At 40.5% G+C, this 144,179-nt stretch overlaps 6 protein-coding genes and 2 long non-coding RNA genes across 11 annotated transcripts in view; 5 read left to right on the forward strand and 3 right to left on the reverse strand.

Annotated features, from left to right (window-relative positions):
- Positions 1–26,973: 26,973 nt before the first annotated feature.
- On the forward strand, positions 26,974–30,746 carry LOC148836367 (uncharacterized). Of its 2 annotated transcripts, none has more exons than XR_016090985.1 (3): positions 26,974–27,060; positions 29,813–29,905; positions 30,220–30,746. It is a non-coding gene; the product is annotated as an uncharacterized LOC148836367 (long non-coding RNA). The 2 variants fall into 2 exon arrangements; XR_016090986.1 differs by having other exon boundaries at positions 26,975–27,060; positions 29,816–29,905.
- Positions 30,747–53,031: 22,285 nt separating this feature from the next.
- Positions 53,032–58,427, forward strand: urp2 (urotensin II-related peptide). Its single transcript, XM_088914146.1, has 5 exons — positions 53,032–53,296; positions 56,386–56,520; positions 57,135–57,169; positions 57,489–57,648; positions 58,396–58,427. Exons 1-5 carry the CDS (start codon positions 53,200–53,202, stop codon positions 58,425–58,427), a joined length of 459 nt encoding a protein of 152 aa, XP_088770272.1. The 5' UTR covers positions 53,032–53,199.
- A 2,567-nt stretch (positions 58,428–60,994) lies between these two features.
- On the reverse strand, positions 60,995–82,465 carry LOC148836369 (chloride intracellular channel protein 5). Its single transcript, XM_088913328.1, has 6 exons — positions 81,556–82,465; positions 69,657–69,766; positions 67,454–67,579; positions 67,174–67,280; positions 64,367–64,548; positions 60,995–63,958 (listed from the first exon to the last, which is right to left on the reverse strand). The coding sequence occupies exons 1-6, from the start codon at positions 82,336–82,338 to the stop codon at positions 63,797–63,799; spliced, it is 1,470 nt and encodes a 489-aa protein (XP_088769454.1). The 5' UTR covers positions 82,339–82,465; the 3' UTR covers positions 60,995–63,796.
- Positions 82,466–83,412: 947 nt separating this feature from the next.
- mrpl16 (mitochondrial ribosomal protein L16) lies at positions 83,413–88,493 on the forward strand. The gene is made up of 5 exons (XM_088913745.1): positions 83,413–83,658; positions 84,632–84,703; positions 85,497–85,645; positions 86,238–86,531; positions 87,507–88,493. The coding sequence occupies exons 1-5, from the start codon at positions 83,601–83,603 to the stop codon at positions 87,696–87,698; spliced, it is 765 nt and encodes a 254-aa protein (XP_088769871.1). The 5' UTR covers positions 83,413–83,600; the 3' UTR covers positions 87,699–88,493.
- Positions 88,494–89,619: 1,126 nt separating this feature from the next.
- On the forward strand, positions 89,620–106,921 carry cenpq (centromere protein Q). Of its 3 annotated transcripts, none has more exons than XM_088914377.1 (9): positions 89,620–89,950; positions 93,222–93,311; positions 95,716–95,770; positions 97,146–97,257; positions 97,898–97,966; positions 103,455–103,584; positions 104,101–104,220; positions 104,658–104,735; positions 105,561–106,921. In XM_088914377.1, exons 1-9 carry the CDS (start codon positions 89,939–89,941, stop codon positions 105,762–105,764), a joined length of 870 nt encoding a protein of 289 aa, XP_088770503.1. In that variant the 5' UTR covers positions 89,620–89,938; the 3' UTR covers positions 105,765–106,921. The 3 variants fall into 3 exon arrangements, with proteins under 3 accessions (XP_088770503.1, XP_088770505.1, XP_088770506.1); XM_088914379.1 differs by having other exon boundaries at positions 105,567–106,921; XM_088914380.1 differs by having other exon boundaries at positions 105,498–105,598.
- A 593-nt stretch (positions 106,922–107,514) lies between these two features.
- Positions 107,515–114,605, reverse strand: LOC148836372 (C3a anaphylatoxin chemotactic receptor). The gene is made up of 2 exons (XM_088914381.1): positions 114,554–114,605; positions 107,515–108,938 (listed from the first exon to the last, which is right to left on the reverse strand). Exon 2 carries the CDS (start codon positions 108,924–108,926, stop codon positions 107,871–107,873), a length of 1,056 nt encoding a protein of 351 aa, XP_088770507.1. The 5' UTR covers positions 108,927–108,938; positions 114,554–114,605; the 3' UTR covers positions 107,515–107,870.
- Positions 114,606–126,590: 11,985 nt separating this feature from the next.
- LOC148836373 (uncharacterized) lies at positions 126,591–142,651 on the reverse strand. The gene is made up of 5 exons (XM_088913322.1): positions 142,607–142,651; positions 142,329–142,410; positions 132,230–132,280; positions 131,305–131,658; positions 126,591–130,743 (listed from the first exon to the last, which is right to left on the reverse strand). The coding sequence occupies exons 2-4, from the start codon at positions 142,375–142,377 to the stop codon at positions 131,438–131,440; spliced, it is 321 nt and encodes a 106-aa protein (XP_088769448.1). The 5' UTR covers positions 142,378–142,410; positions 142,607–142,651; the 3' UTR covers positions 126,591–130,743; positions 131,305–131,437.
- Positions 142,652–142,918: 267 nt separating this feature from the next.
- LOC148836374 (uncharacterized) overlaps positions 142,919–144,179 on the forward strand; it is a 3,313-nt gene continuing 2,052 nt past the window's right edge. Inside the window, exons 1-2 of the long non-coding RNA XR_016090940.1 lie at positions 142,919–143,045; positions 143,619–143,657. This is a non-coding gene — a long non-coding RNA (uncharacterized LOC148836374). The remainder of the gene's footprint in view (positions 143,046–143,618; positions 143,658–144,179) is intronic.

Consider the following 144,179-nt stretch of genomic DNA (forward strand, 5'->3'; position numbering starts at 1 on the left):
AGAAGATTACACGAAAATAAGTCTGTCATTGAGAGAAGGGGCAAGTTTCAGGATGAGTTTTGTTTCTGTTGCCTTTCTGCTATTTCTGCTATGGGAGTTGAGAAACCCTTCTTTGAGAACAGCGACAGAGACAGAGATCAGTGTGATCATAGCTGTCTGAGATGAAAAACCATTAGGTTCACATCTACTTCTCCCCTGTCCCCAGGAGTTTGGATTTAATTTTGACCTTTGACTGTGGACTCTAAACACTGTCAAAAAAAGACAGGATATTATGTTCACAGCACTTTTATGAGTCTTATTCCCCACCAACAAACACCTGATCATCAAGAGACACCTCAAGTGTCAGTCAATTGTGCCAATACTTTGTCAAAGTAAAGTGCTTCAACATTATTTGTTTAGTTGATCTAAGACCCAAGATGAACTGACTTTAAAAAATCAGATGTGGTATTTTTAATTATAATAATTAGAAAAAGCTAAAATGCATAGGAGTTGTAATCAGTTTTATTTTTAATGAGAAAATATTTTTAAACTCAGTTTAGACTTTGCTAACAGAGGGCACCCTATATTAGAGCAGAATGGATATTTGTTATGGTTCATTAACTAGTAACTATTATTGTTGCTGTAATTCCCCAGGTAGTGCTGAGGCAGCAGTAATCCAATTCAATACAATAAAGAAGTTTTGGCCTTTGTATTAAAATGAATCATTTAGACTATAAATAAAAGCATAAAGTACAAGGCCAACTCCCCTTATCACCCAATGCCTGTGAAAGAAGGGATCTACACAGCCTTGCACAAGGTGTGTCCTTCAATTCTGAGCAGGCAGCAGAGTCAATAAAACACAAGGTTCACCTGGTAATAGTGACTGATATCATTTTTCTGGGAGAGCAGATTTATCTCTTCTGGAATTATTGTTAAGTATTACCTGGTAAAAGCATATGGAAACTACTGCAGTGATACAAACTGACCAAAGTAAAGGATCTAATACATGGGAAAAAATGCCTGCTTCTGTAATACCGGGACATTTCCCCCAGTTCCGAGGATCTCATTAAAAGACTTTTGTCTTTTTTGTCTATTTTGTATTTTAATGCTTGATTTTTGTGTTTATGCCTTTCACTTCAGGGGCAATGTTGCAGTCCCCTCCTGGCTTAATATTATCAGATAAGTGCATAAGCACCCAGCACCAGCACTGCAGCTGTTGAGAGCAGGTGATAAAAGAAGTTTCCTCCAGCACATAGCTTTTGTATAAGGAAGCAGGGAGATTGTCAGATATGTCTATATACAGTACTAGTAAATAACCGTTATTTTTATTTAGAAGTACTTTAGATTTTCATTACTAACAGACAGAACTCCATTCCCTACTAATTACTCAATTTTTCTTTTTAAACCCGACTTCAACAGTGTTCTGTCATTGTTCTTGTCAGCCCTTTTCACCCAGTCTGCACTTTTTTCCTTCTTTCCATTTTTATTGTTACCACATTCTGTCTGCTTGCCTGATCTCCTGGCAGATGCCTCAGCAGCCTCTCCTGTGGTCATCTCACCCTGGATACCGAAGCCCATCTGCACCCTTGTCGGTGGTTCTTGCCACCAGGATCCTGCTCCGAAGTCAAATTCTCCTTCTCCCTTGGAGCTTGGTAACAGGATCCCGTTCCAAGACTGAGTTACTTCCTTTAATCCTGGGAGCATGGCACAGGATTCTGCTCCATAGCCAAGGCTGTCCAATTCCATTGATGGGCTGATTCGCCAGGGTTGAGATCTCCGGGCTGGAGGCTGAACACTCACGTGTTGCTGCTGGGGTAGTCCACTCAGACTCCGAACCAACTCACTCCATTCCAGGACTTCTCTCAGCACTGTAACCTCCTGTTCCAATTCCCAACTGCACAGCAATCCCTGGACTTTTCCTCGGCTGGCCTCCCTTCCCCATGGTTCCGTCTACATTCAGGAGGTAGCGTCTGTTATTCAGGACCCCAGAATTCTTCCTGTGCAGCCCTGTTTCCTTGTTCCAGATCAATTACTCTATTCAAGGACTTCACTGTGCACTGCAGTCCTGCTTATCTGTTCCCATTCCACTACACTCCTGGATTTCACTGCACACCGCAGCCTCTGACCTGCACACAGACACCTAGTCTTCACCCTGGGAACCCTGGAGTTTCCCCCTGCTGGCTTCCTTTCCCAGTGGTTCCATCCCACATCTAGGAGGCAATTTCTGTCCTCCAGGACCCCTAGGCTTTCCCTGTGCAGCCCTGCACCTCTGTTCCAGTCCCTGACTGTACACCAATCCCAGACCTCTGCCCTAGACTCCCTGGACTCTTCTCTGCTGGCCTCCTATCACTGTGGTTTCATCCGACATCCAAAAGGGAGCCTCCACCATCCAGGATTCCAGGGTTCTTCTTATGCAGCCCTGCACCTGTGCTCTAGTTCTGACTCCTTGGTGTTTCCTGGCCTCCTCTCTGGGATTCCTAGACTTTTCCCTGCTGCCCTCCTTCTCTGGCTGTTCTGTCCTGCATCCAAGAGGCTGCATCCATCGTCCAGGACCCCAGGGCTCTGTCCATTCAGCTCCCTCACCCCCTTACCCACGGCCCAGTTTTGTTCCTGTTAAGCCCTGTCCCGTGCACTTTTCTTTTCCCTGTCTTCTTTATGGCCACCTTCTGGCTCTTCTTTGGGGTGGCATCCTCTCTTGGTTCAGGGCTCTTTCCTTTTCCTCACCTTCCTATCTCTCAGGCTATTTGTTTTTTATCTTTTTTTTCCTTAGTCTCCTTTTAGTGTCCCAGCAGAGCCTTCAGTTCCATCCTCCTTCGCAGATGTCTCTCCCAGTGGGTCCAGAGGATTCAAACCCAGGCGCCTAAGTCAGAGAGTGAACCTGGGAGACTGTGCTGACAGCTCATGTCTGGCCTGGTCTCAGAAAAGACCCCCTATTAGGGCATGTGCCTTGAATCACCTGCTCCAGGGTCCTCTGACTGGACCGCTATGAGGGGTTTTCCTGCCTTGCCAGCACAGCGAAACCCCTCCTCTCAGTAAAGTCCGTGGGGCAAGGCACAACTGTGCCCTGAGGAGACTTCCTTTCCTGTTCTGTACATTGACCTGTGGGTTTGCCAGCCTGCACCCTTGGCTACTTGGAGGGCTGCCTCCCAGATCTGTGTGGATCCCTTTCTTTCTGGGTGCTCAATAGCTGCTTCCGTCCCGGAGCCGAGGGTCCCAGATTTCGATTGGCAGGCTGGGATGAGCAGTCTAGTTTGGGGCTGGCATTTTGCCATGTCAGCCTCTCTCTTTGGTTGCCAGGGATGCAGACAGCCAGCATTTCCCACTGACTGTAGTGCTTCAACTGGTTTCTTTTCTTCCTGGGGCCTTCTCTGCTCCGCTGGCCAGTAATTCATTATTCTATTTTGATTTTCCTGTTTTAACTTTCCCTTTCACTCCGAACATCCTAGCCCTTAATCAGAATGTTCTGCCACTCTCCGGTCACTTGAGCTTTAGCTCTGATGCATCACCACTCTCATGGCAGTAAACATCCGGCAACATTACAGAAATGCATGTAGTGCTTGACTATCTGTATTGTTAAGTTGTCATGATTTTTGGCTGTATGTAGCTATGGCAATGATCATTTTGGTTTTAGGGAGATATCTGCAGATAACTTTACGTTTTACGAAAACAGTATTTGCCTTCTTATTCTTACCTCACTGAAACTGGATCATTTTGGCCAATATATGTGAACTTGTCAACTTCTGCTAGCCTCCAGGCAGATTTACTCCCTCTCTGGCCCGGAAGAGAAAGCCCTGGAGGAATATATCCGGGATTCCCTGAAGTCGGGCCTCATATGCCCCACAATGTCACCAGCCTGTGCCTGTTTTTTTTTTTGTGGAGAAGAAAGATGGCTCACTCAGACCCTGCGTGGAGTACCGGGGCTTGAACAGTATCACTATCCCCAATCACTATCCCCTTCCACTCATTCCCTCTGCACTTGAATCACTCCGTGGGGTGAAAATCTTCACTAAACTGGACCTACAATCTAATCTGTATCAGGGAGGGTGACGAATGGAAGACTGTGTTCATGACAACTCATGGGCATTCCGAGTACTTTGTCATGTCCTTTGGCCTCGTAAACACCCCCTTTTTTTCAGTCGTTCATGAATTTTTCCGTGATATACTAACCAAGTATGTTCTCGTCTACCTAGACGAAATCCTGATCTTCTCCAGCAACTCCTGGGATCATGTCATCCACGTCTGTGAAGTATTGTCATGACTCATTAAAAATAAATTATTCGCCAAACTCGAGAAATGCACATTTCACGTTTCTAAAACTAAGTTCCTCGGGTATGTTATCTCCCCCCAGGGTGTGGAAATGGATTTGGCTAAGGTGGTGGCCATCAGGGACTGGCCCACATCCAAAAATCTTAAGCAGATTCAGCGGTTCCTGGGCTTTGCAAACTTCTACAGCCGATTCATTCGGAACTTCAGTTCAGTGGTAGCCCCTATAGTTGCACTTACCAGCCAGGGTCCCAGTCTCGGCAGATGGAACCCCGGAGCCCACAAAGCCTTCCTCCACCTCAAGCAGTTCTTCATCACCGCCCCTCTGCTCTGGCACCCTGACCCATCCCGACCCTTCGTTGTCGAGGTCAATGCCTCAGCCTACAGGGTTGGCGTTGTTCTCTCTCTGTACTCACCTGTCCTCCATTGGGGTCACGATTCTTGATTTTCTGGTCACCCTGGCATCCAACGCACACTTGACCTCATCACACGGGACTTCTGGTGGCCCACTATGTCCAAGGATGTGAAGCAATATGTTCAAGCATGCCAAGTATCGCACAATGACTCCACGCACTAAGAAGTATGGCCTCCTTCATCCCCTCCCCCCCCGGAGCATCCATGGTCCCATTTAGCCATGGATTTTATCACTGACCTCCTTCGCAGATGGGATAAGACTGTTATAATGACAGTGACCGATCGTTTCTCTAAGGTGGCTCATTTAATCTCTTTACCTGCCTTACCTACTGCCAAGGAAATGGCAGACCTTTTTGTTTCCCACGTATTATAGAATCCATGGCATCCCTTAGGACATTGTCTCCAACAGAGGATCCCAGTTTGTCTCCAGGTACTGAAGGACCTTCTGCAGAACCCTGGGGACCCCTGTCTCACTGACCTCTGGATACCTCCCTGAGGCTAATGGGCAAGCTGAGAGGACAAACCGGAAGCTCCTCACCTTTTTGAGGTCATACACCTCCACTACTCAGGACATCCATCAAGGAGGAGGTCGTCCCTCCTCCCCTGGGCGGAGTATTCACATTACTCCCTCTGCACTTCTGCCACAGGTATGTCCCCTTTCCTGTGCTCATTAGGATACAAGCCCATCCTTCTCCCTGATGACAACTGCAATCCCTTTGGTTCAAGGGCATTCTGAAAATCTGGAGTACACCCTCTTCAGGACATTTCAGCGCCAGGCCTCCTCGGCCAATCAACATCGCCTACCTGCTCCTTGATTCCAAAGAGGACAGTTTGTCTGGCTGTCAACCAAGAACGGGAGGTTACACTAAGCTTCCCGTACACTTGACCCACGCTTCATTGGACCTTTTCGAATCACTTCACAGATCACCCCTGTTTCATTTCGGCTGGCACTTCCTCCTACACTGAAGATACACCCCACTTTTTATGTCTCCTCCCACAAACCCTCTTTCTGATCTCCACTATCCCTGCTGCAGGCACCCCCTCCTCCTCCTCGCCTCATCGATGGGCACTCCGCCTACACAGTAAATAGTCTCTTGGATTCTCGTTGGTGTCTCGGCACTCTTCAGTATCTGGTGGACTGCGAAGGCTACAATCCAGAAGATAGATCCTGGGTTCCAGAAAGACACATCCTGGACCACTCCCTAATTCAGGACTTCCATCGCGCTTTCCCAGGCAGGCCCTCAAGGGTGTCAGGAGCCACTTGTGAAAGGGGGGGTATTGTTACAAGTGCAGCTGGCCCTAACTAACTCCCATTACCCAATTACCACACCACACCCCTTCCCTCACTACTTCAACCCTCTGCTCACCTTGTTCACTGCTCGGTATTAGGAATCCTTACGCTTCCTGAGCTCTCGTTACTGACAACCTACAAAATCTTTCGGTCTTGGACCTTGCCTATCAGACCCCTTTCCAACTTGAACTTTTTGAACATTCTTTCGTCTTGCTCCTTCACGGATTCTTTTGCCTAGCTCTCCTCTCTGGACCCGACCACGCCTGGACCTATCGACTACTCTCCCGCCTCGCCCTTCTCAGACTCGTTTACCTCGGACTCCATCAGAGACCTGCACAGGTTCTGGTTATGGTTCTGGTTTGTTATACTCGGCATAACACTTCCTGGGTCTCTCAGTAAATGTCTGCTGTCTAAAGGGCAGAAGCCAGATCCTCTATGTCTGCTATTCACAGGAATAGCTGAAAGGTTTGAACATTTGGAAGTTTTTGAGAAGAGTCTCAGGGATATGTGAGAATTGTTTGTTTGAGGCAGGTAAGCAGCTTAGCTGCTCAGATGTGAGGTCACCACTACTAAGTCAGCAATTTCTAATAACCTGTAATAATTTAACTATGATAAATTAAACACAAGTTTTGCTAAATTAAATAAGTTTAGAGCTCAACTGGAAAAAAAAATACTCTTCAGCCTTGAAGGACCAGAGTTTTCTTAACTGTGCAAATTATACTCCAAAATGGTCAATAACTTATCTTATCTCTCTGATCTTAAGTGTTCTGAATCTTTAAAAAATCTGGTGATTTAAGATGACCTGTAAATTGGATTGGCACTCTTGAAGGCCAGGTTGGAGACCCTGGCATTAGAATAAAATTGTAAGGCTTTTTCCCTAATTTTGCTTTTCGTGCCTGTATTTTGAATTTCTATTATAGTCATACTTCCTTACTTTGTATTCATCAGTATGCGCACAGAGAAAATAATGGATTTTGACTATACAAGAATTGACCTATATCTCACTGATCTTTTTTTTTTCAAAACCTCCTCTCCTATCATATCCCGGTCAATTTTATATTAATTTTATTTATCTAACTTTTTTGTGTGTGGGGGGGTGGAATTAAAAATGCAAATCTAATCTCATAACAGCGTAATGTGATCAGTGTGGCAGGCGATCGATGCACCTGCCACAGAGGCTGTGGGCTGTGATGAATGACAGCACAGGCTGACCAGTCGCACTTTATCACCGCCCTGCGGTCCTGCCCCCCTCAACTCCCCCCCTGACCAGACTGAAGGGTATCAATCACGCTGTGTCTGCCTACATTCTGCTTCTCTGCACCTTCGCTGCACTCTCTCCCTCTCTACTCTGCCTCTCTATACTGAAGAAATCTTTCTCTCTATACAATGTATACACTTTCTCTACACTCTGTACTGTATCTTTGTACTCTCACTACACTCTTTTCTTCCCTGTACTCTCTCTACACTCTCTCCCTCTCTGTACTTTCTGTACACTCTGTACACTCTCTCCCTCTCTGTATCTCTGGATGCTCTTTGCCAGTCTTTACTCTTTGTATATCTGTGTACTCTCTCTACACTCTGTATCGAAGGACTTTCACAACATTTGCTCTCACTTTATTCTCTGTCTCTCTATGCCCTTTTTTTCTCCATGCTCTCTCTCTATATCCTCTCCCTTCACTTGCATTTTGTTTCCTTTACTCTTTCCTTCCCTCACTCTATGTCTCTTCTACTTTCTCTATCTCCCCACTCTTTCTTCCCCCTTTTTCTCACTTCTCTTTTCCACATCACCGTGTTTGTGCCTTTCCTCTCTCTCGTCCGCTCCCGTCAATGTGAAGGACAGAACTTGTCAGAGGTTGTCTGCCTGCCCAGCTGAGATTGATTTCCAAACTCCAGATTGCTGATGAAATATTCAGCCCAATCGATACTGGAAACAGGAGCTCAGACGGGAGCCAATACCTGGTTTATTTTTGGGGAGGCTTGGAGACACTTCCATTCATCAGCCACTCCTAAACCTGGAGCTCAAGATGGCACAGCATCCACAACACTCTTGCCAGTGCCCATTCAACTTAGTACTCTCATAACCTAATGCCCCACAAAATAGGACTGTAGCAGCACTATTTGAGTATGCTTTTGCTTTCACTCAGGACATCACCAAAATACGTATGTGCCAAAAAGCCAAGGGGCCTTCCAAGCATCTCTTCCATCTAGGTACTACAATGGATTGACCCTATTATTGGGCCTAATTCTTCAATATGACAGTATGAACAGTACAGTGCTGCATCAGACCTGTATGCCCTTGCAGGAAAGTGTCCCTCCAACCACAGGCACAGTTCCAGTCCAGACTACCTATTACCATTTATTGTAAAGCCTATGCTCACCTTATTACATGTTAAACATGTTCTAGGCGTTGAGCTCACTGTGAGGTCTATTTCTTACACATCACTATTGCAAAAAATATCTGCCTCAAAAAATGTTTTAACAATAGTAAGAACAATAATAAGTGGCACATCAACACCTCCTACACTCAATACAATACTCCTAAACTCTCCATACATTCTTGCACTCTGTCTTCCTGATCGAATGTTAGTGTGGGCATCACCTCAGTAAATTTTGCTTTCTCGCTTTTCACTCACTCCCCTAGCTCAGCCCTCTCTCCTGTCTGGTCCCTTTCACTCCTTCCAGCCTTCCCCCCTTCGCACATCAAACTATTTTTTTATCCTCAAATATTTCATCCACCTTTATCCCCCTGGTCCTCACAAAAGAGTCTGAAACGGCCATTTCTAGACTAGCAGTTTCCATTATAAGTTTTTTCCAAGGCTCCCAAAGGTTAATGCAATCAGATATAAAAGCTGGATGTCTGGGAATGTGGAACAACAGTATAATACAGTTTAGAAATTATATTTGATTCTCTTCTCAACAAAAAAAACTGTGCGCGGAGTCAGAACAGATAAAATACAAATTATGTTGAGCATTTTTCGAAATTCAAAAACAAACCAATATGTTTTCAAAGAGGGGAGGTGCCTCTGTTTGTTTTTAAAGAGCTGTGTAATATTTTGGGAGCATTTTGTCTACCTTTTTTCCACATTGACATCCACATTGATCAGCAGTCACATCTGTACAGTCTATTCCAAATATCACAGTGGGTGGCCCTCAGCAGGCTGGGATTATGGTCTGAAGACAAGGCAATAGACATGGGTTGCAGTTTGAGGTTCATGCCCAGCTCGGTGGTTCCGACCGCAGTGCCATGTGGGAGACTTATTAAACAGGAACAGGAGTCCTGTGGTACAGAGCACAGCCCACAAATGGGAGACCAGTACATCTTCATTAACAAGAAACGTTTCTATTGATTTCATTTTCCAGCGCTTCATGTTACACATAAGAAATATGTATGGTTGCTTAAATGAATTATTCGAACCCAATTTGTATTGACTGGCTGCTTTATGATATTATCTATGGGAACGGTTAGTCACTGGGTGTCAAAACTATTTGGATATAATGGAATAAAGCGCAGCTCTAATCATAAGTGGCTACAGATGTGCACCCTAAAAGGGCTGGCATAGGTTGAAGATAATGCAAGAACAGTGGTTTTAAGTGGGAGAGATGGAGCTGTACTGGTTGAACTGCCAGGCAGAGGTATGCACTCAGCGCGAGGGAAGGAGAGGTGGAAGGAGGTGAAGACAGTAGGAGACAGGCTGTTTTGTGGGCAGGAGGTCTCTCCAGGGCTGAACACATTGCAAAGCAGCTTGAGTAATAGTCACCCTCTATGATCAGCACATCCACAAACCTTTTAACACAAACACCCTGGCTGCCTCCCACAACAGCAGCACAGTCTTATTTTCACAAGGGAAAGAAATTCCAGTCTATGCTTTTGTTCTAACTGTGATATACTGTAACATTCAGAGTCCATACAGATTAAAATGAGCAGTTTTAAACGGTCCAGTTTTTCTATGGTGTAGATGTCAGAACTGTGCTGTAAATTATCACATAAGGAGGTGTTTGTGCCTGCGCTATTTAATGCTTTTCATTGTGATGCAGTTTCATGCCCTTTGCTTCAATATTGCAATGCTAAGGCTATGTATGAATACACCTTATGAAAGTAGCATAGGTTATCTCAATGCTTTCAAGAAATGTTCTCCACTCTGCACATGGAAATATCTAAAAATAACATCAATATTTATTTCCTTTCCTTTTTATCTATCTGTTTCTCTTTCACTCTCAGTAGAGAACAGTGTGCCCAGTCAGCGTGGCTGGCCCATTCAGTCCCTGATATTCCACCCAGGCTCCCCAGGGGAGCGCTATTGATTCCCCCATCTTTATCTTTAAGAGCTTCTCTAAGATGATTACTGTATATCTGCAGAATTGATGCCATTATTCGAGAGGAGCATTAGTATTCATTTATCAGTAAATGTTTGTGGGAGATGCTGTCATTCTCCTGAAATGAGAAAGCTTAAATGGAGAATTAATAACACATTTATGATATAACGATTGCAGAGGGATCTCACAGCCTGTGTCTCTGCAATTTCTTCCCTTCTTTGTTTTTCATTCTTTTGCCTACTTCCCATGCGACTCTATGAGCAGGCTGGAAAACATCACATTCTGCATTTTAATAGTTTTCTGTTTCTGCCCCACACTTGTCCAGCTCCTTCTTCCAAATGAAGAATCAAATTCAAATTTGTTCATATTTAGCGCAAGAGCAAGAGCCAGCGTGATACTCAGTACTACTCTTAGCTTCAGCTTGGAAAGTTAATGTTTTAGAGAAAGGATGTGAATGCCAGTTTGACAAAAAAATTCTACAAAATATCTGTTCATTTTATTTTAATATTTTAACTCTGTTGGCAGTCACTGTTTAATATAACAATTCTCCTTTGAAATTAAGGTCTTCAATTTAATCCCTGGTGATAATATAATCACAGGTGGCTATCCTACGTTTAATTTATCTGTATTAATTTATCTTCATTTATTAAAGAGGCTTCTCATAGGTATTTTATAAAATACATTTGTAAAATTTATATTCTTATAGTACATTACTGAATGTTATTCCCAGGCGCAGTGTTAGTGGTGTGGACTATACATTAGAAATAGTAATTTTCTGTTCAGGTAATTTTAACTGAAGAACGTGTCACACAATGGCCTGAGCAAGGCCAAAGTAGATCGTTTTTTCCAAACTGGCTCCGCCGCAAAAGCACCCAAGCAAACAAGTGCAGTCTATTTACAGTGCTCCCAGTCCCCCACACCAGAAAACAAAACTAATTATCCAAATAAAGGTAAGCCCGCTATCTCGCTATCTCCAACAACCAACAACAACCAACAACAAACTCTTGAGAACTGGGGTTAGGTTTGGCCTTTTGAGGCCACCATAGGCTGACTCACCCCAGAAGTACTGACACCAAACAAACAGTGAGTAACATCCGTTTTGAGAGCGCTCTCCATTCACACCACAATACTCACTCACACCTGTGTTTAAGTATTTGAATGTATGTGAAATTAGGTATGTTTATGTACGTGAATGTATATGAAATTAAGTAATAGCAGTTACTAGTCAAGCCCTGAGTGTGCACCCTCAGGAACTTATCTGGCAAACACTCAATGGAAGGTGTATGAATGTTGTATTTTCTGTGCTATCTGTACCCCGTGACAGACTCCTCTGTCACATTACCTCCCTCCTCTTCAGGATTGCCAAGGAGGGGCAATCTCGACAGGTAGTCGGCTGTAATGTTGTATTTGCCCTCTCTGTGTCGAACATGAAACGTATAGGGCTGTAATGCCAGGTACCATCTTGTCACCCTGGCATTATGATCCTTCATTGTTTGTAACCAAGATAATGCTCGATGGTCAGTATCTAGCTCAAACTCTCTTCCTAGAAGATAGTAGCGTAGACTATCTAAGGCTCATTTAATTGCTAAACACTCTTTCTCAATTGTAGAGTATCGTGTCTCCCGTGGTAACAATTTCCTACTTAAATAAAGGACTGGACGTTCTTCCCCCGTCTTCCCTTGTGCCAACACCGCTCCTATTCCCACAGAAGAGGCATCTACCTGCACCAGAAACCTTTCTTGGAAATTTGGACTCTTCAATACCGGTATTGAAGTTAACCGTTCCTTAAGTGTGTTGAAGGCCTGTTCACATTCCTCTGTCCAGACTACTGGGTGGTTTTGATTGTGAGGTTCGTGAGGGGAGCTGCTATGGACGCAAACTGTGGTATGAACCTCCGGTACCACCCCACTAACCCCAGGAACGATCTGACCTGTTTCTTTGTCTGTGGTCTAGGGCTATTACGGATGGCCTCTACTTTATCCACCTGAGGTTTGACTTTGCCCTTCCCCAAGAGATAACCCAGATACTGAGCTTCTGACTTGGCCCACTTACACTTCTGGGTATTCAAGGTTAGTCCTGCTTGGTGGATCTTCGTAAGGACTTGTCGCAAATGTTGGATATGATCTTTCCAGGTGTTACTGAAGATGACTACGTCATCTAAGTATGCTGCACTATACGCATCACATCCCTCCAGTACACGGTCCATGAGTCGTTGAAATGTGGCAGGAGCTCCATGTAATCCAAAAGGCATTACTGTGAATTGATACAGGCCTAGTGGTGTCTGGAATGCTGTGTATGGTCGGGAGTGTTCTTCCAGTGGTACTTGCCAATACCCTTTACAAAGGTCCAAAGTTGTAATGTAACTGGCTGATCCAATCTTTTCCAGTAGATCATCTACTCGTGGCATAGGATAGGCATCAAACTTTGATACTGCATTGAGCTTCCGAAAATCTAGACAAATTCGTAGAGAACCATCTCTCTTTGGTACAATCACAATGGGGCTACTCCATTCACTAGTTGAAGGTTCAATAACCCCTAAGTCTTTCATCACTTGAATCTCTGTCTTTAACGGTCCAATTAATCTCTTTGGTACTCGGTATGGTTGTTGACGGATCGGAGAGGGGTCTTTAAGGTGTATTGAATGATGGAGTACCTTTGCTTTTCCTGGTGTTTGTGAAAACAGGATGGGGAACTCAGTAAACATTTGTTGCAATTCTATTCCTTGTGTAGTTGTCAAATGTGTAAATGAAATTTCTGTCTGCTGTTTCCAATCTCTTGGCTCTCTGCTATCGTCCCCATCCTCTTTCTCAATCTTCCGTGCCATACACACACTTCCTTGAACAGTTTCTTGTTCCTTCCATTCTTTAATAAGGTTCACATGATATGTCTGTTTTTCTTTCCCTTTTTCTGGATGATGAATTTCATATGTTACTGGTCCCATCCTCCACAGAATAGTATATGGTCCTTGCCACTTTGTTAACAATTTGCTAGTTGTAGATGGAAGCAACAGCAGAACCTTCTGTCCTTGGTGGTACTCTCTATGCCGTGAATGTTGGTCATACCATTGTTTTTGGGCTTGTTGAGCTTCCTGGAGATTTTTCCTTGCTCTTTCCTGGTATTGTCTCTAACCGGTCTCTCATCTGGAGTACGTACTGCAAGATTCCCTTTTCGGTTGTTTTAGCAGATGAGCCTTCCCAACTCTTTTTTAATAAATCCAGGACAGTCCACCCGTACAACAGTTCAAAGGGGGAGAAACCTGTAGACGCCTGTGGAACTTCTCGATATGCAAACAGGAGGAAAGGTAACCATTTATCCCCGTCTTTACCTGTATCAGATACGAATTTCCTAAGCATATTTTTAAGGGTCTGGTTAAACCGTTCCACTAACCCATCCGTTTGAGGATGATATGGACTTGTTTTGATTGCTGAAATACCAAGTTGTTTATAAAGCTGTTTCATTAAACGAGATGTAAAATTGGTGCCCTGGTCTGTAATAATTTACTCTGGGATGCCTACTCTTGCGAATAATTGTATCAAAACACTAATGATCCTGGATGTGGTAATAGATCGCAATGGAAATGCCTCAGGAAATCTAGTAGCATAATCACAAATTACCAGTATATATCGGTACCCGGTGCTACTCTTTTCTAGGGGTCCCACTATGTCCATTGCAATTCTCTGAAATGGAGTGTTAATGATGGGTAATGGATGCAAAGGAGCTCTATCAGACCTACGGGCATTACTGGTCTTCTGACAAATGGCACAGGTAGCACAGTACTTTTGTATGTCCATGTACATGGTTGGCCAATAAAATCGTGAACTAACTCGTATGTACATTTTATTTTGTCCAAGGTGTCCGGCCCATGGAACAGTGTGTGCCAGGTGCATTACCAATGGTCTACAACTAGTTGGTACCACAAGACGCTTGTTCCCAGCTTTCCCATTATACAAAATGTCATTTTCAATAGAAAAAACATCTTTGTACTCATACTTGGTATCCGTTTTTTCTTTGTCAACCATGGCCCTATCAAATAAAGGCTTTAACGATGGATCATTCCTTTGCAACCTAGCAATATCATCAGGGACCTTCCATTCATGTACAACCAGTTCAGAATGATCAACTTTGGGTTCCGGTGTACCTATATATTTAGCCAAATGACGTTGTCGACGCGTTTTCCTAGGCCCTTTTGTCCCACCTTCACACAGACTATCGTCTATGTCTGGCAAGGGTTGCAGACCAGCTTTTGCTTGGCCCTAGTGACCACTGGACATGATAGGTGTACATTAGCCATTATGGAAGCATTTACATTTTTCAGCAAATCAATCAAGACCGGTAAATCCCTTCCCAAAATAACATCTGCAGGTAAGTTCTGAACGACTCCTACATTTGATAAATACAATTGCCCCTCTACTTCTATAGTAATCTCTGTCATTGGGTATTTTCGTTTATCTCCATGTACACACTGAACCATAATTTGCATTTCATAGTCTATTCTACTATCTGAGACTAATGAACGTTTCACTAGAGACACTGAACTACCCGTATCCAGTAAAGCTTGCACAGATTGACCATTGACAATTACTGGCCAACATGAACAGTTTTCTTTATCCCCATTTCTTTCCTTAAATTTGTCCCCTTCTCTAGGTACATAACAAAACCCTGTCAATTTTGGTTTACGCACTGGACACACTGCGGCTTTATGTCCTGCCTGTTGACAATAAAAGCAAACCAGTTCTTTGACAAAAGTCCTCCTTATAGGTGCTTTATCCTCCACTTTCGGTCTTGCATATCTATTGCGTTACCTCTGAAGTCCTGACCAGTCCGGATACCTCTGGAAACTACCGATGGATACTTCCTTTGTTCCCCTTGACGAGCATGCACGTACTGTAGTGCCAATTTCGCCGCTGTTAATCCATCTGGTGGGTCATGTTCCTTTACCCACGTCCTGATTTCAGACGGAAGTACATTCAGTAGTTTCTCCAAAATGATAGTTTCTCCAATTTGTTCCTTGGTACTCTGCTCTGGACGAATCCATCTCTTATATAGTCCCTTTAGGCGGTTATATGTCTCCATTGGTATCTCTCCTTGTGGAAGTCTCGGATCTCTGAAGCGCTGTTGGTAAGTCTCTGGAGAGATGTCGAACTTCACCAGTATCGCCTCCTTCAGGTCTCTGTAGGTGTTGGACCGGTCCTCATCAATAGTACTATAGGCTTCCAAAGCTTTGCCTGTTAGTAATGGCACCAGTCTGACTGCCCATTCTTCCTCTGGCCATTCCCACGTCCGGGCCATGCACTCAAAGCGCAGCAGGTAATTTTCAATGTCCTCTCCCTGCTGATATGAGGGCATTTTGGGCTCCTTCCTCTGGAGGGGTTTGTCTGATAACGCCTGAGGAGCTGCCTTGAGGGCTTGTCGTACTGCTGGTGTTGGAAGAGCCAATCGTGGGCTTCCTGGAGGAGACGAGGCTTCTGTCAGTGCCGTTCGCAATTCAGGCGTACCCTGGTTTATGACATTCTGTGCCACATTCAGTTTCTTTAATTCTGTCAAAAGAATCTCCTCTCTTTTTTGTTGCATATTCAAAAACTCTTGAAGCAAAGTCACCACTGCCCCTTCAGATCCTGTCCCTTGTGCAGTGTCCGTCTGCACAACTTGATGTGAAGACTTTCTGGGCTTGGTTCCCAAGTCTTCATATTCGTCCTCTTCCGTAGAAGTCACTGTGTTCCAGGGTTCTTCTGTCTTTGGGGTTGAGGATGAGGCATTTTTCTGTGAACGCAGACCTCTCCTTCTCCTCACAGGATGCACTGTCTTACGGCTGGCCATCCCAGTACTGCCACCAAAAATGTCACACAATGGCCTGAGCAAGGCCAAAGTAGATCGTTTTTTTCCAAACTGGCTCCGCCGCAAAAGCACCCAAGCAAACAAGTGCAGTCTATTTACAGTGCTCCCAGTCCCCCACACCAGAAAAACTAACTAATTATCCAAATAAAGGTAAGTCCGCTATCTCGCTATCTCCAACAACCAACAACAACCAACAACAAACTCTTGAGAACTGGGGTTAGTTTGGCCTTTTGAGGCCACCATAGGCTGACTCACCCCAGAAGTACTGACACCAAACAAACAGTGAGTAACATCCGTTTTGAGAGCGCTCTCCATTCACACCACAATACTCACTCACACCTGTGTTTAAGTATTTGAATGTATGTGAAATTAGGTATGTTTATGTACGTGAATGTATATGAAATTAAGTAATAGCAGTTACTAGTCAAGCCCTGAGTGTGCACCCTCAGGAACTTATCTAGCAACCACTCAATGGAAGGTGTATGAATGTTGTATTTTCTGTGCTATCTGTACCCCGTGACAGACTCCTCTGTCACAGAACGTTATATGAGATGATCTTTTCCAACAGCATTACAGTTTTAAAGTTGGATGAGAAATGAAGATATGTCATTTTTTTTTCAAAATTATTTTTGCCTTCATTAAGGGCATCATTACCACTGTGCTGAAAAGACTTCTAGCATCTAGTACTAATTGCCACACAGAAATTTAAATTTGAACCATTACAGATTATGGAACACATTGGGAATAGTGTTGTGTGGTCCATAGTCATATCACGGGTCACTTTGGAAAACAAGTGCTCTGTGGAGTGTCATGAAATACATTGGGAATAGTGCTGTGTGTTCCCCAGAGTGTCAGAGGAAATAGTGCTGTATTGAGTCTCCCAGGATACATTGGGAATAGGACTGTGAGATTTCCATAGTGTCATGGGACACATTGAGAATAGTGTTTTATGAATCACTAGTTTGTCAAAGGGTAGTCAATGTGTTGGAAAATCATCTTATAAGCACCTTCTTATCAATGCTGATTCAGATGTTCATTTTCAAATGGTAAAACAGATGAGCAGATAACAATAATTTACATTTACTCTAAATGTGAAATTTCTAGGGCAGCATGGTGGTAGTTAACATTGTTGTCTCATACTGGTGACTCACTGGGTTTAATTTTGGACCTGGGGTGCTATCTGCGTGGTGTTTGTTGTCGGTTTCTTCTTGGTGCTTTGCTTTCCTCCTAAAGTCCATAGACATACTTGTGGGTTAACTGGCTTCTGGGAATACTGGCCCTAAGTGTGAGTGTGCATGTCTCTGTTTGTATCTGTTTGCCCTGTGATGGACTGGTGTCCTCTCCAGGGTGTACCAAGCCTGGTGCTTGCCAGTATAGGCTCCATCTTCTTTGCAACACTGAATTGGATGTCATGGTTTCAAATTAATGTATTAATGGATGTTTAATTTCTTATCCTCTTGAAGGTCAGTTTTACATTCAAATTAATGTATTAATGGATGTTTAATTTCTTATCCTCTTGAAGGTCAGTTTTACATTCAAATTAATAACTAATTTTCATTGCATTGGATCTCTGTCCTGCTGATCAGCTATGGAGATCCACTTTGAGTTTTTCAATAATAAAAACTGCAGGGTCCCACTGCAGTAAAATCCAAAACAAGGAGATGGACTTCTGTGTGTCCTAATAAAAAATGACGTTGATAAATTTACCATCCAATTTCTGCACTTTTACCATGAATGTATTACAATGTGAGGGCATAAGGTGGTGAACTTGGGGCTTTTTAATCACTTGTAAAGCCATGACTGCCATGTGTCGTAATTAAAAATTATATTAATAAATTTACCATATTATTTATGGACTTTTAACATTGTTATAACATGAGAATGTAAGGAAGGTTGCAAATGAGAGGAAGCCATTTGACATATAGGTGAAGTTAAAATGTTCTCAATCAATTTCTTAAGGGATCCCGGAGATTAGGCCAAGATATGTAAAGCCTGTTCCAGATACCAACAACTCTTTGTGTACAGAAATGTTTCTCTTTCTCCATCTTAAAAAAACAATTGTAAATTTCAGTTTTGACCCTGATTGATTACTGAGTGTGAAATAGTTCCCTGGGTTGACCCTATCTGTACCCCTTAGGATACTTAAATCCTAATTAAGTCTCCTCTTAATCTCCTTTGTTGCAGACCAAAGAGATTTTGTTGCTGTAACTTGTCCATATTTTCCAATCACCCGACCCCAGGGGCCTATTTCTGCTGTTCTTGAACTCTTTAAAATTATATAATATAATTTTTTACGGGATGATGACCAAAACTTAACAGTATATTTTAAATAAGATCTTACTAGTATATCGTAAGGGCTTGATCATATCTTCACTGCATTTAAATTCCACTGTTTTTTCTATGCAGGAAATACGATATACAGGGTATATGATAATCATGTATGCCTAATAAAACCAATAAACAAAATCTAAAATTTGATATTTTTTGCATGATATTATTCTTTTGATCCAAAATACAAATTACATTAATACACAGCAAAAGTGACATATTTCATTTCACTGTCCCAATATTTACACTTTTCATTGTATGCTTCTATTATCTAAGGACTTTAATTCACTGTGAGATTCAAGCAGTCCAGTATGGTAAAAAATAAATATGTATGTTGAAAGCCTAGGACATCTAAATTTTCTGAAAGTGTTGAAATACTGTCGTGAAATTGCTAAGGTAAGATGTGGTGAAAGCAGTCCTAGCTCAGTGTATGAGTGGATACAGACTCCAGATTAATATCTGAGAAGTCTCAAGAGGAGTATTCTTATCTTGTGGTAGCTTGCAAAGCTCTTTCTGAATAATTTCCTGACTTGTTATTGGGCTGGTAATTAGCTTCACAATAAGTAGTTTGGCTGGCTCTGTATCACAAGATTTAAATCAGCATTGCAGACAGTTACCAATATACAATAAGTTAAAAAAGTGGCAGCATTTTTTGTTGCTGAGAAAATGAATAGGCTTTAAATCTTCTTAATTTATGGGCACTTGATCCATATCAGCCTCGGTGGCAAATGAGCTGCAGCCCTGATGAGCAATTAATTAACCTGCTTAAAAGAGAACTTTCTATATTTCAGATTGTCTGAAGACATGTTTCCCATTAATGATGATTGATGCTGAAAACAACACAGAGAATAAAAATAAATGAAGGAGTTGGGAGACTTATTTTGCTAGATGATCTGCTCATTTCCCTGTGATAGAAACCACACAGATGTGATCAGGAAGAGGTTGGACTTACTTTTGCCAGTTCTAACTAATCCTGGATATGAAAACATTGGCTTTATCCCAGCATTCATTGCAACAACCCTTGGAATAAGAAGGTCTCATATTAATTGTTTATTTGTTTGTACTTATTATATCTCTTCTGCATTGTTCATAATGTTATGTATATTGAATTTGGTACCTTGTAAGTTAATGCTATGTGCTGAAGATTTTGTATTTTGAACTTTTGTGCTGTTCAGATTTCCTCATTCCTCAGCCAGTTAATTCATGTCATTAACATATTCTAAATTCATATCTTTTGTGCTTACAGTATATTGATGTTTGTTTGCTACTGAATATTTCATTATATATATTCACAGACAGAACCATTTATTAGAATCAGTGCAGTTTTACAACTTCATTTCGTAATGTTGTGTTGCTTGTGTAACACTGCTTCATCCTGGGCAGCATAGACAAGATTCCGGGAGAACCAAAAAGGTTTAGATATTGGTGGTCATACTTCTGTCCACAGATGTATGTTTCTCAATCAAAAAAATAATTTGGTAGAATATTATCAGCATAAACTTATTCCAAGATTATTTTCCAAAGACCCTGTGGCCAGTTTCAAGGAACCAAACCATGGCAGATTCCCATATCAGCAATGCCCGTAAGATGAAATGACTACCTTCATCAATAAATACAAAATTTGACATCTCAGCAGTGTCTGTCTGTCCTGCACAATAAACCCACCTGCTTAGCTTTATTGGAAGAGACCTGAAATGAAAGCCATACTGACAGGTCTCCCAAATCCAGTCAGAGGTCAATAACCTGGATGATTTATTGTTTTCAAATCCAATTAACAATCAGAACTCCCTGGCTGTGACAAATCAGCGGTGGCTGTGATGAGTGGCAGCTTCAGAAAGCCAGCCAGCCCTCTGGGTGCCCTACTTGGAGAAAACTGAGAGCATGGAGTCAGATAGCAGCATGCATTTCCTTATAAAAATTAATACATTTCCTATTGGATTTTCATTTACTGTGGTCTTACTGCAGTTTTGCTGCTGTTTCTTGTAGTTTCCTCAGGATCTCATTATTCTTCACATGCTTTACCACAGTAGATCATGGGATTGATACACACCATGATGTAGTATACATACCTGTACTTTGATACATACCACGATCAAGCATGTGTTCTGTATCACACAATGGTATTCCAATGGTGTTATGTAGTGACACACAGAGGCATCTTGAAAGAAGAAAACAGTGGAAAAGTAGAGTAAAACTGTAAAAATCTTGTGGCAAATGTTCATCTACAAAAGGAAGCTTTCATATGAGATATCACTTTTCTGAATTACCTGCCTAGCTATCTAGTGTCTAAGTCCAAACAAAAAACTACATTTTTCTGTTCTGACATGATGTTGTTATTTTTTGCAGATTGGTGAGGGATTCACTGCATATATTTTAATTATAAATAAAAAATACCATATCTTGTATTATATTATGTAGCCTTTTCTTAACCCCTAAGGATCCCCGTATTCTCGCTTCATGCACTGCTGATGTGTAGAACCCTGTGGGGCTATGGACCTCTGAAGGCATTCATTCTTCTGGTAAATGAATGTTTGCAGACACATCAGCCCCAATCTGTCCCAGGATTTCATCTGTGTTATCTCTCCATGAAACAAACAAACCACAGGTCCCCCGATAGAGGCCCTGTGCTCAACAGAATGGAGCTGACAGTGTGCGCATGTCGCAGAGAGGAAAGAGGGCTCTAAATTACAGTGTGGTCACCTGCTTCTCTCTTTCACAGCAGCACAAAGCTAACTGGAACAATCCAGGCAGTAAGTTTTTATCTCAGACACTATCTCTCCACTCACTGCAATCTCTCCATTCCGGAGTGTATACAGTCATACAGTCTCATGACGTTAGGGAAATACCTGAGCACATTAATTGTAACCAGAAGGATTCCTTGTATTTAAATATACCAAACAATCTCAACCTGCTGTATATATTAAAGGGGATACGAATCATAAACCATTGAAAACCAGCAGTCATTATTGTCACGTAGCAGTTCCTTCCAGGCCCTATGCGGACGACGCGATCCAGAATAGTGAAGATACACGAGGGAGAAAGTCATGCAGGAAAGGGTCAGGATACAGGGGGGCGTGTCCAAGGTGAACTGGTGTCCTGGGGAAGTGAGTCCGGGCAAACAAACAAAGCCAAAGTCCAAACGGGGAATCCAAACGGGAGAGTAGAGTTCAAAGCCAGGAGATCCATCCAGGGGTTAAAACCATGAGCCGGGTTGGGACCGGCGGGGCAGGGGATCAGGAACAGAAAGTTAAAACCATAATGGAGCCAGACACAGCAGGACCCCGGGCTCTCATGATACAGAAATCAATGAGGAACCAGGAGTAAGGTCCGCGTCTGGCTTTTAAGGGGGAGCGGGAATAGGGAACAGGTGCAGACAATGGGAAGGAACAAGGAAGAGCTGGAGCGCCCTTAAGAGGAGGGGTTAGCGATCGTGACAATTATGGCCCCGAGCTCCATTACACAGAAGATTCTTTGGAGACATGAGAAACTGTTTAAATTTAGGAAAGCTAAATTATAGAAAAATCACATTGGAAATTATCCTGAAACTGTTGTTAATCCCCCTACTCTTTCTCTATGTGTCACTCTGTTTAAGGTACCAGCTGAAGGACTGCAGCTGTTACAGCAAAGTAACACTAACAGAATTTATAAAAGATTTCACTGGAGGTCCCCCATCCCTACAATAACCAGAATCAGCCTTGCTGTGCTTCTACAATCTGATCAGGGTACAAGGTGTTAATACTGCTTTACATTATAGTTCATTTAATACTTCCAAAAACATAACTCTGCCTAAATCCAAATCTGCCTTGCACTTAAGTACTATCTAAACAACATGCTAAACCTACATTTTATTCTAAACCTGAGCTAACTCTAACTTTTGTGTTAATCCTAATCTAATCGCAAATGCCAGTACTAAAACTTTCCTTACTTCAAACCTTAACCCTAGCTTTAACTCTAATCCCACCCTTACCCTGACTTTTAATGCAATCTTATTCACCCTGACGCTACTTTCAAGTCTAACTATAGACATAACCCAGACCTAATCCTATACCCACTCCTGATTCTTCATCTTCCAAACTAACCCACTGCTACAAAAAAATCAATCCTATGAGCCTGCTACTAAGCCTCTAATCATAATGCAAATACTAATTCTAACCCTTACCCCAGTCCTATCCCTAACACTAGCCCCAAACCCATACCTAAATCTACATCTAAACCATACTCCAAACCTATTCCTACCCATTATCATAGTCCTGACCTTAACCTGGTTCTAATCCTAATGCTTTCTCCAACCCTGCTGCTATGCCCTGATTCCATCCCTAATATTACTGTTATCTATCACTCTTTTCATATATTTAACATTAATTCTAAGCTTGACCATCATCCTCTTCCTAATGCTAAAGCTAAAATTACCCATCCTTATCCTCATTCTAGTCCTGATCTTTGCTCTTAGCCAAACTATACTTTTACAGTACATACAGTTATGTTTCTTAAACAAGTTTACAAATGAGAGGAAGCCATTTAGTAGTACAGTAAGTAGCCTATTGATTGGATGATCTCATTCAGCTATTTCTTAAAAGAAACCAGGGTATCAGCTTGGTTGGGAAGCTTGCTCCATACTTACATTTGGCAAAGAAATGCCTCCCATACTTAGTTTTAAATACACTTCCACTTAGTTGGCACTTCTGTCCTCTGCTTTGTGTTTCACTGTTCATTCTGAAGAAATCTGCTGCATTGACTAATTATTGAGCCTATCAGTATAGGCTTTAAATTCCTTTAAATGTCACTTTTTCTTATCCCAAGAATGACACCATTTCACTGATAAGGGAGATGCTCTACTGAACACAAGAACATCAGTCTGTGCTTGTACCCGCACCAGTCCAACCTTTGATGGAGGAGGTGGAGAGCCTTAAACCCACGTCTGGGAAATATGATCTCAGCAGACAGGTTAGAGCAAGTGAGGAGGACCATCCCCTGAGTACAGTAAGAAAATGTGAGATGATGAAAGAATGAAATTTCCCTGGCAAGGTTTGCAATAACAACAAGCACCTGGGCCCAAGTAACAACAGTATCTGCTCTGTACTTGACCTTGTTAAAATGTTCTGTAAATTTCCTAGACATCTCCAGACAGACACTGCTATGTCTTCATGGTATACATACACACACCACAAAGACTGCAAGACCCAAACTGTGGTGCATGTCTTATTCCAACAGCATAAGGTAATAGTTAAGCTTGCTCCTTTTCAACATGTACACTTTTGCAGCTTTTCAAATGCTGGAATAAACAACTCCCTTTTTAAATGTAATTGTTATGTTTAAAAGTTTTGACACCTGTTAATTGCTTTCTCAATCTCACGGGAGATTGCAGAGCTTCTGTATTTAAAGTGATGATGGTCAACTAAATATAGTTTTGTGTGTTTGTAAATAAATCCTAAAGTAGAAGCTCTGTTTAGTTTTTTTTTCCACTGTGAGAGAGGTGTTTTTTAATCTTTGTATAAAATAGGGGGGATAGGGTATTGAATGCTTTTCTGAAAATTTTCTTTTCACAAGTCGTGATGCACCTCATATGTGCTATTAGATTTAAAACAGGGATTTTCCATCCTGGTCCTGGAGGACTGTAGTGTCTGCAGGGTTTCTAAGTCTCATTAATGCTGCAGCACCTGCAAAGCTGGGTAATTTGGTACAATTAAATCTATAAAAAAAGACAGCAAAGCTTGTTAAGACCTGAGTTTTAGACACATCAGCTTTCCAAGACATCTGGCATCTCCCTTGTCAGTGACATGGTGTCATTCTTGGTAGAGAGGGTGTTTAAAGGAATGTCCTATACTGACAGGCTCAAAGAAATTAACCTTAATAGTCAATACAGCAGCATGAACAGTGAAACACAAACAGGATTTAGTGGTGAACCATTTAAATCTTCACCACTGATTTAAATGATGAAGAAGATAATTTAAGTTCCAAGAATTCTGTTATTGCCTAGTTACAGTTTTAAATAAGCAAATTTGTGTCTTTAAAATAAAGAGGTCTTTGAATGGGTCTTTTTAGTCAGTGTTTTATTATAGTATCTTGTGAGCAGCAGGTGTACGAATGTCAAGAAGGATCAAACCAAATAACATCGAGTGACATCACAAGAAGCCCTGCTACATCAAATTGAGGTAATTTGCCAGTAGTTTCTCCATCTATGTTCCCAACAGTTCTGACAGAGTTCCTGTCTCTGTTGATGAGAGGAGGAATTATAACATAATGATGCCACCACCATGCATGAAAGTAGGATCAGAGTTCACTAAGTGATGTACTTTTGAATTTCTTTCAGATACAACCAAAATGATCTACTTTCATCTTGCCTGACCACAAAACTGTTTGCTTTATGTTTGTGGTATCACTAAGGTGTTTTATAGCACACCTCATGTGGACTTTGATATGTTAGTGAGCAAGTTCACCATCCTCAAAGAGATATTAAGAGTATTTGAAATGTTTTTTATACTCTTCTTCTGATCTTTTATATCTTTCAACAGATCTTCGGTTAAGATTTAAGTTAGACACAGCAGAAGGTTTTAATTTTATGCAGTTGTGGGTTTTTCATTTTTCTTTCACATTAGTTTTGTGTTTATGTCTTTCTTGCTTCTTCTTTGTGTGAAGTAGGTGGTGCATATAACAAATATTAATTGCTACTTCAAAGTGTCATGATTGCAATCTTTTGAAGAAATAAAAACTGAAAATTGTGCAAGAGTCTGAATACTTATGTAAGACACTGCCAAACTGACAAATACTGTATGCATACTTTGTTTTTGGGCTTAATATTGTGCATGATATGTACTTTCTGTCTGTAAAGGCTGGTGTTTTTATTCAGGCAGGGCCATGTATTTTAACAGTATTGGCTTTGCAATGGATTCTCTCAGGTAGTTTTTTCTTTATAATGTGAAAGATATGCCTGCTGCTGCTGAAGTCCAGTCAGGTGATGTACAGATTGTGGTTTAAACCTCTGGTGTTGGGGGTCCAGTCAAAATATCCTCATTTTATTATATCCACTGAATGTGTTATTAGGTCTATTAAAATGTCTACCAAAACATGTTTCAGCCATATATTCCCAGAATCTGAATGAGCTCAATTCAGCTGAGCTCAAGTAAAATCTGTTAATTTAGCTTGGATGTGCAAGGGGGATTCTTTGTTCTGAAATCTATATGACTGATCTGTTTTCAGTAACTGAGTTAGTACTTCAAAACAGACCAGATGCTGAGATATTGCTTTGATGAAAGACCACAGACAGACTTGGACACGCTGCACGTGTAGGAGCCTTAACTCTTCCTTTCTCTCTCTGTTCCAGCAGGCAACCTTCAGTGACCCAGGCTGTCTGAGATGAAAGATATGATATCAATAAGAGGCAATATTTTTAATGATATAAATTGATTGGGCAAGAAGGGGGTGGCAGGGTCAGAGTTTGCTATTGCTCTCACCCAAGGGTGTCTGGGAATGAATTAATGATCAGGATGGTAGAGAGACATCTGCATGCTGGGCTGTATTGTTAAAAGTTTCCATAAGAAGTCAATTGTATGAGACAATTTAATGTGTTGACTGCTTGTTCACCCCTGCAAACAAAGTGCTCAGCTGAGCTTCTCTTTGCTCTGCCTTGTTGTTACTCACACTGGATACGCATCACCATCTTTCCTCAGCACTTCACCACGCACAGGCTCTGGATTCAACCTTTTCAGACTGATGAACTGCTTTTAGGAATTTGTTCTCCAGACATATAGTTCAATCAAACATGACAGTACAGTATGTCTGCAGGTTAACATGGACACAGTTACTGCTGTCAGTGCTCATTACAAGCTGTTGTGGCAGACTGGGCTGTGGAGGAGTTTCATTTTGTTTCTGGGGAACCTTCTGGCACCCCCAGTAAGTCATACAATAAGGATTCCTAACTAATGCCACACTATCACACATCTCTCTGCAGCAGTGAATTGGACAACCTTTCACTCTCACAGATATTCTCAACAGATAAGTGTATAAGCCTGTATTGTCTTCTGGAGACAACCAAGAGACGTTTATTTTCTTTCAGGAAGGGTTAGTCTTACCTGTAAAATAAACCCTTCCTTTACCCTCTACTCCAAACATTAGATACCTGGTCCAGTAGAATATCTTTCTAAATCTGTCTCACAATGATGTTTTATGTGATGTATTGACTGTACATGTCCAATAATATGTTTGTACTGTAAATGTCTGTAAATATTGTGTTAATTGTATCTGCCTTGACTACACTAATTCTTCAATCATGATAGAACACTCTTTGAATTTGAATGTAAAATTCTTTTATCCTTAAGTTAAAGAGCATTCACTGCAAAGAATCTGTCAGTCCTCCACGTCATCCAGCCTTCTGGTTAGCAGATAAAAAAGTCTGTTGTACACCTTTAGTCACAGACACAGTTTTATACTTATGCCTTGACATTCTTATCTTACAGCAATGAACAACAAGATAGGAAGGTTAATTATCAACATTTGGAGGGTTTTGTGGTATTTATAAGTCAGAAAAAACTGGAGTATTAATTGCTGGGGGAGAAAGGGTGATCAGAGTTCTGCTGTGAAAGGTGCTGGAGATCACAGGCTCTGAAGACATACTGTACAACAGGTGGCTTGCAAGCCAGGTAAGCACAAACACAAACAATGGAGTTGAAATCTAAAATAACTTTTTTGTTAATTTATATTGGTTTTGTAGTGTAATTGCAGAATTGACTGACTGAAATATTGCCATTGCAGAATGGAAGGAATCAAAGAAACAGGCCTTCTGCTTTATTCCAGTAGAGGTCTTATTGAACATCTTAAATATCAACTGAACAAATGAACTGCAGTACATTCAATCTGGAGAGTCAGGCAATTCTGTGACTGATGTCACAGAATGCACACAGAAAAAAGAAGAGATAAAATAAATGGGGGGAATGCTGTAAAAATATTCTCTGTGCTGCAAAGCAGGTATCAGGTATCAGAAAAGGAAAAAACAGCAATTTTTGAAGTTCCTCTTTATAATTTATCAAGGGTCTCCAGCTGTGGTCTCAGTCACACCTCAGTTACAAATTATTTAAATAAAGCAGTACATGGCTTAATAAATAGAGCTGAAGGTGAACTCTTTTTACTACTCGAATACAACTGTACAATCCCAGCCATGCATTTCTGCTGCTGCCACAGCTCATCCTCTCTGTTTCAGTCATATTTCCCTGCCGGGTTGTCTGCTGGCCTGTCCCTGGACTTCACACAACCAAACTGTTGGGGAAACAGGATAACTAGTCTGCAAATGAACAGTCTTAAATATTTGCAATGTGGGGGTACCTGAAGCAAAGGAAACAAAAACAGCCTGGTTCTTGGGCAGACAGAGGAACATTGTGATAAAAGGAAAAAACACTGTGAACCATGGAAATTTCTTTTTGAAACTGGCTGTGGTACAAAATAAGAAGGTTGTAAAGGTACATTACAAGACAGACACTCAGATTCAAATTCAAAGAAATCTAATGGTTTTAATGATGAATTGTGTTGCCAAAGCAATATCAATTTAAAAAAAAACATTAACAGACATTTGCAAATAACTTTAATATTTGGAAGGCTCACTCTCTGTTCCTTAGGTTTTGACAAGAGATCATGTACTGGGCTGTCAGCACTATTGAGTTTCTACTCCCCTCACTACTCTGTGCTCAGTTTTTGGCTTAGCAAGGCTTTATTGTGGTCACTGATTTTTAGGTTTAGCTATTATTTTGTTGATCTATGCTGTATGGTAATTAGCAGTGGATATCGTCATACAGTAATTCATCACTGTAAACATGATTTGGTGTTTCTCTCTAAACAGAGAATGTTTTTAAAGAACACTGTGTGCCTAGCTTCTATGGGGCGTTTATCCTATTTAGTGTTATCCTGGTCTGTGATTGGATATCACAATTCACTGCCATAAACAGAAATGTGTTGGATTACATTTTCAAATATTCAGTCACATTTTGGGGGTGGGTTTAAAGGGATTGGTATTGTAGAGCCTCCTTCTAATGGAGCGGAAAGCCTTGCATGACATTTTCATCTCTCCTTAGTCAACACATCCAGATTAACTGATCTTCCGATCATGGTGTGTGTAACTGGATGTGTTTCCCAATGTAGATTTGTGTGTTCCTATAATCAGCCTCTGCAATCAAAAGTTTATAGCAATTAGCAACATAAAGGTGTCAGTGTCATTACAGGGCAATTAATACCAGTGTCTCAGGAACCTGATACACAGACTTCGAACACCAGAAGAAAGAGGAATGCTTACTGTTTCTCAATTCAATTCAATTCTGTTTCTCTCTCTCTTTCCCATTTCTTTCTCTTTTCTTCTCATTGTTTGTTTCTTGCCTTTTCTATGGAACTTACTACACATTTTCTCTCAGAGGTGTTATCTCTTCCTTAAATGGGCACAATTACCTGAGGTGATCGATCAATTATTAATGGCAGAGTTAATAATTCATGTTAATTGCTGCATTAAATTTCATTCACTCCCCTCTTAAAAAATTAGCAAAGGTCACAAACTAGAAGATAAAAAATGTGACAATAAGCTTTTATTTTGGAGATGAAACCAGGCTGGAGAGTGGCAGTGCATTTCCAGGCAGGGCTACAATCCAGACTCAGAGTAACAGTATCACTGTAAATTAGAAACTATTGTAAGTTATTATTAACAGTCTATAAACAAGTGATGTTCAATGGTATTAACAGTCCTAGAATATATGACTAGCATTGTCTGGAGTCTTGGGTACAAGTCCTGGAGTGCTATCTGCATTCGTGTGTTCTCCCCCATGTTCACATGTTTTGGGTTGGGTGCTATGGTTTCCTCCCACAGTCCACAGACATATTGGGAGGCTAGTTGGCTTCTAGGAAAATTGTCCCTAGGGTGAATGTTTGTGTGTATTTGTGTGCCCTGCACTGGACTAGCATCCCGTCCAGGGTCTGACATGCTTTGCACCCAGGATCTTTTAAAAAACAGGGAGTTAAGCATGTTCTGAAGTAAAGCAAGATAGCTCAGAATCACCTTAATAGCACACTGTCTGCTATGGTGCCTGCTTTGCACATAAGACCATAGAACAGTTATAAAGAGAGTAGATCTTTTGACCTATCTACCCCTTTTGATACTTAATAGCTAACTGATCCAAAGATTCAATCAAGGTGTTTCTCACTCACCCCTGTTATTGGCTTCAATAACATGACTAGGTACTGCATACTGTTATATGTGTGGGATTGTCTTACATTGGGACCAAACCATGAGGATTAAGGCAGTTCATTGGACAGCTTGATATACTGTATGCTATGAGTAAGTTGGAAAGTAAGTAATTGAAAATGTGAAGTGTCATGTTTTCAGGAGGCAAACTATTTTTTCTTCTTTCTATTACAAAGCAGCAGGTTTGACTGAAGCCTCAGCACCACTGGGACCTTAGAGGCCTCTCTCTCTGTAAGAGGAGCACAGGAGCACTCAACTCATCATACCAGGTTAGCATACAAACCTTTTTGCTTTTATTGGTTTTGTAAAGCTTTTACAGAATTAAAAATCATTGTTGTTGTTCCTCATATCAAAACTGCTTTCACAAAGTAGAATTAAGTTACTGTACGTTAAAATATACAGTAAATACACATTTATTGAATTAAACTGTGAGTGTTTATTTCTTTTGAGTTGCTTTCTTCCTTTTATTTTTTCTTTGATAATGATGCTTGTATTAGTTGAGGAAAACACTAAGATGAATAATAGTCTAGAAGATGCTGATAGTTTCTGCCTTTATCAATTGTACATCTGTGTATCTTAACAGACATGCAGAATCAGGAGCACAGTCTTGTACCATCCATCTTGTCACATTCCATGTTGAGGTCCAACACCAAGGCCTCCTGTTGTCAGTAACAAGGATTCATCCTGCTGTGACTATGTGGTGTGGCAGGGAATCTCTGTTACTGGGGGCAGGGTGCCACTTTGGACATGGCCACTGCACAGATTCAGGAGACATACAGGGTACTGGAGATGCTCACAAAGCATGGCCATCCAGTATCCGGAGCATCTGCTAGGCTTTGAATCATCCTGAAAGCTCAGGCATTGCACTGTACCTCCTGTATATTTAATCACTTTTCCCGGGCACTTGCTGAGTGTTGTACTGCTCTGCATTATAACTGGTCCATTTGATATGTTTCCTCTGCTGTATTTCCATTTGCCCTTTGCTTGTTAAATTTTGTTCATACTGTTGCCCACACTGAGACTGCAATCTGTATTGTCTGACATTATTGTACAATGGAAACTGCTGCAGTTTTATTGAACATAGTCCAATACATCAGAATAACAAACTAGTTTCTTATGTCTTACTTCAAACTTCTTTAAATGGCCTAAATTGTTTTTTTTTTTAGATATATAACATAAGTGAGGCCTTGCTGAGACACATGGAGTGCTTGATGTTTCCTATCCTGTTCTGTACAGAATTTCTATATCAACACTTTGGCTTCCATGAATGAGCTATCATTCATGGAAACATTATTAAGTGGTTATAATCCTGGTAATAAGAAGGTTTTTTTTAATCACTTTATGCTAATTATAGTTCTAGAATATTTTAATGATTAACAATGTGCCCTACATTAACACAGTGGCTCAGTGGAGCCTTGCAGCACTGGGGCCCTGGGTTCAATTCCCGGAGAGCTCATGATGCTCCTATTTCTTCACACAGTCTAGGGATAACCTGGTAGGTTAAAGGGCTTCTGGGAAAATTGGCTGTGCTGTAAGTGTGTGCCTATGTCTGCCCTATAATGAACTGCTGTCCTGCCCAGGGTGTTAAACTGTGTTAAACTATGGTTTGCCGGGATAGGCATCAGCTTCCCCACGATCCTGAACTGGATTAAGCTCTTAGAAAATGGATGAATGGAATTAATAATAGAGAATATTTTCTTTGTGACTTCATACAAAAAGGAAAATTGGTAAATGATTACAATGCATAAATGATTACAATGCTTGTGCTATCTATATCAATATAAACTGTGTGCCAATTGTTTATAAGTGCTTGCATTGAAATGCTATGGGCTTGAAACAGGAGATGCTGAGCAGCTGGAGTAACTCACTGTGATGAGTGATGTGCTGGAGGGGTTCTCAGCAGCACTGTGGTCTGGGCTGTTCTCCAGCTTGCTGGCACAGAATTTTGCCAGCTAATTCTGTGTACCTGCTCCAGGCCAGGAAGGAAGTCCTCCTGAAGGGATTTAGGCTTTGATTGTTTCCTGCGTCCTAGCCTCCATCAGGCCCCTCCTCTGCCTGCCTCCTCAGACAGCACTGGAAAGCAGCTGCAGTGGGGAGAGTATCTCTCCACATCTGCACAACATCTGGCAGCCCAACGCCCTAAGACAGCTGTGCACAGTAGCAGCCATCCTCATCACCATTACCATCTTCTTCTTCATTAATTTGTTTTTAAAAATGACATTGTAATAGAGACATGAAAGTTCTGGCAATCATATTTGAAAGCTGGAGAGAGCTGTAATGCAAAGGAGGGCCATTGCTTTGAATTGAGCAGCCAGTGAATTTCCTCTGCCATGTTAGCCTTGTTGATATTTTGTTCTCTTTGAAAATAAAAAATGTAATCACAAATTACATAATATGTGAAGTCCAAACCTAGAATGTGCTTAGCTTGTAATGTATTTGTTATTTAGAAACCTTTGAGAAACCATTAGGCCTTTCTTCTGACCCTATTGTCCTGCCTGTTTTACTCCACTGCAGAGCCAGGCTCTGAGAACAGAGAGCTCTAGCACAGTGAGGTTTCTCTGCGTAGGACAGGAGGGTAATTGAACAAATCCCATGCTCTGGCAGGGGAGAGGGAAGGTTAATCTCTTTCAGCAGCATGTTTTCTAGTATAATCCAGCAGAAGCAGCAAGCTGAGCTGTAGAAGGTGTGTGTGTGAATAGCCAGGGTCAGGGAGCATGCGTGCTGAGTGGGCCTGTTATTTTCAGTGTGATGTCATGTCAGCTTGTTATCCCCCTAACCCTCCCCACCATCAGTAGGCTGTGCACCGCTGCCTCCTGGACAGGCACTCCTGTACCAAGCTCTCCATTCTGCAGCCCTCAGATTTCACCTGTCACTGTCTGCACGCCTGTTTGCCTGCTGTTAATTGCTGGTCCCCCCTAGGGGGTTAATTATTTGTTCTCCTTCTCCTTAATTCCTCAGGACACAGAGAAAGATTGTTTGTTGTTGTTTACTCTATGACCTCATGCAGTCTCCCATGAGCTTGATTCTATGATGAAACAGTGGGCTCTTGCTGGGCCTGAGGTGTGACTAGGCAGGATGGGTCCAGGCTCAGAGTTTGGTCTGTAGCCTAGACAAGTATTGTACCAAAGAAAATTGGACACTTGCCCACCAGTAGCAGTACCTGAATTATTATATTTTGACTCTCTACGCTGGAAACCAAAGGGAAAGGTTGATGAGAGCATAAATCCAGGGAGAAAAAAGCTAGGAAAGTGGTCAAGTGGGAAAAAGATTGCAAACTGATGTTGACATTTTCTGCCATAAGACCTATAAATTCTTTTTGACAGCTAGAAACATACAGAATACTAAACTATGAGGCTTTTTTAATCAAAATTATGTTTCCTTTTTTTGAAAATGGAACACACATACATACAAACAAAACATAAGCAATGATGTATCCACACATTTTTAAATACATCAAAGGGCACACTTGGACACAAACACAGACATGTACACACTCACACCAGGGCCAATATTCCCAAAAGCCAATTAACCTACTAGTATGTTTTTGGCCTTTGTGGGAGGAAACCAGACAAACACAGGGAGAACATTCAAATGACACAAAGAAATAAAGAAACTGATTTGTCAGTATACAAAAACAATACATCACAACAGCCTTAGCTTGGCTGTTATAAAACGGAGCTTCTCTCTCAGTCCTCTAATTGAGAGTCAGTACTATATGGAGAGAAAATGCTTGCTGGGGTGTATAACTGAATCATCAGACAATAAGAACATGAATTCCCAAATTTCCAAGCTGCTCATTCTGTGTGTCCCAGACAGACTTCATCTTGCCCCATTTTTAATTGCAGTTAGGGTATCACTATTAAAAAGAAATATCTTACTTTTCCACATGTTGAAATTAAGAGAAAGTGCAAATAAGACTGAAAACAGCAGAAACAAGGGTTATGAGAGTGTAAAGCAAACTTCCCAGCACTCTTACTGAAGCTGGTACTTTGGGAACATTCAGGAAAGTTCTCTATGGGTTCCTCAGACACAGTAAACTGAGTAAACTGAATGAGTAATAAGGCCCCCTCTCATTTATAAACATTTTCTATATGCTTAAATAAGTACCGCAAATGTCTTTTGGTAAACTGAGAGATCTTTACAGAAAGGCAGAGACCTCTCACAGTCCTGACCTCTCCATGCCCCAGCACCCACACCCTGCTCTCTGCAGCCCTGCTTCAGTTAATTACTTGTTATCTCTGTTTTGGTTCACAGAGACCCACATCAATTAGCCTCATTATCCAGGGGGATATGAATCCAGGCCTGACTGCCAACCCTGTTTCACAAATATGCTGCATTCTCCCCAAACTCATTGGAGTAACTCATTAAACCTCTCTGCTGGGTGCTTATGACATTTTAATTCTGCTTGAAGACTTCAGGGTAGTGAGCAGCACAGTGGTTAGCAGTGGTGCCTTATAGTGCTGGGGCTCTAGGTTCAATCTTGGACCTGGGGTGCTACCTGCATGGAGTTTATATGTTGTCATCATGTTTGCATGGGTTTCCACCCACAATCAAAATCATACTGGTGGGTAACTTGCTTCTGTGAAAACTGACCCTGGTGTGAGTGTGTGCTGTGTTTGGCCTGTAAGGGACTGGCATCCTTGTGCCATTGTTGGCTGGGATAGGCTCTGGCTCCCCTGTGACCTAAAATTGGATGAAGCATTTAGAAAATGGATTTGAAGGTAACAACATGTAATATGTGACCTTCATTTTGAGGAAAGGATATAAAAATGCAGAATACTCTATATTATGAATACATGCCGAGATGATATTTAAATACAGTTATACTTCACGCACACCACCTGAACTACAGAAATTCACCTTAAGAGTGTTACCCAACAAAGTATGAGTACAATGACCTATTATAATTACAAAAGGCTACATTGACACAGACAAAATTTGACACAGCAACAGTCATAAGCACATGTACAGATGGAACCTTGGCCTACAATATGTTGCATAGGGCCTGCTGCAGAAAGTCAAACACAAGCTGAGGAAATGCAATACAGTATATAAGTAAGCAATTTTTGAGGAACATTGTCTCAGTATTTGCAGGACTGTACCTTAGTGTACTAAGAGAATTAATGGAAGTATGGAGGCAGGATGCCAATCCCACCAGGGTACCAATGCAGTTCTCCCAATCATGTAATACCCTCTGTAAAGCCTGTCCCTGGCTATGCTGTAATTCATTCTGAGGGGGTTTCCAATTCATCCCTCCATCCAAGCCTGGCTATAAATCATCCAAATCTCATTTTAGTCTAACCTGATTGCCAGCTGCATCCTAAGAAAATGGGCGCTATCCTGACTGCGGCACATTGTCTGGACCAATAGGGACATAGAATAGCAGCCTCCCACTTCTTTCCAGTGTGCTGGTGTCCTCTGTAACTGTCACATCACATTCCAAGCCGTATTCATAAACCAAGAAAAATGCATGTTACAGGTGCACATCTTTTGTTGCAGTGATAAATCAGATATCATAACTTGACCAGCATTAAAACAAAGTTATTAGAATTCTAAGTTCTGTACCTGAGGAAACTGTAGGTCCCTGCTTTTCCTGTGGGCAAACCGCTGGCACTGTAACAAATAGATTAAATAAGAAAATTGCCCATAGTTTGCCCTCTAGAAAAATCAAATACTGCATGTTTTATTAATGATTTCTTTGTGTTTATTAGAAAAAAAGAACATATCTAGTCAAGTGTGCATCTGGTGAAGACTTTGACTGATATTGTTTTATCTACTACTAAAACAATTTATCATATTATTTTATACCTTAAAAAGAAAATTACAGAAAATATATACCCTAAAATTAAAATTATATTAAAAATATCTAAATTAGTTTTAGATAAAGTCTTCTGTACAGTATCATTGTTTATATATTGGAATTTTAGGTATTTTTAACCTCACTAAGATACTAAGAACTTTACTGGTAAATGCATGGATGAATGGATTCTGTAGATTTTTTCTATCAGGATGTCTCAACCCCAGATCATAGAGAAACCCTATCAAGCAGGTTTTCTAGTCAATAAATCTTCAAATCTTCTTTAACACTGTAATAATTAATTGTGATAAATTAAATGGACAATTTGTAAAAAACAAACTGGGGCTCTCTAGGTGAAGGCCTGGAGTCCCCTGATTTAAACAATTTGCAGCATAAATCCCATGATTCATAGCAACGTCTAAGTGCTCCTAAAATCATCATAGCCATAAAACCTTGCTAGACAGAAAATGCTTGAATTTCAGAGTTTCACTTAGCTTTGCAGAAAGGAAGAAGACAGAAACTGAAGAGTTTGTACATCTCCCCACTATGAAAGATCGTGTGTACTTTTTGAACAGTAAGCTAGTGACATTAGTCAGTATCGCACGAGGACCAGACTGTGGGACCAATAAGATGGTACAGGGTATGAAGGTCTTGCAAGAGAGGAAGACTGGTAAGGAAGAGTTATTGACAGTACTGAGAGTGTCCCGGACCATTGTGACACACAGCCCCAATTATACACAACTCTCTTGTTTTGTTTGTTAATCCCTGAATCATTACCATTGGGTTTTTAAAAGTGCAAATCAATTAAAGATATTAAAGATCCAGGATAAGCACAACTCCTAGCAGAACTTTTCCTCAATCCATTTGTCATAGCTGCCTTTCTTTTCTCTTTTCCTCTGTCGCTTGCCAGAAGACAGCCCAATAATTTCATTCTTTTTTTTTCTCTATGCTGACTTTTATTAAAAAGATCAATAGCACAAGTTTCCAGAGAGTCTCGCTGCCGCGTAAGATGGAGATGTCCTGTAATCACACATGAAAAGTATTGGCTGTCATTAGCAAACCCATTGATTGGAAGGGACAGCGGGACGTGTGCTGAAAGCTTTCCCAGCTCCGTCATTGGATGGAGGGAGCCCAGCGACCTCTGACCCCGAAGATAATTATGGTATGGATAACAGATTAGTGTATTAGGGGAGAGGTATTGGACCAGATGCATTCAATATCTCTCCCTTGCTTACATCAATAATCTTCAGGCAGGAGAGCACAGGGCAGGGTCAGGCAGGGGAGTGGAGAGGTTAGACAACTGAAGAGACAGGAACTAAAAGGTAGATAATTCACTTTCACACAAAAAAATACCACCACGTTCTCAAAATCGCATTCTGCATTCCCCAACTGCAATGGCACTGGGGATATAACCATTCAGTTAGCAAAAAGCTGGGATCATTTATATGGGAGAAATAAGACAACAGGCTCCTGATTCTGAAGTGAACTGTGTGTTTTTTGGTCCTAAACAGACTGGGATTGTTTTTAAATCCTGTTCTTAAATTAATAAAAATATTATTTTAGTGTCCTTTAAATAAAGTAACCGTTTTTTACATTCAATCCTTGTTATAAATGTAAAGATATCAATATAATTAATTAATAGATTTTATTACACATACAGAATACTATATTAATGTTCAGCTTTTACTGCTCTAAATAGCTTCATATGTTAATACATTTTTGCTTTAAAAAGTCCTTAAAATGCAGTTTTAAGGATTTATGTACCAGATAACTTATTACACATTTAGTAAGATTGTTAGGTTTTTTAGAGTTTTGTTAACAGCTATATTCCAGGTTGTCTTGTTCATCTTTGGTCATCTTTATACCAGATCTTTATAGTGGCCATTCAAGCCCAAAAAATACTAGCATTCAATATAATCTTTTTAGTTCATCTGAATTTACTGCCCTGAAGTTGTAACTAAAGCTTTACATCTTAAAATTACAAATAACCCAGAGTACTAGCGTAGAACAACACACAAATATAAAAAATAGAAGCTTCCATATAGATATAATAAACAACTTTCAGGTATAATGAATTTTAAAAGTATTTCATGTGAATTATGGTAATTAATATGAATTATCTTTTGCTGTTTCAGAGTGCTGAAGGGGAGTCTAAAACAATTCTTCTAATTGTTAAATGTCAAGATCTAGTTAATATTCCTTCCCAGGCCAAAGGTACATTGGAGTGGCTTAACAAGAAGAAATAACATTGAGTTTACCAAAGTTCTCACTTAATCCAATATAAAATCTGTGGTAAGACTTGAAAAGAATGTCCATTAATGGAACCAACCTGAAAGAACTTGAGCAAGAAAAGAAAATAAAAGTAAAGAAGAAAGGCTGATCCTAGTGTCAAAAGTGATATTGAATTGCACCAACTGTAATTGCTGCAGATTTTTAAACCATTTTAGGTATAAGCAAAAGAAAAGTTTGTCAATGATTAATGGTCAGCATTTTTCATCTATGTCAGCTATAGTGAAAAGCATGGCCAGATTGCTTGACTTCTGGGTTTGATTGGTCATGCCTTCAGGGTTATATGCATGTTGGTCATAAGCTAGCAGATATGGCAATGCACACAAATATACTAAAGAACAGATACAGAGCTAAAGAGGTATGGCTTTGGATAATTTGACACCTAATCAAATTACCTTGTGATATTGTGTAAGTTGTGAATGAGTGGACATGTGCACTACCTCAGACTGACTACATCATGTTAAATTCTCAAAAAATTAGACCCTGAATGGTAGTCCTGTGAGAGAGCTGGCCAGCCAGTGTGAGACCTTTTCCATCAGCCATCAAGGTTACTCTAAGCAATCTCCTGTGACTTTCCTTCATTTACTTCTTCTTACAGAATTCTCTTAGACACCTGGCTTGCAGCTCCACGTTGAACCCTCTGTACAATAAAATGTATAATTTATATGTGCTAATGGGGTTCCTCTTAGTGACAGTGTGAGAGAATTAGAGCTGCTGTATCCGATCTCTACCTGCCATGAGATCCCCCTGTGCATGGTAACATATACTTTAATTATTGTTCCTGTTTTCCAGGGGCTTGGATGTCAAGTGACTTTGAGATGTGTCAGAAAAGGCAGTTTGCTCCCTGGCACTGTGCTGCACTGTGCGGCTAGTCGGTTTTCCACACGTCAGCCCTTTTGGCGGTGATTTAATCCAGGTTCTTGTGAGTAAGGAGTGAGGGGGGATCGTTGGGAACAATTTCTAGCTGTCAGTTTTCATTAGCTCTGATGGGCCCCTGACATGTGCCCGCAGTTCTGATGTATTGAGCAGTTTTGACTGAACAAGAGATTGGCTGATTCCCATATCACTCCTTGTCTTTTCTACAGTCTCTCTGCTCTCTGTTCCCTTCTGTCCTCACTGTACCTACAGTATTTTTTATTTCACCTCTGGATATTTCAATATAAGGATGTTTTCTTCTCTTCAGATGTGAAATTGTGCCATTGCCAAGGTCTTCATCATGTTTAAAATCACAGGACAAAACAGAGCCTGAAGGATGTTGCAGTGTATTTTTCTTAGTAAAGGCAAGTCTTGTCTGTTAGAGATTAAACATGCGCTCTGAAAAGACCCAATAAGACGTGCAAATCTGTATAAATTCTTCCTTTCCAACTCCTCACCTCTGCCCTGTGGTTGGAGTTGCATTTCCTCAGATCCCAGAACAGCAGAGACTGAGCTGCACATACAGACCACAGTATCCCACATGAATACCCACATAACCCCACGAAACCGCGCAGACCCAACAAACCGCACAGCACAGACACTAGGACCTGCACAAGCCACAGGATAAGTGGCAATAAAGCCTTGAATTAGATATTCATATAAATCAGCAGATATAACTAAACCTGAGTGCTAGGAGAAGTGCTGCAGAGAGATAGAGTCTAGGAGGCTGAAGCTAAGACCGGTCAGTGATAAGGAGACATAACTCAGTGAACTGCCTGACTCAGCTCACTGCAAGACCTTTGGATACCACCAGCATTATTATTAACAAGCAGAGGTTATTTCCACAATCAATACAGAAAAAAATACAAAAAATTAACGTCTTCAGATGTGTATGCAGTTCTCCACTCATTACTATTAAAATGTAAATACTTATTAACATCTGAATTCCCCTGTACCTGTACATGGTGTTTGTTAGGTTCCTCAAAGTTCAAACACAAGGCTGAGCCCCCTGTAAGAATGAGTAACTTTAGTGTGAAACTTCGCTCTTTTCCTTTCTCACAGGAACCAGTGATTGGTTTATTCCCGTGTAAGGTAGGAAAAGAAGACTAGATAAGGTTTTGCTGGGAAATGGTCATGCTTGAGGTATCATTAGGGCACATACAGTATACAGGATGTAGATTTCAGGTATTTTGTTAGTGTTCACTACAGTACATAAAAAAGGATAGTCTATGAGCTTCTGTCCCCAGGAAATATAACTCTCTGCTGCCTTCATGTTTTGTTATAACAGGCTTATTATTAAATAAAACAATAAGTTTATTCAAGCAAGAACCTTTGTGTTAGCTGTATTTATAAAACAGGGTATTAAATATTTGTAGTTTTTTTTAAAACATGGATTTTATGAAGACTGTATTACACAATTTTGTCAGCGACTAAGAAAGTGACAGTATTGAATACTACATAATTAAGGACAATCCCTTTTTAATTTGAAAAGAATGGTCTGGGCTCTATTTTATGGGGAGGTTGGTTCTCTTGAAAATCTAATTACCAACTGGGTAAAGAAAATTCTTACAATTCTTCATAGTCCATTTTCTCTTGGGCATTAGTGGGTCTGTATTTTGCAAGGGGAAGACTGTATGCAGTTTGAGGTACTGGGCAAGTTCAAATAAACTGTTTGGTTGTGGCTAATAATAGAATGAGACAGCAATGCCTCTTTTTTGAGATGTGGTTTACCCTTTTGACCAGACATTGATGGCTAGATGTCATTGTTAGCTACCAGTGAGCTGTATTTGGGAAATGGTGACACACAACTGGTCCTGTGTAGACAGATTATAGTAGGTGGGCTTGCATCAATCGGTGTGTCCATAGCAACTGTGACCCTGTGATCCTATGCTGTTGTCTGCAAGAGCTGCAGAATTCCTGTAACTAACGCTATCTCAACTCTAAATACAGCAAATAGATGTTTTGGAATAAAACACGTGAGGAATAGAAGCAAGGCTGCTTTGACTAACATTTGACATTTCAAACCAAGGAAATGGGGAGGGGGGGGGGCAGTGCAAAAATTATATGAGACTCCAAATTAGAGGAATTCACTTTGCCTGTCTGTCTTTGGCAAGGGTCCTTCATTAGGGAAGGACAAGGCTAGGTGTTAAAACAATCAAAATAAACAGGTACTCCAGCAGCTTGTGTACACAGTGAAAGGCACGCTTGTGCTAGGACTGCTGTTGGTTTCGAGTTGTGTTACAGCACCAGTTTTCCCAGTGGTGGCTCTGACTGGGAGCTCTCTCAGCAGAGTTCAAGGACAGGAGCATGGATCCTGATAAACTGTACTGTATCAGAAAGAGAGACAGCGAGAGTTAGGGAGGGGGCTGGAATGGGGGGCAGGGTATGCTGAGATAATTTCTTTTTCCTCCTTTTTTCCCTTTTCTTTTTTAAAGCTGATTAAAAATTTACAAACTTGAGGGAACCCAGTCCGAGTGCGATAATGATTGATGGCATAACGAGAGTGCAGCAGTTAGCACTAAAAAACACGCTATCAGGTTACTGTCCTCATCGATGTGACACCCATTAGTGTCTGCTAATAGTAACCAATCACTTGTTCTGTCTTCCTCAATTTCCTCAAGGGCCTGTCTCCTCTTCCAGCCTGCATTCAGTGGAGGACAGCCTCCTTCCTTCTGTCTCTCTGTCAGTGAGGCCTCCGAGGCTGAGGCAGGCTCTCAGTTTCTGAGTCTATCCTGTTGTTTCATAGGCCGGAAACTGGAAGACATCTGGCTGGTAATGCCCACTTCCTTTAAAATTTCATTAAATTTTTTTCCCCATTTTTTTCTTTTGTATTTGTATAGTTTATTTTCAGAACTGAACTGGACAGTTTCAGAACCACTATGAAAACTGGTTCTTTTCTTTTAAGTGACAAGCTGTCTTGGTAGATGAACTTGTTTTATTCTAGAGAAGAAGGCTTTGATGATACCTTAATTGAGAGATTCATTGGATTGTGCTAAAAGTTTTATGCTATAGATTTGTGGTTTAAATGGTAATAAATGCATATTGCCAAGAAACATTTGTGAATCATAAGTTTTTTTTTTCCTTAATAACAAAGGAATCTCCAGCAGAGGTCAATTAGTGTCAAACTGCTAAAATTCTGTTACTACGGTGCTTGGCAAAGTATTCACGCCCTTCCCAAGGGGTCCCATTTCTGTTGAAATACAAATTATGTTTACACATCTTTTCAAAGAGAATATTTTCAATCAGAACTGGAATGCTCAAACTAAACCCTTTCATAGGTAAAGATGTTAAACTACCAGCAAAATCTGCAAAAGTTCATAACTGAAACATGAAAATCTAAAACTATTTTTTAAAAATTGTGCATATTCCAGATATCCAGAAGAATATGCATGTGATGATCAATTTCCATTCTTGAAAGAATGGGGACAATTGAATATAAAATATTTCACTGGGGAATTTAGCTAGCCCAATTTGTTGTATTACCTGTTTTGTGTATGTAGTTGTGTGTGCTAAACCTCTGAGACCCCTGAGAAAAAAGCCACCAAAATTATGTCTGACCCCACTCACCCCAGTCATAACTTGTTTGTTCCCCTACCATCTGGCAGAAGGTTCCGGTCACTCCAGTCACACACAACTAGACTCCAAAATAGCTTCTTCCCCAGAGCTGTCAAGTTGGTGACGCCCCCACTCCCTCCCACCATATTATGATCTCTCCTAACGTCTTCCTGTACCCACAATGACTGTACTCCCACACCACTACACACACATATAAGCCAAAATTGTACTGTCCCCTCGATAGCCCAGTAAAACTGTACCGGTCGTAATAATATTTAATATTTATTAATTAACCATACTATTTTTAACCATACTATTTTTGCACTGTTCCAAGAATTACCTTGCACTGTTTTTGTCCCGTTATATTTTCTCTGTTTGCTGAATTTTGCACAGTTTTGATTACTTGATTACATGTTATTTATGTTATGTTATTACATGTTACTGTTATTGCTATTGTGTTACTGTCTATTGTCTTATCTTCTGTCCTATTTATATAATGCACCTGAGTGACTAATGAGAATCACTTTTCATTATACTATGGACCTGTGTAAGTTTAATGACAATAAAGTTAAAGTTGAATTGAATGTTACTGCCTTGTTCATTACCATGTTGATACCATGATACACTCTGCAATGTGGCACTTTTCTCTGCTTTTCCTGTGGTATATCACAGTAATCCTTTATAGAGTTTGCTGCCTCATTATGGCTTCACCAGAAAATGCTAGCTGCAGAACAGTGCCATCACTGTGTCACAAAGAATAACTTCACAGCCTGTAACCAGATCCCCAGTCACTTGTTTCTTCCCCGTGTGAAAGTCTCTCCTCAGCTGTGTACACTGGGTCCTGCTGAGCTCCTGGGCCCTATGCTGTGGTTAGAGGTTTCAACACCCCGGCGAACCACAGAGCGGTCTGGTGTGCCGCAGATGCCACACAGCTACAGTACTATGATAGCTGTCCTGCCTTGCAAACAGCGCCTCTCTGTGGCAGGACTTGGTATAGCATCTTCTCCCACACAGTGAATAGTGCAAAACCAGGACTGTGTGTAGCTCCTCTGTTCAGAAGTCCTTGCTGTACTGTACTGATACACACAAACCTTCTATGGGCTTTAGTCTCTTTGGGACTCTCACTTACTTCTTTCATGTTTTAATGAATAGCTCCTAACATCACTCTTCCAGGACTCAAGGTGCAAATAATGGCAAAAAAATCTATATTTATTTTGTTTGCTTAATGTTTTGCTTGGCAAAACGAAAAAAGTACAAGGCAAGAACCTTTTCACATTTTTTTCTTTTCTAGAGTGGCTACCTTTGTTGTATTTTTTTTCTCCAATTTTGAGACTGATACCTTGACCACATACTGTCACTCACACACACTCACACAGGCACACTCCCTCACACTTTCCCCCGCTAGGTCGTGCCCTTATTGGGTTTCGCGGGTTGGGTTTCAGCCTGACAAGTGGTAATTGATTCCACTGTAGGTTGGCCTGGTGGTAAGTGGGGGAGATTGAGTTACACTGAAAACAAATCGCACTTTACTGAGCTCTGACCTTCTCCCCTCCACCTTCTTTGTCCAGCCTCTGCTCCAAGCCCTCTGTTTACACCTCTCTACACCTCTTTTATTGCCCCCTCTCTTACGCTAGGTCCCTCGTGTCCTCTCTGCTTGCACTGTTGGTTTTCGCTCTTGCTCTCCCAACCTGCTCTCTCTCCAGGTCCCCTCCCCTCTTTGCACCCATTTCTCCAAGGCCAGTTTGTGCTCTGGATAAAGTGTCGTCATGGCATTCATATCTCCTAGTGCCTTTCTCGGCATTTTTAAATCCACACAGAAAACATTTTTTTCGCACCCTGATTTATTTTCATTTGCTTCTCCCGTTGTGAAGAACTTTGACATATCTTAAATCATGGGCTCCCAATCTTGGTCTTGAAGACCCACACACCTGCTGGCTTTAATTACAGCTGAGTTGGATATTGAATTAATGTATTAATGTCTTAATGGACATATAAATGGTATTTAGTTTTCAGCTTCTAAAAATGCTGGTGAATGTTTTTTTACAATTGCTTTACCAAAGCAAAATAAAATCCCAAACCTTTGAGCACAGAAAATATGCAAGTATTCAAATCAAAAAAGCTTTTTAGTTCAATTAAGGCTTCAATTAAGTATTTAAGCTCACCCGGAACGAAAACCAGAAAGTTTGTAGTTCTCCAGGATCAGGACTGGGAAATCATTTGTTATCTGAAAGGTATAATATAGTGTAGAACAACAGTTATTATTGCCATTATTGTGTCTTTTGCATTTCTTTGTCCTATTTGGAGGGAGAAGAGTGAAGGACTCTATCTTCCCCTAATTAATATATTCCACTCCAGAACCAATGCAGGAAATAATACGGTGAGAAAGTTAATAAATACAATGAGAAAATGCCCACATGAGATTCCAGAAGCTACACTCAGGGAATGTTTTCGCAAGAGGAGGCAAAGGCTGTAATCAGGTGTCTGTAGAGCCTCTGGAGAGTAACCAGGACAATTACTCTGTACTCTTTACGTTGTCCTGAAGAAAACACCTTGCAACTTCTCTGATTACCCCTGTGATACTCTAGTTCATATTATTACAAATTGATTTATGCTGTATTAAAATTGTCAAAGTCATTAAACCAGTTCCCATGACTCACACTATGAACTGCCTTGAGGTTAAAAAAACAAAGCTTTGTTGATATCAAATCAGAGAAATCTGGGTTCTAGGTGCAGTACCAGTATTAGCAGTAAAAAATCATTGATTACAAATCCAATTTTTTATTTTTATTTTTCCAAACATAAAAACATCCAATGCAAAAGTAACCATTTCCCAGCACACATCAGTGGTATCCCTTCTAATCAACAACCCCTGATAACATAACAGTCACAGAGCTGTAATAAAGTTCCCTGCTGCGTCTAGGTCTCTCTAGGATCTAGTGAAGACAGGGAAAGGAATGCGGATGCTCCAATCACAGTTCACTTGGGCGTATAATATGGGGAGCTCAATGCAAAGCAATAAGATTAAAATCAAGGGAGCTGTTCAGCAAGCGTCACCAAGCCCCATCCAGAGTTGAATCATGCACACCTTAATAGCTGCAGTCAGACAAGCAAACCACTGCTCAGAGAATCCCAAGTCATCATCACATTCTGTTCCCTGTTCACATCCAGTAAGAGTGTTGAATGCAGACAGGAAAGATCCCTACTAATAATAATGGATGGACAAGAGCATCCAACATTTTTCATTCACCAACCTCTGGGCACTTCAAAGACATGAATGAAAACATGCCCATAATTCCCTGCAGTCAGAGGATACAGATCGAACTAGAAACTATTGTCATAGGATTCTGTCTAAGAGGGCTCAAATGTACTTTCTGAAGAAAATACAAATAGATAATTTGATGTTTAGGAATTTTTTTAGGTAGAAATTGTTATACCAAATATTGTCTCAGGAAATGGCCTTATCTGCAACACTCAAGGCTATGTGCCAAATAGTCACCACTTCTAAAAGTTTAAACCAGACCTGTAATAAAAAGTCCCACATGGAAGAAATGAATCCCTTGGTTCCAGGCCTCATATCAAAAAGGTTAACTGTTGGTTGTATGGAAAACATTTCCCTCTAGGGGATGCTAGCAAACTGAAATCAGTACTACTGTACTGTATGTATTAAATCACATATGCAAGTTTCTGTCATAAGGCAGAGAAATCATTCATTTTCTGTATAGTACAGTAGGTAGCACATGTCACTGCATTTAGAGTGCAGTCCCAGGATGCAAAGATCCTGTATGAGCTGGCCACTGAGCACCATCCTTAGATGCCTAAAGATTGTCAGTATTTTAACTTGATCAGTATCTCCAATAGGACTAGTAGGCCCCAAACTGGTCTGGAAAAGCAGAAGGATCCACTAATACCAAATGTTATACATTATAGCATTAGAAAAGTTCTGGATGAAAGGAGCTCCTTCTGGCCTGTGTTCAATCTTTTGATTAATCAGCCTTTCCATCCTTCTCTTGCTGCTTCTTATAGGAACCTCGTGGATTACAACATGGTGAGATACATGCTTTTGGCAAAGACATGGCTCCTATTTCCTGTACTAAATACTCATGTTCTTCATTTGTCACTTTATTGGTTAAGTCTGAACCTCCAGTTACCTTTGTTAACCAAAGAAATTGAAATGGCAGTGCCTGAAATAACTCACCAGCCTAAACAAGGACTCCAGCACAGGCTTTCCAGATTCCCATGAGTGTCCAACAGCACTCATTCAGGTATACTGCAGGATGTTTCCTGAAGAAAGAGTTCTGAACTGTGTGTCCAGAAGAACCACTTGCAGACACACTCCAGGTTGTACATTCCACATGTCCTTGCAGTCCATACATACACATCTGTTTCCGCTGGCTCCCAGCATCACATGGAATGAGCGCTCTGCATTTCAGCTGGAATAGATCATAACAATGTATGGCATAACTGAATCATGGTAAAAGCATTACACTGTCCAGAGGTGTAAGATGAAATTCTTTCAAATCAATGTGAAAGCAGAATGTAGAAATGGGAAGAGTAATTATGCAATAATAATACATAATTTATAATAATACATTTATAATAATAAAATGCAAAAAAGAACACACTCAGAAATTGTTTTTGAAGGCAATGCCACATGGTTGTCTTACTCATATCAATCTCATTTTCTCCGCTCTATTGGTTGCTGGTGTTGCTTATTGGGGCATTCGATTGTTTGATTTTCCTTTCCTGGATGGCATTACGGCAGGTGTGCACGATTCAACTCTGGATGGGGCTTGGTGACACCTGCAGAACAGTTCCCTTGACTTTAATCTTATTGCTTTCCATTGAGCTCTCCAAGCACATACTATACACTCCAGTGGACAACACAACAGTCTGGAAGTTTTCCTTTCCAATACTGTGCATTTAATTCCTGTTTTCCCTGTTTTGCACAGTCTGCATTACCATACCTTTACTAGCCATCAGGAGTGTGAAGCCTGCTCTGTCCAACTGCGCCGCCTCCATTTGACAGAATTGTCGCAGAGAAGACCACAGTGCCCTCTGCTGCCCATTCTTCAGACTGAACTGCACTGGCAGAGTCCATACACAGGACTGGCACAGCCTGCTTAAGACAGGGGACAAATCAGCAGGGTCAATGCTGTAATGTTGACAGGAGATCGTAACAACTTATGTAACTTTATAATTGTAGATATTAGATTGTTGCTGTACAGTGTGTGCTGTACAGTTCCACCAGATCATCCATCCGGGTCTAGAGCTCTCTGAACAAGAAGTAATAAAGTGTGCCATTCACAGTGAACAAATACACATCAGAACACACAAACACCTACGCATACCTTCATCTGAAAATCAGTTCATTTGGGAGTATTTACCTGGCAGTGAGGGCAATGAAGGACAAGGTGCTTCCATAAGAAAGAGGCTCTACAATATCAACCCACCCATACAAATATGGCTGCAAATAGTTGAAAGTGTAATCCAACCCATTGCCCTATATGGCAGTGAAGTTTGAGGTCAATCACAGATAACCAAGTCACAGCACAAGCCACAACCTTACCACCTCAGACACTCACACATACACAACACAAACTAGAATGTTATAGAAAAGACAATAAGCATTAGTTCAGTATCTGAACAGGGCCAGAGACAACCAAGAGAATTAGCCCATGATGAGGTCAAGCTCAGTGATCACAGCCTGGCCATAGAAACTGGGTGACACAGGTAGACCTGTCTGCCCAAAGAGGATAGGCCGTAGTACCACTATCAGCAGGGAGAAGCAGAGACAGAGATGCACTGCAAGAAATACTCTGGAATTAGACAAATCCTTCTCTAAAATAAAAAATAATAATCCCAGAATAATTCCACAACTGCCATTATCAGAATAGCTTTGAATCCTACACAGGGAGTGGCAAAATGCTCAGCGGAGCTGGTAGGCCAGTATGTGACCTACCCAAGGCCCGAGGTACAGACAGTGAGCCTGTATCACAATGTTTTATGTGATGTATGTAAAGGTCCTATAATATACTTGTACTGTAAATTCCTGTAAATCCTGTGTTTTTTTTCTCTTTGGAAACACTGAATTCGAATATGAATTTGAATTTGAAAGTGGATCTTGAAGGCAAGGGGGAACAAAAGATCATTCGGTGAACAGTGACATCTGGTGGGTGTTAGGGGTACTGTATGTCAGTATGAAAATGCATCTCAACTGTTCCCTCTCCACCTCCAAGAAGAATAATAATTATAATGTTATAGCTATTGTTATATTCACATTTTTTTCAAGAACCTCAAATCTGGTGTATCTTGGCACATCACAGCCCTAAGACAGGGTACCTGGACCTGGACAGGACAACAGTCCATCACACAGACACAAACACAGACCACACACTCACACCAGGGCCAATTTTCCTAGAAGCCAATTAACCTACAAGCATGTCTTAGGACTGGGGGAGGAACCTGGAGCACCCAAAGGAAACCCACGCAAACATAGGAAGAGTATACAAACAGATTCAACATGCTAGTATATGCTCTCTCAAACAACCAATTGAAGTTTGCGTGACTTTTTTGACATGACAGCTTAGAATATTATGAAGACGCAAAGAAGAAACAAAACACAGGTAAAATATAGATGATGCAAATACAAAAAGAAAAAGAAAAAGAAATACAAAATAGCAAAAAAATGAAACAGGAGTGTCCAATCCTGATCCTAGAAGGCTAGTGTACCTGCATGGTTTCCAGGTCTCTTTAAAACAGCTGTGTTTCAGAACTGCACTCCTCCAGAGGAGTGTTAGAAGTCATTCCCAGCTACAGGCCAGAAAAACTAAATTGGTACATAGAAGTAAATAATTGGTTTATCAGCCTGAGAAAGAGTTCAGGTAAGAGTAAGAACCATAAGACTCAATGTCTCTAGAGCACTGGAGTGGCAGACTCCTGGACCAGCCTCTCCTCACTGTAAACACTCACAGATGAGTTGGGTTTTGGCTCACAGAGAGTTTGTTCATTGCAGCCAAAGAAAGAATAAGTCTGTTTTGGGAAAGAAGTATCTGTAATGCTGGAGACCCAGAGACGGCACCTAGTGTAAGTTAAACAGAGAGAGTGAGTTTGTGCAAGGGTTTGTGAGGAAAGAAGAATGGAATAGAGAGAGAACAAATTCATGTAATCAAAGGGAAGGCTCCTAGAAACTCGAGAGAATGGGAAAGACAGAGTGCTGGCTGACCTATGGAGGTTTAATGAAGAGACGCCATGTCAGACGGTCTGACTTCTATTTAGGGAAGTGGGTTTGCCAGATGGTGTGCCAGGGCCCTGATGCTTGGGAAGGCTGAGAATGGGCAAAGAGAGACAGACGGAGCAGACTGGCAGGGAAACACAGTAGACAGCAACAAAAAAAGAGAGAAATTGAAAGAAGAATGCATGCTATGTTTATAGCATTCTGCCTCAGGGCCAGAGAGACAGAAACTAATCTGTGCTAATGTCACATCTATTTTGTTGCCTTCTCTAGTGTTGCATATCTTTGGCAGCTTTTCTGTGACCAATGAAGTAACTGAACTTGAGACAGTGGGAAAGTAACAAAGACAGAGGAAGAGGATGGGAAAGGTGAAGAGAGAACAAGAGAAGGAAAAAAGGAGAAACTGAGAGAAAGAGGAGAGGAAAAAAGAAGAAGGAATAGAGATCCAGACACAGAGCAAGTGAGAAACAAGAGGTTAGAAAGAGTGTGAGAGACAGTTTGGGTAAAATCCAGTCACACACTTTCTATAGGAATCACCTCTGTGCTGACTGCTTCACAGATCTCTTCTCGGGGTTTAGACTGACACAACACTGTAATTAACTCCCTATTCATTGAGTTCTAATTAGTTTCACATGGATGCTCTGAGATTGGATTCTGTACTCCCAGCAACTGAGGAATAAAAATCCATTCATTAAAGCACTTTCCCTAATTCTTTATCAGTGTCAGTGCCCATTCTCATTCGTTAACATTTCCACTTCAGACAGAGGCTCAAGAATTCTGCACCAACCTCTCAAAGATTGCAGTCAAGTTCTTTTCCTGATTAAGTCACACCAGACTAATTAAGAAACAGGAGAGATCACAATATATTAACATTCAGAGAGTCCAAATTAATTAAAAATTGTTGGAGGAGATTAGGAAAGTCTGGTGATGACAGATTCTCTGACATCAATGATGTCCTATGTATCATACTAAAGTGTTACGAAGTGTCTTTCAGGACCCTATGCAGACAGCACAATCTGTAAGGGAGTGAACAGAAATGGTGAGGAGACGAGGAACTTTGCTTGTAGACAAACAGGGGGGCGTGACGAAGGTGTGCGGGGGTGTGTGGTCCAGGCAAACAGTCCAGAAGTGAGTCCGAAGGGAAATCCAGTACAGGCCAAAGTCCAGAGCCGGGTGATCCAATCTGAGACAAACAAGACAAAGTTAAAAGCCGGAACGGGATCTGACGAAGGCTCGGGGAGAAAAAGGGGTAACAGGACCAGGCGTCCCAGAGTGGCTGGTTTGGAACGCCGATAGGAGACGAATGCCCCCCGAGCCATGGACGTAGGGCAACTCGGTGGTAGGCGGGCCTCGGGGCGTCCGTGTTCCATGGCAGAGAACGGAACAGAGTGAGCGTCTGGCTTTTAAAGGTGGGCTAGAACAGGGAGCAGGTGCAGAAAATCAACTAAAATGTGAAAGAGCTGGAGTGCCCTTAAAAGGGAGGGATTACAATCGTGACATAAAGACAGCAAATTTAGCCCCACAGAATCCATCCATCTAATTTTGAACTTCTTCATTTAATTCACATTTAATTCAGTATATCTGGAAAGCAATCTATCTAAGCAAGCAACAGACACAAGACAGGGTACACCCCGGAGGAGACACCAGTCCATCACAAGGCACACAGATATGCACACAATCACTAGAAACCTAACTTCCCCAGAAGTCAATTTTCATACCAGAAAATCTTTGGACTATGGGAGGAAACTGAAGCACCCAGGGGAAACTCACGTTTACATGAATAGAACATAATAAACTGAGGTCTGGTATTGAACCCATGGCCTTGGATTTATAAATCACAGTAACACTTATCTATGTATCATTGGATGGAACACACTGATGTCTTAATTCATTTCAGACCTTTCAATAACAGAATGATTCTCATTTTAAAGGTTTCAGAATAAAAAAGTAAAAGACAGGAAAATGGCTAACATACAAAAATAAAGAGTGCCAATAAAGGAAAAAACATTAACTAAAGTGAGGTACTGTAATTAGATGAGAACTGCAAGGGTCTATATTAGGTCCACTACTCTTATTATTTTATATAGACTTCTTGACTTGTTAAATTTTTAAACTAATAGAAAAGCAAAGAGTTGAACACTGCAGAAAACACAAATTAAATGCAAAGAACTTTAGACACTATTTAGGAATGGGCAGATTCAGAAAAACAAATTTACTATAGACAAGATCATGCCTCTACCATCATGGTTGCCTCTATAGGGTGCTCCTACCTTTTTGTATTGTTCCCAGTTTTATTAGTCTCAGCTGTGTCTTATCCCCTTTTTGTTATTAAAGTCTGGTGTCTCAGCAGTTCTGGACTCAGCTTTGGAAGACAGACGCCCGGAAGCCCGCCTACCACCGGGCACAGGAGTGGGCTGAGGGCACAGGCTTCAATCATGGCATCCTGACCTCTGAGTCCAGGTCTCGGAGCACCTTGCCCCATTATGCTTTTAATCTTTTGTGTTCCTGGTCCCAGTTCCCTGTCCCTGTTTTTAACCATTTGCATCTTAGATGGACCTCCCGGCATCTGGATATTGGACTGCGTCCTAACTACCCCTTTGGACATCCTTTGGACTTGTTCACCTGCAATCCGGGCTTCCGGATTATACCGTCATGCATAGGGCCTTTAACAATGTATTTCATGGGAGTCTGACCTGGCTTCCATGACATCTGGTTAATATGAATGTCAACTATATATCATTAAATGGGTTCATGAATTTTAAGAATACTATACAAAAGATTTAGGTGTATAATGTGATTTCCCTGGTTGTCACCTTTAGCAGCAGGGAGAACAGATAAGAAAAGGCTAACTAAAAAAAGGAAAAAAAGTGATAAATTGATATACAGTGAAGACCATTCTCAAAACATTTAATGACAAGTCAAGAAGACCCTAAACTAATGGAGAAGTTAGTGGAAACATAAAGGAGAGTCTAATATTGACAGATATTTGCATAAAACTCAATATATCTCCGAGAACAAAACTAGACCCTGCAATGGAAAAGGGCTCAACTTATAAGCTGGCTGCCTGGTTGGCAGATTCCTCCCCCCTCATTTCTCGGAAGAGGGGGTTTCATGGCGTTGTCAAGAGAGGGGCCTGTCTGTAAGCTTGATCAGAGCCTCCCGGTCTGCCCGCTGTGCGTCACACTGCCCTGGGAATGAGACTCACCGTTGGCATGGGTTAGGTGGGGACAATAGGGGAGAGGAAGTGGTGGAAGAGTCCAGCATGACCCTTGACCCCCCTCCCACCACCAAACAATGCTAGCACCCTCTCCCAAAGTAGAAAGCTGGCCGCTGACTGAGCTGTCCCTCCTGTGCAAGCAATGATAAGGCGCTCTTAATGTGTTTGCTCAGGGGATGAGACAGAAAGGCCTCTGACGCAGAAGGGCCCATTGCCTGCAGTCCCTTTCATAATAGTCCCCGGACGCCCAGCACACAGACAAACACCTCTCCAAATGTCACAGCAATGGATTGTAAAGTGTAGTTTGATAGGCGCTCTTTGTGCCTGTGTACCAGTTCCCCCAGAGCCAGAGCATTTAAATAGCAGGCCCTAAACAACCAGCCCTGGCAGAAATCAAGAGAGCACGGTAGACACACACACTTACCTGACAAACCTTGAAGACAGGCGCTCAACACTTGAGGGACGACTGTGCACTTACAGTACACAGAATCTGACAACGACGGAGCCATACCAGTCTCCGAACAAGAAATTAGTATCCAGGAGAAAGGAAACGGACACAATGCAGTGTGGAGTGCTCCTCGGTGCCTTGGTGCTGGCGATGGTGTCTGCAGTGGGCAGTGCCCCTCTTCACAACAATACGTTCCTGACACAGGGAGGTAAGACACACTCATGCTACTCGTACACAGTGTCACTACATGCTGCTCACCCAAGACGAGCTGGTGGGGCTTAGGTTCCTCATTTTCTGAAATTATTACCTGGCAAATCCATTATCAAAAATCAGCGGTGTTCATAACTGAGCATGATAATGAATCTTTAAGAATGTTTTATTTTTATGCTCATTGTCTTTTTTTGTATTTTATAATGAATAGTACAATTGGTTTCCTGGCACATGCATATTTCCAACCAGCACTTTTTGTTAGGACAGCCAGACTGTCACACGGTGATCGTGCCACCATCCACACAGAATGGAATAGTCTCTCCTGATTGGCAACTAGGATAAAGCAGAAGTCATCTGCAATTTATCTTAGGAGTGGAAACATTACAGCCTTCACGTGGGCTCTTTCTGGAGTAGATCCTAAGTTAGATAAATCATAATACCTTCTCTCATGGGGAAGGAATTACCTGTGCTAAAGGCTTTTTGCTAGAAAACCACCTTGGTAACTCTTTCCATCATTGCCTCCTTAACATTACAGTGAATTATCTTGTGTTATGTGGTTTTCTATAGTTTCATCATGCTTTCACTTCACAAGGTTTTGATTTTTTTAAACAATGTGTAATGTACAACATTTTACCCATCTTATTAACAAGAGAAAAAAGGCAGAATAAAACCTGGGTAGGGGTGTAACTGTACCCAGTCAATATCCTTTGGTTTAATTGTATAATGGCATAGATTTTGCTAGAGACTCCAGAAGGTCCTCTTCAAATAAGCGCTATAAGAAAATGAATGGCTGCAGAATTTGCGTTGCTTGATTCTACTTTTGAGAAGCCATTATTGTGTGATTTTATGGTTCTTACTTTCTAACAAATTTGTGTGGCCTGGGGTAGAAAGTATGATTCATAACTTCTTTAAGTGATGCCTTTATTCAAAGCAGCTTATATTTGTACAGCTCCAGATTTTATTTAAGAGAGCCAAAGTGAAATGACCATGCTGTACCCCTGGAATTCAACACACAACCTTATACTTCCAAAAGCATAGCATTGACCACTCCTTCACACTGCTGTCTACATGCTCCTAAGAGGGAATTGCACACTGCTTATGAAATCTTTCTAACCTTTAACAATAGAAAGTAGTCTTAAAATAACAAAACCTGTCCAACATCATAGATTACTGTAGTTTTCGAAGTGGTGGTTTAACTTTGCTGTTTTAATGATAGGTATTATATACTGTACAGTATGTATGTTTTTAAGAATTTAATAGATGTACATGCAAGCATTTTAGTATTTACCAAATCACTTTTGACAAAGCCAGATTTAATATTATAATCACGTAAAAAAGCAGATACTCCCCAAGGAAATTCTACTAGAATGTTAAACACATTATTATTATTGTTTACACAAAAGATCATTAACATAACATTTCACTACTTCAGTCTAACCCAGGAAAGGCCTAATTTAATTTAAAAAAATAAAATGATTACTTCATAAATTATGCCAATAATGGGACTGCACAATAACACAGTCGAGTGTAGCTTATTGTTTGCCATTCATGGTGTGGAAAGATAACAATTATTATTATTGTTGTTGCTGCTGTTGTTATTGTTGTTGTACACAATATAAAAAACTCAAAAAAAGCAAGGAACAAGATCATCAAAACAGTGAGGCAGGGATGCATAAGAACTTGTTATTTTCCTGGGAAGCTAGCAGTTGTGCTATACAGTGATGCTCTTAACATTTCTTGTTTTTAGCAAGTTTTTTTATATTTTCCTTTACTTTTCTATGGTGAGGCTGTATCCCCGAGGCATGTAATGATATGCCACTACAAAAAATGTAATTATTCTGCAATATTTTCTAACTGCTTTATCCAATAAGCAGCTCTTATGGGCCAGAGCCCATTCCAGCCAGTAACAAGCACAGGGCAAGATACACCCTGGAAGAGATGCCAGTCCATTGCAGGGTACATACAGTACATACACAAACACACACCAGGGCCAGTTTTTCCTAGAAGCTGATCAAGTTAACAGTATGTCTTTTGACCATGATAGGAAACCCACATGAATACTGGGAGAAATATACAAACCGCACAGACATAGCATCCCAGGAATTGAACCCAGGACCCCAGTGTTGCAAAGCAACAACCCTAACCACATTTCCAATCCAGAATCCCCTGGCCATTGACCACTTCAAGCCAATTAAACACTGTAATCTCAGTCTGACCTGAGTACGATTTGGCCCCAGCAGTGATACAAACAAAGACTGATTCCAGGCCAGGACTCCCTGCATAGCAACCACACCACATCACTATTCACATGGTAAATAACAACGTAGTCAGGGAGTGGGGTGGTGTTACGAGGCTGAGAAGTTTAATAAGCAGTGTTGTTGGTTTAATCCTGGTCTGCCTAGTGGAGTTGATCCTTATTGTACATGCAAGGGGTTGATGTAGAGAATATTTCACAGATATTTTGATGACAATTTGTCGATCTGATCTGCTTGGTCAGTATCAGAACTATAGACCTTAGGACCTTAAACAAACTTACAGACATATGACACTAAAGACTCCAGACGCTGTCACTTCAGTGATGAGGAAGTGTGAAAGCAGCACTTCATAATTATCCATTCAGGGTCATGACACCCTCTTTAAATGGAAAGTGATTCAGTCCAGCTGAGTAGCCATGCCAGGGGTTAAAGTGATTAGTACTACCATAGAGCTGTAGGAAGTTTATATACAGCACATGCAGAAATCATGAGTCAGTATTATTGAATGATAAGCATGCAGTAAAAAGTATCAAATGAGAAAAATAAAATGCTAAATGTTTGTATACTTATCTTCCTCGTGGTTAGTGAGGTTACCTCCTTCAAATTGTTGTTAAGGGCTGTTTTGTATTTTTTTGTGCTGGAAGTTTCTTACATTAAATACATGATACTGAATATCCTTGTGCTTTGTTCTTTGGCTGATATTTAAAACTGAAGATCAGATAAAGTATTTTTGTAGCACAAGGTCTTGACTCCATAGTTTGTCTCTGATCTCTTCAAATTACTCTGGATTAAAAGTCTTTGCTAATTGAGAAATTTGTGTTCTCACATCCAGATGAGAGGAAACCCCATGTCTCCATGGAGAATGGTATAGAGCAGCTGGAGAGGATCCTGAAGATTCTGTCTGCACTGGAGGAGATTCACAGGAATGCTAACATCACACTGGGCACCAGGATCACTGGAACACGGGGTGAGAGAGAGGAGGGAAAAGTGAGAAAGGGAGAGGAAGTGTGAAACTGGAAGAGAAGTAACAAAGATATCAAGACAGAAAACTCTTCCAGGTTCCTTGGTGGATCTTGCATTGCTATATGCCTGAAGACAAGTTATCTTAGCGCTAGCTAATTGTGAATGTCATCACTAGAATGGAGGTGGACTGGTGATGTGGCTTACAGCATGTCCAGTTTACAACTGTTGAGTCCTGGATACAATGGCACCTTCTGTGTGCCGATTGCATGTTCACCCTTTATTCACATGGGTTTTCCCAAGTAATTCCAATGTCCTTTGACCTCCCAAGTTCATGAGCTACAGTGTGTTTGATTGGCTATTCTAAACTGTTCCTATATTTATGGCCCCGTGATGGTCCTATCAGTCTTTCTTCGTGTCCTGTGCTGTATGTTGCCATGACACCAGAATGCCTACAGACTGATAGATTGAGTTCTGTGCTCTCTGATTTGTACTGTGAATGGAGAACAGTGACTCATTTCCTTTAGTTGAGTTTGGAGACAAAGTTAGAAGACATAAGAGTGATCAGTAAGTAACTGCATTGTGAATTCTGTGCTAACTAATCATTCTATTTTATCTCAGCTAATTTCCGCACTGCAGGGAAGAGAAACCGAATGGTAAGTTTCTGTAATTTCCATGGACCTGCTTCTTTCCTCTATCTGGTGCACCTCTGTTTCATTACATGCCAATAGTAACCTGCCCCCATTCTCTGCTTTCAGCATTTTTACTCAAGTATAATAAAGGTATAAGGTATAATTTCTTAGTTCTGTAGCTAAATAAACAAAAGCCTGAGAATTAACACAAGAACAAAGAGCTTGATGGGTGCAAACTTAAATATCTTCCACAACCCATGGAGAGTGTAAAGATTTCCTGTTACAGCGATAGTTCTGTCTGTTCTCCTTTCTTAAAAGTGTCTGTGTTGTGGATCTCTGACAGGGGGCATCAGAAGAAACTCACAGAGCTGCCACAGCTCCCCCTGTGGATGAGACAGGAACTGCAGCACGTCCAAGTGATGACCTCGCTGACTCCCAGACCTTGGCAGGGAGAAGTTTCAAGAAGTCCCTCCCTCAACCTCAAAAAAAACCCAATAAACGAGGTAAGTTACACCTTGAGTGAGTTATATTAGTGTTCTATATTCCATCATGACATTCCAAAAAATAACAGAGTGCTAATTATGTAGACTGTTTTACATAATTGTTATTTAAACTGTTTTATATGCCTTTTGTTAGAAGCCCATACCAGAGTTACCTTGGATAAAGCCTATAAATTAACCGTATTATTCTAATTTTTATTATTGCTTAACATCTTGTGTAACTAGATCATAAACGGCTGCCCAGGCTCTCTGCAGTATTCAAGGATCTGTACTGGTTTGAGTGTAGAGATCCATATTGTGTAGGGTCTATACGTATGTCCTGGAATTACAACTTAATTGTTTTTGCAGTGTAAACAACTGGTTCAATGATGTAATTACGAGTTTGGGTGGAATATCAACCAGAAGATCCTGTCATTCTCCAGAACAAGGGAGTTCCACTATTGATCTAGTGCCCTTTGCTGATGTTGCAATAATGAAAAATTAGAACAGAATCAAAGCAGAATGGGAGAGTTAAGGTGACTGTGTCCACTTGTTGTCCTACTGTATATTCCCCATCTCCAAACCTAGGCTTCCACTAACACTCCACTTTTTTATCTAATAAGTAATATATTTAATGAATTATGCTCTGTGTTGCAACCAAACCAGTGAAGTTCCTTTAAAATAGTACATGTCTGAAAGGCAGGGAAGAAGTTGAAGTTAGTGTTGCTTTGTCTCACTGTACTTCTCTGTCTCCTTTTCCTTTTCCTACAGTCTGCTTCTGGAAATACTGCTCCCAAAACTGACTCCTGACCTTTGACCCAGGACACTCTCTGAAGAGTCCCTAACTCAGCACTTAGCAACGACGGAGAGAGCGCTGACAGCGACCTTTTCAATAGGCCATTAATAACATTACTGACATCTGTCGGCACACTGTATGTCCCAGACCTGTGTACTGCCACTGTACTGTACATCAACCGCTACTGCAACCTAGAGATCAAATAAATGTTACAGTATAAAAGCGAATAAACAGATTTTTATTTTTATAAGATTGCCAGGTGTCACTTGCAGAGTTTGTCAAAGCAAACAAACACAAATTTTGTAGGCTCTGTTACCAAGGCTACAGTGTCTCATGGCCTGAAGTAGGGAATTTATTTGGATCCTGCCCTATTGAAGAAAGATCTATCACTTTCTCTTCTTGTTTGTTTCCCTCTTTCCACTCTTTTCTGTTTCTCTATTTTTTGGAAACTGACACAAGTTCCCTATCAAAGCGCCATGCTGTCCAGCCCTGTAAAACAGTTTCTTCTGAGCACCAAAGCACTGAACTTGTGTCCAGGCAGTTGTCAATCCTGACATTACCCCAACAACTCAGTAATTAATAAAACAAAGCCAAAATGCCAGCAATGAGTATGCTCTGGGAAAAACCAATAGAGATGGGTAACTGGCAGCTCCCTGCTCGCCATGTGTCTCAATTAATGCTGCAAGGGGTTGAGACCTAAGTCTGAGCACACTCAAGCTCTCAGACTCTCCTGTCCCCCTGGTGGAGTCCTGGTGATTCATGAGCAATAGAGATGTGTAATACAGCAGCATTCTTCTCTTCCACTTGGAATGGTCACCAGTATAATTTATCTCTCAAAACCTTTTGATTAATAAAAAATGTAGGGGTTTTCAAGCCCACATTTTCAGGCAGACCTAGAAGGTGTAGGTGTGAATTTCTTTAAGGAGTTGTGTTGAACAAAATAGGTTACAATCACTTTGGATCTGTAACATTTCTGTCTTGTAGCCATAAAATCTAGGATTTTTTTTATCCCACTGTGTATCACAATTCAATTCTATACATACAGTCCCTGGGGCCTATATGTAATAGAGATGTTTAATAACACAAGGCTTCTCGACATTAGTTGTCCACATGTTACTGATTTATCCTGCTCATATAAATTTGCTAAAAAAATCTACAAATCCAGGTTTTACATGTAAAATTCACAAACCAAGTTGAGAAACTGCCAATTCAGGCAGAGGAGGCTGTGTCCCACTTTCCATCTTTTTGTCCATTAATACTAATATATCAGTCTTCTTTGTTGTTCAAGCAGTGGGAATCAAAGATCTCTCCAAGGTGATAATTTCCTCTTTTACCTCTCCCTTCCACAGTTTCAGTAATCTTTCCATCTGTGGCTCTTTGAAAGAATTCATCATTTGAAGAAATGCATCAGAAAACTTCAACTTTGATCACACCTTCACTATTCTCCCTCACATGTAAAGATACATACTGTATGTGTTATTTTTCTGTTCTGCTTTTCAGCCTGCAATTAGTCTCCATTAACATTTGCAGCCTACACACTGACACTGCTCTTCACTCAAATTACAGTAAAAATGTATGCCAACTACAACAAATAATTTATTTAGAATAGTAATTTATACGCATTTTATACAGTCATCCTAACTAAAATTCAGGACTCATCTTTTGTAAGTGCCTTAGATCTCCTACTTTTTATTGAGCATCTTTCCATTAACAGTCACACATGCTACGTTATTGTATCAGATGATGAATTTATCATTAGTATATCAGACAGATGTGCCCTTGAGTTACATTCCCAAAAGGGCTTTAGATTTTTTAAACTTCATTAGTACTATAACATTGGAAAGTCCTACTGCGTTGAAACATGTTGTCCATTGTGTGCTCATGTCTGAATCGTATAATAATATTCAATTTTTCCTTGTGTAACCACACAAGGATTTAAACCACTTTTTAGACTGGAGGACTAATCAACCTAATATTTCTGAACTTCTTTTTGGGATGGTTTTTGCTTGTCTCATCTTTAAAGTGAACAGGAAATTCTCCATAAAAAGGACAGTGAGCTATGTATCATGAGGAAGACTTGACTATGACTCATGAGGTTGATACTCTCTTTTTTTCTTTTGCTCTGCTGATCTGCCCCTGAGCAACTCTGGTCTTTTTGACCTGTATGAATCACTTGTCCTCTGAGTATTTTGAGACGTGTTAAAGCCCACCCATTGAAGAAGATGTGGAATGTTGATGGCAAGCACAGATCCAAGGATCCTTCTTCATGTCTGTGGCTCAAACATCTCTATAGACTCCAGTGAATATGTGATTGTCTTTAGGTTTGTACAGTCTTACACAGAGTGCCCAATCACATCCAACAGTGAATGCTTTAGTTTAATATTCCCGATGAAAATGAAGGTCGCCCTAACCTATGATTGAATATGTTTGTTTCATAAAAGAAGGAGCCTGGACTCGCGTAACAGTTACACAAATACACTGTAAATTAAAACAGAGAGCTGAAAACACAGCCTTTAGAATCCAAACAAATTTTTGTGTTAATGCTCATCTTCACAAATCATCGACGAAACACTATTTGAAATATATGTTTCTTTTATTATTTTGTGAGATTTTTAAGGCATTTACACACAGGTTGCTTAAATTGTGTTAACAACCATACCTACATAGATATGAAACAATCAACTCAAATTTGCAAAGTTTGCATTAGACTCCTAGTTAAAATAAGCTTATATATGAGAATACATTTTTATACAAAGTCTACTATTCCTTAGAAAGATATAAAAGTATCCAAAGGAATAAACAAGGAAATGACAAAAAAAAGAAAAATTAAAGTATCTCTATACTTCTTGTTAGCATAATTCTAAAATTGTATAAAGACATATATATATATATATCATGTATATTGTAGGGTATCAAATCTGACCTGCCATCAAATTGTCCAGAGATTTGATCCAAACAATGGCCTTAAAGATTGTCTTGTATATGAAATTACTGATATTCTTACAATCTGAAGAGACCTGGGGGAGTGGGAAGTGTCATTGTATCAAGCCCATTTTACATTTAGCAACATATTGCAGCAAATATGTCCAACCCTGTAAGTGGAGGGCCACAGTGTAGTAGGTTTGACCGTCTCTTCAAATTATCATCACCTAAAGCAGGGGATCCCAATCTTGGTAATGGAGGCACACTCACCTGCTGGGTGTTGCTCCAGTCAAGCACTCAATTACACAATTGAAAACTTAATTAACTTAATAATAAGTATTAATATAATATAAATATAAGGTATTAATTTGATCTGTTTGACTCTTTTCAGCTCTTAATCATATTGGAGGACATCTTTTAACTATTGCATTTCATAAGTAAAATAAAATCCCAAACTTGGTATAAAATCCCAAAAAAGGTGGACATACAGTATCCAATCGAGAGACTAATTTGTTCAATTAAGGCTGTAATTACATGATTGAGCTCAGCTACATGAAAACCACCAGGTGTATGGTTCACCAGGACCAGGATTGGGGACCTGTGATCTAAAGGACTGGGAAAAAAATAAAAAAAACTGTTAAATTAAAACAATAATTAGTGAAACTGGGCAGAACACAACTGTGCTACAATGAAAACCTGCAGACACAGAAGTCATCTAGGACCAGAACTGGACATTCTTGTGTGGGACACACAGCAGACGTTGGAGAAAATATAATCATGCTTCCATCATATTTGTAAAACAGACTGACATCTGGTTGCTCCAACTCTCTCTTTGATTCACTACCTTTCCTCTTTCCACTATCAAGTATCTAATTGACAGAAGACAGGCAATACAAGAGGCAGTCCAGTACCTTGGTTGTGTGTAGTATAGACAGAGGATAGTCTATACAGGCCAGTATCTTGATGATGTTGAGTATAGACAAAGGACTGTTGGAGCAGTCCAGTACCTTGATGAAGTGCATGATAGATAGAGGACAAGTATTGGAAACAATTCTACAGATCTAAGTTGTGAACCACATAATCTTCAGATGGGGAGCAGTCATAGGCCAGGATACAAGTGATACATGCTGTACAGCCAGCAGGGCTGTATGAATGATGTTCTTGAAATGAGCCTGATGCACACGATAAAACCATGGAAATACAAGAGACTGTGGCTGTCCAGGCAACACTGAGCTAAATTAACTGAACATTCTGTTCAGTTTACACTGAAATTAAAGGCATGCTCTGTTGATAACAGAGCAATCTCAGTATTGCTGTGCTCTGCCTGTGTGTGCAGAAGGAATGATGCGAGTTGGTTACACCATCATAGTCTAGGGTATTCCCCTCCCCATATGGGTCAAAACATTTCCACCTGCCCACTGGCAAAGATGAGGCAGCAGTGGAAAGCCAGAGAATTTTGTTAGAATTTGCTAGTACTCCTACAGACTACTACTGGTACACTGGAAAATTTTGCTCTGGAAGCTCTGACAATCCCCCTATTAATTATTGTCACTGTATTGTTTCTCATATTCACTGTCTCCAGCATTGCTGGCTCAGCGGAAAGGTCTCTGTGTGTAGATTGCAGTGGAGTGCTGTACCACTCCACGTAAAACTCTACTGTGGTATCCTGTGTTAAATGGACAGTAAAGTGGAGCAGAAAACAACATCATAAAACCTTTGTAAAATACAGAGATACAGAGTTAACTGAAAAGCATTGTAAAGAAAAGTTAATGTGTATTATAAAAGAGAACTAACAGGATAAACTGTAGCATGAAATGTGAAATGTAAAATGTTACCACAACAATTTTTTTTTTATGAAGACTGGCAACTGTATTTATTTAATTGAAAAAAGGAACCTACAATAAACAAATAACACAAATGTTTTCCTAGGGTAGATTGAGAACACATTCAGCTGAATTTGATGCCTGTGACACCACTGCAGGGGAGAAAAACTATTATCAGCCTCTCTGCAGTGCCACACGTGCATCCTGTGGGTCTGCTCATGCCCTCCACTTGTCCAGGGGTATAATAGGTGGGCAATGAGCATCTTAGATCCACCACTGCATTGTATGAAGCACAGAGTCAGCCTTGTCAGATGCACAGCCCTCAATCCTAGCCCGGTCACACAATGACACGCTGGATGGGAAAAGCACTTTGGCACCCCAATGTTCCCTTCTTCCAACACTTAAAATAATAGACTCTGATGTCCCCCCCAAATGCCTCATAAGAGGGAAAATTGGATCTCTGTGCAACATGATCTGTGGTTCCATAGAAATGCTGCTAGCAGCGCAAAAGGATTGGTCTTCTGTCCAATGTGTATCAGCCGGTGAGAGCAGAAACCGACGCACACAGACATACAGGCTCATAAACACCCATCTTACCCCTACCCACATCTGTCCCCTTGCCCCCAGCCGGTTATTTGATCCTCTTGGCCACATCCAGGTAAGCAAACTCAATCTCGCGGTCAGCAGGGCAGGTGTTGATGAATTCCTCTCTCAGGTACGCATTTTTCAGGTAACGCCACACCCCCGTCATGTCCGCTGGGATCTCGAACTTCCGATATTTCCTGGCCACCACCTGGAAAAACCCCACAGGACTATAAGCATGACCAGGCAGGGAAACGCTCACGTTTGTATCTCTGCCTGGGTTTCACTTAATAGTTTCACTTTTATCATTTTTTTTAAACATTTGTAGGCTATCATAAATTTGGTTCTTTTTAGAAATTTTTATAAAGACAGGATCTTGGTTGTACGCAGTATAGACCAACAACAGGCAATAAAACATTGTAGCCTAATAATGTGCTATATAGACAGAGGACAGGCAATACAAGAGGCAGTCCAGTACCTTGGTTGTGTGTAGTATAGACAGAGGATAGTCTATACAGGCCAGTATCTTGATGATGTGGAGTATAGATGAAGGACAGATGGAGCAGTCCAGTACTGTACCTTGATGAAGTGCATGAGAGATAGAGGACCAGTTCAGTACCTTGATGATATGCAGTTTTGGTAGCAAGTTGCAGTCGGCAAGTGTAAGCTCATCTCCATCCAGGAAGCTGCGGGTGGATGGCCCCGGCTCCTCTGTGCTGTCAGCATCAATCTCTTCAGGCAGTGGAGTGTTCAGGTGGTCATCCAGTCGTCGCAGTGCCTTCAACAGGGCCTTTTCTAGGGCTTTTGAGGAACAAACAGGATAAGTCCACATAGAAGAACCACATTGCACTGTTAGTGCAACTCACTGGACTGGTAGACCAGTCTGCACTTTCAGCTTTGTATTGACAGTCAGACTCAAGCTGATGAATATATCCAGAGGGTCCAGTTTCTAACACCATCATTCTCATTTTTCATTTTCATTTTCATTTTTTTTCACAATGTAATGTGAAACCCCTTGAGATGCACCATCTCATTTTCAAGGGGGCCCTAGAATACATAAGCAATACTTAAACAAAAAATAAATAAACAAATTACAACAAAAAAGAAGAAAAAGTAAAATAACACAAAGATAGAAGAAAAACAAAAGTAAATAAAAATACAAACTATATAGATGCCATGCAAATGGAATAAATAATATCTGGAAATTAATAAGAGTAGAATTATTTCAAATACAAGAACCTTCAGTTTTTTTAAATACAAAATGAGTTTGTTTTCAAATACACAAATTAAACTCTGTGATCTTAATTCAGAGGGTAAGTTATTACAATCCATCAGAGCCTTATAGCTAAAAGCCGTCCTTTCAACCTCTTATTATACTTGGGAAACCATAAAATATCTTTTCTCTGATTATCTTTAAAAAATCCCCGTTATTTTTAACTGATGGAAGTTCTCTTAAATAAGTAGGACCACTTAGTTGAATATGTTTTCTTGAAATTAAGCAATAGTAAGTTCTATAAGGACATCCAAGAATAAATCAACATAGATAGTTACATCCAGGGTAGACAACTGAGTCTTAAATGTATTCCCATAACTTATATCACAATAGTCCAAGACAGGCAACAATAAATGGGATAGGGGTGTCTTTCTAATGTTTATTGTAAAACATGCATTAGACCTATAGAGTATACAAGGCTTATAATAATTTGATTTGTAAGATAATCAATGTGTTTCATAAAACTTTAATTTATGTCACTTCTCAAATCCAAGTACTTTATACAATCAGCCATTTCAAGTTATTTACCATTAGTTGTATAAATAACAAAAGCATCCTTTACTGTTCTCAACCTTTGTCTTGTACCAATTAACATGATCTCAAATCAGATTATTTGTAGACAACCACTTTTGCTCTAAATCAAAATCAGTTTGTAAAGAAACAGATTTGAGCTAGAGATGTAAAGCAAAGGATTATCTCCTTAGAAATGAAAGCTATTTTTTTACATAATAAGGATAAGTCATTTATACATAAAGAAAAAAGCAAAGGACCTAAAACTGAGCCTTGTGGGACACCTCTGTATAATTCAAGGATTTTAAATGTATACCAATCAATGCTTACACACTGCTGTTTATTACAGAGGTATGCATTAAATCAAGCCAGACACAATTTTTAATTTTCTTAAATGAATATCATGATCAACTAAATCAAAATGTTTGAAAAGTCGATAAAAATAGCTGCAGTTAACTTTAGGAAACAACCATGAAAGCTGTATGCTTTGCCCTGCTGACCACAAAAATCACTGTAATTCTCAGGTATTTAACTTTTCAAGAGAAAAAAACTTGTTTTCATTTGAACAACCCTCTCAGCAGTAGACTCTAGGGCTCTGTAGACATTCTGTTGACCTAGCAAAGAAGTGTGACAGTGCGGAGAGTAGTGCTGTGCCTCACAGCTCTAATATCTCCTTAATACATCTGAAATAACAACAATGTACATTTTGTGCCAGCTAAATCTTTTTGACATATCTCAGCTAGTTCTAATACAGTTTTACAGATCCATTATTGAGAGCTGCTTTAACTGCTTTAACTGTTCAGTTTGGCAATACACGTGCTCACTCCAAAGTCAAACTGCAGTGTGTCGTTTGCTCTGTGGAGAAGGTCATTGGTTATCATCTGCCCTCTACTGGCAGCCAATTGTACTGATGATTTGTACAATTCTACAGAACTACAGAAACTTCACCATGCTTGCGTCAACTCTGAGCTGAAACTTCTGCTCACTGTAACGGAGAGAACTAAATAAAGATATCAGTAATATGTATAATCATGAATATTTTTGAAAAACTAATACATTGCCAAATAAATTCCCAAATATCTGATTATCTTAAGGAGTTTAATTGATTATCACCATTTCAGTCTGGTTTACAACCAAACTATTCAACCACTATGGCATTAATGAAATGAACCAATGTCATTTACTCTTCTTCTGATGAAGGTAAATTAAGGAGTATTTCTGTTTTCCACAAAACCTTACTCACTGCATTGGTCAAACTGTTTCAGTGTACTGAAGACACCAGCGCATTAATTTGGTCTTATCCTGTTAAAATAAACGATAGTATTATTATTGAAGCTTCAATTGTTTTATTGCTATTACAGTATGAATCGAGCAGGTGTTTTTAAAAGATCCACTTTCATAGATTACAAGTCTATTACAATCTATAATAAAACTTCAGCCAATAATCAGAACTATAAGTTAATTGAGAGCTTGGGGAAGACCAGAGGACATTGCAGGTTGAACAATCACAGACTACAGCCCTGGAGCACAGAAGATCAGAACCTCACAACACCAGTGTCCAGCCCTGGAGTACAGCTGACTTGCCTGGTTCAAATGACCAAGACCTAATAACAGCCTCTCAGGTGCACACACATGGCCCTTACTGTCATTGGCATCTTTCCTGGTGTTCTTGATGTAGGCAGAGAACTTTGCAAAGACATCATTCCCTGCTGAATTGGACTCTGGGTGCTTTGCTGCCAGCTTTGGGTATCTATGAGTAATTAAACAAACAAGATTAAATTCTTCTTCTCAGGAGAATAATTAGTTAGAATGTCTTGACACATTAAAATCTAGAAAGAAAAGAAGAAAGACAGATTGACAGCAAGAGAAGGAGATTAAGCATATTGATATGTGAGAAAAAGACAGAAGAAAAAAGAGTAATACCGTGGAGGGACCAGTTTCTCCTCCAAGAACTCCTCGATTTTGTTAACATCAGTCTTCACCTCTCCATTAAAAGTCACAAATGGAGGGTTGGTCCCAGGAGCCAGGTCCTGTAGGTCAGCTGGCTTCCTATCAGAGACACATGGTGGTCATCTCTTCAACATTTAGGGACTCTGATCAACATACATACTGTATATATAAAGTTACACAGTGTCTAAATTCCCCATCTCCTACAGTGTTTTACAATTATTTATTGAAGTTGGTGGTCCAGTAGGTGGTGCTCTTCCCCCTGGACCAGAAATTAAAACCAAACCGATATGGTGCTGTAGGCTATTCATAATAACAGGAATGTCAATCCCAGGTTCCTGTTTAAAATTCCTCTGTGGATTTTCACAATCTGACCAGCCTATAGTAATCACGTGGGACGAAAAGCAGTATAAAACCACAATGAATTTGTGTTAAAACATACTTTTTTGCAGTGTTCTCCAATGGTTCAACCAATCAAAATGCACTTGTTCAGAATGCAGATTGAGTTCTACTGTACATGTTGTAGATTGGAGCCTGGTTTCATTAGCAGTTTGTGACCTGCAATCCCAGGTCAGGTAGTTTCAGTTGGCAGGACTTCTTAGCTTTTTGTGTAACAGTGACTCTTAAGACCTACCAGGGTCTGCAAACTTCCAGTGAGATACACATTGTAGAGCACACATGTTTGAACTGACAAATAGCTCAGATATACGAACAGAAGAAAGGTTATATACAGAAGGAGGCCATTTGGCCTATTTGGTTTATTTGGATGCTTATGAAATCCAGCTGTTTCTTGAATGAAGCCAGGGTATTGGCTTTAACAACATGGCCACATAGCTTTTTCCATACTCCCACAACTCTTTGTGTTAAGAAGTACCTCCTGTTCTCAGTTTTAAATGCACTTCCATGTAGTTTCCACATGTGATATTTGGTTCATGTTTCATTCATTCTGAAGAAATCTGCTGGGCTGACTTTGTCAATGCCTTTGAAGATTTTGAACATTTGTATCAGGTCTTCTCATAAAAGTTCCTTCAGCCTGTCAGTGTATGACATTTCCTTAATCCTTGGAATTTATCTGTTTACTCTTTTCTCTACTGATTCCAGAACAGCAGCATGTTTTCTATAATCAGGTGACCAAAATTGCACACTATATTCTAACTAGTGCATTACACAATTTTAATATAATATTCCTTGATTTGAATTCTACACTTTTAAATACATAACATTTTTCCCTTTCTACTGCTTCCCCATATTGTCTAGATAAATAATGTGTCAATATAATAAGTAGCCTCTTCTTGTTAATTTGCTGCATCTACAATGTTTACTAATTATTTAATAACAGTGCACTAGATTGACAGATACTCATATTACTTAAATAGTTCTACCAACATGAAAATGTGGTAAGAAAATATAATTGAAAATTAGTTTAAGTTCTATCAACACTTAATACCCCATGGGTTTCAATTAGTAAAAGAGGAATCCAGTGGTGAAGATGGGTTATAAAGCTATAATTCACACTACCTCAGGTATTGTAACTTCAATTGTAACATGATAACACAAGCTGCTGCTCAGTTTGTGGACATTCCAAGCCTGAGAATTGCTCCGGCCATCTGATCTCCACTCAAATGGGGCAGTTATTCCCCTTCATCTAGCAATTACAGCCATACTGGTATCTGGGACAGGGAAGTCCCTTTCTAAATCAACAGAAGAAATTAACAGAACAATTTTGAGATCTCTAGCACAGGGTTTTCCAATCCTGGCCCTGAAGAACCACACACTTGCTGGTATTCATTATAGTCAATTTACTTAAGTAAAAAAGTATGGATTTTGTTCTACTTTTGAAATGCAATATGAAAATTAATTAAATCAAACCTTTAACTGAAAAAATAAACACTTGTTTGGAATATGTGCTTTTTCTACTTCAAAGTGTTTTATTTTTATTTTACATATGAAATAAAATAGTTAAAGATTACCTCCAAAATGTTTAAAAGCTGAAAACAGTCAAACAGCTCTTATTAATATCAATTATTAAGTAAATTAAGCGTTCAATTCTGTAACTGAGAGCTGAGCTGGAACATAATTTTCTAACAAAAAGCAACATGTCAGACTTAAGGACTTAAGTGGTTGAGCCTGCAATGAGAGCTGCAATGCCAACAGGTCATCCAACCAGACAGGCTCTCACCTCTTCAGGTCAACAGTTGTGACGTTGAAAATGACACCTTTCAACCAGAGGATCATGAAGAGACGCTGGGAGAAGGGGCAGTTCCCGATGCTCTCCCCATCACTGCCAGCCTAGAATGAGAAAGAGGGCAGGGAGGGTTATGCAAACATTCTGATAGACTTGACTAGCCGCTCGCTGCACACAGACTCAGCAAGGTGTAAGGAACGGGTGAGTGGAGAGGGTGCAGACATTCCTGGCTAACTGAACAGTACAAACAGTAGTTGAAAGATGGATAGGCAGAAACAGAATGCAGAAACAAAAGAATGCTGACACAGACAGAGACCTGGGTGACACATCAGAGTGAAAGGACAAAGAAAATCACCTGTGGCCGGCAGTGCTTTCTGACACAAACACATGAGTTTATTTGCTTCCCACATAGACTCCTAGCATTGAAATCCCCCACTTATTAACTTCTTCACAGAAGACATATGAAAGAATACTATACAGCACAGAACTCAAGAGCAATTATAGCACAATAACAGAACAACTACAGTACAAAGGTAATATGCAGACACCATCATAGAGGTAGAGAAATGGGAGTGTTCTATTAGTCTGTTTTTAAATAAATAAAACAGAAAGTGCCATCTGAAAAAAAAACAATGCTGCATGAACACAAAATCTTACCTTTACAAAGAGCTCAATTTCTGGGAATCCAAACTTCTTCCCTGCTAAATCAAACCAGGCCATAGTGGCTGGTTGGCTAGCGGACAGTGGCTGTTTGTGCCCAGCAGCCCAGTGGCTTTGAGAGGGAGGCGCTTTGCATTCTAAAGCCATTGCAGGCTGTCCAGGGACAGCTGCAAGGCCAGAGCAGACAGAGGTGGCTGAAGGGAGGGGTTAGGGGTGTGTGGGTGGATGCATGTGAAGCTATTCAGGGCACCACAGATCCAAAGACAATGACCTACCAGCTCCTTGTGACAGCATTGTGCACCAATACAGAAGTCATTTGGATGTTGCTCTTTTAAGTTGTGTTCTTTTCTTTTGTAAGAAAAGCAAGTCATCCTCCTTCTGACAAGCACTTTAAATTATGCTACTTCCATTAAATGACTGAGAACCTCATTTCACCACTGGGGAAGAGAGTAAAGCTTAGGGTTTCTTTCTAATTAATGAAGTAAAAGTTGACAGTACTATTGACTGTTCTTTTTCAGAAAAAGGGAAAAAAATTAAATATAAAAAACAAAACTTGACTTCTGGAGCACTGGCTTCAAAATCATTCAAATTATGCAATGCGAAGCAGCCCATACATAGAAGCCTATACATACTGTAGAAGCTACAGTTCAGTTAGCAACTTGAGCTTGAAGTTTTATTGGGGAATAACACAAGAGAAAGTGTGCAACATGGGGCTGAAAAGTCATGTCCTCTTCTTTGTTGTGCTGTGTTGGTGAGGCTGGTTCTAGCTGGTGCTGAGCCTGCCAGTGCAGTCATCCACTGGCTGCAGCACAGTGCTGGAATCTGTGGTTCCTGTGCCCACACACTGGGGCTGGGGGCTTCTGACAATAGGCTCCCTGTACCCAGCAGAAAGTGGAATGCCAGGGTGAGTACTGTTCTGGAATGTTCTGTGGTGTTCTAGAGACTTGTTTTATTCAGCAGCATTTTGTAATGATCAGTTCTGCTCATTGAGCTTTAAACTTCATTCTTTCTGTGAAGTGCTGCTTTAAAGACTCCTTGCAGGATATCAGAAAATAGAAAATAGTTTATTTATTGGGCTAAATAGGAGTTTAAAACCATTTTTCTGTCGTGTTACCATTAAAGTGCTATTTTCATATGCAGTAGCTTTAAAAGAGCTGTATTTCACTACCCTTCTCTTCTTTGCTTATTTTTTGCTTCTTTGCTGTGATGTTCCTTTTTCTAATGGGAGTGATTCCATTGTGCCTTTTAATCAAAGAGTACTGCTTTAATGCAAATGTGTAGTAAGGTCTGGTGTTTCTTCATTCAGTCTGCACATGTTACTAAGAAACTCATATGAATAATGAAGGAGTTTTTAACAAAAGGAGATTTTTGCAAGTGTTTTTTTTTTCATGGTTGGGACGGTTATGTAGTGCTCAATTCCGGACCTGGGGTGCTATCTACATGGAGTTTGTATGTTCTCCCTGTGTTCATGTGAGTTTCCTCCAGGTGCTCCAGTTTCTTATTACAATGAAAAGATACAGTATATATGTATATCAATTGGCTTCTGGGAAAACTGGCCTTGGTGTGAGTGTTTGCATGTTTGTGTCATTAGATCAACTAGTGTCCCATCGAGGGCTTACCCTTGCTTGCAGGATAGGCTATGGCTCCCCATGAACTTGAATTGGATGGAGTGGATAGAAAATGGATGGATGCAATTTTAGCATGGTGTAATCGTAAAACCTGTCAAATGGGGAAATAAATTGTTCTCTGGTTCCTATCACTATTCTCATTTTTAGTGCCACACATATAAAATCCCACAAATGCTCTGGGATGGAGACAAAAAAAAGCCCAGAAGTACCTTCAGCCCTTAAACACATCCATCCATTCTCACAAACCTACTTATTCATGAAAGGAGGTGACACTCTGCCCTCTTGTGGAAATATCACAGAATGACAACTCAGTCTTACAGACCAGAAAGGCAGTACCAGTTGAACTTAAAGTAATGTGCATTATTGAAACTTCTCATGATCGGCTTGGATAGAAACAATATTGGAAGGATATTTTGAGCATGGCGTGACAGGGAGTTGTGGGGAGCAGAGAGCTGTGCAATCCTAAAGACTGACTCATCTGGGAGGGTGCTGGGAAAGGCTCATTGTACTAATAAGCATAATCTCCAATCTTGAAACATGGACCCCATACACTGACCTCCATCCCTCTCAATAGCACAGATTGAGCTCAAGCTGGAAGTCTGCAAAATAATCATGTATATATATATAGTAAATATACTTTATTTTTTTGAAAATTTGTTTACTTTGGATTAAGAAAATAAATTTAACCTTAAGTCATCTGACTTTAAAAAGCGCTTTAAGAATGTACTTCAGATAAAGTGGGATTCAGTTGATGCAGTAAAAATAGAGCTGACTGATTGATTAATTATCTCATTAGCAAAACTTTTCAGATCATCAGCTACTTCATCTCCTTCTGAAGATAAACAGCTTGTGTGTGTAATGTCTCCAGTAGCTAATGTGAGAATGTGTGCTTTATGGTAAACCTGTCTATGCTGTTTGTGTTTTTCTGTCAGTGGCTCAGAGGAAGAACATTATCAGCTACAAGTACAGTCAAAAGCATTGGCACCTCTTGTCTAAATTAAATGAATTGATCTGGGTGTAATTTGTAATACTGTACCTATTTGGATATACATGGATGAATTAATGAATATGTTGTTCAAATGAGTGGCAGTGCATATGTTTGTGACTGTATATTCTCCATTCATACCCACCCAGGTCCTGGCTGTAAACAGTTGGTAAGAGAGAATGTGCTGGTGATAAATCAGATGTGCTCAATCAGTTTTAGGTATTTATACAGTATGTACAAACATAGTATGGGATCCTTTATGTGCAGCAAAAAGTATGTAAAAACCAGCAATATTAACAGAGTTATTACAACCTGGGTTAAAACGGAACTGAATGTTGCACAGTACACTGCAATAAATGGTATTGACATGCTTGTATGCCTACTGAAAACTGGAGTGTTGAGTTTAAGAGGTGTACTAGTACAGTATTTATTAGTACACTGTTAGCAGTATAGTGTAGCTGGAAGGTCTGTGGTCTTGTGACTAGTTGTGGGTTCAGGTCCACACTGTTGTACCTTCAGTAAAGTGCTTTACCCTAGTCGCACCTGTCCACCCAGCTGTATAAGGGGGGACCAGCATTTCTGGGGGTGATTCCTAGGAGGGATCAGAAGTCGTGCTCCTAAGTTCATTTAATGCTATAGAAACCAGGACAAATTCTGGCTCAATGAACTGCTATGCCCAGGATCTGGAAACAATATTCCAATGTGCCATCCATCTATTTGCTAACTTCTTCTTCTAATTCAGTGTCACGGAGGAACCAGCGACCATTTACCCTGGTAAACAACAGGCACAAGGAGGGCACAGGATGCCAGTCCTGCACAGGGAAGATATACTCACACCAGAGCCAATTATCGCAGAAGCCAATTAACCTACCAGTATGTTTTTTGACCACCGGAAAGAACTGGAGCACCCAGAGGAAACCCACATGGACAAAGGGAAGAACATACAAACTCCACGCAGATAGCAACCCAAGTTCACAATGCAGGGCCCCGGCACTGCAAGACAGCACTTCTATCCACTGTGCCTCTGCCAAGTATCAGTATTCTGTTATTTCACTGCAGTGCAAGTGTGGCAGCACAGAACGCTTATCCCCTCATACCCCGCTGCCTGCCACCCACCCTACAGCATTGTGAGGGTGTTAATCTGATTAGAGGTTTGAAGTAGGAATGCAGAGCTACCTAGAGATTAGCCGACTGCAGCTCCATCCCCCCTTCCCGGGAGAGAGAATAGGGAAGTGTGTACCTCCAATCTACTTTGTTTTTTTAATATGTTATTCAGAATTCACAAACAAGTACAATGCAGTACAAAACACTACGTTACAGTTATATGTCTATACCTCTAATTAGTCACTAAGTGCCATCCAAATAAACAAGAGTCTCTATTCGTGGTCTTGGACTATTATGTGGTCGTCTGATTTGTATTGATGTAGCCCAGTTCTTATTTGCTGGATTGAACCTTTATTAGCTTAATTGCTCAAGATTAATGCCACTTTAAGTCACTGAATGAAAACATTTATAAAACCTGAAAGACAGGGTTTTTCAGGATCAAAACTGGAGAGCTCTGTCCTGAACTTCCAAACAGACTACTGATTAACTGCACAATAATTTTTGAAAAAATCACTATATGTTTCAGTGGTAGACTGATGTCGCGACAGGGTTTAATTGCGGCCACCACTAATTATGAAGCAAGGAGAGTAGCTGCAAAAGTCAAGGGTAACAGCAATCATACTTGACCACAGTTCTGTGGTACTGTGGTATGGATCTGCAGTTCTCATACTAGAGTCCAGGATAAATTCATTTTGAGGTCCACATAGTCTCCAGAACATCAAAGATTATCTTCCATCATCCCTGAGAAGAAACATTCCTATCTCTGTGACTCTGAACATTCACCTTATAACTCTTTAACATATGCAAATTTGTATCATGCAATGCTGCTTTTAATATCTTATTTTTTATATGTAGCCTTCTCTCCCAAAAGCAACCATCTTAAGGTCTGTTTTCAAAAGTAAATCTCAATGACAAGCTAAAGAATAGAACTGCGGCTCAGGCATGGATGGTTTTGTTTTAACAGTTACTGCCTTTTATATATATGTACTAGCAAATTTGCTAGAATTGAAAACAGATGTTGGTGAATGAAGTCAGTAGAGCTTTTATTTTGCAAAGGAGTATTATTCTTTGGATAAAATCTGGATTGTATAATATTAGATTTGTGGTTAAAATTGGATTTATATCGGCTTTGTTATTTCTGTATGTCAGTTTGACTTGAGAGGCATCCTGTTTGAAAATGATGAGTAGAAAAAGAAGGGCACCGCTCATCCTGGGGTGTCTGGGAATCCTGGGTGGGGAGAATAGTCAAGTGGTTCCAGGCACCCAATGGGAACCCAGATACATAAGGCACTTTTATTTTTTCTGTCCAGAGCACAGCCAGCACAGAGTCTTTAGCAAATCTGACAGGCCTTTGCACGGGGGCTCTGACACTGAATAGACAGTCCATATGCAATGTGAACAGACACCATGCACAATATATGCTTAACACCCCCCATAGGCAACTCCTACTATTACCATGTCAAAATGCCCCTTATGTTAGCATTAAACACCAACACCCCAATTAAAGCAAGTCTTTTGGGCTTTGAGTTAGTACTTAAGGGAAATGAATGGAAGGATCTAAGTGAGGAAAAGCACCTGTATTTGCATTGTATTTGTAGATAAAGCAATGTATTTGCGTTTGACCTTCAGTGGAGTAAAAAAAAAAGAAGGTACTTCTCCTCTCGCAGGTCTAAAATAGGCTGTTTTTACCAAAACATATACTTTCCTTTTCTTCTTCTGCCGCACAAAGAGTTTGTTTGTCGAAAAGCTTCAAAAGGACCGAAAGAAGGCATTAAAACATTTTTCCCCAAGCTTAAAACATCCAGCTTGGTGCTGGGCCATGTTATTAAACAGGGATTTCGTCCTGCACTCTAAAGTATTGGTCCATGTTACTCCCACAAACACCAGTATTGGCTTCTCTGTGAGAATAGCTGCATGGGGTCCAGGCCCTGCTATAGGTCTCCAAGAGTCTGCGTAGCAAGGCAATGACTGATATAGTTCAATCCCAGAGACTAGTCAGAGCCATGAGGCTGAACACTCAGTTTTTAAACAACATATCCCTTTTACATTCAATTTCTCCACTATGTTTAATTACATTTTTAATACTAAGTGGCTTGCAACTCCAATGAGAAAGACATGTATTACTACCAAGAAGAGCATTACTTATGTTAAAATGTATAACTTTAAGGAGCACTGAGACAACGCATAGCCCAGTCGACTCTTGGTAGCAGTGTATTTTAACTCCTGTGTGAAAAAAACCCCGATAACCATAGCAGCCCAGCTCCAAGAAACAGGGTGCACTGTAGGATCCTACCAGAGCAAATGAAGGCAAAGCCTTTGTCTCAGCTTTTGTGAAAGCATACCGCACTGCATTTGTAAGGTCTGGTTGAAGCTTTCCAGTAGTCGCTTAGAAGATGTAATTTAGTTTGACTTTTCTACTTTGAACTGTGTTTTAACATACTGCACTTCTCTATGCTTGATTGTGTCATGACCACCAGCCAGTGGAGATCATCTCGCAAAAGAGCTGACCAGTACCAGTAGCGGGTTAATAATAACAAATGCTGCCACACGTGTTAATCCATCAGCACACGCTCCACTGTGCGGCGAGCAGCACTATTTAAACCTTCTCAACCCGCTTCCCGCTGCTCGGTATTGAATATTCACCTCGTGAGCTCTACCCAGCGTTTACTATACCTTTTGTTTTCCTGGATTATCGACTACCCTTTTCGTCTTCGGTCTTCGGATTTTGCCTTGCTCCTCGGATTGTTTGCCACCAGTGTCTTTTACGGATTTCGACCTACCTTCCTCCTTTTGACCACGATTCTGCCTCACGACTTGGATTGTTAGCCACCAGTGTCTTTAACGGATTTTGACTTACCTTTCTCCCTCTGACTACGATCTGGCTCCTAACTTTGGATTGTCAGTTGCCGTGACTCCCACCTACTCCTGCGTCTGCATAGGATCCCTATCTCCTCTCCAGAGCAGCGTTACAGATTTTGTCTTTCAGTGCTTTTTTACATTTGTGCTTTTTTAGATTTCGTTCTGCTTTTATCATGAAACTTCACAGGATACTTGTATAAGATCTGTTCTAAAGTCGTATCTATTAAATACTCTAGTTCCAACTTCAGGGCCTATCAAGCTTAATTTTTTCAGGTGTATAGTATGACAGTCAGCTGAGAATCTGGGACAGTGTTCACTCAGAAAACAATATCATATTGCTTGTCTTTTTCATTCCTTTTAAAGTCTTTAACTTCTATTTAATTCTTCTATGTAAAATAGAAGTTTGATCAACCACAGTGACTGCAGAAAGCTTGAAGGAGTTGCTCCCCATTCTAAGTCCAGGCATAAAGGTGAAAATTGGCATCATGGGTAGCTGGGAACTAGCAGGCTCTGGTGCCTCCTTGTAAACTGGGTTAGTGCCTAATCAGCTGAATATTGCTGCCCTCTAATTAAGACTCTTATTGGCTGTGCCAGCTGTTTGTGGGTGGGCTGGGAGCTATTTAAAACTCTGGTAGCTAGACTTTGGGTGCAGATGCTCATCCCTTCTTGGTAAATTAAAGGAGGCTGCTGAGCTGATGTGCACAGACAGAAACACACTCTGCAGGGTGTGGAGTGCAAGGCAGCCAGGCTTGACACCCCCACCCCCTGCTCAGAGCTCCTGCAGCCTCCACACTGCTTCAGACATGTCTAGCTGACAGATAGAAAGGAAGGGAAAGAAAGAAAATAATTCTTAGAAGAATTCAGATTGATGAGATGAATGTGGTGAATCTTCATTTTCTAAAAAACGGTACTTATTAAATACACCAACACTTGTCAGGACATATGATTTTTATGAAAAATATTTCTCCCATCCCTTTCTCATTATCTCTTTAAATTTGAATATTTATCAGCTTTCACTCTTTGGTATACTTTTATTCAACAGACACAGATATGGATTTATGTAGGGAAGACCTTGTTTAACTAATTTTGTGGAATTCTTCCCAGCTTAATGGTTGAGGTCCAAACTCTGGGTTACGTTTGATTCACTTAGCTGCCAAGCCTTCAAGATGGGCCAAATAGTCCCTCTTATTCTTATAAACAGAGATTACTGTGTTACAGATAACATTCCCAGCACAATATATAATAATGGTTCACTTCTTGCATTTTCTTTAAGAGTGTGCTTGACACCTTGTAGACCAGCGCTATCCAATCCTGGTCCTGGTGAGTGTATCTGTGGGTTTTCATTCCACAATATCTCTTAACAGGCCAAACCAGTTGGATACTAGCTTAACTGGACCAATTTAACAGCTTCTACCAACGCTTCAGGTTCTGCTGTTTTAAACAGACCTTGAAATCCTGCAGACACACCAGCCCCCCAGGACTAGGATTGGGAAATCCATGCTGTACACTATTTCCATTGGTCACTATAAGCACATTTTACACATTTTGTGAGTACTTGTATGTAGATGTGGTTCCATTTAGGTCACAGGTTTCCTCTTCTTGGGTATTCCAGGCTCTTACCTGGTAATCACGCTAAAATACTGTATGTCTTTAGCTTTACCTCTTGCTGCGACAGAAACATGTTTCGTATGTTAACTTATGCTACAACATTGGGAGAATTCACATTCCCTCCTCTGGCACCACTGGATCCTGTCCTGTCTGAATCATTATTCGTGTGGATTCCTCCACCAGGATTCATGTTACACATATTTGTGTGGATCCATCAATGATGGGTTTGGTGAAGGGATGGATTTTGACTTATAAGTCAGTGTCCTTGTTCTCAGTATTTTCATCATAGTTATTTTACTATATTTCAGGGGTTCTTTGGTAGAAACTCAGAAGAGAGTTTCAATTGTGGGATTCTCCAGCAACACCCCTGTCCTTCACTCTTCATCTCTCTCCACCTGTGTGTGTGTTGGTGTGAAAGTGAGAATATGTGTGCTTGAATAAGTGCAATAGACTGGATTGACCTTGTGCTGTGCTGTCTCTAATGCTGACACTCTGTGGCTGGGTCAGTGGCTTATCCACCTGTAGGTGTTAGGCTATGAGTGTCTCCCAGTTACTGTAAATCTGACACACAGATTGACTAAGCTCCTGTCTCTGGCCGTAGTCATGGCTGTCAGTTGCCAGGGTGATACGGGCACTCATTTTATTGCAATTTCAGGCAATATGGAGTGAAGAGGTTCTTCTCAAACATTTTTTTCTGCACACTTTCATGTCTCTCCAAGAATTAGAATCTAGTATGTTTTGGATATGACCAATATTCAAATGGAAATAAAGAAATACATTTTTACTTGAAAGGTTAAAAGTTCAATTGTGACCTGGCCTATTAGTTTCTATGTTCTCCCTGTGATCGCATGTGTTTCCTCCCTTAGACGAAAGACATACTGGTAGTTTAATTGGCTTGTGGGAAAAAAGGCCCTCATATGAGTGTGTCTGCGTTTGGTTTGCTATGGAATTATGTCCTGTCCAGGGTGTACCCTGCCTTGTGCCTATTGCTTGCAAGGACTGGCCAAGACCATGAATTAGATGAAGCAGTTAGAAAATGAAAGGATGGGTGGATGAAGTGCAGCCCCACCTAGGTCATAATCTCATAAGATGGATAGAAATAAAACATTGTGATAATTTGCTGCAGCATTAAGGAGAGCAATATATATCCTGAAAGGAATAAGCTAGAATCAGACCACTAAGTTTGACTCACTTGAAGTTGTTGTTTGCAGAAGTATTAAAACTGCATTTGAAAATGAGGCTAACGATGAGAAAAATATACTTTTTTTAATTTACAAAACTTTGATGTTGTGTTGCTATTTGCTGTCACTGGAACTGTTATTTCTGGTACGACACATCTAAATCAGAGTGCCTTGGCTTTAAAAATGCTGTAATCAAGCTACATACTGTACTGTAACTACATGAACCTTCTCATTAAACAAGTGGTGTGATATAATCTCTGGTTTACAGCACATAGTGATTCACATTTGGTGGTTAAACATGCACTATTTCTCTTCTGATGAAGCACAATCCTTTGCAGGCATCAATGAGTGAGCTGACAGCCTTTTGTAATGAACACTACTCAGCATTCACTTTAAAAAAGCAACATTCCATTATTTACAGTAAATATTGAAATTCAAAAGCAATGGTTTCACACACACCAAACATACCTGGATTTCTTCAGCTAAGTGCACTGCTTTGCAAAGAAATACATATCACAGAAATAATATACAGAACACAATGCATTTTTGGGATATGTATGAGGATTAAATGTTCATGAAATAAGCTTATTTCGAAACATCCCACAGAGAGCTAATCCTGGTAGCCCAGAAATTGAAGTGTTGCTAGAAATAGTTTTATAAAATGTCCATCAGGAGATTAGTAACATTACTGTAGTAACACTAATGTGTGTTAAAATAGTGAGTGGGTCTTTTCACTCAGATTGAATGTCTCTGAACTCAACCAATACCCACAGTTATATACCCCTGTACCTAAGGCCTGGTTATGGGGAGACCATTAGCTACTCAGAACAAATTTAACTCCTGAATACTTTAGACAGATTTCACCCACCAGTACTCTGGTGGAAAGATTCAGGTCTTGGAAAAATTAATTTTAATTTATAACAACCCAAAATAAATAATTTGCAAATGTACACTGTACTTAATACTTTAATCACAACATTTTAACTCTTCTGTTAGAAATTAATGTCAATGATCTTTTCATTAAACAAGTGACTTCAAAATGCAGACATTGTGCAAAGACTACTAACCCATCACATTTGTTATCTGCAAAGCAACATACACTAATAATTGACCCTGCCTTGCTCAACATTGCGAAAAAATAAAGGTTTTTCAAAGCAATTATGAAAGAAAATCCTAATTTTATCCATACATACTAGTGCCATACTTGTGTTATACTCAAGCAAAGATTACAGGTAATATCACTGTCCTAACCAATTAACTGCAATTACGTATAAATACAAAACCTATTGTTTAACTGGAAACTCCTACTTTTTTTCTAAAATAACAATACAGAGCCCGCTGTTCTAAAACCCAGCATTTGAATACACTGCAGCCCACCACCCTAAGACTAAGCTATTAAACACATTGCAGATCTTTGCCCTAGTGCTGGATTGCTAAACACACTACAGTGCAGCTCTCTAAAGCTGAGGTACTGCTTTAATACTGTGCTACTAAATACACAGCAGCAAAACACTTTAACACTAAACTGATTAAGAAAACACTACATTCTACTTTTTAATGTTGAGTGGCTGAATACCATAGGTAGCTGGATACTGCTCACACCTGAAGAGGGCTTCACAGCCGAAACAATGTATTTTCTCTCTTCTCTTTTCAGCATGGAATAAACCCATTGTTGTTCCTTTGAATACCATAAGGCCTACTTACATTATAACACTGTGCTAACCATGGTATAGCCTACAAATCAAACACAGAGCAATCCAGCACTCTTAATTACTGAAGCACTCAAATTCTCTGCCTTGTACAATAAACCTTGTGCTAGCAATGTTGATGCGATGTCAGACCCTCACGGAAAATAAAAATGGTACTACCTTGACATACAGTGAGATGTCATACTCCTGAGGTTCAGAACCACTCTCCTCCCTGAATGTCCCAGGACCTATCGCTGCTTCCTGGTTTGGTGCCTCCAGAACTGCTTCTCCCTCAACAACCTCTTCCTTCTTCCTTGGTAGACCATTATCTTCCACCTCCTTCTGGCTTTGTTCTGCAGTAGACCCAGCCTCGGCCTCGACCTCGTCCTCACAATCACTGCTTGACTCCTCACTGCTGCTGCTGCTTTCCTCCACTGCTTCCCCCACTCCCTCCTCTGTCTCTCTGGGCTCCCTCTTCCCTCTCTGCAGGTATTCTTCCTGCTCAGTCTTCACCTCTCCTTCAGTCCCCTGCTTCTCTCCTCTCTCTTGTCCACCTGGGATGCCGGAGGCTTCCAAGATGGTATCAGGTGTGGCAGCAGTAGGCCCAGCCTCCTCTTCCTGTGTATTTCCACCATTAGTCACCTCTCTCTCTAAAGAACCAGTGCTCTTCTCCATTCCTTCCACTGTCTGTTCTGCTTCTGCTGTTGTCTCATCCTCCAGTCTCTCCCCCTCTTCTTCTGTGCCCTCTTTCCCATTGGGAGTTTTGTTTTCTTCAGTGGGTGCACTGCCTTCTTCACTCTCCTCGGCTAGACAAGGACTCTCGTCCTGTGCCTTCTCTCTCACCTTCTCCCCTGCCAAACTGTCCTGCCACGCCTTCTGCTCCCCAGTGCTATTGGTCAGGTCTCCATTGAGAAACTCCGACTTGGGCCCCATGGTGGCCACATCATTCTCAGTCTGGGCCATATTGCTGGGATACTGTGTCTTTCTGCGTGTGTGTCTGTTATAATCTGCTTGGTCAGTGTAAGTGGTAATATGCTGGTCTGTTTGTCTTCTCTGGCTGTTTCTCCGACTCCTGCCAGTGTTTCTGTGTCCCTGTGGTTACTGTGGCTTTCCCTTCCTGCCTCCCTCTCTCTCTCATGCTCCCTCCTTCTTAGGGATTATCTAGAATTTCAGACCCTGATCTCCACATGACTTCTTTGCTTAAATCCTGTACTTCAGGGTCTTGGTTATTCAGGCTGATCCGTTTAAAGGGACAGACACATCTCCATTTTTAGTCTTCCATCTCCGACAGTGAGCTCCCTCAGTACACAGCTGAGGAAAGCTTTCCATGGTACATGGGATAGAGGACAAATGTCACTGAATCTACAATCTACCCTTCTTTCATAAAGAACCAAATGATTTGTGAAGATAAAAAGGAATAATATAAAAAACAGATTCAGTTCTGGTTAGGCAGAGGTAAGATAGCCACCTAACCTATCTTTTATTAAAGACATTTTCCTGTACCTATAAGAGGACACACTTGAATAAAACAATAAAATACTAATATCTGATCATTATTTACACCTCTTTTGTGTGACTGACTGAAAAGCAACAATTAAGTATTATTATTATTATCCAATTCAGGGTCATGGCGGAGCTGGATACACCTTGGACAGGATGCCTATCCATCGTGGGGCACACGGAGACACAAACACATACACACTCACACCAGGGACAGCTTTTTTCCAGAAGCCAACTAACCTACCTGTGTGTTTTGGGACTGTGTAAGAAGACCATGCGAACACGGGTAGAACATACAAACTCTATGCAGATAAAACCCCAGGAATAGGGGTTGTTAGCAATGCTCCCATCATAATAATCATCATCAGCATCATCAGCATCTTTAATAATGATCGCTTTGTTATCATCAGTTTTTAAACACAAATATCTTGTTTGTCGTAAGGTGAATGGAAAACTGATCAAAGCTGATCAATACGTGGTTTTTATTAAACATTTGAACGGAAGTTGTTAACCGGAACTTTGATTCCCAGTCTGATTACAGCAACGGAGCGGTTTTTAGACGGACCGGATTTTTAGTAATAATGGCGGCGACCTTGGTGGTGATAATGTGAATAGAAGTTGCACATGGATTATCTAACGCGCTTACATCTGATAGTGTAAAGGGTGTGAAGGAGGCAGCGGGAGGAACAGTTTAGAGAAGCGGTTTTAAACTTTGCGATACAAGCATGATCCCTCTGTTAAAATCGGCCGTCCAGGTATTCGCCCGGAGCACTGGGTGCACAGGTACTGTACATTTAATAACTGCGAATTAGTTTAGACAGTAATGTAGTTTGACCTCCCAGATTATATCGTAGTTATATTATAGTGCCTCCAGTGTATGCTCGCTTGGTATGGTGAAGGTGCATTTCAGGCTGTACAGTTTGTCATAGACCAGTTGCACTGCGCACACTTCTGTGGAGTGCAGATTATTACTACTGTATGTTTCAATTGATGCTGTTGCTTTAGCTGCTTGCTTTTAAGCGGTATAAGGAGCTGCTACACATTCGGGGGGGAATGCTGTTTTCGGTTTTAAGTTAACGGTAATAAGGTATGCAGTTTATTCGAATTTTGCCTTGTTCTGTAACTTAACCTCATGACTTGAATGTCAACAAAAAGCACTCTAATCTTTTACAGAGTTACAGTTAGAAATTAATTCATAGTCCTAATTTGCACGGTGACCCTTGGATCAAATGTTAAATAAATAGCTGTTCTCAATGTGATCAGTGGCAGGACCCAGAACTGGTGATATTGGAAGGTGAAATTGTGAACTAATAAGAGATATAATAATGGAAATTTTTGTTTTTATTTTATTTAATGTATACATGTAAAATAAAATGTTTTTGTTGGCCCATTTTTATTGACTTCTTTATCGACTGGATTTTGTGAGGAAAATAAACAGTTTAGTACAGGTGTTATTTTTGTAAACATTTGTGTCTGAAGGTGTCTGATTTTTCTGGGGTCTGATGACCACCTCCTCCCTAAAATGATTTCACTTTCAGCAAAGGAGTAAGATTTAATGTATTTTTAAAGTCTTAATGTAGTAACTCAACTAATGTTTGTGTTTTTCTGCTGTAATTCAGTTTTGAACAGCAGAAAAAGCCACCATCAGGTGAAGTCCAGTTTAAGAAAGCCCATGGCATTGGCTGAGGTATTGGGGATATCTTCACTTGCTCCTGTTCTGTATAATAAAATGTTCTTGCTTCTCTATGTTTTATAGGGCTCTTCCAGAACCCCCTCAAGGTTCTCTCTGCAGGACTGAAAACATATGCCCCGCCTCCTGATTACAGTGGTAAGACTGAATGACAGGCATCATTGTCTTAATGCCGTGTAGAAAATAAGAGTGACTGACAATAGTGTTTGACGCTGTGTGGAGACCGGGACTGACTCCAGTGTCTGACTCTGTGTGGAGACTGGGACTGTCTGACTGACTCCAGTGACCGACGCTGTGTGGAGACTGGGACAGACTGACTCCAGTGTCTGACGCTGTGTGGAGACTGGGACAGACTGACTGCAGTGTCCGATGCTGTGAGGAGACTGGGACAGACGGACTGACTGCAGTGTCTGACGCTGTGTGCAGACTGAGACAGACGGACTGACTCCAGTGTCCGACGCTGTGTGGAGACTGAGACAGACGGACTGACTCCAGTGTCCGACTCTGTGCGGAGACTGGGACGGACTGACTGACTCCAGTGTCCGACGCTGTGTGGAGACTGGGACGGACTGACTGACTCCAGTGTCCGGCGCTGTGTGCAGACTGGGAGGGACTGACTGACTCCAGTGTCCGGCGCTGTGTGCAGACTGGGAGGGACTGAGTGACTCCAGTGTCCGACGCTGTGTGGAGACTGGGACTGAGTGACTCCTGTGCCCGGCACTGTGTGCAGACTGGGAGGGACTGACTGACTCCAGTGTCTGACACTCTGTGGTCACAAACTTTGCACAGAAATATCCTTGCTTGGAATGCATAGTGAAATGCAGAAGGACTGTGACTGCTGTTTGTTTTTTCTTACTGTTCCAGTTCTCTTTAAGATAACTTTGATGTTGTCTTTAATTCAGTAGTGTCTATTTTTTTCTTTTTACTTCAGGTGTGGTACTGCCTGAGCGCCCAAAACTTAAGTTCATAAACAAGGTTCCCAACCTCAAAAAGGCCAAGAGAGAAATGAAAAGATTAAGAGACATCAGGGGACCTGCAACTGGGGGAACTACTTTCAAGCACGGCCAGTATGGCATTGTGGTGGGTATTTGAAATGCATAAATATTGCACACAGCATCTTCGGTAGTACTGACGGTGGGAGATCCTACTTTTGGTAACACAGATCATAGCACCCTCACATATGAAACACTCCTAAACACGACTGAAGGTCCAGGAGGGTTTCTGGCTTTATTTTAAAGAAAAAGCATCAGATCAAACCAAAATATTTCAATATACTAAACTACACATTCCACAACTAAACTGGTAATGCCTATCTGCACTCTGCACCTCAGGTGCCTGACTACCACCTAGCTACTACTCCTGCCCCAGAGTGAGATGATGTGCTAAATATGAAGCAGACAGTGTGAAAAATCACATTTATTCCATTAGCCAATAATGAAACTGTATACAAATGTATTTGTAGCTCTTTATTGTGCCCTCTACGTGCAGGCCTGGTTACTACATTCCAATGTGGGACCACCTTCCACAGTAGCAGTGGATATTTCCTTTTCTTCTCAAGCACTTCTTCCAGTAGTTAAATCTGTATCATATTAAACTGGTGCTAGGACATGCTTGGTTTGTGTTTCCTGAAATATACCAGCAGACATTAAAATGATTTTTCTTTCCATCCCAGGCTATGGGTGGGGGTTACCTACACTGGGGTCACATGGAAATGATGAGACTGACCATCAACAGGCACATCGATCCACGAACAACCTTTGCACGCTGGCGGGTCAATGCGCCCTACAAGCCCATCACACGCAAGGGGCTAGGGCAGCGCATGGGCGGAGGCAAGGGTGCCATAGACCACTATGTGACTCCCGTGCGCTGCGGGCGGCTGGTGTTGGAGCTTGGAGGGCGCTGTGAGCTTGGCGAGGTTGAACCTGTTTTGATAGAGGTGACCAAGAAGCTGCCTTTCCCAGCCAAGGTCAGCTGCTCTTCCTTGTCTATATCTCAACCCAGGCCACATGGCAAATTTTAAGTCTAGCCCGTTGCAGGTCTTTAATACAATCAGAAGCTTATTTGGTTATATCAATCTTGCGGATAGTCAAGGAAATAATTAAGGAACTATTCTGTTATAAACTTATTTTGGAAATGCATTAAGATTTGTAGCCCTGGTCTAGATCAGTGTTCTTCATCCTGTGTCTTGTGGTTTGTGCTCCAGCTGAGTTCGTAATCACAAGCTAATTGATTTCTATTTGGGGCATATTTGTAAGTTTGCTTTCCTGTCTTAAAAGATCAAAATTTGCAATTGCTATCAGGCCTGTGCCAATTTCTGAGTTTTAGAAGTCCCCACAATGACATATATGTTGCCTTAATGTAAGCAATGAGACTTTTGCAAAAGGAAAAATGCTCATTGTGGACGTGCCTGATACAGTGTCATTCCCACCTGTGGTTGTGTCTGATACAGTGTCATTCCCACCTCTGTCTGTTCATATTCAGTTGATCAACTAGTTGAGTAAGAAATAATAGCAAGCAAGAAATGTGATACCCTTGTTTAAACAAGCAAGCAGGTCAATTAAGTTTTCAATTAACACTGGAGATTTAGAACTCACCTGCATTCATAATGTACACAGTGTTTCTTCAGTAGGGTAGGGAAGCACTGGTCTGTTCGACTTTCAAATAGTTTGTTAAATTTGTAAGTGGTACAGAAACCAGTGAGCAATGAAGTCTGTAGCCGCAACAGCAAAGGCATTAAGCACATTTTATGTATTTAGCAGAGGAAATAACAGCTTAACCTCTGTATACAGAGAGTTGCTGGTGTGTGTAGGACACTGACTATCAGTTCTGAGAATAGTTCCTATTCAAAGTTGTGGTATCTGTGGGAGAGGATATGAGCAAAGAAAGGGGTGTGGTGGGCCACATGAGGTTTGTAAGCTATCTTGTGTCCCTGTTTTGGCAGGTTGTGAGCAGGGAGAGTCTGGCTGCCATGCAGCAGGAGGTGAAGGATCGCGAACTGAACAATCAGAACCCCTGGACCTTCCAGAGAGTGGCTGCCTCCAACATGTTGGGCATCCGCAAGATGCTGAGCCCATTTGACTTGCGGTACCATGGGAGGTACACTGGCAAGTTCTACCTGCCGGGCAGAGTGTGAGTGATCACCTCTACCATGACCTTCACCTGGCAGGAGACTTGTGGTGCAGACCTGGAAAGTGGCTCAAGCAGTGGGAATAGACGTCCTCCCATACACACCACATTGCAGCTACTGACTGTTCAGTAGATACACCAAGCTGCTCCTGACTTTGTCTAAGGTTTAGGGGTCACAATCTGGGTGACAAACTGAGTCCTTTTGTCCCTCAGTTGAACAGTTATGGACACTTACATCGTCAGTAGCTAGGTATTTAACACACAGTGCACCAGATATTTTGATGCTGGGCAGCCCAGGGCAGATGGAATTTAAAGACTGTCCAGGACAAAGCCAGTGATGTACCAGAAGCTGGGATGGGTGTTTTGAAAAAGATGCTTTTATTTTATAATTGAAGTGCAGCTTAAATGCACTAAGCCTGTTGGCTTTTGTCTGCTGTAAGGGACTACATTATTATTTTTTTTAGTTATAACTGGATTTCAATTCCTTCTTCACAATAAGATGTGCAGTTAAAAATAAAACATGCCAGCCTGATGTTTTCCATAGGAATGTCTTTTGTATTATTGTGACCTACAAGCAGGTTCTTAGTGCTCCCTGTATCAGATGTTCTCTTTGTCCACTGCTGGAGAGGATGCTAAAATGCAGAACTTAATGGTCTGTAAAATTCTCTCTGGTCAAAACCATTTATCCTTTGTGGCTGTTCAAACAATAATAACTAGGTTTTCAAGAGGCTTCAAGGAAAATTAGACTATTTTGTTGTATATATTAAAAAGTCTCATTCAATAAACTTTGTATACCATTTTTCCCCTGTAACCAACATTTTCAGCTTTATACATCCACAGTGTTATTGCATCTTACAGCTGGTATAAAAGTGTTTGTATGAGAAAGTGCTTATTGATACTACCTCACTGTCTTGGCACTATTTTTTTTCTACATTTACCTCTTCCCTTTCCCAATACTCTTTATATCCATCCATACATTTTCTAACACTTTATCCAATTCAGGATTGCTCCTGGATGGGACACCAGTCCATTGCAGGGCACACACAGACACAAACAAACAGCTTAACACACTCACACAGGGCCAGTTCCTCCAGAAGTCAGTTAACCTACAAGTACGTCTTTGGACTGTGGAAAAAATCCCAGAGCACCTTAAGGAAACCCATGCAAACACAGGGAGAAGTTACAATACGCAAAGCTAATCACAGCGCTTCTGTGCCACCATACATACACAGGAGAATTTCTCATTGACAACATATTATTACAGCAGAGCTTCCCCTGACATGACATTATCTGTTTCTGTGATGGATTAACAGTGAGTGTAATGGTTAAGAGTAGGGAAAATAGCTTTTCTATTGGTGTTTTTTTTAAAAAGTTTTGAGACTAAAAGCTGGTCTAACTAAACACTAGAACTTGGTGCCCAGAGTTCAGTAGGTTTTTATTTGTTCCCTTTACATTTCTTCTACTGGGACAAGTTTTTAATTGGAACGATTAAGTTTTAGGTAGACATGTTAATCTTTTCCCCACATCCTTATGCTATTGACGATTTAAAGGGACAGAAAACGTCAGATTCCAGAACCCCAAGACTGTTATTCTTATAATAATAATAATTATTATTATAATTAGTAATAATTGCTTACACTTATATGGCGCTTTTCTGGACACTTTACTCAAAGCGCTTTACAGGTAATGGGGACTACCACCAATGTGCAGCATCCACCTGGATAATGCGATTCTATCTTGATTTTGCCTAATTACTTTTAATATGGAGTACTGGAAGCACATACATAGCATTGTTGGCTCATTCAGTGAAAACGCACAATTTTATAGGAAATAATAAAATCAAGAGGTACATAAAAATTCAAGCGATATTTTTTCTTTTAAAGCCCCGTACAAAGATGACTTCCGGATGAGGTTGGGTGACGTCACGCAGGTTCGTCAGCGTTGGTCCTGACAGATTCTGCGCAGCTTTGCGCAGTTACGGCGGGAGACAGAGGTTGAACAACTTGGCATTTATTTAACCAATATTATTCTTGTAGTTGTGACCCCATATGTGGGTATACGACGCACAAGGTTTTTAGTCGCCCTCTGTAAAAATAAATGCAATTCTTTTGGTGAGTTCTGTCCAATACGGTTTTGAAAAAATCTTCTTGAAACCGCGTCTGAGATCAGACCGACAGCTGGCAGTGGCTGCAGGAGTCTTGCATTCAGTGACCGTAACGTAAGGCAAGACCAGTGTTAGCCACGAACATGGTGAATAAGGTTAGTGTTCGGCGTTTTCCCTGCATGGTGAAATTCGATCAATGTCGATTTAATATTTACATTTTTTTGCCTACATTGCAGTAATTGTACATACAGAAGTTGAAAATATGAAGCAGTGCAATTTGGATATTTCCTTTTCTGTCTTTATTACACTCAGCATTGTAGTATTCTCAGCTTTCAGTAAAAGCGTTGCGTATCAATTTATATTTTTATTTTTGCTGGCTTTTGGTAACGTTGATTTTGGCGCTGGCGATAAAAGCTGGCACTGCCTCATGTGTTGCTTGAAAGCCGGACGTCTCAGAGGTCGTGTTTACTACTGCCTCGCTGTCCTAGGATTGAGATCTGTAGTGTTAGCACTGCCTGACAGATGGAGAACACAGGAACAAGTAAAGGTTTATTCCATGATGAAAAGAAAAGAGACTCAACGTTTCGGTTATGGAGCCTATTTCAGATGTGGGGAACTTCAGAAGGGGAACACGTCTTTCATCAGCACATCCGGATTGCTTTAACACGCACTGCGAATTATGGATCCGGTGTTTTTCAAGTACATGTAAATATTTGCGAAGCTTTTGTTTTCCTCCACAGCGGTAGTTTTAACTATACTGTACATAGTTTCTAAATAAAGAGCTTGAAAAAAGTTTATTTTAGAAATTGCTGAAACACGCAATGTTCTACCCAAATGAGCACCATCTTTCATCTGTAAATATCGTTACACAGGCACCAAGTATTGAAAGTCCATTTCTAGTATTAGCTAGTTTATGTATCACACCATTATGTTTATGAATCAATTCCAAATACAGATGTGATCAATAAACCAGTGTACAGTATATGTCAATAAACAACTACTCTATATTTATATACTATACTGTATATTGACCAATATATTTGGCTGCATAAACTAGACCTATACAAAAAAGCATCCTAACAAAACATTTGTCTGTATATTACATTTATCAAATTAAGCTTCATTTCCATATTGTCACTTTCAATAAAGTACTAGACCTAAACAATCAAAATTGTGTAGTATAAATCAAACATACTATGATAAATGTTCTAGTGTTTCTATTAATAATGCTAGTCCTAAACAATCAGTTTTGCATTACACCAGGTGATCAGCATACTTTGTTAGTTTTAATCAAATTTTAATTTGTAAATTTGTATGCTAGCAGACCTGTATACTTTTTATGCTAATGCAGGTAACCTTCAGTGATGATAATAATAATTCCTTACACTAACATCACACTTTTCTGGACACTCCACTCAAAGCGCTTTACAGGTAATGGGGACCCCCCTCTACCAGCATCAATGTGCAGTCGCCATCTGGATGATGCGACGGCAGTGTGTAGTGTGCCAGTAGGCTCACCACACACCAGCTATCAGTGGGGAGGAGAACAGAGTGATGAAGCCAATTCATAGATATCAATTATTAGGAGGCCATGATTGGTAAAGGCCAATGGGAAATTTGGCCAGGATGCTGAGGTAACACCTGTACTCTTATCAAGAAAAACCCTGGGATTTTTAATGACCCCAGAGTGTCAGGACCTCGGTTTTACGTCTCATCTGAAGGACGGCGTGTTTCTACGGTATAGTGTTCCTGATGCTATTAGGACCCACACGTACTGCAGGGTGAGCACCCCCTACTAGCCCCACTGACACCACTTCCAGCAGCAACCTTAGTTTTTCTCCAGGAGGTCTCCCATCCACATACTGTACTGACCAGGCTCACACCTGCTGAGGTTCAGTGAGTTGCAGGGTAATCCTGAAAGTCATATAACAGTAAACAAATACACTGGCACAATAGCAGTATGTAATGCAGTTAAATAAGAGCTAAAACTGTCCAGGGAATCAATAGGTTACATTAATCAATAAATCAGTGTGTTTGTAATACAAAGTCAGTAAAGAGTGTCAGTCATTCATTGTAGATATGGTTTTACAGGATTTTTTTTTTCTCCAGAAAGCTAAGTTATCCTAAGCCTGTGCCTCATCTATGCCTGGCCAGTGGTGATGGTGTCAATAGTTACCACTGGGACTCTGTTCAGTGTCTCTTGTTCTTATTACATTGTTGAATTTGTTAAATTTGTGAAAGGTGTTGCATTATTATTGTGTTGTTGGCCTTTTGGTATTGCTGGCTCTCTTGTACCATTTGTAAACATTAAGCGAGTGATACAGGAATAAAACTGCAAAAAGGTATATGACCCATACCAAAATCACAAGCAAAAATGGCAGCTCACAAGAAACCCAAAGGGGAGGGAGGGAGTAATTAAGACAAAACAAAGTGGAATCTGATGAGCCTACAGGTTTTGCACTAGAAAAAATGTTGCACTTATTTATCCAGAAAATGAATTTCTGCAGAAGAATTCTGCTTCTTATTCTTCATCCAGTCTCGTAAAATACAGCCTTTTGACTCTCGAGGTTGATAGTTTCCCGGGAATAATACTGGAGCAGGGTGATTCTGGGCTTTGATAGCACCCCAAGAATGATTGTGGGGTGGGGTCGTTTGGTGCTTGATAATGCCCCGAGAATGGCCTGTGTGTCAGTAACAGGTACACCCTGAGCACGTATTTGAGAATGAGGGTTAGGAGAAATCTTCATCTGGAACCACCAGTGCGGTATTGTGTATATTGAATGTGCAAGATGAAAGTGGATTAGCTGCGGTGCTGCTGTTTCAAAGGCAGATTCATTTGCTGTTCATAGCTGTGAGAGGACTGATTTTAGCCAAGTGAAGCAAGCCATATGGGGAAGAGGATACACCCCTTGTAGCAGTTATTAAAACATTTAGATTTCAAATTTAGATATAGGTCTGAGGTACATGAAATAGGAAAACCATTGGAGTGAGAGCCTTCCTCACTCCCTGGAGAATGCACAGGCTGGTATCAACAAAGATATCACAGAGAAGGAGCATTTCTTGTAAACCGGAATAGGTGAGTTAAGGGCTAAGAACCCACAAGGAAGGGCAACCTATTCCAAATTGCCAAACATTTCACAAGTTCACAAGTCCAGGGGTCTCCCAGAAAGCAACTGTCCATTGATTCTAATGATTGAGCTGATTTAAGAGAAAGCTACATTTGAACTAGATTTTAAAAACGAGAGTGATACAGTGTGAGCTAGCAGCCCCATTCTAGCAGTGAAAGTTGTCTCTGCAGGATGTTTATGTAAACTTGCCCTTGTTTTTGTTTTCCTAGTACCCTAAAGGGTGTTAAGCCTCCTGCCTGTGGTTTGTAGTGTCCTCTCTTTCTGTCTCTTCATTCTCCCTTCTCCTCTGATCATGCAGAAACCTCCACGAGCCTCCGACAGGCCTGCCGGGCCTACACCTTCACGGAGCACCAAGGGTGGCAGAAAGAAGCGACAAGTATACTCACAGGTGAGAGACGGATGAATGACGTCGTCACACAACTCAGTGAAGTTTTGAAATGAGTGTATTGTACAGAAAAGCCCTACGGACAGCACAGCAGTGACACAGATGTATATTTTCTGCTGTGGCCTGAACACAAGCATATCCAAGGGTTTTTTTATGCAGAAATGTCTATGTAAAAAAAGGACATAAATGGCACAAGAATAGTTCTGAAACACGCATAATCTTTCTGCAAACATTCCCCACGCAAAGTTTAACCAAATATAAAATAAACCCTGTCACATACATCAAACTAGGCGTCTTTGAAAACCTTGAAATCAGATTACAATTGCCATGCAATGACTCTATTTTTTGTCTGATTTTTGTCTGCCTGCCAGTACAAATTTTCATTCTTAATCCTTGATGGTGGATTTCCTTAAAAAGAGATGCCCTTGATTACTGAGTTCATACTCTGTGAAGCTGCAGCCTTTTTAATTTAATGCGAGCCTTAAGCACTGGGCCCAAACGAAAGCAATTTTGAAGAAGCAGAAAGGTAAAATAGGATGGAAACTAATGAGCCTGATTACTTATCCCAGGAGAGCACTGTTGTCTTCCGGGAGTGTGACATATTTATTCTCATAGCTGAGGCAGCGAAGAGCTCTAAGTGAAATGTGCAAATGTGTCCCTGAGTGATGATGAGTGTGTGCTTCCGAGGACAGTAATGAGCTCCTTGGTGGCGTGTCTGTATCTGTCTGGTACAGCATTCATGGTGCTCTGACTTTCTCTGTCCTTCACACAGGCAGTGCATTCAACTGGACTGCTGGACCATTGTGCTTCAGGTTCCATTCACTGGAACCACTGAGTGCCATCCCTTTGCTTTTTGGCTCCTGTTCACCTCATTCCTATTTTTTCCCTCAGGTATATTCAGATGGCACGCTGTTTTCTAACCTTTAAGGGAAAATTCCAATATGGTCATATACTGTATCTGAGACATTTTCATTAATAAATATATGCATTGGTGGCATTGTGGTTAGCATTGCTGCCTCTCAGTTCTGGGGCCTTGGGTTCAATTCCAGAGCTGAAGTGCCATCTGTGTGTTTGTATGTTCTCTCCTGTTCGCATGGGTTTCCTCTAGGTGCTCCAGTTTCCTCCAATAGTCCAAAGACATACTGGTAGGCTAATTGGCTTCTGGGAAAATTGCTCCTGGTGAGGGTGTATGTGTCTGTGTCTGTGTGTGCCTTGTGTTGAATTGGCTTCCCATCCAGGGTGTATCCTGCTTTGCACCTGCCGGGATGGGCTCCTGCTCATCCGCAACCCTGTATTAGAAGAAGCAATAAGAAGTTGGATGGTATATATGCATTGTACATGCATCTGATGGATTGAGTTTGACATCATATTTTTTTCTTTTTTAAAAGATAAAAAATAATAAAACTGTTTACTTATTATGTAGCCACTGAAATTTCCGGTTCTCAAGTGTCTTGGTTCCTTAACAAGGAATCCAATCACTTTATAAAGAGTTAGACATTCTCTTTTTAGTGTTCTAACCTGCAGAACCATTCATCTGATTCATAGCCCAGCTCTACAGTGCTCTGCAGGAGGGTTAGTGGTGACAGGAAGCAGGCGTTTTTTTTCTTTAACATCACTGCAAAACCTGCAGGTGCGTTGCAAGTGAAAGGAGTCGCTGTTGTGCCAAGAACTGAGAGAATTTTAACCAACTAATCTCAATCCCACACCCTACCCTTAGCCAATAGTTTTCTTTCTCTTGGGGAATCCTAGTCATAGCTGACAAGTGATTCAGGATTGAGTTAGCATTTTCTTAAGAGGTCATGTGGTAGAGCCCCATAAAGATCATGTGAATCTTCCACCAGTCACTTGTTCATTTAAAATTCATGAGAACTGAAAGGCCCTATCACTGTTCAGAATTGGGAACCCCTGAGAATGTGGAGGGGAGAATTTGTTTTGGGTGCTGCTATGTAAATAACTGTTATATGTTTGCAGGACTTTTAAAAACTCCGTGTTGTCTTCCCAACTTCCTGTCTCATGTAACAGCAATTTAGAATTGCCATAACAGGAAGCAGCAGGTGATGTAAACTGTTTTTACATAATAACATTGCCCAAGATCCAGTCCTGGGCTACCACTAGCGGTTGTTGTTTTTTTTCTTTTTACACCACAAATCATCCTACATGTCTAATGTTAAATGTACCCCTATGTTTGATATGACATTAAACACGTTTGCAGGTTCCTGGGTTGGTGATGTAAAATATTGGACATAAGACGATTTCGAATACCTTGCAGGGGAGCGTTTGCTCAAAGCCCGATTTGTCGGTGGGTCACCGGGCCTGCACAATCCATTGCTCAAAAGCTCTGTGCAGAAGGAGCGCCAGGAAGCAGAAAAAAACCTGGAGATTAAACACTGCATTTTTTTTTCTCTAGGCGGCAGTGTCCAAAGGGAAGGCCCAGTGTATTGAGCCCCAGAAAAAGAAAGGAGGTGAGATGGAAGTAAGAGCTGTTTGGGAGACGGGGGGTGCTTGTGTTCGGATTGCTGTAGCCCTTTCACCAGGCCTGCCTAGCAGTATCTGTGTTTGCTAATCTGTATGTTTGAAATAAATGGGAGATTATGAATGTCTGCCTGGGACACTAACTCCAGCTTCTTAATGAATGTGGTCAAATCCCTTGCAATCCTGTTTGTATTTATAACTTGTATCTTATCTTGTAGAAAATCTTTCCTTGCTATCTGCAAGGATGGATGGGTTTCAAGAGACAAAGCATAATAAACATTTTTTTCCAGATACTAGATACCAATATTTGCATAAGTGTACATCTGGGAAGCAAACCGACTGCAAAATTAAACTAAAAAGAGTGTGTGACTGTTTACAGTCACAACTGAAAATGCTAATCTAGCATCTTAATCTTGTCTTGCGTGCTTGCACCAAGAGGGGGCGCTCCTGTAACACAGCTCTGTGTGATGTTGTCTGCCTTCCATTTACTGACTCCAAGCAGTTCAAGGTTCTAACCCTTGCCTTTTTGCACAGCTTCTCTAATTATTTAAATGAAAAATTATTGATGCAATAAAACCCTGAACACTTTCATTTTACTGTTTAGATTAGTTGGTGTAATACCCTTGTTTGCTGTTTTTTCTAAAAAGCTTGGGCACAGGTTTGTCAGAATAGTACACTGTAGGCTTTAGCAAGGTCAAGAAAGCATGCTCATCTTCTATCAAGAATTTCCTTTGTCTCTACATGCCACAAAAAAAACTTGCAGTCTACCTTCTGTATGCTCCTAAGAGACTACCGCCCCCATCTCTGGGACACTTTTCCTAGGTTTGTCAAGGACTGAAACACATCTAACACATTTTAAGAAAGTTTCTTTTTTAGTGTTTGAACCAATTCTATGTTTTTCTCTACCTTTTTTATCTTTTTGCACAGTGAATAAAATGTGCTGTATTAAATCTTTTATAAGGACCCTGTAGTGGAAGATCAGGTTTCAGTTAATGTCATATTTGAGTTCAAATGTTTTAACTGTTAGTAAATATTATAATACTTCTACTAAAATTGCCCCTTGTTATATAGTAGTAATTTAAACTGTTTTACTAACCTATAAAGCTTTCATATCTTTTTTACAGCTCTGTTGTTTTGAGTTTACATTACATTGAGCTAAGTCAGCTAAGTAATAATTACCTTCGATCTAACTCCAGAGAGATCCAGTATTAACAAGTTAAAAAGTTTTTTCCAGGTTCTCAGATTTTATTTTTATGCAGAATGCTGCTACACAGCAAATTACAAACCTTTGTTGAATCAGAGACTTGACCTTCAAATGGGTTTCCTAGCTCTGCATGGTTGAACTTTTCCTGTAATTCTCTTCAGTGTGTTCCGTGGTGCTTCCTGCTGGAAAGAAAGGGAAAGTCTTGAAGGATTGGAAGCCCTTGCCCAAATCCTCCTTGCAGTATCTAAGCGAAACCCTAAATATGGCAATTTTGTAAGTGCTCACAACACACTGCCGACAACACGGTCTTCATCCCTTATCTTATCTTGACTTTCAGACTGAACTCTTGTCAATATATACTTTAAACAATTTTAAAATGAATTAATTCATTATTTACTTGTAGAGGATGGCTTCCTGGCAAGAGTAAGTTCATATATGAAGAGTATCAGGAGCTGAATTTTATTTAATTGTTTTTTGGCTATTTTAAAATGTTTGATCATGCCTGTAGTGGAGGAAAGTAATGATCTGAAAGCTGCTTTTGGATGGAATTCTGGGGGCTCAGTCCTTTTTACAAGACGATATCTTGCAGGGTAGACAGTATCTGCCACATGTGGTGCAGATGTGCAGGTCAGGCAGGTCAGCATGCTGAGCCGGTAGCAGGACTGAGGGAGTGGTCAGAGACTAGTTGTAAGGCGGTGGTATCTCAGTGTCTGATGGTCAGCAGTCCTGCCACTGATGACTATTCAGTGGCAGGACTGCAGTATCTCACTGGTCAGAGAGACAGACAAAGGATCTGATTGTCTGATTTCTTCCCTTTATCTGTATCTCCCATCTTCCATTCATTTCTCTTTTTCTTCTGATTGCTCTCTCTGCCTCATTTTGCTTTTCCTCCTGCTCTTTCTCTTTCTCCCAGGTCAGTGTTGTCTTCGAGCCGGAAAGGCCGAGAAGAGCTTCAGAGACAACTCAACAAGCAGAAAGACAGGTGAGGGTGGTGTCGAGTTGTCACTGGACAGTGGCCCGAGTATAGCCACTGCACTCCTTTTGCTTGAAAGATTATAACAGCTCATAATTCATAACAACATAACGACAGCTTCAGTAGTTTACTACATAATATGCAATAATTCTTAAAAGCATATTATTATGTTATTGAAATTATTGTAATTCCAGAATATTACTGTTACTTAGTATACTGTATATACATACACTAAATAAATACACAATAAAAAAACTGTGCGTCCACAGTAGATGAAATGGTTGTCCAAACCAAATCTTTTTTTGTGATGTAATTGTGTGGAGGCCTGCTGGTGTTTGTACAGTACATCTCCCATTTAACAGTAAGTAGTTAGTTGTCCATATCTCACATTATCTTTGAATTATAGCTAGGAAACCAAAACAAAAAGGCCTTATCAACTGGTCAAGCACTCCACCCACAAGATTTCAGGTAAACTAGTAGTATGTGGTCTCTTCAGCAGCTTTGCAATGCATCATATGACTTTATGTGGTAGTAGGCTGTTGGGACCGGATGGTATAAAGAAAAAAAAACAAATATCTACTTTGCAATATGTAATTAAGTTATCTTTTTGATGTGTACACCTATACAAATTGAGTTGAAGCATAAAAACCAGAGCAGGACACTGGGCTACATGTGCTGCCAGTGTAGACTTCAGAGTTCTATCCATTGAACGGATGTGTAACTGGACATCAGATGTCAATAAAAATTGTGCGTAGTGTAGATTAGCCTTAAGAGTTTTTGTGAGCAGTGTAAGCATGTGGCAAGTTTGTAATGCCAGCAATTTATCTTACATTTTGTTTTCAAAAGTGTTGTGGTAAATAGTGTACTTCAGGTGTAGCTTCTGGATTATAGCATCTCATAGGGACAGAGGCCTTTGCTTTGTCACAGTCTGGTCCACAGCAGCTTCAGTCTCGCAAAGCTCTTTGCTGTGACCCTGAGAACCATGACTTCACCTTGCCTGCCAGATCAAGCCTTTCTCTGTTCTTTTATACAAAGCAATTCCACTAACCTGTAAGTACTGATCAGACACAGATTCAAAAGCTAATTTCACTACATAGTGGTGAAAGGTAAGTGAAAGGGACCTCATTTAAACTTTGACTCATAAACATGAGAAAGGTTACAGATGAAAGTAGGTCATTCGACGTCCGTAACCTTTTGGTAGTTAGTTTATAATAGCTAAATGATCTGAGGATCTCATCCAACTGTTTCCCGAAAGACTTGTTACTAATTAGAACTTTTACGATACTATTTGACTACTTAAGGAGTCGATAGAGACACTGGGACACTGGAGACATATTGTTTGACCCAAATAAGCTAATTTTCTTTCCATCCCCACCCTTGATCTTTCATTTGTGGTTTCAAGTTAAACTCAGAAATTACCCATACAGGCAGGATACTATAAAAATGCACAGAACGCATCCGCATTTGTCTGTGTTAAAAAAGCAAAGTGTGCAGAAAATGGAAGAGTTGTTGATATCTTTGAAAGTTTAAAGAGCACAGAGTTCCCTCTTATCTCCCTGTCTGCAATTAAGAACTCTAGTACTGTTGTAGAAACTACATTGTCAATGAAGGACCAAAAATGTTTGGTGATGTCTGTGGAAATTTCTTGCTGCTGGCACATGTGACACCATCATAGTACTTTGCCATTTAAAAATTAAGAGGATCAGTTAGCAGGATTGATACTGACGCAAGCTGCTGAGCCGTGTTGTTGATATTAAGGCATTTTGGTGTCCCAGCAAACCTGTATTATATATTCTTAATGAAAGCATTGATTAACTAATGTTTGATTAAAACATTAAAAATGTAATGTCTGTTAGAAACTTTAAAATCAGGGTGGAAAGTTGTGGGTTACTTAAAACATCATCATTGTGTTTGGCTCAATTTGTGATCTCCTCCCCAAGTGTTATACTTTCTGAAATCAAATGTAAATGTTTCAGGAGACCATTCATTTCATTTTGGAACCATAAAAAGTGTACATCACAAAGCAGGTCCATGTCATGGAAATTTTTTAAATGTTATTTTTTTCTGAATCCGTATTGTGGCAAAGCTAAAATTGTGATTCTGAGCTTCTTCCCCAGATTCCACAGAATGATTAAAGCTTTAATACAGGATGTGATCAGTGACACTGGCAGAATGGAAAGTATTAGTTTTAAATTGTTCACCTTGAGGTAGATTAAAGAGCTCAGATAACTGTGTTTTGCAGTCTGTTCTCTTTTTTTAAACATGCTTATCTGTGGAAATCAGTGTTACACTCAACAGCAATTTGAGTTGTTTAACATTAGCAGTTTGAGTTTTTCCAACAGGAGGTCTGTGTACACCAGGGGTCTATATAATATAACCAGAAATAATGCCTTCTAGTTTTTGTTCCATCCTATGTAGTCAGTTGAATAACAGGATGGTTACACATTTCTGGGACTTTTCTTAGTTCTATACACTATGTTATTTAAAGCAGTGGTTCTCAAACTGTGGTACGCGTACCGGCAGTGGTACGTGGAGTGCTGCTAGATGGTACGCCAAATGACCCTGGAACTGTGTAGTGTGCACTGAAAAATCGGGACGGGTTTTCATATTTTGTATTTTAATACGTGTCGAATACGCAGCCTACGTACTACGATACAGTGCACGCTAATACTTCAGTGGACACAAGAGATACTCTGTAATTCTATACCACTCTATAGGAATGCGTGCTACGGATGCAAGTGACCAATTGTATTTAAAAAAAGCTACTTTATCTCCCGCAAATAGGGAGAAAGGAGAATGTGCGTGATTTTGGAACAATGCCAACATTGTAAACACAGGAATGCATAGAAATACGTGCTACGAACGCAGGTAATCTTGTGAGCACACGAAAGCGTGATAACAGAAAAATATTTAAGAACTGTTCTAATTTGAGAAAAATACACCGAGCGTCTCTGTGTTTCGCTCCCATGCGCATGAAATAAAAACTTTAAATAAATACGGAAATAAAAACGGAAACGCGGAAAAATGCAAGCTTGCGGATTGCTAAAGCAGGTAAGCTACACTATTTTTGAAGAACCTTATTTACCGTTGGCAAAAGAGCTGACGCGTATTATGTGTAGAGAAAAAGCTGCTAAACAGCTCGACCTGCTGCCCCCCTCCCCCTGAAAGACACAGTCATTCATAGAATTATTGAAATGAAGGATTATATCAAAAGTACACTTAGAGCGCGTTAAGATGAGCAGATGTTTTTCACTGCAATTAGATGAGTCTGTAGTCGATTTGGCCAATTTGCTCGTTTACGTTACATACGAGTTTGAGGGTATGTCCCATGAAGACTTTCTGTTCTGTAAACCGCTACCAACAGGAACTACAGGAGAGCACATATTTCAGCTTCTGAATGAATTTATCGAAGAGAATGGCCTCGACTTGATAAAATGCGTCTGAGTTTGTACAGACGGTGCTAGAGCAATGACAAGCCGACATAACGGTGTAGTTGCACGAATTAGAGAGGTTGCTCCAGAAATTAATGTACGCATTACAACATCCACCGCGAGACCTTTGCCGTCAAGAAAATACCTGACGATTTAATATCTGTTAGACTCTGTTGTGAATTGTATCAAGGCTCGAAAAATTAATTCACATCTCCTTTGCTCAACTAAACAGGCTCACCCCTCTCACTGAAATGGTGCTTTTTTATTAGTTGTTGTTAATGTTTTTTTCTTTTCTGTAAAACACTTTGAGAAGTCACCTTTAAAGGCGCTATATCAAATAAAGTTTATTATTATAATATTTATTATATGTATGTGTGAGTATGTGCACATACACTCATGTTGGTCATTGAGAATTTCTGGGGTTCCTATGAGATGATGACTTGTAGGTGGTACTTGGATGCTTTGGTTGGATTAGGGGTGGTACTTGGTCCAAAAAGTTTGAGAACCACTGATTTAAAGTATTCACTTCATTAAAGCACTTAAAACACTTCAGAGCTTGGTAAAATTACACAGTTAATTAGAATTGTGTGACTGAGAACAAAGTTTCAACAGAAATCAGAAGTCCCTAGGTCCTCTAGAAAGTGTTTCAGACCACTGCTGTAGACTTGCTTTTGGCAGAGCTGCATCTCTAATCTGTGAGGGGACTAATGGTCTACTGTAACTCTCAGAGCATAGCAGTTTGGTTTCCTCCAGGTTTGCCAGCTGATGACCCCAGTAAGTACGTAAACCAGCACCATGTGACAGATGTTGTGCATTTGACACACACTTCTAAGTAAATCGGAGAACCAAGGGAACGGTGGAGGTAACCTGAGATTTAGAAATCTTGTCGCATGTTTCCTCTTTTTCAGTAAAACTGGTGGAACAGCCGGCAGCTTGTAAAACTGGAGTGAGTCACAGCAGATGGGAGTATGCTTTTTATTACTGTGTCCCTAATTTTTGAGAAATTGATAAATTTCTCATTTTCTAGAAAAAAATCATTAAAATTTTTCCATAGTACTGTTTTATAGTAGTTCCTGTTTTACTCAAGAGATTTAGACTTCCTGTGCACCATGGTGACATGATTTTTATAAAAACCTTTCGAGATGGTTCTTGCCATGAAAGTTAAGAAAACTCAAGCTTAGAGTTGCAGTATATCTGGTGTAACTTCTGCACTCTGAAGTCCAAGTTCATAAAGCAGCCAGGCAGTGTGAACTTTGTGGCAGTGCAGGAAGCACTAATGGCCTAGGGCCAAAATGCTTTGCTGCAATGTATAGCACTTAAGGGGCTAAAGAGCCAAATATGGTATCGGTAGGTTTTTCTTGTCTTTTGGAACATCATCAGGCAACATTGAAATGTGGGAAGAGTCATTGGAAAAAAAAGGCACTGTACATTTTTACAAAATAGACAGGTGGCTACCTTGTTGATATTTAAAAAGGAAGAGTTGTACATTCTTGTGAAAGGGAAAAATATTAGAAATCAATTAGACAATGAGAATAGCCAGTTTCTCTGTCTCCATTTTAGAATTCCAATTTATTAATTCTTCTTTCTCTCCTCTGCAATAAAACATAAGAACATCACAGCTGTTCTGAGTGAAGACAGCCCTGTTAAAACCTCCTACCAAACGAACAAAGCTCCTCATCTTTCTGTGGTCCTGACCTGGGATTGTGCACTTTGTTTTTTTAAACATGTTTATCTGTGGAAATCAGTGTTACACTCAACACTTATTACAGCAATTTGAGCTGTTTAACATTAGTAGTTTGAGTTTTTCCAACAGCAGGTCTGCCTACACCAGGGGCCTCAAAATAATGCCTTCTAGTTTTTGTTCCATCGTGCGTAGTCCCTCCTCTGCAATAAAAGGTAAGAAAATCACGGCTGTTCTGAGTGAAAACAGCCCTTTTAAAACCTCCTACCGAAGGAACAAAGCTCCTCATCTCTCTGTGGTCCTGACCTGGGATTGTATACCTTAAGTTTTTTAAACGTGCTTATCTGTTGAAATCTGTTACACTCAACACCTTGTGTCTCTGCAGTTTTCTGGCTCACTGCGCACAGCTGAAAGTGCCCTCTACAAACCAGGGTGACATGAGAAGGATTAAACAGCTTCATCAAGTAGAGAAAGAGAAGCTTGATATTGGCAAAAACACCCTCCACAAACTAGAGGTGAGAGATGGCTGGGGTGTGAAAGGAAGGGGCAGGCCAAGGAAATCAGTGAGAGGATTAATAAGGGAGTTATGCTTAGAATGATAGATAGCCCTAAACAGAGAGATATATAAAAAAGTGAGACTATATACAGAAAGTCATTCTGGTCACATAAAAGATTACTACTGTTAAGCTCAGGCATACTATGGTGGTTTCACTGAACTTTGAACGTGCCACTAAGCTATTATGTCTCTATAATGTGCAGTGTTGGCAAATCTAGTAGTTAAAGGTGTCAAATGACTCCTGCTTGTGCAAAAAAACTGTTATCTTTTTGGCTCTAGGTGGTAGCGGGTGCTTGTAGTGTGATGTGTGTGGTACTGTACTAATCAGTGTTGCCAGGACAGTGAGTTGTGTGGTACAGTGTGCCTGTGTGTTGTGTATAATGTTGTGCTGTTCTGTATTAGCAGGACAAGGTGAGCTGTGTGGTACAGTGTGCCAAAGTATTGTGTCTGACGATGTGGTGTTCTGTATTGGCAGGACAATGTGAGCTGTGTGGTCAAAACACTGGAAGAGATGGAAGTTGAGAAGAACAGCCTACAAGAAGGGATCAGCACTTTCAGGGTGCAGCAGGAGAAGTTGGAGAGATGCACCCAGAAGGTACTGCAACTCCGGGGGTCTGATTTTATTTAAATTAAGTAAAGAGTTACAAGGTTAAGCTTAATGGGGCTTACAAGCTGTTACATTGGTCCGTTTGTTCCAAATTTGGCAGACTACACCCTACAGGAGAAACAAACCATTTGTACCGTGAAAAAACTTTTGGACAGAGAAATCTTAAACTAGTGTGATTCAAATATTTATAAATGGTTGTAATACATTTTAACATTAAGTAGAGCTTTTGCTTTCTCTTGCTGTATAAGGTTATTTTGCATAATACCTCAATTAAAAAATATATATCTGCGCTTTGTAAAAAAGAAATGCCGAAATTTGAAATGATTGTGTGAATTCTAAGACATAAAATGAAAGCAAAATTGTCTGAAGGCTGGATAAGTGAACTTCTGCTTCCTGGGTCTCATGTGCTTTGTGGTTTCTTGCAGGTGCTGCCACGGCCAGGGCCTAGAGCCCTACAGCTGCCCCCCCTTCCTCCCCGGAGCTTTACAGCCCCCCTGCTTCAGGTACATCGGCACTGCCTCACACCCACAGATTGGACAGTCGGTCCTTACGTCCCGCACAGTCTCAAGAAAGATACTGAGATCTCCTTAAGACCCTAATCATACACACACAAACAACTGTAAATTCCTTAAGACACTAACACAGTGTAAATTAAAGCTTTCAGAGCTTTCTGAGTTCTTTGGAGTGTTATCAAGGTTTCACAAGTCCTTTATCAGCTGTAGTTCTAGACTGCCTTCCCTAATTTAAAATGAAGAAGTCCAGTGGTTATCGAGAGTCAGGATGTTTGAAAATACTAATTCGACCCTTTCAGGAACAAGAAGAAACAGTGTATGGTTACAAATGTAGGACTGTGAGGTAAAACTAAGGTGAAGGTGGTGTCCTAGTTAATGTCACTGTCACCCCCTCAAAAAATATGGTATCTCAGTGACTGAAGTGTCATGAATTCAGGTCTTTTCATTTGCAGCTGGTGAATGAATTTGGGAGGGATCCTGATCATTAGTGAACCGTGTTTGGTGGGCCATAGTTTCCTAACCATAAACTGCGCTGCAGCTCCAGTAGTCCCCCACCACCACATCTAAATACTTTGGCTCTGCTCTTAGTGGTCCTGTGGGGGATAATTAATAGCTAGAGAAATCCAAGTAGTGGAGACAAGCATTTAAGAAGCTTCAGAAATGGATCCAAATGCTGTGATGAAAAAGCTTTTTAGGTAGAAAAATGGCAAGATCTAATGGGACTAATGATCTGTTCTCTTTATAACCTTGAAGTTTTAGGGCATTTGCTCTCTGGCACTCTCTCCCTCTGCCACCTGATGACTCATGTTTTGGCAGGAACAGATGATGAAGATGTTGCCCAACCCTGGTATAGCTCTTCAGCTTGGACAAGCCCTGCAGGCCTCCAAGGAGATGAAGGACATCGTGGCCTTTCTGGAGCTGGCGCATGACCAAGTCGACCGCCTTGAGCACTACTCACGGTCTGGGCCTGAGACTGCCTCCGAGGGCCAGAGGAGCAGTAGCCCTGAAGCAGCACAGTAGCCCGCAGCCTCAGTGTGCTGCTGCATTGCGGGGCCTAGTGCTGCCATTTCCTCTCTTACTCTGTGAAACTGTCTTCCTGCTCTAAAGACCACAGAGGTTTATATGTTGGTTAGAATATCACCATGATTTTTTGTTTACAGACTTAGTGGTTTCTGCTTTGTCCTTTTTTATGTTTGGCTTAATTTTATTCATTTTCACAATAACACGGCCTTTCTGAAATATCATAACAACTTCTAAAGCCACTTTTCACTGCACGTAATAACTGCTTCCATAGCAAATACAAGGAGCAGAGCACAAGGGAGCCTGTGGGAAGCAGACCACTGCAGACCAATGGTACAGAAACGCTGTATCCTGTTCTCTATCAGCTGTATATCATCTCCCTCGTTGGCCCTCTGTCCCTGCGACATGGTGAACCTGGAGTGCTGTTTTACTCAACTAAAATAACCTTGTGGAATTTTTTTTTCCTTCCAGGGTTAAACACGTCAAAATCTTAACTTGTTGATTATGACAAACCCTTTAGTCCTGAGTTAGTAAGGTTATTCTTGCATAATAAAAACAAAACTAGACAGCCTTTTAGCATCGGTCTACAGAACATAGTCTAACTGGAACTATGTTCCGATTCAGCAGTTTTGTTTTTTTACCGTAGATCTAAAGGCGGCAGTTGACAGCAAGTCAGAACTTTTTGCCCCATTTGCTTGTAATTTATCGAACTAATGTTTTGGCTCAAAAATGTTCCTTTGTCAAGGCACTATATATTCCACCCTTCTTTTAGATGCAGAAATCTGAGTTTTTTCTTGCATTCTCCTTTTATAACACCTATTTCCAATGCCTGCATTCTTCACACTAATAATTTGATATATTTGCAGATTATATATACAAAATCAATAGAATCAAACCCTTTTTATCATATTGTTTTTCATATGCTGATGATTTGTTGTTAAATGTGATATGTAGAAAAACTTTAAAATAACATTTGTGTATGTGTCTTGCAGATCATTTTACAATCTCATATACATACAGTAATTTATTTTTCTTCTGAAGTTGATATGTCATAAGAGGATCAACTACTTTGCCCCTCTGTCCTTTCATGTGATCTCCTGGTGCAGTGCATACCTGCACAGAGAAATGTAGGCTGAATTAAACTGGTCTGGAAGATGGAATTTCTGAAAATTGCATTCACATCCATCCTAGAAGACCAATGGTGCACACTGGCAAATTGAAAAATGTTTTCTATAAATTGTCTTTAAGGTAGTTTTTCTTACAATATATGAAACTAGTTCTGTAAAAGGATTTCAGTAGAGAGTATTTTAGCAGTTTGCTCTATAGGATTTGATCTTAAAGTGGTAGAAGCTGCATGTTTGTTCATTCTGTTGTGAATTACCCTGCAAACAAACATGTTTACAGACGTATATGTAAGCTAGAGAATGTGTACCATTTGCACAATTCCAGGGGATTCTTCAGATTTGATTTTTGGTTTATGAATTTTACTGAGGACAAATAATGTGATTGAAAAAGTAATATATTAACAATATATATCTTAACAATGAATACAGTACATACATTTTTATACTTCTGGGCTTAAAACTATTTTGATAAGCAATCCGTTTCTCTGACAACTCTATTTCAAGGCGTTTTACAAGTTTGACAGCAACATGAACAATGAATTATTAAAGCTACAGCAGGTAATGCATTAGTATAGTTTAAAGCTTGATTCAGTTTACAAAGAAAAAGCAAATGGAGTATACTGTAAGTAAAATATCTGAAGAAAAATCTTTGATCCTATTCAACAGCTATTTTTTAGGTATATACAAAATGGAAAAAAAATCTCTCAGACTTCAATAGTTCTGCTGTAAACATTCCGCTGTGGTGAGGAAGAAATAACAAAAGGTGTGGCTTTTATTCTGAGGTCTTTCATGTCAAATTTCAGATATATTCAAAATTGGTTTTAAAGTCCTTGATCGCTGTGAATGTTCTCAAGGGGCCATGCAGATGGCCCTCTAAACAAAGGAAGAGACAAGTTGTCTAGGAGATTGAGGGGTGGGCATTGGCTAATTTGCAAAATGAGAGATGCTAGTCTGCATAAGGTGAGATGGGGTCCGACGTGGGCTAGACCAGGGAATTCCGCTCTCGGAGCGACTTCCTGCGGCTGTAGTCAGAGGTCTCGTCATTGAACACGCGGTCTATGGCAGACAGCAACGAGGCCTTGATGGTGTGTCCAAGCCCCTTCCCTACAAACACGTACAGCACAGGGTTCAGGGCACTTTTTATGTACACCAGGTACAGTGAGACAAAAACTCCTTTCGTCGACGAGATGTAGAAGGGGTGGTGTGTATCATCCCCGTACAGTGTCTTCAAGAAGCGGAAGGTGAAGTAAGGTACCCAGCAGGTGAGGAAGACAAGCATGGTGAAGAAGAGCACCCGGTAGAGCTTGGTGTATCGTGGGGAGGTGGGTGTGGGGCTCATGGTGCCCCCTGTCTTCCAAGCGGTCAGCAGCACGGCCAGGTTGCAGGTGACAAAGATGAACAGTGGCAACAGAAAACCCAGCAGTGTCTCGGTGATGAAAAGACCCTTGCTGGGGTTTTGGGGCGTGTTCTCCATACACTGACTGTGGTTATTATAGGGGATGATAATGCTGGTGAAGAAGTATGGGAGGCTAAGGAGAATGGAGACCATCCAGAGGATGCCACAAACCAGTGGGACGACCCAGGGCGGTCGTTGCAGTCGGTACCACAGGGGGTGCAGCAAGCACAGGCAGCGCTCCACACTGATGGCACACAGTAGGAAGGCATTGGCATAGAGCCCCAGCACACGCAGGACCATCACTAGTCTGCAGGTGGGCAAGCCAAAGGGCCAGTGATAATTAGCAGCCAGGTAGCCCAGTGCCAGGGGGGTGCGCAACACCAACAGGAGGTCAGCCAGTGCCAGATTCACCACGTACATGCCAAAACTGCCACTGCTTCTCTTCCCCCCCCTCCTAAGGCTCCTCACTCCTAGCACCCATACGACAAGCCCATTGAGAGGAATGCCCACCAGGAAGATGAGCATGGTGACCACCATCTGAACCACACGTGCAGCCTCTTTGGATGAATCTTGGGTGTTGTTTCCAAAAAGTGCGGCCACAGTGGGTGAAATGGGCATCCCGGCAGTCTGGAACACAGCCATTGAGGGAGTTTTCTGAGGACAGGAAAGACAGAAATCGACATATAAGAAAACTGCCAAATTCAGAACGGCCAAAGAATCTTTTTTCTAACATAAATGGCATCCTCACATGAAAAAAAGTAAGTAGAAGTGGTAACAACATTCTCACAAAAAAATGGAAAAATCCTGTTAACCTCCACCTGACTTTTTACATTTGGAACATGGCACTACATTATGCAAATAATATATTGGTACCTTTGTCCAAAATAAAAATCTGTGCCCTTGTTTTTAATGTCACCACCTCCCCTTAGGACCAGTAAGAGACTAAGAGGCATGAAACCAATTTAAGATCAGGAGAGATGGTCTGTGGGTAACCAAGCTTTGCATTTATGGTCACTAAGGATACATTTGTACATTTTCTCTCCTGTAAGGGATTTAATTGTTAATTGACAGAATTCAATTAGTTCTGTAGGACAATATAGGAGGCCATCAGAGCTACAAAGTTGCTTAGTAATTAAATAACAGGTCTTGCTCTCATTAGATTCTCATTTCATGTCCTGGCTCTTACTGACTCACTGCATGTTACACTGAGCAGTTTAATTCAGCGTTTTCAGATCCATCCTCTTGATGATACAGAAAACTGAGATTCTGTGAATGATTTTGCAGTAACTGTTGACGCAGTTTGCCCTTTCATCTCTCTAAGTTACTTTTGATCAAAGAACCTGATGATTAATTTATGTAGTCTTAGACATTTTGCATTGTTCTTCTCATAACTCAATGATTTTCCTTAGTTAATGCAAAAACACGTCTGAAAAAGTTTAAGACACTGGATTTTAATTTAGTACCTTATCTTAATAGATTAATCTAGATTTTGGAGTAGAGAAATCAAAAGCAGTCCTTTTGCCTTATGGATGTGTAGAGACGAACAAGTGGCATTAATGATGAGGAACAACTGAAATTAGTCAGACTGGACTGGTAAGTGTAATGGATCTGCTTTTATAATATTTCATATTCGCTACTTGTGTATAGTTTGCCTTGAGTTGAGGTAATCAGGTTTTTCAACATTTTTACCAATGTAATTTTAAAATTGGTCAAATGGCAAGCATTGTTTTCTCTCACCCAACATTCAAAGCTGTTCTAATAGAAGACACTAGTGAAGGTTTTGATTGCTAATGCTCATAACGTGCATATATTGGTCTAAGATACTGGAGAGTTTTTCATGACATGATGCCTTTTAAAAATATTCAGGTTCTTGCAGAGTTTTCACATTCTGTTGAGTTAAAGATGGCAGTCATGACACTGTGTAGCAGACATAAATATTCGTTCTGCATACAACCTACTCCACATATTCAAATTGTCTTCCAAATATATGAAATAAAGAAAATCTGTAATACATTGTAGATATGAAACAATGGGCCATAAATTGAACGAGCAACAAAAAAATAGAAATAAATGAAAATCCTCGAGTTTTAAATGAGCTTTCATGACACATAAATGATAGCTTAATTAAACTAGATCAGAAGAAAGACTTTTACAGTCACATATAATTTGTCTGAAGTCTAAATGTTGAGACTTGGATTTTATCCATTGCCTGTTGGGGATATCAATTTGTGGAGAATTGAAATAATAACCGTTGGATATTCTTCTAAAGCATTTAATATATTACTGAAGAGGCAGTGCTGTAAGTCGTACCCGGGTCATAATTATTCCCTTCCTTTGCTATTTTAAACCAAAATTCAGGTGCACAGAATTACTTTGATAAGTCAATCTATTCTGTTGGTATAATGATAGTGATTTAACATGAAATCACATGATCTCAGAATAAATGCACCTGTTTCTGTAAAGTTCTTTGGCCAGGTAGTAAAATCAAAGAGCTACAGTATGAAAACAACTCAGAGAGTCAGAAAGTTGTAGGAATGCACAGATTAGGTGAAAGGTATAAAACAGTTAAAAAACTGAATATATCTTAGAACAGAAAAGACAACTCCACTGAGACACTGCTTAGGTTAGGCTGTTCCTCCTATCAGCCAGGCAAAGAAAACATTGGTTAGGTAATCCACTGTGAGAACCTTAAATGAGCTACTGTACAAAGTTACAGCCACAGCTAAGATGGGAAAAAATGTCCATTGGTCAAGAATATCCTAGTCATTCTACAAAGAGAGCTTGTATGGAACTTAAAAAAGTAACAAATCCCACTTGGCATTTGCAATAAAACATTAAGGAAATACTGCAAACATTTGGCAACATATCTTAAGGCCAGACAAAACAAAATTTGGTGTCAGTGATGTCATGCATGGTTGTGAAAACATTGTTATAGTTCTGCTTCTTGTCAGCTAGGACTAAACTTTCAAGACTGATGCGAACATACTGTAGGTGGAGTAATGGTAATGTGCTGGGAAAACAGTAGAGGAAAACCTGCTTCAGACCAAAACCTGGGAGAAAACTTCAGGTGGAAGCTACGCTAGAGTGGTATAAGAATAAGAAAATATGCTTGAGTGGCCCAGTCAAAGTCCTGACATTTACAAGTCTTCAGTTTTAGCATCCCAGTTTTAAATAAAGTATTTAATTTAAAAATGTGTATGCCACATTTGTAATTTTACAAAATGGTACACTCAAATGGCTTAATTCTTTTGCAAGGCTCTTTATATATAAATACCTGCTGTTCAAAGGAGATAATTCGCAGCATTCAAAATAATTTATCATTATGTCAGCGCATTGCTTTTTCCTATTGTGTTCAGAATGCAAGAATGCCAAGTATTCAATGTACAGTAGATTCCTTCTGTATTCCATTTCTTAGACTTTGCATATTGCTTGCATTGAAAACCATTACTTTCACTGAATGTGGAGATATTTTATCCCCAATATTTATGGTCAGACAGAATGTGGAATAACAATGTACAGAAATGTAACAAAACAGTGGTTAAGTTTTAAATAAACCGGGGAAATATTTTTGGTAGGTTAGGATAATAATTATAATAATAATAATAATTGCTTACACTTATATAGTGCTTTTCTGGACACTCCACTCCACAAGCGCTTTACAGGTAATGGGGACTTCCACCACCACCAGTGTGCAGCATCCACCTGGATGATGCGACGGCAGCCATAGTGCGCCAGAACGCTCACCACACATCAGCTATTAGTGGGGAGGAGAGCAGAGTAATGAAGCCAATTCATAGATGGGAATTATTAGGAGGCCATGATTGGTAAGGGCCAATGGGAAATTTGGCCAGGATGATTCAGTAGTTGTGTCATTCTTAAAAAGCTGGTGTGTTGACTGTTTCTGAAGTATTTGAGGCAATTACAAAATCATTATGTGTGATACATTACTTGCAAATTTCCAGCAAGCACAAGGGCAACTGGTTAGTTTTGAAAGTAAAGGCTGGAGGATTTAAAAGGAGGTCTATTATGGAGAATTAATGTCACAGGGCAATGGTGCATTTTCCGTTGTAATGGAGACAGGCTTCAGTCCCCACACTGAGATTCTTCAATTACCAAATAGAGAAAAACCTTTCTCCCAGGTACAGGAAGGTAGTTCAAAGTAAGGTCTTTAAGTGGGAGACTTTATAAACCTTCAAACAAATATACTGGTACTAAAAAGGGAATCTACTCTTGCATTGACAGTGTTCAGCGCCTGGTTGCAGCAAATACAAATTACAGAGACTTTAATAATAGCATTTAATAGATGTTGCTATTAAAAAGTTAAAGAACAAACATCCTGTCTGAGGTGTACTGCTTCTAAACACCCTGTGAGTATAGGGCATTTTTTTTTGTTCTAAAATAATTTTGACACCCAGAGAAGACCATCAGCTTCCTGCTGTTAGCTGCCTTGTTCTGTTGTTGCTTCCTGATTTAGTTTTTCAATAATTTGGCCAAGGGCTAGTCCCACATAATTCCCCTTTCCTTCCAGGTTAGACTCCAGGTCCCCACAAAACTCAAAAGTTAAATGTTAGAGATGAGGGTGATTAGATAGTTTAAAATGGCTTATTATCACACTAAAGAGATGGTTGTTTTAAGTAAGCTTTTTAAAGATTGTAATCACCGTAATCACTCTGTGCAAAGTGATTTTACTCTTGAGCATTGGTTTTTTTAATCCATTGAAGAAATATATTGACTCCATTTCTTAACCCATTTGTGTAATAACATTTCCTTTGTAATAGTTTTCTTACAATGAAGTGTCACTGTGGCTACCTCTACAATGTACAGTACAACTTTATGGTGAATGAGTAGACAATATTCTAAAAAAGGAACTTCTGGTGGGATTTGTAGCCAAGCACTGACATTTCTCACATTCTTATATTGTCTCTGAACATCCATATGTTTCCTGCCAAAGAAGTAGAAATAAATTACTGTGTAATCTGGCGTACGGAGGAGCTGGAGCCAGAGCTGGAGGGGTACTGCAGTGTGAGTCTATGTCCTGGTGTTCTGCAAATCATTGTGTTATTTGAATGGCAGGAGGGTGGGGGTGTTTCAAAAATAAAAAAGGAGAAATCTTACATGGAAGGGAAAAGGTTTTGATAGGAGGAATTGTAATATCTGCGTAAGATGAAAATGATTACCGCATGTAGGCAAATTCTTTGAATCTTTAGAAAAGAAACCTGTATCTTGTTGATCTAGCACTGGGGTGGTATTGAGCAAGTAGAATTCACTAACAGCGGAAAGCTTTGAGAAAAAAGGAGGTAGAATTAACAAGAGAAATTTTGCAAATCCATGTTGTGTCGTTCAATTTTGTATAAACAGCTCCCAGCTTTGCTGTAACATCTGTAATACAAATTATTATTTGTATTCAATTCAATTCAATTGAATTCAATTCAAGCTTTATTGTCCCCTAGGGGAAATTTGTTTTTGTATTACAAATTTACTGTAATACAAATTGCCACAGCACTCCTTACCTTGTTTCATCGCAACCCTGTGGTTCAGCAGTTTGGCACAATGCTCACACAAGACTGTCAAATACGGCACTTTGGCTTTACAGTGTTGCACCACATTTCTTGTCTCTAAAATGTTTGGCTCCATCCAAATTGCCAGTTTGTTCTCCCCTTACGCTAAATTGCACTTTTCCAAGTTAGTAGAAGCAAACTGCTCAAAACCCAAACAAAAACAGCTGCATTAGCTCCTAATTAAAAAAAAAGTTAAAGAACGTGTATGCTTTCAGAAAAAACCATAGACCTCAAAAATTTAGTGACAAAAAGAAACAGACAAAAGAGGTTCATTGTGCGTTGCAAGGATTTCTTATAGACAACAAAACCAGATTCAAGCAGAGTATATGGGCGATCAAAAATCATAGATTGCATTGTATTAATAGCACAAAAAAGAGCCGCCTTTATCAATTTGGCAATTGTAATTGATCCATGAGCAATCACCCTGATCCATGAGCAACTTCCAGAACTCAAAGGAAAGATTTTTAGTCCCGGTAAAAGGGCACAACAGTATGTGCTGGTTTACATTTCAGCTGAGCTCATGGTTACTTCACTTGGCTGCTTAACTAAACTGTCTCCAGAATCTTTAGAATTAGAAAAGTCCCTTATTTGATTTAGGTTTTTTGTAATACAACCTCTTTATAAAGAAGCCTGTCTCTCCACAAGAAATGAAGAGTAACACAGATGACCAACATGCCTGGGTAGGGAACTGCTGGAGCAGGTGGGTCTTACCTGAGTGTGGAGTGCCGAGTGTGAGCCACCTGTTACTGCCTGCCTGTGAAACTGTCTGTGAGACTGCCTATGAGACTGCAAATGCACCAGCGAAAAAGCTCTTCAACACAGGAAAGAGAAAGAGTCTGCATTTCCTCACCCACATTTTCACAACAGTAGAATCTGTGGGTCTCTGGATTTCTGAGCACGACACATTGCAAAAGAAAGGTTTGTGCAATGCTGTTGTCTCGACAACATTCGAATGTAGCTTATCATGATGGGTGTGCCATGCACCTCCTCCCAAAAATAGGTATTTAAAGTGGGATAATTTGTTCCACCTCAAGTTATGTTTAACAATCATTGTAAAACACAAGATAATGAAACCAAAGATTGGAACCAGAGACTGAAGAATGGAATGGTGGCTATTACAATCAATTGAACAACAGACTAATTAATCAATCAACTAAATTAGTCATTCAACCAGACTTTTTTTAGATGGAACTTTTTTTCATCACCTCAAAGCAACTAGTTTAATGAAACAAGGTAGAGTTAGGCTGAGAAATTACTGTGAAAAGACCTGTTTAAAAATAAACTAAAGGGGTTCACACTCCACATTTTGGTACAAAACATTTAATTATTAGACACTTAAAGAAATTTTAATATATGTTAATAGTATAATCATCTATTAACACTTTAAGAAGCAATGATATAAGAAATAATATGAGAATTTAATTTAACTGCAATTTATTGGAAATATGTAGTGAATCACTTATAGTGGTAAGGTCTACCTAGGTTAATCTTAATGATTTGCTTTTATAGTTCATTAATTTCTAAATGGAGAGCCCTCATTTGAAGTTTAACATTATTTGCACTAGTTGGTACCTTCTAAAAAAGGAAAAAAAAACACACTGTGAAGTAAAAGAAAGAAACTCTCTATTACAAAGTGTGTCCAACCATCTGCTGTCATTAGATTCCAGCTACTGTACACTACCAAAACATTGAAAGCACTGACCCCAGAACTGAGTAACCTTCACTTGGGAAGAAACACTGGCTCATCTTGGCTGCTGCTTTCCTGAAAGTGTTTATCTATATTTTGGAGATTTTTATACTGAAAAGACAGAAGAAACATCCTTCTATGCATTTTCTAACTGGTTCTTCCAATTCAGGTTATTGGGGGAACCAGAGCCTATCCTGGCAAGCAACAGACAAGCACAGGACACTTACACCAGGGCCAGCTTGATTTTGGACTGTGGAGGAAATCAGAGCACCCCAAGGAAACCCATGTGAACAAGGGGACTATATACTGTACAGACTCCACCCACATAGCACCTCAGATGTGGAATTAAACCCAGGAAGCCAATGCTAACCCCTGCACTACCATGCCTCCTTGAATAAATATTTCACTTGCAATTAATACAAATTCACAAATGTATTATTGGGAAAATGACAAACTGTTTTCTGCAACAGGTACACTGACATTATTGAGAGCATTCTGACTGCTTTTATAACTGTTTGATTTGGCAACACGATGTTCGCTCCAAAGGCAAACTTTTTGCTCTGCAGAGAGGGTTATTGGCTGTCATCTGCCTTTTGCTGATTATTTGTACACTTCTAGAGCAAAGAAAAGAGCAGGAAATATTGTTGAAGACCCCTTCTAGCCAGGTTACCACCTATTTCATAAACATCCCTCGGAAGACACTACTGGTATAAAAAAAACAGAACCACCTGGTATGTAAACACATCGCTCTCCTGTTGCTTCCTGAGTACAAACAGAAGCTGAAGACCTCCCCCATTGCGAACAGGTCAGTGCGTTGTTTGTCTGAGGAGGTGGAAAGCAGGTTAATAGACTGCTTTGATAGTACAGACTGGGACGCATTCAGAGCTCCTGACACAGATTTAAATGAGTATACAGACGCGGTCACCAGCTATATTAAATACTGCACCGACATTTGTGTACCAGAAATGAAAATTAGGTCATTTCCCAATCAGAAACCATGGTTCAACAACGACATTTGCAATAAAATAAAAGATAAATCCACCGCGTTCAAATCGGGGGACACAGAGCTGTACAGGAAATCACAGTATGCATTAGAGCAGTGGTTCTCAAACTTTTTGGACCAAGTACCACCCCTAATCCAACCAAAGCATCCAAGTACCACCTACAAGTCATCATCTCATAGGAACCCCAGAAATTCTCAATGACCAACATGAGTGTATGTGCACATACTCACACATACATATAATAAATATTATAATAATAAACTTTATTTGATATAGCGCCTTTAAAGGTGGCTTCTCAAAGTGTTTTACAGAAAAAAAAACATTAACAACAACTAATAAAAAAGCACCATTTCAGTGAGAGGGGTGAGCCTGTTTAGTTGAGCAAAGGAGATGTGAATTAATTTTTCGAGCCTTGATACAATTCACAACAGAGTCTAACAGATATTAAATCGTCAGGTATTTTCTTGACGGCAAAGGTCTCGCGGTGGATGTTGTAATGCGTACATTAATTTCTGGAGCAACCTCTCTAATTCGTGCAACTACACCGTTATGTCGGCTTGTCATTGCTCTAGCACCGTCTGTACAAACTCAGACGCATTTTATCAAGTCGAGGCCATTCTCTTCGATAAATTCATTCAGAAGCTGAAATATGTGCTCTCCTGTAGTTCCTGTTGGTAGCGGTTTACAGAACAGAAAGTCTTCATGGGACATACCCTCAAACTCGTATGTAACGTAAACGAGCAAATTGGCCAAATCGACTACAGACTCATCTAATTGCAGTGAAAAACATCTGCTCATCTTAACGCGCTCTAAGTGTACTTTTGATATAATCCTTCATTTCAATAATTCTATGAATGACTGTGTCTTTCAGGGGGAGGGGGGCAGCAGGTCGAGCTGTTTAGCAGCTTTTTCTCTACACATAATACGTGTCAGCTCTTTTGCCAACGGTAAATAAGGTTCTTCAAAAATAGTGTAGCTTACCTGCTTTAGCAATCCGCAAGCTTGCATTTTTCCGCGTTTCCGTTTTTATTTCCGTATTTATTTAAAGTTTTTATTTCATGCGCATGGGAGCGAAACACAGAGACGCTCGGTGTATTTTTCTCAAATTAGAACAGTTCTTAAATATTTTTCTGTTATCACGCTTTCGTGTGCTCACAAGATTACCTGCGTTCGTAGCACGTATTTCTATGCATTCCTGTGTTTACAATGTTGGCATTGTTCCAAAATCACGCACATTCTCCTTTCTCCCTATTTGCGGGAGATAAAGTAGCTTTTTTTAAATACAATTGGTCACTTGCATCCGTAGCACGCATTCCTATAGAGTGGTATAGAATTACAGAGTATCTCTTGTGTCCACTGAAGTATTAGCGCGCACTGTATCGTAGTACGTAGGCTGTGTATTCGACACGTATTAAAATACAAAATATGAAAACCCGTCCCCATTTTTCAGTGCACACTACACAGTTCCAGGGTCATTTGGCGTACCACCTGGCGGCACTCCACGTACCACTGCCGGTACGCGTACCACAGTTTGAGAACCACTGCATTAGAGGAAGCCATAAAATGCGCCAAACGGAGCTACAGAGTGTGGCTTGAAACGCAGTGCGCTGACACCCAGAGGCTGTGGCAGGGATTACAGTCAATCACAAGGGCTGCAGCCGGGAGATTGACACGAACAATGCATCCCTGCCTGACGAGTTGAACCATTTCTATGCCCGCTTTGATGCTCTGAACACGGGCAATGCTGAGAAGACCCCAAGTGTGCAGGGCGAGTTTGTTCTGAAACTCTCAGAGCAGGATGTGCAGAAGACTCTGAGCAGGGTAAAAATCCGTAAGGCTGCAGGGCCTGATGGGATACCACCTCACGTCCTGAGGATATGTGCAGCCCAGATGACCACAGTGTTTACGGACATCTTTAACTCCTCCCTGTCACAGTCCATGGTCCCCACCTGCTTTAAAAAAAACACTATTGTTCCACTCCCCAAAAAGGCAAAAGTGACATGCCTGAATGATTACCGCCCAGTAGCATTAACATCTGTGGTGATGAAATGCCTGGAGAAGCTGGTGTTGTCACACATCAACTCCTTCATCACAGAGTCCCTGGACCCCTTGCAGTTCGCCTACCAGAACAACAGATCGGTGGATGATGCTGTCTCCCTGGCTCTGCATACAGCCTTGGAACACCTGGACACTAAGAACTCGTATGTGAGAATGCTGTTTATGGACTACAGTTCAGCATTCAATTCCATCATACCCAGTCAACTGGTGACAAAGCTCAGGGGATTAGGTCTGTGCAACTCTGTCTGCAACTGACTGCTGGACTTTCTTATCGAGAGACCACAGGTGGTGCGAATAGGCAATACAACATCAACACCACTCACCCTGAGCACTGGAACCCCACAAGGCTGCTGTCTGAGTCCAAGGTTGTACTCCCTGTTCACTCACGACTACACAGCAAGACACAGCAACAACCGCATCATTAAGTTTGCAGATGACACCACTATAATAGGACTGATCAGTGATGATGACGAGTCCACTTACAGGGATGAAGTCGTACAACTGCTTAGGTGGTGTCATAGCAATAACCTGGACTTGAACGTAAAGAAAACGAAAGAGCTAATAGTGGACTTTCGGAGACACAGGCCACACACTCACAGCCCACTCAGTATTGATGGAACGGAAGTGGAAACAGTCACCAGCTTTAGGTTTTTTGGGAATTCACATCTCTAAAGATCTAACCTGGACTGTGAACACTGACTCCATCATGAAGAAGGCTCAGCAGCGCCTTTATTTCTTGAGGTGCCTCAAGCGATGGGGGATGCCAATACATGTGTTGGTGAACTTCTACCGCTGCACCATCGAGAGCATCCTCACCAACGGGATCACCGTGTGGGATGGCAACACCTCTTCGCGAGAAAGAAAGGCACTGCAGAGAATGGTCAATATGGCCCAGAAGATCATCGGCTGCGGTCTCACCAAGATTAAACAGCTCTATGAGGACCGCTGCCGTGATAGAATTCTGGCCATCACAGAGGACAGTCACCACCCCGGGCATGAGCTCTTCGCCCCACTGCCCTCAGGGAAGAGATATAAGAGCATACGGACACTTACAACTAGATTCTTCAATAGCTTCTATCCACAAGCAGTGAGATTGGCGAACACATTTAGCCATCCCCATCGGACCACACCTACACCATCACCATCTACCTCATTATGATTTCTTATTTATTGCACATCTCCAGTCATTGTTTACACGTCTGTATTGTTTACATTCAAACTGTCTACATGTTTACTTGTACATTGTCTACTGTTTGTTTTTATATTGTCTTGATGCACTGTTTGCACTTTGTTTTGTTTTTTACACTTGTTTTACAATCGAGAGACTTCCTGTAAGTAAGAATTCCATTGTACCAGTACCGGTTACATATGGCAATAAAGTTCAAGTTCAAGTTCAAGCTTTCTTCCAGAATTCCTAGTTATATGTGCACTGTTTTAATTAAATTTACCAGTGTTCTTTGTGAATTGTATATGTAGAATGATTTTGCAGCACCAAGTACTCCACAGTAAATTCCTTGTACAGTAAATGAAAGGTACTTGGTGAATAAAGATGATTCTGATTCTGATAAGCTATACATGTGATGCATATGATGCATGCTTTGCACAAGTTTCCAGGTGTTGTCTTATGGGATTCTGTCTCAGTCTTCTTAAATTAGCACAATTAAAAACATGGGTTTAGAATGCATAAGATACAAGGGGCAGACACGGAACCGAATAAGTAAAAGCACTTCTGAAAGAAGTTCTGAGTCAGGATTTGAAAGTTCTCAGGGAGGTGACTCTCTGATACCCATAGGGGTAGAATTCCTTTGGGCATTACAAGAGAAGGCACTGTCACCTACTTTATATAAACAAACTTGGCGGATGATCAGGAAACCATGGTCAGTTGAATGGTTGTGAGGTTATGGATAAGATAATAAGTCAGACAGGTATTGAGGTGCCATGCCATGAAGACCCCTATAGGTGAGGATAAGAATTTTGAAGTAGGCTTTGACCCCCTGATAAAACCTGATAGGAAGCCATTGCAAGGACTCCAGGACAGGAGTCACGTGACCACTTGTACACAACCTGGTCACGATTCTGGCTGCCAAATTGTGGGCATACTGAAGTTTGTGGATTTAGATAGCCCAGCGAGTATGACATTATAGTAATCAATTCTGATAAAGACGAATGTGCTGACCAGCTTTCCAGCTACAGAGATGACATAGGACATAGTCTGGTGATATTACTGAGATTTTAGAATGATGATAAGGATGTGCCTGTTCACTGGTCTCTGAGCCCTAGCCAATTATCATCCAAGCTCATCCCATAAATGTTCTGTGGGGTTCATGTTTAATAGCTAACAGGACCCTCATAGTCTCTTTCCCATCTCACAAGTATGCTGTTGTTACATGAATATTACTCTTCTGGAATGTTGTCTTATCAGAATGAGCCCACCGGAACGGCACCACTGCTGAGGTGGAGCAAGAAGCAGATTTATGAGGCATATAGTGAACCCACATGCTGGTTGAGAGACAAATAAGACATGAAAACCTGCAGTGTGCAGGCAGCTACAGTATGCTGATCACTAAGGCGACATGGGGCTGTAGCCAGCTAGAGAACCAGAAAGTAAACAGTCCTAGAACTTTGTCAAGCAGGTGGGGGTCAAAGCCTACACACCTTTGATCTAGGTATTCTGGATCATTCAGCCATGTCTTGATCTGGATGCTGTGGTATCTACTCATCAACCTAATTCTAACAAAATTTCACAACATCAGGTCTATTCAAATATGTTTTCCAACAATTTTCTTTAGATTTTTCAATTTTTATGAGTGTTGCTGAAGAACTCCATTACCCATTACAGCTGCAGTCTTGTGATAAATTGCTTGTTTCTGTAAGAAACTAGTGAAGTTTCAGTTACATGTCACTCATCTTGGCACACCAGCTAACTTCACTGCATGTAGTCTCATTGACGTAAAATTGAACAGAGATCAAGGGACATTTAACAATCTGTTAATTTACTTGCTATAAGTAAATGGTTATGCATTATCTGTTTTTCTTAGTGGGAGCCAGTAGGAAAAAGAAAAAGAAATACTAGTATGCAGTATGCAGCCAAATGCAATTGCTTTTCTAAGTTTTTCAATCTAACTTTGATAACATCAGGCGTTGGATTCTATTTTTCTATTCCTTTTCTGAGAATACTATATTCACTTCTAATTCAGTGTATCTCACCACTGTTTCCTGCAGTCTCTTTTTAGCAGTTCTGAAATAATCATTAAAATGAAATTCACCAAGTTCCTTGGATCCTATGTCAATTACCTTGCTTTTTACATTTCGCAGTTTTCTGTCCCATTGTCTTGCATATCATCAAGAATCACAAAGATCTAGAGTTGTTCCCTATGGCCTTAAATGTTGTTAGAATGTACTAATTTGCAAACAAGATGTAAGAAAGGATTCTTGACTTTGTAATCAGGGTTTGGACTGCAAGACATTTTTTAACATCTGCACACTGTAAAGTCTGAAGTTCCTGTATGTTGATTGGCTCTCCTTACCAACTCATCTATTGTAACAAACTGAGTTTGACTACTGAAGGTCTTGAAATCAGTCCAAGGACTCATGTCAGGAATCTGTTATTTTTTATTAAAATCCCTGAAAGCTCATGTTCTCTACTTGTGAAGGTGTCTTTGTTTCTTTGTTTTTATCTTTGTAGATATTCTTCCAATTTCTCCTAGTCTGATGCAGAAAAGCTAATGCATTCCATGTCTTTACCATGCTTGAATATTGAAATACTGTACAGTGTTTGTTGGTGTATCTAAATGTTCTTAACAAGTTGCAGAACTGTATGTTAAGAACTCAGCAGCTTGGATTTTAAATAAAGCGTGAGAATATATCTTTTAAGTGCTATAATGCTTTCAAATAATTACTTAAAATTCAATAAAGATGGCTTCACAATTGCTATAAATTGATAAATCATTACATATAGTATATCTTTTTTCCCTTGTGGTTCTTGAGCTTTTTCCAATAAAAACCTCAGACAAAGGAAACCATCTTACCGAAGTTGTGTAATTCTACATAAGAATTATGTAAGAAGACAATTAAGGAAGAAGCTTCTTAAACATCAAAGCATGACAAATTCAAATGAAAGCAAAACACTCCTTGTTTTGCAGCATGTTTTGCAGATTCTATAAAAATCTAAATGTTTTTTTTATAGTCTGTCAGTCATAATGTCAAGAAATGTGACATTTAATTTTATGACAAAATGTTTTGGTCAAAATGGAAAGTTTTGTGCAATGGGTCTTAAAGTGTGCCATTGTTTAGGTTTTTTTATGAAAGATGTGTGATTGTACATTTGGAGTGTTTTTAATGTTAATGTTCTAATGTTAATGCTCACATATTTTGTTTTTATATATTTAATTTTAATTAAAGCATCTTTAAACCATGAAGGAGAAGCAGAATTAGTATAAATTTAATCAAGAAGAATGTCTAAATGTTAGTTAACATAAAACATACCCTTTTCTTTCATTTGAAATGAAGAATCTCTTTAAAAAAGATCGTTTTGGAATGACACACATTGTATGTTTGTGTGTAGATTGTATTGGCCAATTTTGCTGTATAGTTATTAAGACTCTATTTTCCTATTTGAATCCTAAAAAACACTGTTTTCCGGATTAAAATGTAAATCCCTTCAATTTATAATATGAGCTGTGGACAAAATGATTTTCATAAATGTCACTTGACTCCCACATGTGACATTTTTCCAACATAAGGTTTTTTAAGAATCACACATGGGAGGAGGCCACTCAATCAATCTCTGGATCATTTACAACACTCAATACAGATATATTTTTTTCCATCATCAGTGTGTTGGTCTTTTGTTCTCATAGTTCTCCCAACTTCAGACACAGGGTCATAGCAGAAAAGGGGCAGCACCTGTACAAAGCATGTGGGATAAGGGACCCATGCTAGCAAGGAGCCAGGTTTGATATGATCAAATCTGACGCAGTTGCACAGTTTGAAGAGCTGTGAACATCCCTACTGTGTCTCATGCACACCTCCGGATGCCTGAGTTATTCTGCCTAAATGTGTGTCAAACACACTGAGCTGAAAATACCTGTTCAGTCCACTTTTCTGGACTTCTTGTTCCTTTCCACTTCCAGCTCCAAATGGCTTGAGTGTGATTCATGGCCAAACTTTGTGTTGACTAATTAAAACTATTTTCTCTTTCTTTACTTTCCAAATACATTTTCATACAGCAAATTATTGCTCTGAAGCTACTGAGCCTTGCCCTTCAAAATAATTGGGGGAATTCTAAAAGGGATTTTGATAAGGAAAACTAATAATATTTCTATTGTGAACTCGAATTATAATTTATCAGGAAACGAAAGAGAATAACTACAACTCTTAAGTCTTTTTTATTAAGGTCAATGCAACTCTGCCCTCTTGGGTGAATTAAATAAATTAAACGTCTTTAAGTTGAAGTAGCACAAGTACTGGGACAACAGGCTGACAAGTGTCTCTTGTTGTTTTGGGTAATTAAGTTAAGAAAAGAGCTGTGAGCATCTTACCATGGCTCAATTAGGCTTCAATGTTTGGATCCATGGCTGCAAGTCCAAATGAAAACCAACAACATTTCTGTTAATAAAAAGAAAGACACAATTATAACGATAGTCCAGAAATTGGGCAATGCAAACCTTTCCTCGTGTACTTTATTGGTCCAAGGAACGTGCGCCTCAATTTCTTAACAAAACCCAGAGAATCTGGTTCAAAATTGTAGCTGGGAGGTTTGTTCCAGATTCCTACAATGTTTAGTATAAACAAATGCTTAGTACTTGTTTCACTATACTGTAGTCCGTTTTGACAATACCTTCCAGGACTACAGTATAGCACCTTGTAATCTCCACTATTCAAAACCGAGAGATTCCTATGGCCTATCTTTGTAAGACATTAATTTAAGGCCATAAATTAACTTTGTTGCCCATCTACTGTACAGTATTACACCAATTCCCTTTTTGACACACAGGAACCAAAACTGTACAGTATTTTTGAATGAGCACTTTTGTATAATTTGAACATTACACCTTTTGACCTAAATGGTATACTTTTCTAAAATATATAAATATATCATTATATAATATTGGTCTTTTCCATAACTTCAGCACATTGTCTGAATGGCAACATATAGTATGAGGAGTCCACAAACTTATAATACTTTTCAATATGTTACATCTTCAAACTTGCCTGTCTGCATGTGATACTTTTCATTTGCATTTGCATCTGAACAGAAAATGAAAGCAAGCTTTCCAACCTTTTCCATACCTTTTGAGCACATTTATCAAAATGACCTCCTCTCATCTGTAGACCTACAGTACATTCTCCCAACATGGCAGCAGACCCTTCTGTTTAGATGGCTTCAAATTTGAAAGTAAGCACTTTGTTCCCAAGACTTTTCATTTTACCAATGGAGCTTTTGCTAGTAACCACCATTTTCTTTTTTCCTGAGGAAACCGGATAATTTACGAGGAAGTGTATTTCAATGTTTTACCAGAGTAGACAGGAAATGTTTCTTCACACTCTTCCATGGCAACAGCAGTTTTGCATAAAGACACTGCACTGTCGCACAGGCTGAGAAACAGTGTCACTTCAGCTGCCCAAACGGATGTGCCCACAACTACAATGCCCATAGATGACAGGAAATCTTTGTCTTGTGTTTACATTTTAAATGACCAGTTTTTAGAATACACCAGTTTCTTGACCATCATCAGCAACAGAAGCATTTCCATACATGAGTACAGTTTATTACAGTGTTTTTACTGATGAGTGTTTCTTAAATAATAAAATATAAATCCAATTCAGCTAATGCTTTTATTATTACAGAAGAGGCCTGCCAAAACAGTGCAAGATAATACAGTATCCATATCTATTTAACTTTTACACATATTACACATCATCTGCAAGTACATTAGGCATTTGTTATGTTATTAATAAATAACATTTTAATTGTCACTCTCTTACCTGCTGTAAATATAGCAATTTTCATATGCGCATAAGTCCATTAATCAACCTTGTCCTAAACACTGAAAGATCAAAGCACAAATCTGTGACATCAAACTGTACGTTTTTCATACCATCCTGAAATCAGTAAAAACATGATTTTTTAAAATAATAAGGATTTCCTATAAACGCTCAACTAGTTCAAGTAAAAAAACTCAAAGCTCTGAAATAGCTCATATCTTAAATCTTCTGTATGTCTCTTCCTCAGTGACCTAGAAAAGGTGTGAGATGTTATGTTTTGTACTATGCTATTAATTAAAACGCCTACAAGCACCTAATACTGCTTCAGACAGAATAGGGAACTCTTTCTATCACTCAGGAAAAACTATGTTTATACATTTCTAAAGGGATGGAATCTGTAGTTGACAGCCAGTCAGTAGTTGTGAGGGATGTCAACCTTTATGACCACCGTTGCGCACTTTGTTGAGCCTCAATGCCTCTTCCTTTTTCTCTATTAAGAAGCAGAGGAAGATAAAACTTGCAATTCCTTCATATCTGATTAAACCATCATCACTGCAAAGACCTCCATGTCAGCCACACTCCACCACCTCCTTCACCTGTTATTCATTCACAGTAAGGCAATCCAATCTCTTCATTCTATATAGTGCACACGAATGAAAGAAGGTGCACTTTCTTTGCATGTATGATACTATCAAGCTTTCAAGCAGTGGCAATTCTCAGTAACACTTGCCTGCTTTTCAAATTGTCGAAAAACTGTTACCACGATGCAACATGATTTGGTCAGTCTGCAGAAGGTAAGGCTGGACTTGGTCAGTACTGGGAGGAGAGATCTCTAAAGATATCTGCTGCACGTGATGTTGGTGGGAGGCAGTCTTGTCTTCTGACAGTCATTTTTAAACTTACTGTATGTAGTAAATATGGTGTATGGGAAACACAACTGTCAGTCTCGTCTTTCAGTAGTTTAGAAGTGCAGATGGAATACAGCAATAATGATGGCACAGCCACAATTTCATAGAAGTACAAAGGTGTTTATTGTGAGGAACTGTGTTCCCTAAACTCCACACCCCAAAAAAACACAGTACAATATACAAACTAACCAAAGGGACAAAAAACACAACAAGAATATACAGTATACATTCATTGCTTTTAATAAACAGATTGCTATAGCCAGCTCCTACTCAACAATACTGCAAGCTTACTTCTACCTTCTTTCTACTATCTTGAGGATTTCCTTTTCTAGGTAAAACTCCTCCCCCTAGAAGATTCCACTACAAAGCAAAAAGGAATTATACAAAATAATGATCATAATTCTGATACACACCTTTCTGCAATACATAATTTAACAATTAACATATTATTAACAAAAATAAAATACCATTAATTATATGTACATACACATTTTTAAGAGAATACTACCTCCCCATAATAGTATCTTTTTACGTATTGAACTAGCCCTGGAATAGGCACCACTAAGCCAGCCCCTGTTGCTATGCCATGGTTTGGGTCCCACAGGTTGCGGTAGAAACCATTTTGCCAGTGAGAAAAGAAAACAAGGTGTTTATTAGAAAATGTGAGTTTAACACCAATTTAGCCATATTCATTTCACTTATAAAACAAAGGAAACTGGCGTTCGGTTTGAGTTAATATTTAGTTTTGACCATACATTGTAAGATCATCAGAGGTTGTGTACTAGAGGCTAGGTATGTCTCCAGTAACATCTTGCTAGTCCTTGATTTCAGCCTAAACCCTACCAAAATGACCGATGATATATGTAAGGAATCACAGCGCTCTCTAATTAACAAGAGTGAAACTTCGGGACCATTATTTGTGGGTTTAAGGACTTTTGGAGTTTGGTGTAAGAGCAAATGAATCTAAGTATATCCCCACCACTGGGGTGGTATTCCACACTTCTCAAGGAGAATATTGTGCAACAGCTGGAGTAGTTGACCGTATACCCTATCCTGTAATATTAGGGAGAGACTTTTCCTTATTTCATCAGCTCTGGAACACTAACCATAAACAGGTAATGTAACCCATTTACTGTCTTGAAGATACTGTAGGCACTACTTTGGAAGCCAATGAAGTTCAGGAAGGAGAAGACACAACAGGGCCTCAGTCTGACACGGTCCTATTGAGTACAGAACTACCAAAACTAGAGACTATTGATCATTGTGTAGTAAAAGCCCCATGGCATTTTTTTAAAAGGAGTGTTAACTCTGGTGTACAAGTGTTACTGTTCCATAATGGCAGTTTCACAATGCCCAGGTGGGTGTAGCACTTCTGTAGTGGATGAAATGAATCCTTTCTGATATGTAAAGCACTTTGGGATACAAATAATTTTATAAATGCAGAGAATTACTTAGTTATTATAAACATGTGAGTTCACAAAATTCACTGAGACGGGACATTATATCTATGAAGAGAACTGTATTCCAGATGTCTAGTGCAAAAAATCCCATTACTTTTAAAGTACAAATCCCTGCACTGTGAGCTGTGGCCTGGCAGCTCAACATATTGCTCAACATCCTCGTGAATGAACACTAATCACTGGATCACAGCTCAAAGATGTCAACACTGTATCTGAGCACCAAAAGAGTGTGTGTTCAGCATTTAAGGAAACAAGTACATTACATTATTTTAATGTCTGAAGTCAGATCTCTGTGAAACAAAGAAACCTTCCCAGTTAGTTGTTTCATTGCTCTTATCCTGGGAAAGATCTCCGGATTTCAGTGCTCCACCTCCACAGGATCTTGCTGACAAGTTAAACAGACATTAATAACAAAAACAAGTCCTCCAGCGACACCTACAGTACAGAGCCAAACTCCTTTCTGTCAATCAAGAGGAGGCCATTTGTTAGTTGGTAGATAATAATCTATGGATCTCATCCAGATGTTTCCTGAGACTTTCAACAACATAGCTGTGTAAGGTTGTTCCAAACCTTTAGCTAAAGTGCCTCCTGTTCTCAGCTTAAAAAATGCCCTTTTACAAAGTTTTCCACTGGTGTCCTTTTGCTACAATTCCAGTCCAGTGACTGAATTGGACCTGGAGACCAGTGCTTCCTGAATCCTACCCCCCATCCCTTGCACACACAAACCTGATTGCTGTATTACTACTGCCCTGTACATTACTGTGAAGCAGCGGGTTTGGTTACAGCTACTGTTGCGTCCACCTTGCTGTGAAGAGGTGGGACGTGCGCAGCTGTAGTGACTGCAGGCCGCAACTTTGCCTGATACTGATTGTACTGATTGCTGAGGAGACAGTGTATGTGGACCACCTGGCTGTAATATGAAGTCACACAACAGCAGGAGCTCAGAGATATTTAAACCAGGGGTTCCAAGGTTGAGTAGGAACAGGATCAAGAGAACTCTGCTGGAAAGCACCAGATGAAGAACTGGAATGCCAGATCGCCAAGGAGAAACTGAACAGACCCCATGTCATTTCACAGCTGGTTGGTTCCCTGTAACATGCCCTACTATTTCACAGTGGGGCAGACGTAACACCCTGAGTAAATAATTGAAAATATCTAAATGCTTACTTTGGTGCTCTGGTATACTTGAAAGTCCAAGCAAAAGAGATACTTTAACTCTTAAAATATTGAATGCTTAAGCAACTGTTACTTGTATTATAAGAATATTAAAATATCAATAACTGCTATTTAAAATTAGTTAATAGCAAATTTAAAGCACAGAATGAAATACAGCTATGAGGTATAGTATGTTCTCTGCTGTAATCCCTCCACAGGGCTGTTTAAGGAATGCCTAGATTGTGACAATGATGCTACCAGTAAGGAGGACTTTGTTTCTTCTTTCTGTTCAGCAAAGATCTACAGTACAAAGTACAATCCTCAATTCCACAAAGATATTTTGCTTAGAATTCACTTCCCCATGACTTTAAAAGACTGTTGGAATCCTTTAAAATGGCTCCTGTTTAGCATTTGTCTGTTGTGGTGGTGAATGCAACAGCAACGGGGAACTCCTTATCCCTTTGAAATCAGGTAACAAACATAGTGGTGACCAAGTTAAGTATCACCTTTTGCCACTTACAGATACAGGGTGGTAAAGCAATGATCAAGTACCATCCAGTCCACTTAACAGCACCAGCAATCCATTAAAAATCAGCTTTAACACTCCACCAATAAGCACAATGACCATTATTGATAATGATCTCCAGTTTCAAGTGTCAGGTTTTGTGTTCATAGACATCTGTTCCTCAGCTCCCTGTCAGTTCACGGGCATCTTCTTCACTATTCTGGAGGTCTGAAGTTGAATCACTGCCTGGAATTCTTCTTCTCCAAATCATCTTTGTGTTCAATACAAAAAGCAAGGAAAGAAAGAAAAGAAGTGTTACGGACATTTTGATGAAGAAACTTTCACAGGGTACAAATGTCTGCGTGCGAAACAAAGGTTGCTGTTCAAAGGTTTTTTATGCTTCATCATTAAGACCACTGTTCCATAGGCCAGCATGATACTCTGCCTGCTAGTTATAATATTCAGGCACTTCTGTGGGCTTTGTGGGGAACAAAATGCCATGTAAATGCACGACTCAAGAGCTGTAACCTCACATTATCGCAGTTGTCAATCAGAAAGACAGGAGTAGATGGAACAAGGTGCTTTGGATCAGGCATGTACTCAGAAGCATGTGGCAGGTGCGGGCTATTTGAGCTGATAGCTTGATACTGTAGGTATGAGACAAAGGTGAGAGCAATCAAAGAAGGCAAAATGACATTTTTTCATCAATTATTTACAACAAAACAAACACGCTAGATGGGCCAAACAGTCTCGGCTTGTTTGGAAATTTTCTTACAATGTACAATGCAAGCAGTGGAGTGCTGAGCAGGCACTAGAAGGTGATGAGAGATGGATGAAGTCTGAATTGCTTGGTGGCAGCTGGTTTCACTACTGCAGGAGCTTGGGAAAGAGAAAGAGTAGACTGGGTAGAAGGGTAGAGTTTGAGGGATGAGTTGCAAATCCACCACTGTGTAGGAAGTGAGAAGAGATCAGTTATACAGCAGGTAAGCAACAGGGCTCTCTACTCTCTACTTTCATACTTACGTACCAAGACAATGACAATCACCAGTATGACAAGAAAGGGCACTGCAGTGAAATATGATCTTCCTGCAATGGGTTTAGGAGAAGTTTCGGATGACTGCTCCTCTGCCACGAACCCTGTGTCACAAAACAAACTCTTTAGGTGAGACTGACAGACCTGACGACTGCAACAGGACACTTGAAACTGGACTCAAGTAAGACCCTTCAGAGCCAGAGAAGTGCTGCAGGATCATGCTTTGTTAACTACTGAAGGTGTTACAGATTCTCAGCCCTCACTTTTTGGATCAAGCTAGTTCCTAATTGTGCTTTTATGCTTCATGAAGGTTTACATGGGAAATTAACAACAATATTTGTAAATCTTATTGAGGCTTTATTATTTCAGGCCTTAAATACAGCTTAAAAAACTAAAGTTAATAATAGTATTTTGGATTTTCAGAATTTCAGTGTTTTTATAGTAATCCACGAAAAACTCATTTTCCATAATCAACCAAGATCTATTACCAAGATAAAAATTTTTACTCAAGTATTTTGTAACCATAACTTGTTTGTCTGGTAAAGCATGTTAAGGTTTTTTCTTCTACTTTAATAGAAACTTCATCTGGCAAAATAGAAGACAACAACCTATTTTCTGGGACTGATTCAGGCACAAGCAAGTGCAGTGATAGAGAAGTGACTCACGGATAACATTCAGTTTCAGGACACCCAGAGCTCGCCCCCTCTCAGTCAGCACGTGGCAGGTGAAGTTGCCACTGTCCTCAGGTCTCACGTTATGAATGAACAGGGAAGCGTTCCCGCAAATGCGCTCCGCCAGCTATGTGCGGTTGACGAAGCGGACGTGCTGCTGGACCAGGGGGCTGTCTTGATCAATGTGGTGCACGGTGTAGGAGGCCTCATCGGTATCTAGCAGCCACTCAATGGTGAGTATCTGGGGTGTACCTTCCTCCAGGCATGGGAAACTGCAGCCCAGCATGACATCCTCCCCTTCTCTGACCTCCCTGTGAGGCCACACCTTAACCTCCCATTTGCCCGGCACTGAGAAATAGAGTGGATAAACAGGTATTGAACAGGTAAACGCCTATGCCAATGACAGCTTAATTAGGAGCTTGATCATCATATTTATGCTTTGAAGTTTCCCATTTTAGGACTTTGGTATTGCTTTGTGTTTACTAAAATATTAAGAACCATGTGAGTATCTTACTCAGTGTAAACAGATGCCATGGAATGTATTTGTAGTTAGCTCTTTGGTTGTTGATTGTTTTTTTCCTAAGCTTGGGTGCCATTTAGTCTTTTTAGTCTTTATTTACTCTCAGTGCAATATTTTGTACACAATGACTGGGTTTTTCACAGAGGTGACCGCTGATCTCTTCACAAGCAAACTGGTGTTTATGCTATAAAGTACCTGTATGCTCTCACAATCATCTCCATTGGGGACATAAGAAAGAAGGTTCATTCAACCTCTTTTGTACACTACTATGAGCTGTAGAATTCTATTCTTTTAACGTGAAAAGATAACCTGCCACTTATCATGCCTACATAATGTTCTGTAATGGGAAAGTGCTGAAATTCTACAGCACCTAGAGGCAGGCAGTGATGGGGTACTCACAGGAGTAGCAAGAGAGGATGATGAAGACATATGGCATCACGCCCAGTCCTCCTGTAAGAAACATAGTAAAGGATTAACAATAGGTCAACTGTTCTAGTAAAAGATTGAATGAAAAATGACACTTTTGTATAGAGCCCTTCACATAAGCACCAGGTCCATGGGAGTAGTTTGGACTCACGTACCCCCAATATTTTGATCATATTATCGTTAAAGCATGATAATCAGCTTTTACTTGTATTTAGGAGATTTCCATAGAATTGCATTTACACTATACTTAAATCTAATTAATGCTCAATAAATATCTCTGACCTTGAATCCATAGTGAACTTATCTGACTATTAGTTAATTATAATTCTGTTGATTTGTCCATTAATAACTTATAAGAGAACCATGAGCAGCTGATATTTGATTGGAAAGGTACTGAGAATGATGGCCACTGCAAATGAGTGAACCTAACTGGAGCTATATATTTCAGAAATGGATAAATTCATATGGAACACCAGTCAAAAAAACAACAATCTTTAGTATCTGAACTTAATGTGACGTCTGTCAGTAATACAAAGTGATTTGCCAACAAGCTTAATGGTAGGAAGGCAATAAAACCAGCACCTGATCATAACTTAAGAAAGATTGGACATTTCAGGAAAAGTGAATCATTTTTAATGACAAGAAGGGAAAGGGTTTTTGTAAAATGTATGGGAAACGGTAGGGGCTTATTGAAGTTTATTCCAAAAGTGGAATCTGCATTTACCTAGAATGAATTTGACAGATTTCATCATGGGATAGAAATTTTCAAAAGCAACTTACTGTAACCAGAAAGTTTCCAGAAAAATAATATATATATATAATGAAACACAAAAAGTGTTTGTAATCGGAAGGTCTGCTAAGAACTAAAAAAAATTTTTGTATTAACGGAAGATCCATTCTACTGCACATTAAAGGCAAATCAAATAAGTATTAATTTAATTGATTAAATTTAAGACAATAATATTATTCAAAGAGACATTTTCCATTTAGATGAAATCACTTTCTCAGACCTTACAAATACAGGCATGCACACTATGACTGTAAAGGGTATAATTCTAGAGCAGCAGATTCCAGTTGACTCGATGGGCTGTATTGTATGATAATTACTTTCATACGATACCTGAAAATGATAAATATCATATTATAATTAATTATAAGTATCGCGGTGTGTGGTTTCTCTCTTTCTTTTCCTCTTCGGTTTATTGTCTGTCCCTCATGATCACTTATTGTCTGTTAATTTCTTGGTATAAGGCAAACAATGTTATTATTTCTATGTTACACTTACTAGATAAAGAAAACAAGAGCACCTTGATAAGAAGAGAAGCTGAGAAAAGACAAAAAAATATTTTCTTGCAGAGCCTCTGCAAACCTGCAAACAGGCCCATCTTCTTTGTTAATTTTTGTCTCGCTGGGACAAGCTATTTTTTCTTGATAGATTTCACTTGAGTAATGCTAGTGTACCAGTTTTGGATTTATGGAGGTAAGCTTCTTGTTCAAATCTGTAATGTTTCATAGCCGTTCAGGGACGCCAAATATGTAATCATAGTGGCTCTCTGAAGGCACCAGTTCTGTAGGGATTGGGCATTTACTGTGACAATTATTAATTGTAGCAGTAAATCACAAAGTTAATTCTTTTGATGGCTTTAGAATCCAACCATGCGACATAACTCAAACAACGCACACACACAGGTACTAATACACGAGGATACATTTATTAATACATAGAATATGCATATAAACCTAACAGATCTTATCGAGAGGGTTATCAGAATACAAAAGATATATATTCATTCAGTTACGAAGAGTTACATATATCAAGAGGATATACGTTCAGTATATCATTCATTAAGACCGTTTCGTAAATGAACTTGGTTATAACTTCTACATTAGATACTCAAAACAAGTACATAACTCTTAGGAATTAAATTGATATCAACTGGTTGGGATAACAATTGAATTCTCGAGCTGTAATGCATTGAAGTTGAATACTCATCCAATCTCTGGGGATTCATATCTCCTGCAGGCACAAACAATCAGCTGCAGGCTTGTTGCTGTCCAATCCGCGCTCTCTGGCTCCGTGCCAGGCTGTGCTGTGCGGCTTGCGACGGTGCGCTGCTGATGCTCACTGACCGACTAGTTAGTGTTGGCTTTAACTAGCAAAGTTTGTGCACAGGAGAAAAGATGACTGTGGGTCCCAGCAAGTCAGGAAGAGGACCGGTTCGTTCCTGATGAAGCGCTAGTTCTGAATAGTGATTCAGCTGTCCACAGTTCTGACCTGTTCACGAGGCCTGCTGCTGGTGCTAACCTCGGGTGGATCCTCTGGTTATTCTCTGGCAACCTCCGCTCTAGACTCTTAGAACAAAGGAAAGTTCTGGCACTCGGACACACTGGCCGTTCCGTGGTTGTCCGGGCTGAGTCTCAGGATGGTCAGGAGGCGCGCTGCGAGAATGTCCTGCCCTTGGGAGCCTTCTGCTCCTGGGCCGTCCTGCCCTTGAATTCTCCTTTGAATTCCCTTTTGAAAAGTCCACAGAAGTCTCCTGAATCTTACTGAATCTCACTCTGAATCTTGTTGAATCTTTGTGTTGCCTGTTTTTACCTGGAGGAACTTCAGCTTGTTGATTGGCTGAAAGTTCCATGGGCATCAGAGTCCCACGTGGGTTACTCGGCCCTACCAGTCCCTGATTGGTTGATCAAGGTGAGATATGAGTCACTTACTCCTGACACCTAGGAATGCAGTCCAGATGTCCATCTGGCACTCCCTAGACAGATAGGCGCCAATGGATGACCATTGATCATGATAGCCAGACTTAGCTAAGTGCATCCCCCTTTGGGAGCTGTCCTAGGACCTTAAATCACCCTGCACTAATGGTCTCTCTGTGGCTGCACCACAGAGATGAACAGAGAAATGGGGCCTCATTTGGGAAGCTCAGAAACACTTAATTCTGCCTTATTATTAAGCCTCGCCGCTACAAATCTATGAACAAGTTATCTATGAAGTCACTATTATAAGCTCTATTCAAATTTATTATGCTGTTTTTCCTCTAATAGCTAGCTTGCTACTGGAGATGTGTTAATAAAACATTCAAATGGATAAGATCACAAAATCCTAAGCACTATGCTCTGCTATTCATCCATACTTTCTGCTGAAAAAGTTGAGATTGGCAGTACTTTACATACAATGATCAAACCTAGGAAGACTTGATATATATTACCTGAAGAAAAAGAAACAGAATGCAGCTATATTATGAGAGGAAATATACAATAAATTTGAATGGATATCTGAACCAACATCAATCACGCATCTCTGCACTGATAAGACATCCGCTTTACAATATTAAGTATCCTGTATAAAAAGCCAGGAAAGAATCATCTGTATTTGACAGTTTGATTAATTTGTAAGAAGTAAGTTAGTCTTTTTAAAAGTGAGAGTTGCTGTATGTTGTATGCATCTCAACATGTGGTAGTAATCAGAAAAGAATGTTCATTAATTGCATTTAGTCATTGAAGTTTATTTAATGTAGACAGCCGTCTGATTATTTAGTTAACCAAGGAAATATTTTCATAGTGGCAACATTCTATAGTGCACGCACGTATTCCTTTTTATTTTTCCATTAGATTGCATGCAGGATGAACATGCTGTGACCAACCTGAAGCAAAGGCATGTCACTTTGTTAGCATGATGCTAGCACAACATAATTAGCATAACAAAGGATAGCTAAAGATCTGGTATTTTACTGACTCTTATAAGCCCAAATCCAGTTTCATTCCTTCTCTATGAATAATTTTGAAGAAGTTAATTACATGAGTACAGTTTAAATTGCTCTTAAACTGAAATAATGTGCTAGTATTAATAATATTCTAGCAATATTTAGGTATTTATTATATTGTAGGTAACCCATGCAGTAATTTGCCTATAGTTTCTGCAAACTCTGTATTTATGGGGGCCTCTGCTGGATAAATTAATAACAATAACAATTTCTGAGTATCTTGAAAAATGTTAAATACATGCAAGAAAGTACCATTAACAGGGCCAGGACTGACATTCCATAATAGAAAATTCTTATAAAATGTCTCTGCATTAGATGATTTATTATTACCCCCTATTGCATAATTATTTATTGTATTTGACTTCTAATCTCTTTAACATACTTCACATTGTGCAAGAAGGACCTGTGCTTTTTAATAGAATGTGTAAAAAAACATAATCATGTGGTAGACTTCTTGGTATTGCAATAGTGGAAGTTGTGAACTGATGACATTATTCTGTTATAGTCTCATACATTTTTGTGTCATTCTCAGATTTGCAGTATAGCAATGAAACCCCAATTTGTGAAACAGTCCACTATTCCATTTTTAAGATTTGTCCAATTATTTTTGTTAGTGTTTTAAATGTAAATTACTTCATGGTTCTTATATTTTCTTAGAGTAACCCTTAAGGTTCCTTGTCTTTTTTAAGCATTTGTTCCTTGCTTAACTTGATAAGTAAAAGTTTGCCACACAATTATATGAATTTAAATATTGTGAAAATCGAACTGTCTTAATTCTGAAGTAAAAAAGAACTAACGTTAATTTCTTTCATTAAATATTTTTTACATTTTGAAAGTTTTAAAATTAAGCTAAATCTTTATCCATTTTATTTAACTAAAATGTAACTGTGAAATGTGACTAAAACTAAAGCAGTTTACGTTGACTAAAAGAGAGTGATTTTAGTCAAATTTTAGATAATTTTGTAACTAAAATGTACCTAAATCTAAGAGATGTTTTCTTAAACTTGACAAAGAATATGATTACATCAAAACCTGATGACTAAATTAACACTGGAAATGGAAATAACTTCAATCGCAGGAGTTCAATATGAAAAAAGATTCTGCTTACCACATTTTTAGTATTAATGGAGTTTTTAATGAAAGTTCGGGAGGAATGAAGGCAGCCGCACTCATTCGACACAGCTGCTGCAATTCTCACTAATCCTGACGTAAGCAACCGGTCTCCATATATATCAAACGTCACCCTCTCCTTTTCCTCGTTCGTTTTCTGCATGGTTCATTTTCGCCTAGCTCGAATCCGTGCTCCCTTCTCATGGATCTACAAACCCGCCGCTCCGATGAAGACCTTTTCTGCAGCGCAGAAGACTCTCCTACCCCTCTCGTTCAGTCCTCCCCCCACTGCTTCCCTCACCTCCGTCTCATCGCCTCCTTCAGCCGCCGTGCCACATCAGCACCACTCATCTCCCAGCCAGTCCTCACAAGATCCAACTCCTCGCCGAAGACTGCGTTCCGCTGTCATAGTCCCTCTCTCATTACAAACCCAGCCTTCCCGTTCCTCCACGGCAAAGTCTCCAAATAACCCCCGCTTCTCTCGAGGATGTCCCTGCCGCTGCGTTTCACGCACATCAGCTCCCCCTTCTCCTGGATCATCTCTCGCGATTTCCAACTGGACCGTAGCAAGCCTCCAGAGGATACTTCGAATACATGGCGTCCATTTAAAAAGAAACGCTTCCAAAAAAGCTCTTTTTTCCCTGTACTTAACCACAGTCTACACAAAGGAAACGTCAGCTCCACAGCTTCCCCCGGCGCCCTCTGATGAAATCACCCGCGCCGCCGCCACTCATCCCAACGTGAGGACCCTGAGGCCGCCCGCGCCTCTGCCTGTCGCGTCTTCTGTCTTGTCTTGTTCTGATATATCTGTGTCTGTGTCTCTTCCCCAAGCAATCCATACCTCTGCTGAACAACTGCACCTAGCCTCTTCCACCCAGCCTCCTTCCCTAAATTCCTTGCTGCCGAGTCTAAGGCCTCAGGCTCACGCCCCTCCCCCACCCCCCTTCTCTGCTTAATCTAATTTCTGCACTCTCTTCTGTCTCTACCTCCGGCGTCCAACACGGCTCAAGCTCCACCAGCTTGGTGCCTTCGGCCCCAGTTTCTTTTCTTTCGGCCCCTGCTGCTGTCTCCACGGCCCAAAGGCCAGCTAGTAAACGACCCCCAGCTCAGCCAGCAGGCGGCCCTTACCCTCCCCCACCCCCTGGCGTCCAAGACGACTCGGCAGCCTCCCCAGTCCTTCACGCAGCCTTCCCCTCTGCTTCAATTCCTCCTCAACAGTCTTCGGCTTCCATATCCCAAGCCACCGAGCTTCAGGCCCCAGATCCGTCTAACCCCTCCTACCACAATCTGCTTTCCGCTCTTCTTCCCTCCTCATCTTCTCCCTTCCCCAGTGTCCAACACGGCATCCGTCATCCCATGCCCAGGCCCTGGATTCCAATCTCCCCTTTACTAAGGACTTTCCTCTCCGAACAGCCGTTTCTCTCCCAGCTCCTCCAAACACACTAAAGTTTAGTCCTCCTCCCATTCCCTTTTCACTCCGGCAACAAATTCTATGAGGTGCGGACGTCAATCTAGCTCACCTTCTCTCTTCCTCAACTTACAACTCCGATTCTAGAACAGTCGGCTGCAGCTCGATTTCCGTTACTCTCAAATCTTCTGACCCTCACTCTGCTTCAGTCCTTCGAATTTCCGACTTCTGCTTGGCTTTCAGCATTTTCCGCGACATCACGTGCTCCGCCTTTCCCGAACATCGTCAGGAACTCGACGATGACAAGCACAGCATCCCCGATCTATCTGTCCTTTTTGAGGGCTCCCTGTTCTACGATTACCATAAGCAGTTCTCGGCCAAGCACCTACTGGGGAGCCCTCGATATTGAGCTTTACTGCCGCACTTTCACCGGCGTCTGAGCTCTTTCCTGCATCTTCTGTTCCTCTTGGACACATTCATCAAATCTTTGCCCAGATACCATCCGCAAGCTCAACCCTGACTTCGCCCCTTCTCCCCCACAGCATCTATTCTCCCACCAGGTTTTCTTCAAACCTTCCAGTCCAAAGACGTTCGTGGTCACCCCATCGTGATGATCAGAGGCCAACAAATTTCCAACATCTTCAATTCCTCGATACGTACCTCTCCCCTTCGTCGCTTCCTTCACATTTGCAGCTTCTGCGGTGAAGCTCATGCTCGCTCTGCCTGCCCCCGCCGGCCCTTCCATGCTCGCTCCACCTTCAGCGTTCCCAAAAGACTACTGGCTTTTCTGTCTCCCGCAATCGACATCCCCGCTCTTGCTTCCGACCTGCTCCGTCACCCCGACCCCTCTTCCACCCACATCTTACTCGACGGCCTTTTCTTCGGATTCTCACCAGGCCCATGCACACTTCCTTCTTCTTCCGTCTTTTGCAAAAATTTGCAATCTGCCACCGCTGATCCCCAGTCCGTTGATTCCTTGCTAGCATCCGAAGTCGAGAATGGTTTCATGATCGGCCCACTTGACTCTCCCCCATTCCCTGCATACCGCATCAATCCCATCGGTATAGCGGTCCGTCCGGGTGCCTGGCTCGCTAAGGCCGACATCTCCAGTGCCGTTAAAGTTATGCCTCCTGACCCAGACTTCTGGCACCTCTTCGGAGTTCATTGGCGGAACAAGTTCTTCGCAGTCCGCCTTACCTTCGGACGTAGGAGTAGCCCAAAAATTTTCGGTACCTTAGCAGAAGCTCTCTTCCGGATCCCCTTGAATAACTATAAGCTTCTTTTTCTCGTCCACCTTCTCGACGATTTCTTAACCATAGACTTTCCTCACACCACCTGCAAGAGCCTCCTCCACACTTATTTCCATTTTTAGGAAACGAGGGATACCTCTTGCCATGGACAAAACAACTGGCCCCTCTCATATAATCCAATCCAATTCCTCAGGATCACCCTCAATTCCATCAATTTCTCCGCCTCCCTGCCTCGTAACAAGATCGACAGGATCCAGATGTATATCTCTATCTACTCTTCCGCCAAATTTTGCACAAAGAGGGAACTTCTCTCTCCGCTCGGCCACCTCAATTACGCCATGCGTATCATTCCTCAAGGTAGGTCTACCTTCTCGACCTCACCTCTTCCGTGCCCTCTCTTTACCACCACATAAGCCTTTCAGCCTACTGCAAATCCGAGCTCAGGCTTTGGCAGCTTCTCTTGGCCAACTGGAATGGCATATCTCTCTTTTACGATGACCTCCTCTCTGACACCGAGGATATCCAGCTTTTCACAGACGCAGCCCCCTCAGTCGGTTTGGCCTCCTGAATTCTCTTCAATCCCTCTCGCCAACCAGTCATCGGCCTTGTTAGAAATATTTCCAATTGTCGTTGCCGCTTCTCTTTGGGGCCACAATTGGAAACAAAAATCCGTCCTCATCCATTCGGCCATCTATGCAGTAGTTCATATAATCAACAAAGGAAGGTCTTCATCCCAATCTATCATGAAATTCCTCCACCGCCTTAAATGGATTTCTCTCACACATCAATTCATCCTCGTAGCTGCTCACATTCCAGGCCACCTTAATGAGATGGCTGACTCTCTCTCTCGCTTTCAATGTCAGAAATTCAGGAACTTGGCACCAGATGCAAGACCGAACCTGCGCACAGTACCTCCCTATTTGGAACTCACGTTCCTCTGAATCCTCCTTTCCATCACTATCTCCAGCCAGCCCAGCAAACTATCCTCTTAGGGATTGCCCCTCGAACTCTCAATTCTTACTGGACTGCCTGGAAGGGCTTCCAATCCTTCCACCTCTCCGCGAACATAAAATTCCCTTCTTTCGACATTCTCACCGTATCATCCTTCGTTTGCTATTGTAGAAACTCACTCAAGGTACGAGCATCCACCACCAAAGTATACCTGTGCGGCATCCACTTCCATAAACTCCTTTTCGGTACGATCTGTCCATCCCTTATCCACCCTCAAATTACTCTCCTTCTTAAAGGCTTTCAGCAGTTTGAAAAAACACTTCCGAACCAATGCGCACCACTTACCTCAGACATCCTTGACTCCTGCATCTACGTTCTCAGGTCGGGTTACCACTCACCCTGGGTCGACCGCACTCTTGAATCTTTATTCTTGTTAGCCTTCTTCATCTTCCTAAGGTGCTCCGAAATTACCGCTGCTTCCACATCCTTCGATCCTTCTTCTCAACCCTGCTTATCTGACATCTCCATCTTATCTTCCGAGACACTGACCTTCTATCTCAAAAAAAAAAACGACCAACTCGCATCTGCCACTCCCATCTATTATTTCAAACTCTGTTCCTACATAAGCCCTTACGAGCCTCTATCCCATTACGCACGTCTCCGCACCTCTGCTGGAGCTTTGCCTACTGCCCCTCTGTTCCTAAACGAGAAGGGCCATATCATGATACCATCCTGAACAATTTTCCGGGCACTCCTTTAGATCAGGGGCCACATCCTCTGCCGCTCGCCAAGGCATACCCGAGTATCTCATCAAGCAACTCGGCCGTCGATCCTCCAAGGCTTACCATGCATACATTAAAACTAACCCCGGTATCCTCAAGCAGGCACTTTTTTTATCTCCTCAGCTGAATTAGTCCAATAATCTTTTGTTTTTATTTTTTCTGCACTGGTGACTGGGTGTCCCGCTTGGTTCTTTTGGGGGTCCTATCCTCCCCGTCCAACGGCCGGGAGGTTGGCCCTCAGCCAAGCGGGTTACGCCAAATCTCCACATCCCAATAAACGATTCTAATTTCTCCCAAGCTTTCGGCTGCTGTCATTCCTCGTGAAATGAAGCCTGTGTATGCTCATCCTACAGCGCACCATACACAGGAGAACACGGCAAGTAAACAAGGTGCTGACTTTACAAACCAGCTCAAAAGCACAGGTGTAAATGTTCAACTGAGGATTGCTAAAGTCTGCTAGGATGAAGTTCAACAACAGAATAAGCCTAAGGCTGCTGGAAAAAATCTTACAGGAAAAAGCAGCTCCTGAAAGTAAGACCTCAAATTAAGACGTTTTACACTGTTCATTACCTATCAAGGAAAATGTTTCAGTTACCTATTAATTCCTACAAGCCTCAAATATATCATCTTAAGTTTGAAATATGTTAATATCGGGGGGGGGGGGGGAAGCTTATAACTTGTGGCCAAACACAAAAAAAGAGATAAGGGAGGATATGGATAATAACACCTATATTCGATACATGCTTTTACAGTTGACACGAAGTACACACTGAGAGGTTGACGATGATGAAAAGAAGACAGTACCTTTCCACAGCATTTTGTGCTTTGCATCGCTGTTTCTGTAGCGTTTCATTGGAGGGCTTGTTACACGGTCTATCCCAAAAACCTAACAGCAAACAAACATCACAGTTTACTATATTAAACGTTACTGTTGCAGAGAAACACTATACAACCAAAAAAGAATATGGAACGAGTAATAGGTTTATTCCATGCTGAAAACACAACGTTTCGGCTTCTTCGGGACAGCTTCCGACCTGAAAAAGAAAATGTCATTTTAAGCCATGTGTTAATGATCGACTTACTTTTATCCCACTGGAAAAGGGTTTACGTATATAGTAACAGGTTCGTTTTTAAAGAAAAATAACGACAGCTGCCCGGTGGCTTTTTCTGTTATGCAGTGGTTTGCCCTGACGGATTTTTTTCTTAAACTCTTTCACTTTCATTTTCGAAATAATTGCAGTAATTTATTTTCCCAAATAATTAAAACGAGCTTGATAATATAACATCAATCTAAATTATTCTATAATTTAGAGATTTAAATTTAAGCTGATATTAAACTGCAACAAATGGTGTATTAATCATTTTTTGTGTAAATAGCCTGACAACCGCACCTTAAGTTTTGTTTTGAAGCGCAGAGGACCTTCCGCCTCTTTTCCACAGGACGTGTCGGAGAGATGACACGTCCGCTTGCACAGAAAATGAAATTATTTGAAAATATGGAAGAAATTAGTTATTAACAAGGTAAAGTGAAGGTTTATGCCTTTGTATATACAAAAGGGAAAATTGTACAGGCCGATTCTTCCCCTAATTGCCTGACGGTGACAGTCTAGTACTGAAAAAAAAATATTTTAATTTTTTATTTGGATTGGGGAGAGTAATATTATATTATTACAAAAAATAGTTTAAATAGGTATTATAACCGACCTACGTTAATTATTTGATTTTTAAATTTTTGTACGGGTTTAAGAATTAAAGAATGTAAAGTACGCGTCTAAGGTGTACGTCATTTGTCAGTTAAGTGGTTTGTTTACTGTATGTTATTTGAAGAAAAAAATACTTTGTTATTTGAGGCAGATACGCAGTTGCGGCCTATAACTGTAGTTATTAAGATATAGTTTATTTTGTATGTATTAATTTAGTATTGCAATTAGTTGTGTTCAAATTTGTAAAGAAATACAGGATAGAACCACTCTGTTAAATGCCTTTATTAACAGTATTAATGATTACATGCATTTAATTTTAAACTAGATATATATATTTACTAGAGTACTAATAATGTGTAGTTGAAATTTGGTCAAATTCATATATTTTCAGGGGTCCAAGAAGTAGGTTTTGGAACAGTGTTTTCCAGCTGTAAGTATGACCAAAGATTTACATTAAGGCTTTGTTTCAGGAATCAATATTCTACAGCAAATGTATTTGACGTCTTCAGCAAAAAAAAAGGTTATTGGTGTGATTCCTGTACTTACTGTATTTCATGTTAATAGTCACAGATATTGATTTGTGATTTTTGCAAGAAGATGCCTGAGAGGCTCCCCGGAAAAGACAAGAGTAGCTCTACTGTCAGGCCTGGCTGCCCTTATGGCCAAGGACAGTGGGAGTGATACAGACAACACTCCTCTCGCACTGAAATACCCCCCATACAGTTCAAACTGGCTGTGTGAGTGACACCAGTACCTTGAAACCGAGGCATCTATAATTCTCCTGTGACAGAAGACCTGGTCTTTTGGTGTAGTGAGGTCATTGCTGTCTGTGAAGTGACACTATGTGTGCTCTGAGTCTTTAGAGCGATTGGGTTCGAATCTTGGCATTGGCAGAACAGAGCTGCTCCCATAACATGCGAAAACCAGAATTGTAATAATATGAATTGGTTGC

Source organism: Atractosteus spatula, chromosome 4 (genome assembly GCF_055471065.1).
Source record: "Atractosteus spatula isolate fAtrSpa1 chromosome 4, fAtrSpa1.hap1, whole genome shotgun sequence".
NCBI lineage: Eukaryota > Metazoa > Chordata > Actinopteri > Semionotiformes > Lepisosteidae > Atractosteus > Atractosteus spatula.

Excerpts from the sequence above, each read along its gene's own strand:
- mrpl16 (XM_088913745.1), top strand. The coding sequence starts at position 83,601 with ATGATCCCTCTGTTAAAATCGGCCGTCCAGGTATTCGCCCGGAGCACT. Across the intron at positions 84,704-85,496 it reads CCCGCCTCCTGATTACAGTG|GTGTGGTACTGCCTGAGCGC; the intron begins GTAAGACTGAAT and ends TTTTTACTTCAG. Across the intron at positions 86,532-87,506 it reads AGCTGCCTTTCCCAGCCAAG|GTTGTGAGCAGGGAGAGTCT; the intron begins GTCAGCTGCTCT and ends CTGTTTTGGCAG.
- urp2 (XM_088914146.1), top strand. The coding sequence starts at position 53,200 with ATGCAGTGTGGAGTGCTCCTCGGTGCCTTGGTGCTGGCGATGGTGTCT. Across the intron at positions 53,297-56,385 it reads TACGTTCCTGACACAGGGAG|ATGAGAGGAAACCCCATGTC; the intron begins GTAAGACACACT and ends TCTCACATCCAG. Across the intron at positions 57,649-58,395 it reads AAAAAAACCCAATAAACGAG|TCTGCTTCTGGAAATACTGC; the intron begins GTAAGTTACACC and ends CTTTTCCTACAG.
- LOC148836369 (XM_088913328.1), bottom strand. The coding sequence starts at position 82,338 with ATGGCCCAGACTGAGAATGATGTGGCCACCATGGGGCCCAAGTCGGAG. Across the intron at positions 67,580-69,656 it reads ACAACTGTTGACCTGAAGAG|GAAGCCAGCTGACCTACAGG; the intron begins GTGAGAGCCTGT and ends TGTCTCTGATAG. Across the intron at positions 64,549-67,173 it reads CAGGAAAGATGCCAATGACA|CCCTAGAAAAGGCCCTGTTG; the intron begins GTAAGGGCCATG and ends GTTCCTCAAAAG.
- cenpq (XM_088914377.1), top strand. Across the intron at positions 93,312-95,715 it reads AGCGACAAGTATACTCACAG|GCGGCAGTGTCCAAAGGGAA; the intron begins GTGAGAGACGGA and ends TTTTTTCTCTAG. Across the intron at positions 104,736-105,560 it reads TTACAGCCCCCCTGCTTCAG|GAACAGATGATGAAGATGTT; the intron begins GTACATCGGCAC and ends ATGTTTTGGCAG.
- LOC148836373 (XM_088913322.1), bottom strand. The coding sequence starts at position 142,377 with ATGAAACGCTACAGAAACAGCGATGCAAAGCACAAAATGCTGTGGAAA. Across the intron at positions 132,281-142,328 it reads GCACAAAATGCTGTGGAAAG|GAGGACTGGGCGTGATGCCA; the intron begins GTACTGTCTTCT and ends TGTTTCTTACAG. Across the intron at positions 131,659-132,229 it reads CATCCTCTCTTGCTACTCCT|TGCCGGGCAAATGGGAGGTT; the intron begins GTGAGTACCCCA and ends TCTATTTCTCAG.
- LOC148836372 (XM_088914381.1), bottom strand. The coding sequence starts at position 108,926 with ATGGCTGTGTTCCAGACTGCCGGGATGCCCATTTCACCCACTGTGGCC.